At 37.2% G+C, this 144,179-nt stretch overlaps 7 protein-coding genes and 1 pseudogene across 12 annotated transcripts in view; 4 read left to right on the top strand and 4 right to left on the bottom strand.

Moving 5' to 3' along the window:
* The window catches only part of LOC129241411 (acyl-CoA Delta-9 desaturase-like), a 25,392-nt gene extending 11,537 nt beyond the window's left edge, over positions 1 to 13,855 (top strand). For both annotated transcript variants that reach the window (XM_054877709.1, XM_054877716.1), the window contains exons 2-5: positions 1,700 to 1,992; positions 9,242 to 9,578; positions 9,653 to 9,838; positions 13,154 to 13,855. In XM_054877709.1, coding sequence (XP_054733684.1) covers positions 1,707 to 1,992; positions 9,242 to 9,578; positions 9,653 to 9,838; positions 13,154 to 13,472 — 1,128 coding nt within the window. In that variant the 5' untranslated portion in view covers positions 1,700 to 1,706 and the 3' untranslated portion in view covers positions 13,473 to 13,855. The remainder of the gene's footprint in view (positions 1 to 1,699; positions 1,993 to 9,241; positions 9,579 to 9,652; positions 9,839 to 13,153) is intronic.
* A 9,892-nt stretch (positions 13,856 to 23,747) lies between these two features.
* Positions 23,748 to 27,388, bottom strand: LOC129241398 (uncharacterized protein C15orf61 homolog). 2 transcript variants are annotated; one of them, XM_054877698.1, is made up of 4 exons: positions 26,763 to 27,388; positions 26,521 to 26,707; positions 26,312 to 26,457; positions 23,748 to 23,973 (listed from the first exon to the last, which is right to left on the bottom strand). In XM_054877698.1, the coding sequence occupies exons 1-3, from the start codon at positions 26,862 to 26,864 to the stop codon at positions 26,327 to 26,329; spliced, it is 420 nt and encodes a 139-aa protein (XP_054733673.1). In that variant the 5' UTR covers positions 26,865 to 27,388; the 3' UTR covers positions 23,748 to 23,973; positions 26,312 to 26,326. The 2 variants fall into 2 exon arrangements, with proteins under 2 accessions (XP_054733673.1, XP_054733664.1); XM_054877689.1 differs by lacking the exon at positions 23,748 to 23,973 and having other exon boundaries at positions 25,970 to 26,457; positions 26,763 to 27,386.
* Positions 26,621 to 30,159, top strand: LOC129241377 (delta-1-pyrroline-5-carboxylate dehydrogenase, mitochondrial-like). 3 transcript variants are annotated; one of them, XM_054877669.1, is made up of 3 exons: positions 26,621 to 26,717; positions 27,661 to 28,554; positions 28,645 to 30,159. In XM_054877669.1, exons 2-3 carry the CDS (start codon positions 27,675 to 27,677, stop codon positions 29,550 to 29,552), a joined length of 1,788 nt encoding a protein of 595 aa, XP_054733644.1. In that variant the 5' UTR covers positions 26,621 to 26,717; positions 27,661 to 27,674; the 3' UTR covers positions 29,553 to 30,159. The 3 variants fall into 3 exon arrangements, with proteins under 3 accessions (XP_054733644.1, XP_054733651.1, XP_054733635.1); XM_054877676.1 differs by lacking the exon at positions 26,621 to 26,717 and adding an exon at positions 26,734 to 26,807; XM_054877660.1 differs by lacking the exon at positions 26,621 to 26,717 and adding an exon at positions 27,463 to 27,596.
* A 4,833-nt stretch (positions 30,160 to 34,992) lies between these two features.
* Positions 34,993 to 44,380, bottom strand: LOC129238662 (uncharacterized; annotated as a pseudogene).
* Positions 44,381 to 54,131: 9,751 nt separating this feature from the next.
* On the top strand, positions 54,132 to 60,613 carry LOC129241371 (juvenile hormone esterase). The gene is made up of 5 exons (XM_054877647.1): positions 54,132 to 54,994; positions 56,086 to 56,296; positions 56,378 to 56,692; positions 56,759 to 56,891; positions 60,417 to 60,613. The coding sequence occupies exons 1-5, from the start codon at positions 54,164 to 54,166 to the stop codon at positions 60,589 to 60,591; spliced, it is 1,665 nt and encodes a 554-aa protein (XP_054733622.1). The 5' UTR covers positions 54,132 to 54,163; the 3' UTR covers positions 60,592 to 60,613.
* A 191-nt stretch (positions 60,614 to 60,804) lies between these two features.
* On the top strand, positions 60,805 to 63,530 carry LOC129241358 (uncharacterized). Of its 2 annotated transcripts, none has more exons than XM_054877634.1 (4): positions 60,805 to 62,280; positions 62,357 to 62,791; positions 62,878 to 63,150; positions 63,215 to 63,530. In XM_054877634.1, exons 1-4 carry the CDS (start codon positions 60,810 to 60,812, stop codon positions 63,427 to 63,429), a joined length of 2,394 nt encoding a protein of 797 aa, XP_054733609.1. In that variant the 5' UTR covers positions 60,805 to 60,809; the 3' UTR covers positions 63,430 to 63,530. The 2 variants fall into 2 exon arrangements, with proteins under 2 accessions (XP_054733609.1, XP_054733601.1); XM_054877626.1 differs by having other exon boundaries at positions 62,878 to 63,162.
* An 11,141-nt stretch (positions 63,531 to 74,671) lies between these two features.
* Positions 74,672 to 128,822, bottom strand: LOC129238653 (AF4/FMR2 family member lilli). Its single transcript, XM_054873756.1, has 11 exons — positions 125,603 to 128,822; positions 124,161 to 125,488; positions 88,081 to 88,156; positions 87,209 to 87,275; positions 86,962 to 87,075; positions 86,650 to 86,740; positions 86,401 to 86,571; positions 82,503 to 82,672; positions 82,234 to 82,347; positions 81,954 to 82,162; positions 74,672 to 76,037 (listed from the first exon to the last, which is right to left on the bottom strand). The coding sequence occupies exons 1-11, from the start codon at positions 128,820 to 128,822 to the stop codon at positions 75,904 to 75,906; spliced, it is 5,694 nt and encodes a 1,897-aa protein (XP_054729731.1). The 3' UTR covers positions 74,672 to 75,903.
* Positions 128,823 to 129,202: 380 nt separating this feature from the next.
* Positions 129,203 to 131,125, bottom strand: LOC129238642 (uncharacterized). Its single transcript, XM_054873744.1, has one exon. The coding sequence runs from the start codon at positions 131,123 to 131,125 to the stop codon at positions 129,203 to 129,205; it is 1,923 nt and encodes a 640-aa protein (XP_054729719.1).
* Positions 131,126 to 144,179: the final 13,054 nt, after the last annotated feature.

Below are 144,179 nucleotides of genomic sequence, written 5' to 3'. Positions count from 1 at the left end.
AAGAAAAACATTTTTCTAATAGCGGTCGCCCCTCGGCAGGCAATGGCAAGCCTGCGAATGTATTTCTGTATTTTTCTAATAGCGGTCGGAGGAACATGGAGGTCGCTCAAATTAAGACCACGCATTTGCAAAATCGCAATACTTGTTTGAAATGTGGCAGCTACTTTGGACCAAAGCAACGCTTATCGGTGGTACAAAATGTTCTCAGAAGGCCGAGAACGACGAGATGTGAACGACGAAAAGCGTGCCGGACACCCGAGCACTTCAACAATGGACGAAAACATTGATGAAGTGAAAAAAACGGTATTGGCCAATCGTCGAATCACCGTTAGAGAAATTGCTGAGGACCTAGACATATCGATTGGCTCGCGTTATTCGATTTTTTTCAATGATTTGGGCATGAGACGGGTCGCCGCAAAATTCGTACCAAAACTGCTCAATTTCCCAATACCAAAAGCAGCATCACATGAACTTTGCTAATGAGATGTTGGACTCTGTCCGCGACGACCCAAATGCTCCAGAGGGTCTGCCATAACTGGTGACGAATCGTGGGTTTATGGTTATGACGTGAAAACCAAAGCTCAATTATCTCAATGGAAGCTGCCGCATGAACCAAAACCGAAAAAAGCGTGAAGTTCGGTCGAATGTAAAAGTTTTGCTTACCGTTTTCGTCGATTGCAGGGGCGTTGTGCATCATCAGTTCTTGTCACAGGGTTAAAGGGTCAATAAGGAATAGTACCTGCAAGTTATGCGCAATTTGCGCAAAGCAATCCGCCAGAAACGCCCGGATTTGTGGAAGAACAAAAATTGGCTCTTGCACGATAACGCCCCTGCTCTCACATCGTTGCTTGTGCGCGACTTTTGGCCAAAAACAACACACTAATGATGCCACAGCCACCGTATTCCCCAGATCTGGTCCGCTGTGACTTTTTCTCGTTCCCGAAACTGAAGAGGCCCATGAAAGGACGACGCTACGCTACGATTGACGAGATAATGTCGGCATCGAAGGAGGAGCTGAACAAAAAAAAAAAGAAATGATTTTTCGAAGTGCTTCGAAGATTGGAAAAAACGTTGTCACAAGTGCATAATATCTCATGGGGATTACTTTGAAGGGGACAAAATAGATATTAATGAATAAATAAATAATTTTTGAAAAAAACACAAAATTGACAATACTTTTTGAACACACCTCGTATATGGTATTATGCTATGTTATGTTATATTATATGATATTATGTTATGATATGTTATATTACGTTATGTTATGTTATGTTACGTTATGTTATGTTATGACAACCAATAGAAGTCAATAGAAAAAATTCTCTGATAAATGCTTCGAACCCATAAAAAAAATAATATACGCCATTTTCACTTTTAACCCGCCGTTGGGCACCCGGGTCTGGCCAGACTGACTTTTTCGACTTTGGACGTGATTTTAACAAATTTCTATTATAGCTACGACTTTAGCTTCCAGGTAGCTTCTTAAAATTCAATTATCTATCGATGGATATAACCTTTAACCTTTTCAAAAAGATCATCGAACAGAACGAAAAAAGGCCAGACTCGGCTGCCCAACGGAAGGTTTTAAAAAATGTGTCTAACGGAGGGTTAAATTACTTTTTTCATTTTTTTTTTCATTTTTCATATTTCCGCAATTATTTTTATTAATAAATCCTTTCTTTTTTGATTTTATTTTCAGTCACATCATGCCACCAAATGCTGCAGCAATCAATCACAATGCTCTGGATGCACTATCCGGACAAAATACAGATGGGATCAAGGGATCCAAGCAAACTGGTGTTCTGTTCGAAAGTGACGCCGATACCATTGATGGAGCGTTGGCCGTTGATGTGAATCAACTAAAACGCGCCGAAAAGCGCAGACTAAAATTAGTCTGGCGAAATATAATTCTTTTCGGATATTTGCATATTGCTGCGCTTTATGGAGCGTGGCTATTCTTCACCTCTGCAAAATGGCCAACGGTATTTTTCTGTAAGTATCAATTTGATTTGGAAACGATTTGGGTCGATGGCCGATGGTAAAGTTAATTATTTTATAAATCCATAGTTGTCAACTATTTTGATTCCCGATAGGCCCGAACAGGCGGCAGGTTCTGGCACTTTTATAAGGCAGCGCTATTATGGCTGCATGATTTCTGAGACATGCGGCCTTGGTCTACTCAGCAAGTTGCTTGTCCTCATTTGCACTAATTGAATCAATGTTCTTTGCCCTTTTGTCTTGGACAATTTCCTTTCGCATTCGCTTGCTTCTTCATTTCTCTGAACACCGAAGATTCAATAGATTTGCCTTGAATATTAGCATCAGTTTCATTCAGAACCTGCCTTAGCTGAATTCGCCTGTTTTGTAAGACTTTACTGGATAAATTTGTACTTGTAAGAACTTGATTTTTTTTTTTACTTGTGGCCCGTAATCAGGCCAACCAGCCTCCTACAGTCAGTTCCCTGTGATTAGTGACAGAAGGAACTGCGACAGTCGGTCGGACGTGACAGGTAACATCAGCTTTGTCTATCTGCAGCCTCTCTCAGCCTGCCAAGCTCGCTTGTGGGTTAGAGTAACCCGTTTGGTAACCGTGGCTTGATTGCTCAGAATGGAGTGGCAGAACGGGCTCCGAGACAAGGAAGTTGGCCTCTTATACTTTAAGAAAATGCAAAAAAACTAATCCAATTTTTTTTTAATTCTGACTACCTCTAACCCCTTAATCAGCTGCAAATTGTTACATATTTCGCATTCAAGCACTTTTTTTGATATTCTTCTATTTGAGAGCAAATTCTCGGAAATCAAGTTATTGGCAAGTTACTGGATAATTTTTAATTCCTATTTATCTATGGCAGAGAACCCAGATCGAAGATGCGATGGACTGCATTATATGGATACACATTTTATATCGAAAAGTTTAAATCGCATATGAGCTGTCAAAAAATGGTTACTTCTTCTTGTGAAAGACAGTTTTGGTAACTAATTTTCAACTTTTTGGCAATCAGTTTAGATTAGGTTAGGTTTCTGTGGCAGTCGGTTTAGAATAGTCAACTCACTTAGATGGTCTAAGTCTAGGTTGGTTGTCGTATCACTGTGTAACGCGGGATGCTCAGTATTTATTTATCACGGAATCACTTAGACGTTCTTATGAGGCGCAGGATAGGTTTTATCCCAAAACCCGATAATGTCAAAATGATATTTTCCTAACAACCTTTACGCTACGCCTAGCTGAGGCTGGACAATAACAGAGCAAGTGTTCTACTGTTTCTTCCTCTTCCTCGTCTCTACAACTTCTGCAGTATTCATGGGAAAATAGGCCTAGAGGAGTGCCTACCTAATCGCCAATGACCGGTGATACAAGCCACGACCTTTGAGACTCTTGAGACTGAATTAGCCTGGCGACCAAATTAACCTAGTTGTAACACAGGCATTTTCTTCTCTCCATGACCTATTGGCCTCCTGGAATATTATTTGTTATCCTTAATCTCCAAGTTGCGATAGGAATTCCAATATAGCCTCTGTTTTCAAGCAGAGGAAGATTAGTACCCTTGCTGGCGAGCTCATCGGTCTTGCAATTTCCTTTAAGACTTCTTCTTCTTAATTGGCACGATAACCGCTTACGCGTTTTTGGCCGAATTTAAAAAAGCGCGCCAGTCGTTGCTTTCTCGTGCTAACCGGCGCCAATTGGACACACCAAGTGAAACCAAGTCCTTCTCCACCTGATCTTTCCAACGCAGAGGAGGCCTTCCTCTTCTTCTGCTACCACCAGCTGGTACAGCATCGAATACTTTCAGAGCCGTAGCCGTTGTATTTATTCGGACGACATGAACCAGTCAACGTAGCCGCTGGATCTTTATTCGCTGCACTACGTCTATGTCGTCGTAAAGCTCATACAGCTCATCGTTCCATCGCCTACCATATTCGCCGTTGCCAACGTGCAAAAGTCCAAAAATCTTATGCAGAATCTTTCTCTCAAACACTCCAACCGTCGCTTCATCGGATGTTGTCATCGTCCAAGCTTCTGCGCCATACGTTAGGACGTTGTTCGTCGGACTTTACTACTCAACTGCATACTTAGTCCAAAGTAGCACTTGTTGGCAAAAGAGATTCTACGTTGGAATGATCTTGAAGACGGTGCTAATAATTTGTAACAAGTTATTAAACTCCAAAACATTCGTTTGGGGAAAATTAAATCCATTACTTTCTCGGTAGCCGGCTGTAGTGACGGATATCTCGTAAAGTATCGATCGAACAATTTAAAGTTTGTGCTCGTTGTCAAGGTGACATTTCACAGTAAAAAAGGGTTGCCGTTTTTTGATTGTTCCATTTGTTCCATTCAATTTTGAGTTACAGGGTGTTAACAATGGAGGTCAACAAAGAGAAATTTCGGCATATTATACAGTTTTCCTTTGATAAAGGTGAAAATGCAAGCCACTGAAATTGTGAATGGTTTTTATGGTGCCGATACTGGAATAGTTAATTACGTCCAATTTTGGGGTCGTCGATTCAGTTCACGCATTTTTGATGTTACAGAAAATGTCGGTAATGTCAATAAAATCGCAGAAATAATCGAAGTTGACCCGCTTATTAGTAGTCATAGCATCGCCCAGAAGCTGAAGATCGACCGTGAAATAATTTTAAACGATTTGCACAAAACTTTTACCCAAAAATAACGGATTTCTTTTTCCCCCAAAATTATATTAGGTTCTTGTTGTTGTTGTTGCCGGCCGCCATAGACGAATGAGTGGGTGCGCGGCTACCATTCTAGAGTGCGTAGATTCGAATCTCCGTGAAACGCCATAATGAAGAAAACGTTTTTTCTAATACCGGTCGCCCCTCGGCAGGCAATGGCAAACCTCTGAGTGTATTTCTGCCATGAAAAAGCTGTTCATAAAACATATCTGCCTTTCGGAGTCGGCTTAAAACTGTAGGTCTTTCCATTTATGAAACAACATCAAGACACACGCCACAAATATACGGGAGGATGAGCTCGGCCAAACACCTCACAGAAGTGTACGCGCCAATTATTTATTTATTATTTTTGTTGTTGTAACAGTTTGCTAGACGTTGACAATCGGTGACTACACCGCACTGGTAGGGCTTAATAAAATATTACAACAACAATCAAAACATTAGGTCTTGACAGCTGGAAAGCACTGAGTCGACTTGCGTTGTTTTCCCACAAATGTTCACAGCTAAGTGTGTGCGAGTGTATGTGCATATGTAATGAATTCCGATTAAAAGTCAGCACTAATTAGTCCAAGGTTTTAATTTCACTTTCCACTTGTCATGCATTTGTAGATTTTTCCCCCAACACCTGTTCGTTCATAAGCGCACGGCGATTCGCAGGCGCATTTTAATAGGCGGGCAATGAATTAATAGACGCCACACGACACGAATCCCTTTATAAAAAGTCGCTGATTATAGGAAATGTTGCGCATTGATAACTGCATATCTAAATGCTATAAAAACTTGTTTTTTATAACTCTTAGGAACAGTTATAAGAGTTGAACTTAATAATTGAACACAACAACTCGTTCCACATACAGTTGTGTTCAAAAATATAGTAGTGGAGTAGAGGCGCTGGCCTCACAACATTCATATTCATTTTTCGACATGTTAAACAGTGTTAAATGAATACATGTTCATTTGTGTTCTAAGAATAGGATGCAAAGAAGAGAATAGCTATTAGATCCCGTTACTTTTGAATTGGTTTGTGTAAGCTTTTGATTACTTTGGCGAAATGCAACGAAAAGTGGTTGTCCATAATTAGAATAGTGCCTCGTGTGAGTGGCAGTGATGGTAAATGTAGGGAAAATTCCCTACATGTTGGGATTTTTGTCGAAAAATGTGGGTGTGGGGAAAAGGACAGATTTATTTTAAATTCTGTAAATGTAGGGAATTTTCAAGAAGGACAGAAAAAATTTTAAAATAGCGGGGTAAAATTAAAAAAGTTTATGTAAAATAAAAATCCGCAGTAAGATTTCATGCCAGACTTCTTTTCCTTATGGCAGCACACTTTTAAAAGCGTTAATACGGCAGCATTGCCTTTTTTACGTCGTTAACGCTAGCACGATTTTTTCTTTGCGCGAAAATTGTTAGTTGTCCCACGTTTTCTGGTGCTTTTCACTTGAAGTAAGTTTGCAATTATTTAGTTTTAGCTTTTTTTATATTTAAAATGCATATATTTTACAGAAATGAGCTCTTCGACTGACTCTTCGGAGGTATACCAGGAAAAACAATGCAAGTATCGGAAACAAAAGTTCAATAATAAGTGGCTTGACGACGAAATTTTAGTGGCTAGTTTGAAGCTGTGGCTAACGATCCATTCAAATGCAAATGCACTGCGTGCGACAAAGCTTTGAGCTGTGGCAAGTCTGATTTACAGAAGCACGCCGAAACAAAAATGCACCAAAAAATATTAAGGCAATTAAAAAGACATCTAAAATAAACAGCTTTTTTTTAGAAAAACTAAATGGCTCCAGAAATTTCGAAATAAGACTTAGCATGTTCTACGCTGAGCATAATGTTGCGCTGCAAGTGGTGGACCATTTAATCCCACTCTTAAAAGAAATCGTGCCCGATTCTGAAATAATAAAAAAATCTGAGCTTGGAAGAAAGAAGTGCACCAGCATAATAAAAAATGAATTGGCAAAAGAAGAAAAAGACAATTTAGTTAAAAAATTAAAAGTAAACAAATTTTCCATAATGATCGAAGAGAGCACAGACATCGGACTCAATAAGCATATGTGTCTCATGGTGAGATTTTTCGACGAGGAAAGCGAGCGGCGTGTGGTTAAGCTGCTGGATCTAATTCCAATAAGAACTGATTGCACTGCAGAAGCTCTGTACGGAATTTTTAAAAAATCTTAAGCAAACAATTCAATTTTGACGTTACAATTGCCTCATTATAGTGTAAACACAGGAGAAAAAAATGTAGGGAATTTCGTAGGGAAAAGTAGGGAATTTTTTTGGGCTGTGTAGGGATTTTTCAAAAAACCATTTACCATCACTGGTGAGTGGTTGAAAACCAATTATAATAATTTATTAGTACAACAAAACACTTCAATAGCAAGTATAATGTAGTAATTAATGTTTTGGTGAATGAGTTTCATGGGGTTTGTAACATTTTTTTATTCTAGTGGGCAGGGGAAAGAATTGCACGGCTCAGGAAAGAGATGTTGATCGTTAACCCAAGAGCAAAAGGCAAAACGTACAAGGAAATTGAAAAAATATTGTTCGTTGGACACCTACAATGATATTTAATGCGATTCATTATTAAAAAAAAAACCAGAAAATCGGTAGAAAACGCCAGACAACCGCTGTCGAAGATAGACGCATTGTGCGCTTTAGCAAGACAAGAACGTGAGCATCATCTAAAGTTAGCAAAAATGAATTTAATCTCTCGATCAGTGACGTTACAGTCCGTCGTCGTCTAATTGAGCAAAATCTAAATGCCAGAAGTCCTAGAAAAGTATCTCTTTTGACTGGAAAGCATGTGGAAGGACGACTCAGATTTGCAAATGCTCATCTGGTCTGGCCCGCAGAAAAGTGGCGAAACATATTGTGGACAGACGAAAGTAAAATTGTTTTATTTGGTGGAACAAGCTCTAGGCAGTAGATATGCCGTCCACCAAACACCGAATATAATCCTAGGTACACAAAGAAGACAGTTAAGCATGGTGGTCTAAGTATAATGATATGGGCTTGCTTTTCTTGCAATGGCGTTGGCCCTATCCATATGATAACTGGCATTATGGATAGACATGTTTATGTAGATATACAGGGTTTGATTGAAAAGTAATGAGCCTTCCCGCGCGGAGCATCTGCCAAGCTATCAACCGAATCAGCTGGTGGCAGAAAATGATCGTTAGACCTTCCCCTTCCACTAGAAACCGGTCCCAGTTCGCTGGCAACAGCGGTGCAGTCAACATCGCTCCGAGCGTGAAAGTTGTTTTAAAAGTGTGTTAGGATTTTGCAGTGGCGAAAATGCAGCGATCGTTGGAGCAATGTTACTCAATCAAATTTTGCGGCATCGTCCACAAGAAGTTTGTACCTCCAGGAAGCACTGTAAACGCGGCATTTTACAAAGAAGTGCTCCTTCAGCTGAAAAACCGCGTCGCTCGGGTTCGGCCCGACCTCATCAACAATTGGACCCTTCATCACGACAATGCGCCGGCGCAAACCGCCTTCCTCTGCACCTCTGCATTGGCCAAGATGGGGGATCCGGGGCTTCCCCACCCTCCCTACAGCCCAGACCAGTCCCCTCCGGACTTCTTCTTGTTCCCGCGCCTGAAAAGAAAGCTGAAGGGGAGGCGTTTCGACTCCATCGAGGCGATCCAAAAAACTGTGACAGCCGAATTGAACGCGATTCCGGCGGATGAGTGTAAAAAATGTTTCCTGCAGTGGAAGAACCGCTACCATGGGGTGTACTGACGCTCAAGGGTCCTATTTTGAAGAATATTAGTTGTATAAGCCAAAAGGTTTAATAAAACTGCTTAAAAAAAATAAGACTCATTACTTTTCAATCAAACCCTGTATTACAAAATACAATGCTACCACATGCCAGTTGGGAAATGCCTATAAAATGGACATTTCAACAGGACAACGATCCGAAACATACGAGAAAGCTTGCGAAAGATTGGTTTGCATCCGAAAAGATCGATCTTATGCTATGACCAGCTCAGTCCCCAGATCTTAATCCGATCGAAAACTTATGGGGAGATGTTAAGCGGGTTGTGGCAATTGCAAATGCTTCAAACAAAGCTGAGCAAGTGGTTCAGGAAGCATGGTCTCAAATCCCCTTGAGGCGTCGTCAGGACCTTATCAATTATATACCTCGCCTATGCGAAACCGTTATTAAAAATAAAGCCACTTTTGGCGCACTTCGGAAAAGTCATCAAAAAATTACATAAACCAATGGAAAACTAACGGTATCTTTTCACCATTCTCTTCTTTGCATCCTATTCTGAGAAATATATGAAAACTAGTTTAATTTGCAATTTTTAACACATAGAAAAATGAATGTGAATGTTGTGAGATGCTGCGCTACTATATTTCTGTACACAGCATACATACAGCATACATAAGTGCATACGTACATATTTATATTTGTATGTATAATTTTTTTTTTTTTTCTATTTTATAGACCTGCTTTCGACCAATGCCATCAATGCCATATAAATTTGCACCTTATTTTCAACTTTGTATCTGATTTTTAATTTTATGTGTGTTTATGTTTCAGCGATCTTTCTGTATTCCATTGGTGTGTTGGGTATCACCGCTGGCGCACATCGTTTATGGGCTCATCGCTCGTACAAGGCTAAATGGCCACTGCGCCTTATTTTGATTGCCTTCAATACGTGCGCCTTCCAAGATGCCGCCTACCACTGGGCACGTGACCACCGCGTGCACCACAAATTCTCCGAAACAGATGCCGATCCACATAATGCTACGCGTGGCTTCTTCTTCTCGCATATCGGTTGGTTGCTGTGCAAGAAGCATCCCGACGTGATTGCCAAGGGGAAGAGCTTGGATTTGACCGATTTGCATGCTGATCGCATTTTGATGTGGCAATTGAAGTAAGTGTCACTAAAAGTTACGAATTTTTGTTGCTTTTTCGTGTTGTAAGTTTTTGTTTTTTCTCATTTCTTAGACACTACATGAAATTGATGCCCTTGGCCTGCTTCATTCTGCCCACCGTTATTCCCATGTACTTCTGGAATGAGACCTTCATCAACTCGTGGTTCGTGGCAACCATGTTCCGTTGGTGCTTCTTGTTGAACGTTACCTGGTGTGTCAATAGTGCTGCGCACAAATTTGGCGGTCGTCCCTATGACAAGTGAGTACAATAGGAATTCAATTATTATGTTGATCGTCGCTGCGTGAAAACAAAAAAAAAAAAAGAAATCAAGGGGGGAAAAGGAAAATCCATTATTTCCTCGGTAAACATTGGCCTCGTATTGCGCATTGGCTTTGCTCTTCGGTAGTACGGCCTATTTTGCTATATGGAATACTTGTGTACTGGCCATCAATGCAAAAAGCAAGTTGCATGAAACTGCTGAATAAAGTCCAAAAAACTGCGTTTCTATGCTCCACCGGCGCTCTAAAGACTACCCCAAATAAAATGCTCGAGGTGCCAGGCAACTTATTTGCTCTAAAGCGGGTAGGAAAACACGTGGCCGCCGTTTCAGCGCTTAGACTTCATAGTATGGCGCTTTGGAAGATCCGGCGGTTCGGCCACGGCTCTAAAGGGTTTTCCTAAAAGAGGTGTTATTTTGATAAAAGATCAATGGTTTCGTTGTTTGTGTGGCACGTAGCGCCGTCTTGTTGAAAATAAACGTTGCCCACATCAATACCATCCAATTCCGGCCATAAAAAATCGTTAATCAAGTCTCGATAGCGCAATCCATTCACCGTAACTGGTGCTCCAGCTTCATTTTCGAAAAGTAAGGTACAATAACTCCGCCGGACCATAAACCGCACCAAACAGTCACACGTTGAGGATAGAGAGGCTTTTCAACAATAACTCTTGGATTTTCTGAGACAATTTTCCTTGTTGACGAAGCCACCGAGGTTGAAATCATCACTCAAGATGATTTTTCAATGGAATTCCGGATCATTTTCATACATTTCAAGGATCCAATCGCCAAGACACGACGTTGTTGATGATCGGCCGACTTGAGTGCTTGTGTTAACTGGACTTTATGAGCCTTAAGACCCAAATCTTTATGCAAAATACGGTGTAATGACGTTTGGGGAATGCCTAATTCCAAAGAAAGGCGAAGAAGGGGCAAACCTAGTTTTCTTCAGCACGTTCGGCTACAACAGCAATATTTTCGGCTGTTCTTGAGCGACGTGCACGGGTTTTATTCTTCACATCACTAACTTGTCCCAACAGCTCGAATTTTTTCACCAATTTCTGTATTGCGGTCCGACAAGGTGCTTCACGATGACCCAAAAATGTTCAAATTTTATGAACCGTCTCTGCCAAATGTTCACCATTTTTATAGGGAATTTTAATAATTTCAGTGTGTTCACGCTTAAACGTGTATCGTTCCATTTTTGTTAATAGCGTAGTTTCTACTTGTCAAATATCAAAAAATGACAGCTTCAAAAGTGACATCTACCGAAATAGCGGGCTATTCAAAATAACACCTGTTATTGGAAAACCCTTTATATTACTATGAGTAGTTATAATCAAGAAATCGACTACGCTTTCCCTGAACCCACCTTCAACGAGCTCTTCAAAACTAACATCTCGTCAAGAAAAGAGTGGCAAACTCAAAGGCCGTGGAGAAGAGGGGAAATAAGTTTTTACACGGATGGATCAAGGCAGGAAAATAAAATAGACTAGGGAATTTTTTCTAATGAGTTAGGACTGGAATTATCTGGGCTTCCGGACTACTGTAGCGTATACCAGGCAGAAGTCTTAGCCATGAAGACGGTAACTGTGTACCTCAATACACACGCCGTAACAAAAACTACGAAAAATATCTTCTCAGTCTCCACCCTCCTCAACACATTAAAATCATCCAATGCTTCACACTATCATGCTTTAGCCGAAAGAAGATGGAAGCAACTAACTACATGTATTACAACAAAAAACACATGGTCGTCATACAAATTCCAAAGGACGAATGATCTGTTAGAATGCTCCCGGGCAAACATTTCACGCATCACTGCAACCTTACAGGCCATTGGAAAGTAGGGGATCATGCAGCTAGACTCAATTTACCCTTCAATACTATCTGCAGAAGCTGTCAAGCGGAAGGAGCGAAGGAAACTCTTTTCCACTACTTATGTGAATGTCCAGGACTAGCTAGGGCACGACTTTGCTCCTTTGGTAAGCCTTTCTTCCAGCAAATTAATGAGATCTCAGACATCGAGATAAAGATTTTGTTGCTATACTTGGACCTCACTAAATGGATTTGACTTAGAACAAAAAAAAACTAACAAACATCATTCTACGAGGACGGTGGTAGTAAAACGGTACTGGTCACTAATTAGGATTATTTCAGTGGAAATATTCAACCACTTCAACAACAACAACAACATCTTCTCGGACAGCGTGGCGGCCATCAAAGCAATGGAGACAGTTATATTAAGATCAAAGGTTGCTCAGGAATGCCTCGCAACTCTAGATGACATTAGCACCGTCTTCAAGATCAGCCTTATTAGAGTTCCGGGACGTAAGAGATATTGAAGGAAATTGCAAGGCCGATAAGCTCGCCAGAAAGGGTACTAATCTTCCACTGCTTGAAAACAAAGGCAATATTGGAATTCCAATGGCAACTTGCAAATTAAGGATACAAAATAATATTTTCCAGGAGGCCAATACGTCATGGAGAGAAGAAAATATTTGTGTTACAACCAGGTTAATTTGGCCGTAAAAAGATAAGAAAAGATCAGGAGAGTTGCTCAACTTCTCATCAAAGGTCGCGGCTTGTGTCACCGGTCATTGGCTGTTAGGTAGGCATTCTTCTAGGTGTATTTTCCCATGAACACTACAGAAGTTGTAGAGACGAGGAAGAGGAAGAAATAGTAGAACACTTGCTCTGTACTTGTCCAGTCTTAGCTGGGCGTAGTGCAAAGGTTGTTAGGAAAACACCATTTTGACTCTCTTACGGAACTATCTGGCGTTGGGATAAAACCTATCCTATGCTTCGTAAGAGTGTCTAAGTGGTTCCTATGATAAATAAACACTAAGGTTCCCGTGTTACACAGTGGTACGACAACCGACCTTGGCTACTCTGAACCGACAACCGTTCCCACAACAGTCGGTTCTACGTAACCGGAACGACTCAGATTTATATCCGACCAAGGACTGTCACTTCAGCAACATTTCCCAGCATATATGTATGGGTAATATTTATGCTGCTACAACAACAAAAACAACAACAACTCTGAACCGACTGCCACAGAAGCCTAACCTAACCTAGAACCAAAAAACAGCTGTTTTACTTTTAAACATTTTTTTATTTGTTTATTATATTTATTGCATTTCTGCATTTACCGTTTTTTTATGCCTGAAAGAAAAATCATTTAATCCTGAAGTTACGAAAAAACACATAACTTTTTTTGTAGCGCAGCAACGATCGATATATACATATATACTTTGGCAATTACTAATGCAGTATTTAATTCTAATTTCCAGGAGCATTAACCCCTCGCAATGCCCATCTGTTTCCGCATTTGCCTTCGGCGAGGGCTGGCACAACTATCATCACGTCTTCCCCTGGGACTATAAAACCGCTGAATGGGGCAACTACTCCATGAATTTAACCACCGCTTTCATTGATTTCTTCGCCAAGATCGGTTGGGCATACGACTTGAAATCTGTCTCTGCGGACATCGTCGAGAAGCGCGTCAGACGTACCGGCGACGGTTCGCACGAACTCTGGGGCTATGGTGACAAGGATATCACCAAAGAGGATGAACAAGGCATTATTACAATCAATAAGAAATCCGAATAATGCCGCAGTGAATCTAAGCAAATACATACATACGTTCATATGTATTCAACATAATTTGTGTGGATCTGAAAAAGTACATACATTTGTCCTACCTGAGCATAAAACGCATCCCTTCTTGAAGTCAGGAAAAAGCAAAATAGCAATCAAAATAAAAAGTGTGATTATGAAAAGTCTTGAACAACCTGAAGTTGCACGGGTTTTTACTGTTTAGTGCGAGGTTGTAAAATTTATGATTTATGCAAATTTGCTTTATAAATTTTGGAAATATTTAGCTACATTTCTAAAATATGTACATACATATAAGACCAGAGAGAAGTTAATTGGAAATCGTTCATTTACTCACCTGTCGCCAAGCGAAAACAAAAATATAAAAAAAAAAACAACATTTAGCTCCAAGAGATATTGTATTTATTAGTTTATAATCATATTGTACATACTTACATATAAACGCAACATACGCATACATTTTTAGTTATATAAACACATACCTACATGTAATCCTCTAAATAAAGTGTGCGCACATATGAATATATACAAGAAAGAAAAAAAAACATCGTGAACAAAACTCGTTTATTTGCTGAGAATTTTTTCCTTGTTAACTTCGCTCGGGAGCATAGGGCCTCGACAAGACATAGCCTTGCGTTGGTTTCGTTAATCTATTTTACTTTCTCGCAGGGTAGATGATTAGTCTGTTGCTACCAGTCCTAAGAGGTGGAAACGCCCACCTGTCGTTGCTTAGGAACAACGCTTTCTTACTGCTTGGAGCGCCATCTGTGTGTCAGATTTTTCTGCCAGAAGGATCGCACAGATGGTCGAGGACTTCGCTAAATTTCGTGTGTCTGCGCTATTACTTGCTGGCGCCACTGATGCAATGTGTAACTGTGTCGTTTTCTTTGTTTTTGCTTGTTTTAGCAGCCACAATGCAAGTAGTGCGCTGACTTTTGCGCGGTAGTAAGGATTGAAAGGATAAGATTTTTGGGGTTGGGGAATGATTTTTTTTTTGCTGAGAATTACAGTGTTATTATTATTGCTGCAACGGCATATATATCCCCCTATAAAGTTTGGGTGACAGGCCTTGGCCGCATATAAATCTGGGTGGTCTCGTTAAGGTGGAATCGATCGTCGTGGAAACGTTTAGAATTACAATAATTTTAGGTGTTTGGGGTTTGCTAATATAGAAAATTGTGTGAGAATGAAATACGCCTATTGCCAGCATTACCACCACTTTGTTATACTAGGTGAAGTCCAAAATAAACAAGACTGAGCTAAAATAGGAACAGGAACTTCGTTCGGATAACTTCGAGTGGATTTATTCAAAATAGTCACCTCTGGCCTCGATACACTGTTTTGCGCGTTCTAAAAGCTTTTCGAAGGAGTGTTTCAGGTCATTGGCCGGAATGCCCTTCAGGATGTCGGTACAAGCCTCTTAGATGGCCTCTAAGGGCGCGAAACCTTTTCCTTTTATGGCCAAATGTCATTTTCCGAGTAGGTAGAAGTCACAGGGAGCCATATCAGGCGAATACGACGGTGAGTGATTTATGGTTAAAATGCGATTTCTAGCCAACAAAACAGGCACAAGAGTGGATCCATGAGATAAGCGCCAGCTTCCTCCTTTGCGGTACTCAGGGCGAATTCGACGAATGCCATGCAACAAACGCTTCAAAACGCCAAGATAGAAAATTACATTGATGGTTTGGCCTATTGGCAAGAACTACTTGTGGACAATTCCCTTAAATCGTAAAAGCAAATGAGCATCGACTTGATTTTTGACTACTCCAAACGCGATTGCATGGTGACATGGGGCCTTCCGTTCGGCACTTTGACGCTTAGTTTCAGGTTCATGTTGGAAACACCAAGTTTCATCACCAGTTACAATGCTGTAAAGGAAGTTGTTGTCTTTTCTCACCTCTTTAATGAGGTCTTTCGAGTGTTGAATTCTGAGCAATTTTTGGTCCTCAATTAACTTGTGCGGAATGAGACGTGCGCATACCTCTCGTAAGCCCAAACGAGCAGTTAAAATGCGATAAATCGATGTTTTGGAGATATTCGACTCTGATTCCTTGAATTTCAATGATGATTTCGGTTCATTTTTGATAAATTTATGAACAATTTCGATGGAGTTTTCGGTGACTACTGATTTTGGGCGGCCCGCATGTCCATTTTCACTTATGTCCTCACAACCATCTCTGAAACATGAACTCTGGCACGAGATAGACAATCATCGCCATGAACTTTTTTCATAAATTTAAATGTTTCGGTAAACGTTTTACTGATTTGAAAACAAAATTTGATTTAGCTCTTTGTTCGAAACCCATTTTTGTACCGATGACACAATCATGCTGACACTTTAGACGCAATAACTTCGCTTCCACTTAACAGAATGTCACGAAACTTTCACTCGAAGTCAACGAGGGATGTGACTTCCAACGCTCTAACTCATTAAAATGGTGGCGCCATCAAACACATTTTTCTGACGCCAGTCTTGTTTATTCTGGGCTTCACCTTGTAGAGCTCTAAATAATCGAATATCGAGCAGTGCAAGTGGCTCTACTTAAAAACTCGTTCGAAGCTTGTTAAGAAGATGAAGAATGTGGTAAAAACTAAACCATTTTTGGTGAAAATTGAAGCAAAAAATTTTGATGATTACCGCAAAGGACTTCTGGAGAAACGGGCTCCACATTAACAGCGATAACTTTTATAATTTTTGACGTGATAACGTCTTTTAATTCGATTTAACAGGCTGCACGCACGAAAAAATGTGTCGTTACCTTGTTTATTGCCGTTACCTTGCTCATTGCATTGAATGAATTGCAAGCGAAAGCACGGACGACAAAGCAAACGAACGGCAACGTTCGACATCTTGCTCTCTCCTACTTAATATATGCGCATATGTACCAGAGAACTGCACCGGCTCAGTGTAAAACATTCATACGCTTCACTTGAACAAAAAAACAGGCCTTTGCGTTCAAACGATCGAACTTGCTCAAATAAGTTATTGTCATTGTTTATTTCAGCTCAATCAAATCATGTGCTGCGTTTTAGCTCTCCGATGTTATCACCAATCGTCTTCATAGCAGCCGTTTCGGGTATTTGCTCGTTCGGCTATACATTCGTTTTTTTGAGCAAGAATAAAAGGGCTATAGAGCCAAATGAGCCGGTTTGAACACGTACGATCCCGCATGAGTTTTTGCTTGTAACTAACGATAGCAAAGTAAAAGCAAAATTTTAAAGCAAAAACACTATATTTTCATATTTGTTTTTTTTTTTCTTAAAACTTATAATAAAACACGAAAGAAAATAATGTAAGGAAACATTGCTGAAACCAACTAATCCTTTCAAATACGAAACGCAATTTACAGCGTACATTGTACGCCAACGCTCGTTTGCTCGAACATGTGCTATTTACAATAATGACAATTACTTCTTTGAACAAGTTTGATCGTTTGAACGCAAAGGCCGATGCTAATTTCATTCAATGCTGCTTTTTGTTCAATGATTAGATTTGAGCCGAAGACATTAGATCATACGTGTTGACTGAGCTGAACTACGCGTTCGCCTGCATGAGCTGACTACACTTGACCAAATATTTTGGTTCAATTGACTGAATGTGAGCAAGAAATTTAGCGTATGAACAACTCAAGAAAACAGTGAGCCATGCAGGTCTCTGATATGTACATATATAAATTCACGTATTTGTATTTGCATATGCCTTCTTATTGATTATTATTAATTTGATTCACTTGAAGAATTTAAAATAAAACCAAGTTTGTTAATAATACCTGTTGTTTTAATGTTATTATTATTATTTTTTTTATTATATATGAAGGAAAAAATGTATGGTAATATTTACCATATACCTTATAAAATATGTTGTCTATACTAATATTATAAAGAGGAAAACTTTGTTTGTTTGTAATGAATAGGCTCAAAACTACTGGACCGATTTTAAAAATTCTTTCACCATTCGAAAGCTACATCATCCACGAGTAACATGGATTATATTTTATTTTGGAAATAGAGATATAGGTCAAAACGTGGACCCGGGTAACCTTCGGATGTGTATGTACAATATGGGTATCAAATGGAAGCTGTTGGTGAATGCTTTAGTCCAGAGTATTTTTCATGCCGCTCCGTGACTGGGGTCTCGAGATATAGGTCAAAACGTGGACCCGGGTAACCTTTGGTTGTGTATGTACAATATGGGTATCAAATGAAAGCGTTGATAAGTGCTTTAATACAGGGTAATTTGTTATGTTATGTTATGTAATGTAATGTTATGTTATGTTATGTTATGTTATGTTATGTTATGTTATGTTATGTTGTGTTATGTTATATTATGTTATGTTATGTTATGTTATGTTATGTTATGTTATGTTATGTTATGTTATGTTATGTTATGTTATGTTATGTTATGTTATGTTATGTTATGTTATGTTATGTTATGTTATGTTATGTTATGTTATGTTATGTTATGTTATGTTATGTTATGTTATGTTATGTTATGTTATGTTATGTTATGTTATGTTATGTTATGTTATGTTATGTTATGTTATGTTATGTTATGTTATGTTGTGTTATGTTATATTATGTTATGTTATGTTATGTTATGTTATGTTATGTTATGTTATGTTATGTTATGTTATGTTATGTTATGTTATGTTGTGTTATGTTATATTATGTTATGTTATGTTATGTTATGTTATGTTATGTTATGTTATGTTATGTTATGTTATGTTATGTTATGTTATGTTATGTTATGTTATGTTATGTTATGTTATGTTATGTTATGTTATGTTATGTTATGTTATGTTATGTTATGTTATGTTATGTTATGTTATGTTATGTTGTGTTATGTTATATTATGTTATGTTATGTTATGTTATGTTATGTTATGTTATGTTATGTTATGTTATGTTATGTTATGTTATGTTATGTTATGTTATGTTATGTTATGTTATGTTATGTTATGTTATGTTATGTTATGTTATGTTATGTTATGTTATGTTATGTTATGTTATGTTATGTTATGTTATGTTATGTTATGTTATGTTATGTTATGTTATGTTATGTTATGTTATGTTATGTTATGTTATGTTATGTTATGTTATGTTATGTTATGTTATGTTATGTTATGTTATGTTATGTTATGTTATATTATGTTATGTTATGTTATGTTATGTTATGTTATGTTATGTTATGTTATGTTATGTTATGTTAAAGTATAGTATGTTATGTTAATGTTAACTCATTCTCTATATCCATACAAAATATCTATCAAACAAATAAAATTAAAATTTTCTTTTGAAAAATGCAACCATTCAATCAGTATTTTCTTATGACGTTATCACGTTAAACTATCGTCAGTAAACCGACTTTACAGACAACCTCTTTTTTTTGAAATTTTGAAAAGTCGAAACATGATAAATTAATGCTATGGTTTTATTTTTGTAAAATAAAGCAATTGGCTACCAATATCATTTTTTCGGGCCTTTGACTACCCCTAAATCCTTAAATTTTTAACCGACCGCGAAGTTTCGCTAAATTACGCTATTATGTTCCTTAAGTATTATAAACCCAATGAAGTCTTTCATAGACGAAGCGGACTCATCATAAATTTAATTGACTAAAAACAAAGATACCTGTATTTACACCTTACCTTACTACGCCCTGCCCACGAAAGTTTGGAGTTTTGTCATCGATGTCTCGATTATTCTTACATTAAGCACTACATTTCAACATTTATGTTTTGAAAAAATCTTCTTGTCTTCGGTGCTGAATTTTAACATACTATAAGTGCCAAAGACCTCAAGCTTGATTCAAGCGAAGACCGGACAGACGTACAGAAAGTGGTCCACCGACTTATCCTCCTCACCACATGCTGGGCAGGGTGCACTGTCTGAGATGCGCACCTTTTCCATGTGCTTCGCCCGTCATCAGTCCAACAGCTGCCTACAGTCCTCTCTGTTTAAGGTCAGGAGGATTTGCGACAAGCGGTCGAACACGACAGGTAATATCAGGCTTGTCCATCTGCAGCCTACTAAGCTCGCTTGTGGGTTGAAGTAACCCGTTTGACCACCGTGGCTTTGATGGCTAAAGAATGATTGGCTCCGGGCCAAAGAAGTTGGCCTCAGAGGCACTCCAAATAAAGAGTCAGCAGTCTCGATACCCACGTGTATCAGGACTCATGTTAGCATATAGGCATAGTTCCTCCTGGATTTACACGACTCAGCTATCCTTGAAGTGGTTGAAGGACTGTCTAAGGCCATGAGCGCAGCTTTGCAGTCGCTGCAGACACATATTCACATACACATTTCTTGCGTATCTCCACTGTTTTAATCTTCAGATAATTCGACCTGCTCAGAGTGCCACAGCGAAGATAAGAGTGCAGAACATGTGACTTTTCACTGCGCTAGATTTTACGAAGAGCGCTTCGAGCTCGCAAAAGTCCTCGGCGTCGCCCCCACACCAGATAACCTTGTAACGCAAATGCTGAACTCGAAAGAGAAATGGGAAGCAGTAAAACAGTTTGCAGCAAGGATTTTAATAAAACTGCGAAACTTAGAGTGGAAGCGAACGACAAACACGAACGCCTGAGGTAAAGCCTCAAGACAAACCCAAACAGACGACAAGTCGATATCGAGTAACGATATTGCAATTTTCCGATGCCCCATTGGTGGCAAACTAATGGATGCTATCGATTGCGTATAACCCCAATATGTAATTAAGAGAGGATTCTGGACGTATGAGTAGGTACCTGGTGTGTCTAAAAGGTATAAACACGGCTCCACCTTAATGAAATTGCTTTTAGCAGTCCCAGGCTGAAATCAGCCGAGAGGGGAGGAACGTTATAGGGTTAGTGGGAGAATGCCCCACACCTTTGTTGATGTTTTCGACATTTTCGATTTTCACATCCTCTGCAAAAAAAAGACACACGGTAACTCTCCACCTATTTTCCACAACAAAGTTTATTACTTCTTGAACGGCATACACCTCCGCTTGAAACACAGATGCGTACATTCCAAGAGCAAAGTGTAGTTTTGCCCCACTGTATTCCACGTAGACACCAGAACCGGATTGGGTCCCCCAGACTCCCGCGAGAGAGTTTACTGAGGTACGGTACACTAGACAGGGCTAGTTTACTGGGGCGGCAACCTTTGGTCGGGAAATACCCGAGCCATTCCGGTAACGTAGAACCGGTTGCCATGGGAATGGTAGACCACTGACGCATAGGTGGTACTATGTTTTACCATAGTTATGTAGATCCAGGAGGAGTTTACTATCGATGACTACTCCAAGATATTTGATTTCTTTGGATATCTAGATTGTGACTCGTTTTAGCTTAGGCAGAACTAGTCCATCAAGCTTCACATGCACATGCTCTGGACACGCAATAAGCTTTTCCCAGTAGCTACCGCATACCGCATAGTTGTACCTTTAAAACTTTTGAACACCAACTCAAATTTTTTATCAATACTCAGAACGCTGGTTGTTGTTGTTGTAGCAGTAACTTTGCCCTGCCAGTGTAGTGTAGTCACGGGTCGTCTTCGTCTAGCTCATCTAACGGTAGGCCCAGGAAGCTTGCTATTTCTATTGGTTGAGTCCAGAGGGTGAGGGGTGTGGGTTCGATGGGCATGTAAAAAGGTGGCTAGTGTCAAGCGGCGTGCCTTCACATGCCGCACATATGTATGTTTGGTATATATAATTGTGCCAAGGTTACGCGGGACTCTCGGGGAAGTTGGAGCTCTTCGACTGCAATGGGTGGTAGTTGGACTCCGATTACGGCATTCGGGGGTCGGGAGCTTAAGATGGTGGCAAAAGTCTCCCGATGAATTTCGTTAATTGTCTTTCTGTACACTGTCGATCCAGTATTTGTCGTTTTTTTTTTTGTCTTGGATCTCATCCGCGTAGTTGAGGAGGTGCTTCTTGACATGCCTGAAAGGCGGTTCAGGCTCCAGCAGGTGTCTTCATGAGTAAGACCTGCGGTAACCCCCAAACGGGAACTGCTTGCTGAGCAGTTTATTATGCTCCTTGACAGGGAGCATATGGACCTCGTCGTGTAGATGTTGTAGTGGGGACAACCGAAGACTTCCTGTCGCAGTCCTAATGGCAGTGTTTTGACAAGTCTGTTTTTGTTGTTGTAGCAGCATAAACACTCTCCATACATATATGTATGGGGAATGCTGCTGAAGTGACAGGCCTTAACCGGATATAAAGCCAGGTCGCTGCGGTAACGTAGAACCGACTATCTTGGAACAAGTATGTAGTTTCGTCCACTGCAAATTGCTTGTTCGAGGTGACCAGGCAAGCGCAGCATAGTTTAAAGCTCATACTGATAAAAGCTGATACGGAAAGCTGGCACTGAGCTTTGCTAAGCCTCCTCTGGGCATTTCATTCACCCATGTGAAAGTAGGCTCATTGAAAACGAGCCTTATAATGAAGCCTGTAATGTTATATATCGCGCTGGGTCTATCTAAATATCCTCCCTGTTGTAACTCTTTGGGAATCATAAATTTCTTCAAAATCATCACGTCATAAGAAATAAATGCTTTTTAAATTCTCCGTTGATGTCAGTATGTATTCCACGTCATATTAGTCTCTTCCCTTCTTCCTCTTAGCTTCATCAACAATCCTCCTCCAATTCAGTCTCTCTCTTGCCTCATTTCTCCAATTACGAACGTTCATCGCTTTTAGGTCTACTTCGACGTCATCAAGCAACCTCTTTGTTGGTCCGCCTCTCTTTCTTCCTCCAATTGGACGCAAAGTAAAAATCCTGCTTTGGATTTATTCGTTGGGCATTCTTATGATGTGACCAATCCGTACAATCCATACCGATATAGAGTTTTCTATACTAATATTATAAAGAGGAAAACTTTGTTTGTTTGGTTGTAGTGAATAGGCTCAAAAACTACTGGACCGATTTTAAAAATTCTTTCACCATTCGAAAGCTACATCATCCACGAGTAACATGGATTATATTTTATTTTGGAAATAGGGCTCGAGATATAGGTCAAAACGTGAACCCGGGTAACCTTCGGATGTGTATGTACAATATGGGTATCAAATGGAAGCTGTTGGTGAATGCTTTAGTCTACAATATTTCTCATGCCGCTCCGTGACTAGGGTCTCGAGATAGAGACCAAAACGTTGACCCTAGAATGTGTTTGTACAATATGGATATCAAATTGAAACTGTTGGTGAATGCTTTAGTACAGAGTATTTTTCATGCCGCCCCATGACTGGGATCTCGAGATATAGGTCAAAACGTGGACCCGGGTAACCTTTGGATGTGTATGTACAATATGGGTATCAAATGAAAGCTGTTGATAAGTGCTTTAATACGGGGTAATTTTCATACCTATTGATGACTAGGGTCTCGAAATATATGCCAAAACGTGGACCCGCCGTGTCTTTGCACCGAATTAAACCAAACTTACGCACATTGTTAAGTACGTATTGAAAATGGGTTTCGTAAAGTTTGGTTGTAATTCGGAGCACTGGCAACGGGTACAGCGTTCTTTTGAACCAGCCATAATGTCGCTTACTTTTTTAACGCTTGAGGCGGAACGGAACTGTCAAATTGACAGTGTGAGTTACAATGTGTCAATATTTCTTTCTGATTTGGATGCCATAAGGAAAAAACGTAAGTGCAACATGTAAAAATTGTTTGTGAATTTTTTTGGAGTGGATTTTGGAACAGTGAATAATTTCTTACGAAATTTGAGAATTTAATGTGAAATCCGAATGAAATTGTGTTCGTGGAAAAAACAATTTTTTTCGTTTTTTTTTTTTTTTTTAAATATAAATGGATAATGGTTAAAAAAGCTCCAATGCTTAATAAAACATATAAATTGAAACGAAAAATTCATGGATGATCAGGAAAAGAGACGATTGTTTCTTAGTTATTCATTTGCGTTGATTTGAAATTTAAAAACAATCTTCTTTTTTCCTGATTTTCAATTTATATTTTATATTTACTCAAAAACAAATAGAAAAACAAAAAATATTGCTTATGCCAAAGCGCTTGAATAAAGAATAAAGAAATAAATAATATGAAAATCATATATTTTCTGTTCTAAACCATATCTATTCTATTTTAGTGTGCCCAGCGAAGGGGGCCGGGTTTGCTAGTATATAAATAAAAAGCCTCGTATTCGTGCTACTCTGTCCAAATAGCACGTTTTCTGAGCCTATCGGTAGATGTTAATACTTTCGACCTATTCGGGGTTTATTAAGGCTGATACAAACGAGATTTTTAGTGGCATTGTGGGGCGCTTTTGTATTATTGTCATGGATGGATATTAAAATACAATTTGCAATGCGGCAGAGATTTATTTTGATCTCTCCTTGATACAGCTATAATGTAAATCCAAAAGGGCACTTGATAGAAACGAATATACATACTTAGATGTGTGGCCCTCCAGTTTGTCAGAGTTAAATCTAGTTTCAAAATTCGCCAAAGCTAAACTTGCACTGAGAAAACAGTCACTAACAATTCGTCGACCTGAGTGGGATTTAGTACAATATATAAATTGGGAGTTTTTTGGTAGTGCATCATTGCACACTGGGCCAGAAGACCCGAGTGAGTGGCCAAAAATAAAAATTTTCGACTTAATTTAAACAGGAAATTTATAACATCATCTTATTTTGAGTAATTTTTTACACCAAATTATGAAGTTTCATTAGTTTTTATCAATTAGTTTTTTTTATGTAACAGTTCAAAGTCAAATTTTTAGTTCGATTTTTAACACTTTCAAACAATAAGTTGTTGTGAAAAATAATACTCAAGATGTTATTATCGTGCATAACTTTTCTTTATGGATATCAAAAAATAATTTATAATTGAAACCATGTGTATTTATGTTGAATAAGTTTTTTTTTTAACATTTAATCAACAAAATCTGTTTTTTATTCATACATGACTTACTTTGAAAACAAAGTTCCCCTATCAAATGAGTTAAATTTAATGTTTGAGCCAAAACTACCGAGGGAAAATCGAGTTTAATTCAGTGTTTGCATTTACAACTTCAGAGCAGCAGTAGTACCCCAAATAATGCTCTGCTCTAACTATGTAGTTAAACATTGTCAACTACAGAGTAGAGCAAGCCAAACTAGGACTCCAAACTATGACTCTAACTGCGCTACAGTCAGAGTCATAGTAGAAAAATAATTGCGTCGTAGTTTTACACAGGAGCTCATAGTCACTAAAATAAAATGCGCAGTAGACCAAAAACAGAGATTGAACTTTGTCCAGAAAGATACAGAACTGTCCAGTACCTCAGAGAGTGAGAGACTCCCAGCAGATCGTTCGGTCAATGTGCGCCCCCACCTCCGTTTTTATTTTGAGCGAGAGCGAACAAAGTTCAATGTTGTTTGCATATAGCTTACAGAATTAATATTAAGAAATGGAGGGTAAGTACGCCTCAGGATAAAAAACTTGTTGCAGATCGGAAAGCTGAAATTCAAAAAATTCTACGTGAAAAGTTGGGACTATTAGTTGATATACCAAAAGCAGGTGGTTCTGGTACAACTAACGACGGAAATTCCGCACGTAAGGCATTTCAAAATGCAGAGATTTTTGCTGAATGCTTAAAGATTGATTGCCAGTTCGTAAATAATTTGAAAATTATTTTAGTTTGCCTTTCTTGTCAGCTACCAATCAACACAGAAAAATTTGAAGAATTCTGCTTCCTTGGTATCTGTATCCTTGGTATCCAATGCCAGCAACTCTTCATAAAATCTTGATTCATGCTGGAGAAATAATAAGACATTGTACTTTACCAGTTGGGGTATATGGAGAAGAGGCATCTGAATCGAGAAATAAAGATTACAGAAACTTCAGACTCAGGCACAGTAGACAATGTGATAGGAAAACAAACTTAGAGGATCTCTTTAATCGATTACTAGATACTTCTGATCCATTACTGTCTAGTATGAACAGGTTGTCTAGAGCTAATAACAGAAGACGTTTACCACTTTCAGCAGAAGTTAAACAGTTACTTTTTTTAGATACTCAAAATATGGAAAATGATCATAGCAGTGCCAGTGCAAATGAAGACGAATATGAATCGGAAGATGAAACAGAGGCCGAACGCGATCATGAAATGATTGCGTCTAATGACGTTCACAAACTTCTAGATGAAGTTGAACTATCAGAAGAAGAAACTTCTGATTCTGAATAAATTGAGCTTAAATGCAGATTCAAAAATTAAGTCAAATTAAAAAAAATTAAAAATTACAAAAATTACAAAAAAAAATTATAAAAATTACAAAAAAAAAATAAAAAATTACAAAAAAAAAATTAAAAATTACAAAAATTACAAAAAAAAATTAAAAATTACAAAAATTACAAAAAAAAAAATTGGGATACTAAATCGTACTAGAATCCTCCTCGCGGTGTATCCTGGGTGTATGAGTACAGCTAATTCTAGACGTATATTCTTTATTCTAAACCCCTAGATTCTGAGTTTGAAGCAAAAATACGGATTTTTTAAAATTCATGTCCGCCATTTTGGATCCGCCATTTTGAATTTCTCAAAGTTGACATTATATTCGTAATGTGCATTGTTCTAAACCCCTAGATTCTGAGTTTGAAGCAAAAATACGGATTTTTTAAAATTCATGTCCGCCATTTTGGATCCGCCATTTTGAATTTTTTAATTTTGACTTCAGATTCGCATTCATAGAGTTAAAAAACTATAATAAACGTGGTTTTAATCGGTTTTATGGCCTTTTCCTAAGAAAAAAGAGTTTTGGCCATTCACTCGGGTCTGCTGGCCCAGTGTGCATTGCAAGTAAATCATCCATAGTTTAGTGGATTGGTAAATTTTTTTCTTGTTTACTTAAATCAAAACTAATCAGTGCATTGATCCTTTATCTTCCGCATAAAGAAAGTATATAGGAATCCGATCACCATTTGGTAAATGAACTAATTCCTCGTGAGTAATCAGATGAATCGCTGCAAGCCCATAAAACAACATTGGTAGCCCTGAAAAGTCACGCACTGAAAAATCATTTGAAAAATAACAAGACATTTAAAAATTTCATTTACCCAGATTTATAACTTTCAAAAATCGAAAGAACCTATCCTCCAACGAAAGATCTTGAATAGCCCGCTTACTGCAGTGGTACTTCATATACGGATAGCATCCTGTGCGGAGTATGTGATAATTCGCTCCAGAATCAAGCGTCCAATTGAAGTGCGACCAGCCACGCTGATCATTTTCAACATCTTTAAACTACAAAGAGGTGCGTCAATAACGAAAATATCATTCATCACAGTGCTGCAATTGCCTTCACAAAATACGACGTCCACGGTGGTTCGTTGCATTGCTTAAGGTACGCCGTTAACACTTCCGATGCTTTGGGCTTCAATAAAATAGCAGTAAATCGCATTTTGTGCGAACTAACTGGTTGCGTCACTTCTAAACATATTTACTCAAACTTTTGTTTTGCTTTGTTGCTAAAGACCGGTTGCGAATGTCACGTGATCGCACAGAAACTGAATCAATAGCCAACCGCAGGACGAATTTTCAATTAAACGAGTGCAACCTTCGTATTTGCCGTTTTCACAAACAAACAAAATGGAAAGTGCATTGATTTTACACATCCATAAATTGGTTTCTTTTGTTTTGCCAAAAATACATAATTCAAGAAACTCCCTTAACTGAAAGCAGTCGACCTTGTCACAGCTGACGACAGTGTCGGGCAGCGCACTAGTTTCTGCAACAAAAAAAAACACCGCAACGATTTACAGGTATTTCTATATGAAATGTTAACAAAACTCGATGGAAATTCTATCTATAACACAATTTGACTTTGATTTCGCAATTTCGTGCAAAAAGCGCTGAAAAGTGAGCAAGCGAATGCTAATAAAAAGCAAAATGTAGATATTAAAATATGAGGCAATTTGTGTGCGCGCTTACACATCACTGAGTGCCAGCACAGCTGTTGAACTTTAGTGTTGCCAATGCCAAGTGTGCACTTTTTGTTAGTGTTTTCCATGTTAGGAATTTTCTGGGGATGGTTGTGTGAATAGTAAGAATAGTAGATACATATCGTTCCTAATTGGCTAGTCATATTTATTGTTGTGTAGTGTTTGCCCACAGATTACGTGATAATATCCAAGTTCGTTTTTCTTTGTAAAATTTAGCAAATCAATTTACTCATTTTGCAAATTTTCTTGTTTTAGCATACTTCGTCAATATGTGGCCCCGATTGTGGTTTTATGCTCGACACTCTGCTGTTAAAATAAATATTGAAAAGGCAGTAAAAATCTCAACCCGTGCCCTCTCCAGCCAGGCAAAGCAAGCGGAAATTTCCGATGCTAAATTAACAAATTCAGTATTACCGAGAGAAAAAATTGCTGATATTCGCATATATAATGAACCGATTCCGCAATATCTACCTGGTTCCGAAGAGATGAAAACACTGGAGAAAGCTCTGCAACGTTACGAAAGTAACTGTGAAGATATTCCGATTGTTATAAATGGCAAAGAAATAAGGAAGGGCAAGGAGGCATATCAAGTTATGCCCCATAGGAAAAATCACAAACTTGCCAAGTATTATTATGCAGATAGTGCCACCATAGAAGAAGCAATTCGTGCTTCGGTTAAGAAGCAAAAGGAATGGGATAAGACTCCGCTCAGCAAGCGTATCGAAATTTGGGAGCGTGCAGCTGATCTAATGTCCAAAAAATACCGTGCAGATCTGTTAGCCACTACGATGTTGGGTCAGTCGAAAACTGTTATACAGGCAGAAATCGACTCTGGCGTTGAGATAATCGATTTTACGCGTATGAATGCTGGTTACTTGAAGGAATTAATCGTGAATCAACCACTCAGCCCACAACCGGATGTAACCAAAAACCATTTACGTTTCCGTGGCTTGGAGGGTTTTGTAGCAGCAATTACGCCTTTCAATTTCACTGCAATCGGCGGTAATTTGGCTTACACACCGGCATTGATGGGCTGCAGCGTATTGTGGAAGCCATCGGACACTGCGATGCTCTCCAGTTGGACAGTATTCAAAATAATGCGCGAAGCGGGTGTACCTGATGGTGTAGTGAACTTTGTGCCGGCCATTGGTAATTTGCATAAAAAAACTGTACTAAAATACGTCAATAATTTATTGTTTTCCTCATTACACACTTAAACTCGTCTATTCCATTTGGTAGGCAAGAATTTTGGTGACGCAATTACGAGCTCTCCAGATTTGGCTGCTATCAACTTTACCGGGTCGACGGCGACTTTCAAAACCCTATGGAAGCTGGTGGGCAACAAAATAGATGAATATAAAAACTATCCACGCTTGGTGGGTGAGTGCGGTGGCAAGAATTTCCACTTTATCCATCCGTCAGCGCATGTGCAAACAGCCGTTGCACAAACCGTACGATCGGCTTTCGAATATGGTGGACAGAAGTGTTCGGCTTGCTCGCGCCTCTATGTACCCGAGTCACTGTGGGAATCACAGTTCAAAGGACCGCTAATTGAAAAGGTTAAGGCGTTGAAAGTGGGCGACGTGCGCGAAGTTGATACCTTTTTGTCGGCGGTCATTGACGAAAACTCGTTTCAACGTATTTCCGGATTCATTAACGAGGCTAAAGAGGACCCCGAATGCACTATATTGGCCGGTGGTAACTTTTCGAATGCAAAAGGTTTCTTTGTCGAACCAACCATTGTACAAGTTAAAGATCCGCACAAGCGTGTAATACGCGATGAGATATTTGGCCCAGTATTGTCGGTGTATGTCTATAAGGACAGCGACTTGAATAAGGCTATAGATTTGGTTAGGAACACTACAAAGTATGCATTGACTGGTAGCGTTTTTGCTACAGATGAAGCATTTTTGAAACAGTCATTAGATGAGTTTAAAGATGCCGCTGGCAATTTCTATATTAATGATAAATCGACTGGTGCTGTTGTGGGTCAACAGCCCTTCGGTGGCGCGCGCCAATCAGGCACAAACGATAAAGCGGGTTGCCCATTTTATCTGATGCGTTTTGCTTCGTTACAGGCAGTCAAAGAGACATTTGTGCCTCTGCCCGAAGTATATTACCCCTATATGAACAAAACGAACAAATAAATTTATGATATTATATTCCTCAATAATTGAAACTAAACGAATCTCGAATGGCAGTTAAAAACTAGCTTTTAATATTATGTGACTATTTTCCCGAATACAAAATTGCAAATCTAATGAATTAATTATGCAATTCAAAATCTCAATTTGCACAGTGTATTGTGTTTGTGTGTTATTGGAATCTCCCAAATGAATAATTAAATGAATACTAACATAATATGATAATAATCTATATGTATGCAATGTTACAACATACCCACGTACATTTGTGCATTAGATGCCAAGCCCATCATTTGTTATCAGCAGTTCTTACGCACTGATTCGTTGGTGGCACCCGTTTACATATACCTATACATACATGTACATATATATGAAGTGAACACAGACCTGCGATAAGCGCTTGTTTTTTGTTTTAATTTATATTAATTAATGATTGTTTAGAGGTCAAGCCTAGTCATAAGCGTGTCTAAAAATGGAGCCACAGAACACATACTGGTAATATATACTATAATTTGAATTATTTCTGTGTCTTAGCGAACTACATAATTGGACAATATTCAAATCTTTCAAATAAAAACAAAATATATATATATACATATATATAAAATGGTGAATGTGTTTTCTTAGCGAGCGAATACTATTTATTTGCGCCATGCAAGCCAATATGACCGATACTGTTTACGAATGTGGCACCCGCACGAAGCACATAAACAGGTAAGTTTCTATTGATGATCATTAATAGTGTTCGTAACATATTTGTATGCTGTTCATTATTTGTTGCATGTGTTTTTCTACGATTTTTAGTGCAACGTACCTTAACTGGCTCAATGTTGGATGTCGCGAAGTTGCATATAAATTCTATTATAATTCTTGCCATAAGGGGGGTAAGGGATAAACGCTAAAAAAAACACTTTTTTCATGAATTTATTGTAGCGAAACGGTTCAAGTCAGTTTATTAAAAGTTGTTGCATATTATGAAGTAAAATTTCAAGAATATTTGATAAAATTTTCATGTAAAAATATTGCAAAATGAGCGAATGAGAGCACATTTACGTAGACGTCTTTTCAAAAAAACATTTTGCAGTAGTCAGCATATCTCAGCGTAGAATCATCTGAAATCAAAAAAATCGAATAATTTAGTTAAAGTATGAGTTCGAGAAAACCGCGTTTAAAGTTTGTAACGGACTACGCGCGCAACTGCTGCGTCTCGGCAGATGTTTGAGGCGGCTCGGCTTTATGCTCTATAACTTAAAAAGTTTTGCTCGGATTGACTTAAAATTTTAGCACGGTTGTTTTACTACAATAACATGCAAAAAAAAAATCGATTTTTATCCCTTATGTAAATTCGCAGAAAAAAGTATCGTTATTTTTGCTTTGTTCGAATGCTTTGTCTACTCATAAATTATACTCAGTTTCGTGGCAAATTTCGCTTGTTAGCAATGGAGTGGGGAGCTAGGGAAAATCGCATTGCAGTGATTGCATTGCGGGGTTATATACAGTTAGAATTTTCAAAAAAAAGTTTTTTTTTTATTTTATTTTTTTTCTTAATGTACAAATATTTACGAATACACGCAAAAAAAAATGTATCCTATGTAAGGTGCTTTTCAAACTTTAAACGCGTTTTTCTCAAAATGGTGTTTTCAAAGTCGGTGACCAACATTACTCGAAAACGGTTAAACCGATTATATACATATATATCTATATAATTGGCGCGTACACCTTTTTTTGCTGGCATTGTTATCAGTGATAATGCTGGTTCCTAAATAAACGAAGTCTTTTACCACCTCGAAATTATAACTGTCAACAGTGACGTGGCTGCCGATACGCGAGTGCGCCGACTGTTTGTTTGAAGACAGGAGGTACTTCGTTTTGTCCTCGTTCACCACCAGACACATTCGCTTTGCCTCCTTATCCAGTTTGGAGAAGGCAGAACTAACAGCGCGGTTGTTAAGGCCAATGATATCGATTTCATTGGCATACGCCAACAATTGTACGCTCTTATAAAATATTGTGCCTGAGCCATTGAGTTCTGCGGCTCGTACGATGCTCAGGTTAAAGAAACCACACGACAGCGAGTCCCTCTGTCTAAAACCTCGTTTAGTATCAAACGGCTCGGAGAGGTCCTTCCCAATTCTGATGGCGCTGGTGGTGTTGAGCAATGTCATCTTGCATAGCCGTATTAGTTTTGTGGGGATACCAAATTTAGACATCGTACTGCCGAATGCAGCTTTGAAATCGACGAAAAGATAGTATGTGTCGATTCTCCTTTCGTGGGTCTTTTCAAAGATTTGGCGTATTGTAAATATTCGGTCGATGGTAGACTTTCCAGGTCTAAAGCCACACTGATAAGGTCCAATCAGTTGGTTGACGGTGGGCTACAGCCTTTCACACAATAGGCTCGCTAGAACCTTTTAGGCGATATTTAGAAGACTAATCCCGCGGTAAATGGCACAGATTGCAGGATCGCCATTCTTATGGATTGGGTAGAGCACACTTAAATTCCAATCGGCAGGCATGCTTTCATCCGATCATACTTTGCATAGGGGCAGATGCATACACCTTACCTGCTCCTCGCCGCCATGTTTGAATAGCTCAGCCGGCAGTCCGTCGGCGCCCGCGGCTTTGTTGTTCTTTAGCCACGATATTGCTATTCTTACCTCATTATGGTCGGGTAGCGGAACGTCAATTTCGGAAAACGCCCCGGTCTTAAAACCTTCTGTAAGCCGCCGAACTTTCTGGTAGAATTTTCGGGCGTTGTTCCTGTTGGCCAGCATCTCAAGCTCTTCGCTCTCACGTATTTCGGCCTCTCGTTTCTTCTTTCGGATAATACGTCTCTTCCTTTTTTAGCTCTCTGTAGCGATCCCAAATGGCTCGCGTTGCGCCCGATCGCAGCGTGGCTCTATAGGCGGCATCTTTTCTTTCGGCGGCAGCATGACATTCCTCGTCGTACCAATTGTTTTTTCGGGCTCGCCGGAATCCGATTTCTTCTTCGGCGGCGGTACGTAGGGAACGAGAAATGTTGCTCCATTGCTCGCGCATGCCGGTGTGTTGGGCAGTGCTCTCCGAGAGCAGGAGTGAGAGTCGAGTGGCGAATCTTCTGGCTGTCTGTTGTGATTGCAGCTTTTCGATGTCGAACATTCTTTGCGTAGGTAGATGTACGTTTTTTGCTGCACAGCGGCGTGTGCGCAGTTTGGCTGCAACAAGGTAATGATCCGAGTCGATGTTGGGTCCTGGGATCGTACGTACATCGAATACACTAGAAGCGTGTCTTCCATCTATCACAACATGATCGATCTGGGTTCGCGTTTTTCGATAAGGGACAGCCAGGTAGCTTGGTGGATCTTTTTATGCTGGAATCTGGTGCTGCAGACTACCATGTTTCGGGCCCCGGCGAAGTCGATCAGCCTCTGTCCGTTACCGAATGTTTCGTTGTGCAGGCTTAATTTTCCGACTGTGGGATCAATAATTCCCTCCTTGCCCACCCTGGCGTTGAAGTCGCCAAGCACGATTTTTATGTCGTGGCGGGGGCAGCGCTCATAGAAACGTTCCAAGCGGTCCTAGAAGGAATCTTTGATCGCATCGTCCTTCTCTTCCGTCGGGGCGTGGGCGCAAATTAGCGAGATGCTAAAAAATCGTGCTTTGATGCGGATTATTGCGATACGCTCGACCACCGGAGTGAACGACAGTACTTGGCGACGAAGTTTCTCTTCCACAACAAATCCGACACCGAATTTGCACTCCTTTACCTGGCAGCTGTAGTAGACGTCTGTTACTGTTACTGTTGAAGAAGTTTTTAGTAAGCAAAAAGACAAAATCTATGCTAAAATTTTTAAAGACGCGAAAAATGTTGTTCCAAATGTTCATAGTAGCCAACATCCAACCTCCATAATGGTTTGGTGGGGAGTCTCTTGTAAAGGCGTTACAAGTATTCATTTCTGGGAAAAAGGGGTTAAGACCGGGGCAAAAGTGTACCAAGAGGATATCTTAAAAGGCATGGTGAAGCAATCTTCCAGCAAGATTCCGCTCCAGCTCATAAGGCAAAAACCATCTAGCAGTGGCTAAAAAACAATATTCCTGGCTTCATAGCCGGAGAAGATGGGCCGTCCGGAAGTCCAAATCTGAATCCATTGGACTACAGCTTGTGGTTTGACTATCGAATTGGAGAATATGGCCTGTTAAAGACCTCACAGAAATTTGTAGAGTCTCAAACAATCTTTGGTTCGTGTAGCGACGTCAATATCCATGGAAACTGTGCGAGTTGCAATAGCTGAATGGCCTAATCGTTTGAAGACTTGTGGAAAGCAAATTGTAACCATTTCGAAATAATATGAAATATGAAAATAATATTTGCATGATTAAATAAAATTAACTTCATTAAAAAAAGTATTATAATTTCATATCTAAAGCGGACTTAATTTGTAACAGAACTTATGACAGGACTAAGTAGTTTAGTGCAGCTCCTTTTTCTACCTCATTGACATTTAAATTATAAAAACTTGTCAGCTGTGACTGAAACTATCCTTTATGATATACACATACATACATATGGCTATTAAAATAGGTACGCTGCCTTTATTTACCGATTTTCTTGTGCCACTCGGAAAAATTTTAAGCTATTATTGAATTGACGGGAAGCGCATCTTTTCAGTAGCAGACAAGAAGTTCTCAAGGGAACCCAAATACTCTCATTTTGCGATGAAATCGTCTTCAGGGACCTCTGTCTAGCCAGTTTATCAGCTCAACAGTTTCCCTCTATGCCGCTGTGACTGGGAACCCAAATGAGCCTGATATCGGAGTATTCGGATGCAATCGAGAGAGAAGTCAGGTATTCCCCGACTAATTTCAAACGCACAAACAACGAGTCCAAGGCCCTAATTACCGCGTGGCTGTCGGAGTAGATATTTATATCTTTGACGGTAATTACCGAAGTGAGCAACCAGTCCACTGCTTCGGCTACCTCCGCATGGAAAACACCACAATGGTCTACAAACCTGAATTTGAGCTTGATGGGGAGCTCCTCGAAGAATACTCCCTCACCAACTTTTCCATCCTACTTCGAGCCATCCGTGAACAAGTTTGCCATGCCTTGAGAGCCTGTTGATAACTATAAAAAATATGTTGAAGCAAAGCACCACCACACGTCCTGCGTCAGAATCATGATTTTCCCGCAGTCATATAATTGCAGTATTATCAACTTTCATCATCTAGAAACTTGCACCAGTCATTTTGACTGGTATAAGTGTCAATAGCACAAAATATATTTGTTACAAATATATTCGTATATAAAATAATAAAAAATTCATAAAACTGATTATTTAATTATAGATGCAAAAGTCATGGCATCATTACGGAAAGAAAATGGTACATGCAACAAGAATTTTGAATTTAAATTGCAAGTCCAGTCAAAATGACTGGTAAGTTAAGAGTTAAATGGCGTCGCCAACTAATTCTAAAGAAGAATTTCAATTAATAATGTAATAATGTAATTTAATTAGAGGTTAGGATTCAAGCGCTCGATTTTGTTCACAAATTTCCGGACAGCCTAGGCGTATGAGCAACGAATACCCGCACACCTTTATGATGCTCATTACTCCGCAAAGTTTTCAAGCGTAAGCTCAAGCAAACCACGCTCAACACGCCTGCTCTTTTGAGCTGTGACTAAAATGTCAAAACTTAACCCTTTACAATTTGTAACTCCAGTTTTTTCTCCATTTCAATTTCAAATTGTGAGCTGCATTTTGATTTGAAGTAACGAATTTAAAAGGAATTGCGAACGCTGCGCTGTGTGTTGCCTTCAATACATGGCTGGGTTAGTATACGAAAATTATTCATTACCAAATACGACGGTTCTAAAATGGATTGTGGTGATGGAGCTGGTATATCGTCCCCTTAGTATTAAAATAGCCTACAAATTTTTTGATGGTTTGAGAAAATGAATTTCAAACTTTTTGTCGAAAGTAGCTCTCACTCAAATCTCGTTATGTCTGTAAATATTTATTATTTTCCACATTTTTTTAAGACTGTATAAAAATGAGTCTATTTTGTTTAATGACCAATTTTTATTACTATAATCATCCTTTTAGTGAACAAAAAAGAGGTGTAAACTACAAATATATCAGATAGGCTATTTTATTTTTTCATGTTTTCTATTAAGTTTCTGATACGTTATTTTATTTTGTATGGTATACACTATTTTATTCAAGAAATACGCCAGAATAATAAGTAAGTTTAATATGAATTTTTATTACTATAAAATTATGTTTTAATTACAGTAAGATCGTAAATTATTATCATGGTCTTTATTTATTGTCGTCTTCATCCTCTTCTTCGAATCTGTCTGGTTCATCTAAACAATCGCGATTATTCCCTCCTTGTAAATTCAAAAAAAATGTCTGTGAGGCGGGAGGAATTACAGTTTTTTTGCATAAATCTTTGAGATCCTTCAATTTTGTGTCAGAAATTGGGTAGTTCTTTTTATATTTGTGAGTTAATGTAAAATTTGTGACTCCTTTCTTTTTCATTCTCGAGCCATCTATATCAATCACTTTGAAGTCTTCGTTCCATTGTTCCTTGTATAACAACTGTCTCTTTTCACTTTTTATTACTTGGATAACCTTAAGGGGTAACACCACTGTAGAAATTTCAAAAAATTGATTTTTTTTTATAAGCTTAAAAAATTCTTTGAACCTTTTAAAATACGGGACAAAAAGTTTTATACGTTACCGAAGTTTATTTCATAAATATTTTAAGCTTTTAACCAAGCGTTAGTGACTGCTACCTAACGATTTTTCCAAATTTCCAAACTTTAAACGCGTTTTTCTCAAAACACGTTTTCTGAAATTGGCACGCAGCATAACTCAAACAATTTTAAATATTTTTAATCAGGTTTTTCACTACGTCTGTATAATAACCTTCTTAAGAGAAGAGCGTAGGGGATTTTCGATAGATTAATTTAAACGATTGTTATAATTATTTAAGTGCCGTTTTTTTAGTCCAAAATAGAGTTTTTTTCTTCAAATGCTTGCTAATTCCACAAAAATAAATATTTTTTAAATCCCCTACGTGTTTCTCTAGCTATTCTTATCTAGATTAAGAAAAAACAAATTTCCTTGTTCCAGATTAAAATTTGCACCCTCTGTGCTGCGTGCCGCGGAGCTCCTTCAAGAGAAACCACATTACAAAAATGTCTCCAATACCGCCATTTTGTAAAATTTTTCGATCAAACTTTGTAGTTTTGTATTTTAGTATATAAGTAATAACTTCCCAAATCAGAGTGATTGTTTTCCCTTTCTTTCTATATAAAAAAATTCTTTAAAAATCGTGTTTATTTTACGCGTGTAGAGTGGTGTTACCCCTTAATTTTAAGCCAATTTACCGATTCATTGTTGACATTTTTCTTCAAGTTATGGTTCAATTTTGAGAACGCCGTTTTGAGATCAAAAATATCACTGTAGTTAAGCCTTTCTACAGCGTACGGATTTTTTCGTCTTGCCAATCTAAGTATAGTTGGCCATTCTTCTGGTGAATATACACAAATATTTCTCTTAGCTCGTTCTGTAGCCGAATGCATGGAATCTGCTTCCATTTGTGTGTGTCCACTTTGAAGATATTTAATCGTTATTGAATTAAAATGCAATGAATGATTAATATGAAGCAATAATGTGGCAATTAATCTGTTTCTATTCTGTCCTCCACAGCAGTCTGAATACAGAATAACATCCGTTACTGATTCGGGTAAATTGTTCAGCATTTTTAATAAAGTGGTTCCAATTTCCTCTGACCCACGGTGACCATGGATTTCATCCCACAGGAAACAATATCCAGCTCCACTAGCTAAATCGTAAAATGTGTTGTTGTATGTGGCGAACTTTCGGCTGTAATACAAAGTGCTTACATTGCTACATGGTGTCAATAGCACTAATTGTAAGTCAAAAGTAAATACTTTTATATTGCTGTTATTTTTATATAACTCCTTGTCAGCATCTTTGTGGAGTCTTGCCTGGGCTTTATTTGCTAAGTGTTCATCATATGATTTCTGTATTGAAGCCTTGTCCTCTGTATTTTTGAACATTTCGCATGTTGAGCATGTGTCCTTTTTTGGATGATGGAATGAATAATTGTAATTATTACAAAATATGTGGCGATACATATGTTCTTTAACTGAGAGGTCTGGGTGGCGTTCTTTAAATAAGTTATACATTTTTGTAATTGTTAGGTCTGAGCTCAGATAAAGGCGTTGGGAGGTTGCCAGAGTATAGTGGCTTTCTACTGCTGGAAATGACTCTATGTGCTCTTTAATAAGAGTTGCTATCTCCGCGTCTACTTTTCTTTGCATTCCGTGTTTACCCCTCATGTCAACAAATTCTCTTTGATTCTTTTTTTTTTTGCCTAATACAGATATCGCGCAGTCTGACACGTGTAAAGTATTTAAAGACCAGTATTTACAGACCTGTTTATCATTTAGAAAGTAATATATTTTAGAGTGTTCGACCGCCGTGATTCTCTCGTTAATGTCCTCTTGCACTTTTACACTTTCATGTTATTACCAAGGAATAGACGTTGCTTGCAGTAATCGCCCAAACTCCAATAGTCTGCATTGATTTTCTTACGATCTTCCTTAGAGAAGTGTTCTGGGCATTTGTGACGACAGCTGCAATCAGCGGGCTTCGGTAAACGTTCCTTAATTACTTTACCACTCTTTGTAACATAAGCCTTTCCTTGACTCCTGTCACTCTTTCTTTTGTTCTGCATCCAAAGCTGGCTCTTACGCTATTGAATACAACAAATCCATAATTGTAGGAGACATCTTCTTAAATTACCTTTTAATTAACTCACCTTTCTTATTCGTGGTACTGTCAATTCTACATTTTCATCATTGCTTTCTTCCGCGATTTCGCAGAGCACTTCATGTTGCTTTACCGCAGAATTTTTAATTTTCGCCTCGAGATTATCCTCCTCTTCATCCGTTTCTGGAATATAATAATCTGACGATTCTGCTGAAAACTCTTCTCCATCCTCTTCGTCATTTTCCGATATATTTGAATCCACTGGTACCACAGATTTCGTTGCAAATTCCGTTGACAATTAATATACCTAAATATTCTTTCCTGCAATTTAAGATAGCAGATACTCACCAGAGCTTGACAAATCCTGATTAAATGAATGATTGGGAACGAATGAACGACTAAATGATTATGAACGAGCGAATTTCAACAACGAACTGAAATCCTAAATTGCACAAATTATTTCTATTGCATTTACATACATGATAAAACAACGTAAGCATTGCATAGCACTTTTGTTTTTTGTAATTTTAAAACACATGTTAATTGTTCTGAGAATATAACGGCCTATAAGATTCATACAAATGAACAAATTGAAAATATTTGTTGAACAACAACGTATATCATTATACGTCATTTTAGGTGTTTGTGTCATGACAAAATTGATTTTTTTCCTAAAAGTTAAAATAGAGTATGTGAGTGTACATTACTATTCTATTGAATAAACAGAAAATTTAGTTTATGTAAAAATAGCGTTTATGCGTTTACATTATTTTTGAGGAAAATAATTTCATACATATTTATACCATATTTTTTTGACTGACGTTTTGACCCACTTTGTGGAACTAGAATTTGACAAAATTTTGACCACATATAAAATCGACGATGGAGAATCCAAAAATTCAATAAAAAAATAATAGCCTATGAGCACATAGGCTATTGTTATACTAAGGGGACGATATACATATTCTCATAGACTTAAAATTGAAAAATCTATGCGTCACCCTAATGCCTGCAGTGTCTTCCAGGCGGAAGTACTGGCACTTGGGGAAGCCTGTAGGCTACTAATCGCAGATTTCTCTTTTAAGGGCAGCATCGCTATTCTTTCGGATAGCCATACTGCAATACATGCACTGGATTCAGCTACAGCAACGTATATGGTGGTGGAACAAAGTAGGAATAGCCTTTCCACCTTGAATGAGAACCACAATGTTACCTTAATCTGGGTCCCAGGATATCGGAATATTGAAGGTAACGAAAAAGCAGACGAACTGGCAAGAGACGGATCTGCCATGAAAAACGCTCTTCCAGAATCGGTATGCACACCATTAGGTGTGCAGTCAAGAGTACAATCGGGGCGCTCGAAAGAACTTCTAAGGCTAACAAAGCCGCAGCTCTCGAATTTGGTGGGTTTCCTTACCGAACATTGTATATTGTCTGAAGTCCGTTCTGCAGAGTCTGTCTGGAGGAAGAGGTGGAATTACCTCAGCACCTTCTTCTCAGCTGCCATGCTCTGGTCGGGCAATGATTCAGACATCTGGGCTCTCACTTTTTCGCTACACCGCAGTAAAGTTCATCAATGCCTTGAAGCGGCTAACTACGAGCATAAATTAACCACCGTCCGCGACGTCGTAAGTGCATGGTCATCATCCCCTAATCCCAGGGCGCCTTCTTTACTCCCTTCTCCTTTTCCCTGCATGGTATCACAACTGACGAATTTTGAATATTTGTCCAAGTGGGCCGCTCGCAAGGGCAGCCATTTAACCTAACCACTACTTCTTCAGTGGCAGTTAAAACAGGAATTCCCTTATCGCTGAATATTTAGTGACAGTGAAAATCTTTAGTGATAATAAACATTTTTCAGTAGCACAGTTTCTTGAAGAATAAAAGTAAGCCTAATGAGCTGAAGCAGTATAAGGAAATGTTTTCAAAATAAACAATAATTTTGAGTAGAAGCTTCTGATTACCTAGACACCACCAAAAATACCTCACCAAAAATAGGAAAATATAATTAATTTTTATTTGCTCTTTTCTAAAACCAATTTATCAAAATTACCTGCAGTGAGATTTTGCTTTGTCGATCGATTGACGGTTCCGGCAAAGAAAACAGATATTTCCACTGGCGCAGAGGTGAGCTATATTTTAAAAACATTTTGTGTGTTATAATAGGAAAGCAAACCATCAATGCTCCATCATCGTTACGAGTATTTGCTTACAAAATTTTCGCAGATGAGGTTCACTTTAATCGAATACCTGTGGACTCCTCATCGAATCCGAGAAGTGTTGTACTAGGTACACAATTTTATGGTTTGAAATACACTTTCGTATTCAGTATAGTCTCCCTGAACATCAATACACTTGTTCCAACAAGATTGCAATTTATGAACTCCAACCCTAAAGCGAGAATTCGCAAGGGCTGCAAAATACGCTCCCACAGGTGTTATGACTTCATCATTTGAAGAATACCGCTTTCCACGCATGCAATTTTGTAGGTTTGGAAACAGTTGGAAGTCACTAGGGGCCTAATCTGGTAAATACGGTGGATGCTCCAAGAATTCGGACTTTATTTGATGGATTTTAGCCATTGACAAAATGCTCTTGTGCCTCGATGCAATGTCCTTATGAAGAAGAAATGTTTTCTTTTGCAAACAAGGTCTTTTTTATAAATTTTTCCCTTCAGCTAGTCTAAAAGGTTTCAATAATATTCAGAATTTATTGTTGAACCAGATTGCAAGTTCCTAGCGCATCCCAAAAACCTGATGCCAACACCTTCTTGCCCGACTCTTGGAAAAGAACTCGTTTCGGAACCGAAGAACTAGGTTCACACCACTCTTTAGCCTCTCGTTTTGATTTAGGATCATGGCGATAGATCCAAGTCTCATCCATAGTGATGAATCGATGCACAAAATCCACTTTATTCTTTCGAAAACTCTCTAAATGTTGCTGAAAAAGTCGCATTCAAATGTGTTTTTGTTCCATTGTTAGCGAAAGGTGCAGCCATTGTGCACACAGCTTTCTGAAACCCCATATTTCAGTCAAAATATTGCTTACACTACGTAATGAGGTGCCTAGAGTTTTTATTAAATCTCTTTCAGTCACTCGACGATTTTCCAATACGATTTCCTCTATTTTTTCTACGACTTCTGGTGTTGTTGCTGTTTTTTGATGTCTTTGACGGGGATCGTCTTCAAGACTTGTACCACCACGCAATCGATCTTTCTACTGTTCTAATTGATAGCGAAATGTCCTTATACACTTTCAATATGCGTTCATAAATTTCGTTTACTGTTAAACCTTTCAAAAATAAAAACTCAATCAATCACTGCGCGATACTTGATTTTTCAAATTGTAATATAGAAAATACTGTGACACGTTGACGCTAAATGGCTTGTAAACAAAGAATGAACGGACAGATTGAAATTAAGCTTTACATTTTTCCATTTAAAGAGTGTACCAACATTACAAAAAAACCTTAGGCTAGTAGCAACGCCCTCTCTTATCGAACCGCAAAACTTACTGAACAACCTAATATTTGCACTTATGGAATTCTGCAATTACTTTATTTTCCTACTGGCTGCCTTTTAAACTCGAGCGCATATTGACGAACTTCATCTCGGACATCATCCAGAGTCTATGACTCAACACTTTCCAGCAAGACTTTGCAAAATTTTGATTTGATATCAGGAATGACGATTGCTGGAATAACTGCATAGCAGGAATCAGAGTGCAAACGAAAATATTTTTCAAACTTTTGCCGTAACTGTGATTGCATTTGAATATTAATTTTCGTTAGAAATTTTAAGTTTTCGGAAGCTAAACGCCGCAATATTTATTGAGAATCGGACTTAACAACTTTTCCTCATAAGCCAGTGATACTGGAAATATGTATGTATGCATGTGTGTCCCTAGGGTAAGAGCTCATTAGAATTTTGCTCCTTTGTTTTATAACCCTTTCGCATGAATGCGCTTACATATAAACATTCATGTAAATATATGTGAGTAATAACTAACTCGTATTACTATTGGGCAGCATTGCGATTTCGAGTGTGCCAAATAAATGAGTCTGCTGTTGATACCAAGAAGTCGTGATTTATTTCGCTAGATTGGCTTAATGACGTCATTTAATCACACCGCCTATACCAGTGGGCTCAATAAGTACCAGTGTTAGAAATGAAGACACCATTTTTTTTTATTTTTTTTTCAACTTAGTCCCCTTTTAGAAAGATACATTTCTCCCAACGATACGATCATTTTTTTAACCCCCCCAAAAAACAGTAGGCTCGGTCGCCGCAGCCGAATGGATTGGTGCGTGGCTACCGTTCGGAATTCAGAGAGCACGTAGGTTCGAATCTCGGTAAAAGATCAAAATCAAGAAAAGGCTTTTTTTTAATAGCTGTTGCCCTCGGCAGGCAATGGCAAACCTCCGAGTGTATTTCTGCCGCTCGGAGTCGGCTTGAAGAACATCAAGACGCACTCCACAAATAGGAGAATAGGAGGAGGAGCTCGGCCAAACACGTGTTTATATACAATATATATATACAGGGCCGTCGAGGTAACTCCGGAAAACATTTCGAAAGCTCTGGAGCAGTAGCGTTAAGTCGAAAATCGCTGATAAAGGGACATATTTTTCGTGTATTGTTTCCTGATTGATATTGGAGTGCCGGAGTAAGTGCTAGTGAAACGATGAGTCGAGAGCAGGACAGAAAAGCTGCGATACTAGAGTCACTTCGCGCTGGAAAAAGCCCTAAAGAGATAATTCAGTGATTTGGCTACAAAAAACGCAAGTTTACGAAATTGCAAAAGTTTTTCGTGAAACCGACTGCAAGGATGATGTCTTTACTGATCGAGCAAGTCATACAAAGACTCAGGCTTGGCTCCAGAATAACCTACCCTACCACTGGTCACCAGATTTTTGGCCACCTTCAAGCCCAGACTGCAATCCTCTTGATTATTACGTGTGGGGTACAGTTGAAGCAAAAGTTAACGCGAAGCCTCATAATACTAAGGACGCTCTGAAGACAACCATCGAGGAAGTGATGACCAAAATGGACAAAGAGGAGGTAGCTCGCGCATATGGGCGCTTCAGGTCCCGGCTGGACCAGGTAATTGCACGAGATGGAGGTTACATTGAATAATTTTCAACTATGATATGTGTACTCACATTATGCAAAGTTAAGTGCAAATAAAATTATTTTTGAGTAAATATCCAATAGTTTTGTTTTAAAGTTCAACATTCCGGATATACCTCGACGGCCCTGTATATAATTGGCGCGCAACTAAGTGCTAAGTCAATAGATGCCGCCAACAGTGTGTGCTAGTCGATTCTAACATAACCTCAAAGGAATAATCGACATTTGTGGGAAGTGTTGATTTCCCTCTTTCATTCAGAAAAAAACAGCGGCTGAAGCGCATTGAGAGCTACAAAAAGTTTATGGAGTTGCTGCTTTAAGTGAAATAACGTTCCGAGATTGGTTCCGTCGTTTCAAAGACGTTGATTTTAATGTTGACGACCGTCCGCGTGAAGGAAGGCCAAAAACCTTCTAAGACGCTGAATTGGAGGCATTGTTCAATGAGCCTCCGTGTCAAACGCAAGAAGAACTTGCTTCAGTATTAGGAGTTAGCCGCCAATCCATTTTCAAGCGATTGCTTGCTTTGGGAATGATTCAGAAACAGGGGACTTGGGTTCCTAATGAGTTAAAACCAAGGGATGTTGAACGACGTTTTTTCGCCTGTGAACAACTGAAGGGTGAAAGGTTTTCTTCTTCGCATCGTGACGGGTGACGAAAAATGGAAAAATGGTATGTATTTGGTGGGAAAAAGTTGGTGTTATTTATTATGAACTGTTAAAACCACGCGAAACCATCACTGGGAATCGATATCGACTTCAATTGATGCGATTGAGCTGAGCACTGCGCGAAAAGCGGCCGCAATATGCGAAGAGGCATGAAAAAGTGATTCTACAGAATGACAACGCTCGGCCTCACGTTTCCAAACCCGTTGAAACCTACCTGGAAACACTGAAATGGGAAATCCTACCACACCCTCCATATTCTCCAGATATTACGCCGTCCGATTATCACCTGTTACGATCGATGGCACATGGTCTAGCTGGCCAGCAGTTCCATTCATATGAAGGCATCAAAAAATGGGTTGATTCGTGGATAGCCTCAAAAGATGAAAATTTTTTCCGCGACGGTATACGAGATCTGCCAGAGAGATGGGAAAAAGTAGTAGCCAGCGATGGCTATCTCGGCGATGAGTTCCTCGTTTGAACTAAATTTTTTTTCCCGAGACATTTCTTCATGTCAGGCAACAAGAAAAAGCCGCAGGGAGCCAGTTTGGGGGACATCTACTGGTCGCTCCTCAACAAAAACGGATATTTGCCCACTTTTAAATTCTTTGAACCAATATTTAACTGTGGTCATAGATCGCGGAGCGTCCCCATAGACGGCATCCATCTTTGCTTTATCTCCTCTCATTTTTTCCCATCGAAAAACATAGGGCGATTAACCGAACTGTACTCCTCTTTTTCCATCTTAGCGAAATTCACAAAAAACGGCTTACTCCAATAGCTGATAAATGTGAACTAACCTATCAATCAGTCTGAAATTTGTTTTGTCGTCGTTTGAAAGATGGCAGCACGCGATGCAAACACCAACTTCCCTCTGTTATCAAGCACGGGTACTTATTGGACCGCCCTCGTAAGTTACAGCACCAGCTAAAAATATTTCTTCTATTTGTTTGAAATCCTTTCGTTTGAAAATTACACCTAAATAGTCAACTTAAATATTATTTTGGGGGAAAAGAAGTCCATTATTTTCTCGGTAGATGGCTGTAGTGATCGATATCTCGTAAAGAATCGATCACACGATTAAAGTTTATGCTTGTTATCAAGGTAACAGTTCACATCCATATTCACCTGATTTGGCTCCCTGAGACTTCTACCTATTCGAAAAATTCCATTTGGCCATGAAAGGAAAACGTTTTGCGTCTGTAGAGACCATCCAAAAGGATGTACCGACATCCTGAAGAACATTCCAGCAATGACCTGAAACATTCTTTCGAAAAGCTTTTAGATCGCGGACCAGAGGGGACTATTTTGAATAAATAAACTCGAAGTTATCAGAACAAAGCTCCTGTCTTATTCTAGCTCATCTTGTTTATTTTGGACTTCACCTTGCAGCCCTGTAGCCTACTCAAACAGTCTTAGGCTAATAATAAATCCTAAAACTGCTGTAGGCTTAATTCTTACGAGGAGGTTTGGATCTATAACCCCGCTTCCCAGGTCTGCGTCGTGCCACTGCTGGACATATTGTAGAAGATGTTCTGTTGTTGATTGGACCTCTTTACAGAGCCTACAAGAATCATTTTCTGACAAACAATTTTTTTTTTTAATTTTGTAATTGAGTTTACAATGTCCTGTTAGTAGTTCAGTTTAGAATTTTATATATTTTCTGTTGAAGTTAAGTATTGCCTCTACGTTTCTACGTACTGGATCAATGAGTCTTTTTGATTTCCGCATGCCCGTTTGGGCTTTCCAGTACTCGATTGAATTAAGCCTCGTTTGTCCCGAGGCTTTTAAAGCTGTTGTTTACCCCGCAGAAAAGTTCAGGACCAATGAAAGGAGTGTTTGCACCCTTTTTCGCTAAAGAGTCCTCTATTTCATTCCCTTCGTACCTCCCATATCTCGGTACCCACATCAGAGTGACACATTTTCTTGAGGCTAGAGTTCGAGAATTTTAAAACATTCCCAGACCAACCTTTTTGAAATGTGAAGCGATCTAGCGATTTAGAGCTGCTTGACTTCGCACATATTGATAAGGCATGGACTTCCACCTGAAAAATAGAAGTCGTTTTCCCCATTGTAACTGCCTTCTTGGAGTGTAGTCCGACAACTCCAGCTTCGGAGCTGCCGTCTTCCATTTTATACCCATCAGTAAACCACACCTGTGCGCCCTGTTTTAAAGATATTTCATCGTTTCTCCACGCTGAGCGATCACTGATGACCACCTTGAAATTCTTGGAGAATTCTAATTCCCTTTCGATCTTGTCACAGATCGTCAGGCACTGAGAGCTCAGCATTGAACCCAGAATTCTTACATGCCCTGTAAGGTTGCCTTCTTTAAGATCATTAGCAGTCCTCATGTTTGAAGGGCTCAAGTCTATGGCGATTTATGTGACCTTGAAATTAGGGAGGTAGTCAATAGCTTGCCAGTTGTCAGTTTCCAGCTTCCGAAAGCTGTTATTTTCGCAAGTTTATTGCCTTTGCGCGCAAAAAAAAAAAATTTGAATAGCAACGCTTTTTCCATTTTTATTAGAAACACGTCAAACTTCGAATGCCAAAAGCGATTTCTAGCTATTCAACGACAAAAAATGTGAACGACAGCAAAGCACGCCGGCTCTAGCCTTAGTAATCGGTCCCATTCTTACTGTTGCTGTAAGGCGCCGAAGTGAGTAATGCGTTTTGTTTTGATTTTGCTTTTATTTTTGTTTTTTCTGAGAATATTTCTCTTATTCTCGAAATCTTTTTTTATTTGAAACCTTTTTTATTGAGAAATAAATAGGGAATTAAGGGTAATGCCAATTTGCGGTTTGTTTTGATTTTGCTATTCTTATGAACCTTAGGCGCTATCAGCTCTGCTTCTAAGTATGAGCTCGTTCAGCGAACGCCCCACATTCTCTGGTATGTCCACTCATAGACGAGTACATCTGCGAATGCTACATATATAAAGGGTGATCAATTTAGAGGTTTCGGATTTTAAATTGAAATAAACCAGCGAAAATGAAAATTGATTGGGTAATCTTTATTATTTTTGTGTGGAACCACTCGTGACATTTATTTTTTGAAAATAATCTCTTTCAAATCTTGGCCGCAACTGCGAAGTATTATAAACACCAATTTTGAATGACTCGCTGAAGGACTTCGGACGGTATCTCGGAAATAACTTGAAAAATGTTGGCTTCCTATGTCTCAATCGAAGCATTTAGACTTTGCATACTCCCACAAATAGAAGTGCAAAGCTGTTATATCATACGATCTTGGTGGCCAATTCCCTGGTCCGAGACGAGAGATAAATTGCTCACCGAAACGACGACGCAGTATAAGCATTGTTTCACGGGCTGTATGGCAAGTAGCTTCGTCTTGTTGGAACCAAATGTTGTGGAGATCACGGGCTTCAATTTCCGACATGAAAAAGTCGTTGACCATCGCGCCATAACGCTAGCCATTCACTGTTCCATTGCCGCCAGCCTCGTCTTTGAAGCAATACGGGCCAATGATTCCTCCAGCCCCCAGGTCGCACCAAACGGTCGATTTCAATGGCCTTTCTTGTATGATTTCGGGTTGGTCTTCAGCCCAAATATGGCAATTTTGCTTATTGACGTAGCCATTAAGCCAAAAATGGGCCTCATCGCTGAACACTTTTCACAGAGCGTCGTTTTACATAAAGCAATTCTACGATTTATAAATGTTGTTGGGGCTTAAGTCTTTCCATAATGAAATGTCAATGAGTACTGAAAAAAATTATGTATGCAGTTTGACAGTAGTCAAGAAACCCTATTAGAAAAAGTACCTCCAAACTGATCACCCTTTACTATATATATGTACATGGGTGTGTAAAAACTTTTAAGCATTTTTCTAGCGAATTGAGTGTTATTGTTTTGAACGCAGCTATTCTTGGAGAGTGAAATGCATTTTTGTGTTTCAGGTATGTATGTGCATATACATTTATACCCTCTACACCGGAGTCATATAAGAAAATAGATGCAATAATTGTCTCAAAAAATACACATGATACATATTTCCTTTGCACTTTTGAGGGCATTAATGATTGTAAATAAGACTGCAAAAGCATTTACTTTGCATGGAAGAAAAGGCCTGACACCTGAGGAGAAATTTAAAAATAACAACGGTATTTCGTGGTACACTTGAAACCTGCACTTTTAATAAAAAAAAATCAATGGACTGCGTTCAAAAATTCAAAGCGCATACCCAGAAAAATTCTAAAAATCTGGTTAAAAGTTGAAGTCTGGTTAAGAAATTTAAAATTTCCGAATGAAATTTTGAAAAATTTTGCACAAAGCTTGAAACCTTGCATTACATGGTTCTTGTTGTGGTAGTCGGTGAGCCAGGGGTCGATTTTTTTATTCTACTAAATGTCAACAATACACAAAAAAAATTTCAGGCGGTATTAAATGAGTTGTTAAAACTTTTTTTTCGACTCGTTTCGCAGCACGCAGCACGTACCCACCGCTACTGGACCGGCTGACGGTTGGTTTCGTCATCCATTGGATGACGTGTGCCTTCAGTATTAAAATCAGTCGGCATGAAATGAAGCGGTCAAAATGACCCCTGGCTCCCGTTCTATATAGTTTTATAAAAAAATAGTGGTTCATTTATAATTTTATGTGGGCGAAAATCGTAGTATGTATATACGAATTTTCGTTAGCCTCCTTTGTTAAATCTACTCGTATATACAGAAGGTCTCGTACAAGCACAAGTTGCTCATTTTTTACAGATATTTTTAGGATTTTTTTTTAAGAAAATAAAATGCGATCGTTTTGATTTTATAGTATGTTATTATTGACATCAAATAGTATACAAAAACATTTTTTTTTATATATTTTTTTGTAGTAGTGTGGCACCAAAGTAAACGCCTTAAGAAAAATATATGTAGGTGGCTTGTCAACAGGGTTTTGACTCTCCAGAACATCTGAAACGAAAAAGTTAAACTGATTATTATTCTGTAGCCTTTTCATTCTGGCAGGTGCTACAATGGGAAAGTTTTTTTTTTAAATAACAAAGTGGCAGACTTTTAAAAAAAAGGTATATTTTTCGAGTGGAAATCAGACTGTAATATGGAAAGTTAGTCGTTGGAAAGGGCTGAAAAGAAACGAAAGTACTTACAAGAAATTCATTAACGTTTTATTGCCATACAAATACGTAGTTGAGAGGCTCTCAAATTCCTGAATCACATTTTCCAACGACATTTTCCAAATGTCACTCACTTCCAAGTCTTCAGTTGCCCGTTCTTTTTGTCGCATTTTCAACGACATTTAGACTTAAGCGCCGCGGTAACTCGGCATTTTCGCAACTTCACGCTGAATGTCAAGGCTTTCAAGGCTTCACTAGTCTCTGGTTTGTCCACTTAAACTCTGTCTGCCAGATGGTCCAAAAAAAAATTTAGTTCAAAGAAGTTTAACGGGGCAATTGTGGCAGACAAATTACTGCCGAATTTCGTGAAGTTATTTTTGCCGGAAATTTCATTTGAAATAACTAAATTAAAATTTTTTTTTGGCGGTGTGGCTTTGCGTAGCGTCTTTTTGAAATCATGTCATCGTCAATAACACCAATGTCAGCAATAGGCTAAAAAATATTTAGGGAATGTAGGCCCAGTTGCTGTGAGCGCCATTCAAACTGCTCATTTTGAACTGCTTTAAAGCTTCCCCAACGGCAGCGATATTTGCTTTTTACTAAGGGTGTAAGACGGTTTTAGGCAGTTAAATCTGGAGAAGCAACTATCAGCGTTCTATTGCCTCAATTCCTACTCTCACCTCCACGTAGTACACCCTGGTAATATGAGCAACCATGTGGCTGAAGACGAGATATACAATGTAGGGTACACTAGACAGGGCTAGTTTACAGGGCCGGCAGCCCTTGGTCGGGGAAAAACTCGAATCACTCCGAACCGTCTGCCATGGGAATGCTGCTACAACAACAACAATGAGGTATCCAATCTGCGTGGGAGAGCCATGGTCAGGGATAAGGCGACGGGAAGCTTCGAGGTGGCTACCTTAGTATATAAAATTTAAAAACCTTTCGATGCTTTGTAGCAACTGTCTTGGAGCGAGCGGCTGCAAAAGACGTCTGTTGTGCAGGTTAGAAGCGGTCTCACGCTATTGAGTAACTGGTCATCTTACCCATAGAGCTCACCAGAGGTACCTTAGGCTTGCAACTAATGGATGTGCGCCACGTTTTTCGTGATACAGTCTCCAAGTGGTACCCATAGAAATGTGGAAAATCCACTTGCTACGGCAGCCCGTTAGACTTGGAGATGCGCTAATGTGTGTTTATATGGAAATCATAGTTGAAACTTGAGGCCCTATATTCTATTCGCGACAAGAGGAGTGGATGATGGATTGACTTCAAATAAATTTTCTAATTTTCTATTGTACATCTGTCTACACACTTTTTTATTCGCCTAGAGCTCGTCTGCAATTCTCTGCACACAGAGCTTACTCACTCGAAGGACGCCTCTGGTGTGATGGGTCCAAAACATTAATTTTTTTGTTTTTGATAAACTGCCTCTAAACATATCCACAAGGATTTTTTCACAAAAAATTTTTTTTTTTCGCGATAAAGTATTTAAAACGTAAAAGTTCAGGAATATGAAACGGATGACTAGCAACAAATAATGAAAGCATACAAATGACATTACACACGATTTCACTTCGCGTAATTTGAGAGTAATTTTACTGTGACGTAATTATAGAGGAAGCGAAGTCATGAGAGAGAAACATGGATAAATACCAAAAGGTTACTTATTTCGTAAACAACTTAACCTAAGTTAAGTTCGGTAGAGGTTAGCATGGCAATTAATTGCAAAGAGAATAGTGAATAGAAAAATTTTAGTTCAACAACTGATTCTGTCGAGTTTAATGTAAATCGAGTAGCCGCGCTGGGTATTCGCAATTTTCTGTCATCTTTTGGCAATCACACAATTTTACCCAAACCCGAGGAGTCAGCAGAAGTTCGTGACCACAACCGAAGTGACAACTTATTCTAGTAACTTTTTAGGTAATCGCGTAAAATCTGCCGCCCTGGGTAAGAGCCAACTAACTTTTCAGTCCACGTTTTCTTTGTAGAAGCCGTAGGTTCTTATTTTATTTTTTTGTTGATTGAATGTTGCCGATTAACTGGACTGTCAAAAAAAAAAAAATGTGCCCTCTATAAGTTCCTACCTCAGTGTCCGTACCTCATGCGCCAGACTTCATAAAATAATAATTTTTGTATTCCTTTGCCTATTCTTGTGCCGTTTTTCCATACCTGATAGGGGTATATGAAAATCTCGCTTCGGGCGCATGTTTCTTCATGTAGAGGGTCTTTCAAGTTCGAGTTTCGTGTTTTAGCAGTGCTTTTTTTTATTTTTTGACAACAGATTAAGATGTGAACTGCAGGCTAAACAAAGCACGGGCGACGTTCGGGCGCATGCATACAGCATGGGCGACCTCGCAATAATCTCCAGGCGCTTTAAACTGCGAATATATAGGTCCTCTGTGAGGTCAGTATTGTTGTGTGGAAGTTGAAGACAGCTGGTCTCCAACAGCATCACACAGAGGCTACAATCGTTCGCCCACAATTGCCGAGACATCATCAATCATCATTATAGGATGGGTCACACGTTTAGAAAACCACCAGATAGCATCGCGAGAATGGTACTGGACTGGAACCCGTAAGGGAGCAGAGGTCGCGGTCGGCCAAAGATCACTTGGCGAAGGTCGATGCTGCGCGAACTAGCAGATGCCGACCTCACATGGGACGGCGCAAAACCAACAGCCCAGAATCGTTGCTCCCGAGCGGAGTGAACAAGTATATAAAAAAAATAAAAGAAGTAGAAAGTTCACAATTTATTAGATTGACTTCGATTTCGCAAGAGAACTCTTTGAAAATATTTAAAATCCACCACAAGAACGCTGAATCTGTGAAAACTGCATTTAGCAAAATTTTGGATTTTTGCTTTCGATATAATCGACCAACAGCGCGCGGAATCAATCGAAGAATTTGAATCGACTGTGTCGGCACAAGACATGAAAACAGCATCGGATGTCCGTTCCGACCGCTCAATTGAAAATACCGTTGCCGTAAGGGAAAATATGACGGAAGATGAAAATTTTTCAAATGAACAGTGGTGCTCCAAGGACACTATTTTTCCGCCACATACATATTTGCATTTACATTTATGATCGTCAATTAAAAATGGTTTGGAAAAGGCCGAAACTGTAACTTATTAATTAATTAAAAAAATCCATAAAGTATAATTTTGGTGTGAAAAAAGCGGATGAATAAAATATGACCCACGTGTGAGTGCTTAGGTTCGAATCTCAGGGCATGAATCAGCAAAATGATACAAAACATTTTTCTAATAGCGGTCGCCCTTCGGCAGGCAATGACAAACCTCCGAGTGTATTTCTGCCATGAAAAAGCTCCTTATAAAAAGCATTTGCCATACGGAGTCGGTTGAAAAGTGTAGGTCCCTCCATTTGTGAAACAACATCAAGACATACATACGTCACAAATAGACGATGTTCCTCGTGCTCGGCCAAGCACCGAACAAAAGTGCACGCGCCAATTATTTATTTATTTAAAAAAACATCCCATTGGAGGGCATACTTTTGTAGGTCCATCTCAAATTATCGCAATGTTTTTAGGATTCTCACACATCAATGACTTTATATTGATCCTAAATACTCAAAAATTATGTTTGTTGTTAAAGACGTACATTTTTTTTTTTTTGTTGCTGACATGGTATTAACGATATGTGGCTTCTGCTTGACGGGGCGACGCACACTGGGGATTCTGCGGAAAAAAGTCAAATTTGCAACATACCACCTACGCAATGTTTAATGGTATTTCTAAATTCCAGAATAGAACCAACAATAAAATCAAAAAGAATTACTAAACTCCAACTTACAGTTTTTTTTTTATAGATATGTCAAAAGTATAATTTTTTTATAGTATTGAACTGACTAAGAAAAAACTTCAAAGCCCAAGGTGGTTTTTTTTCCTTTTGCTTGAGCCGACTTCCAATTTTTTATTTTTCATTTAGGGTACGATATTTTTATATATTTCAGCCGGAAGAACAAAGGCTGTAAAGCATTTGATTATCTATTTATAATTCATTTTACGAAAAAAAAAATCATATTCCTTCATATTCTTAAATGTGAAAGTTGAGCTACATTTACCTACGGTCAGAAACTAGTATCAACGTGTTGCTTAATAACGTCTCTTTCAGTTTTAATCAATTGCAGGTGCCACCAGGCGCCACTGATTATTTTTTGGCAACACTTTTAATTTTGTTTTGACATTTTGAGGGTAATTCAGAATTATGAACTTACATGTATCCTGTGCGTAAATATTTGCTGGCTCATATTAATAAAAAAAAAAAAATTAAAATTTATGATTTAAAAAAAAAAATTTTTTTTTACATTTTTTTAAAAAATAGTTTTTAGACATATTCTTTTCATACACAAATATATACAACTTCGTTAGTAGTAAAAATGTAAATATTTTTTTGGATGTATACTTTTTTCCGCATCTCTGTACAAAAATCCCCAGTGTGCGACGTGCCACACAGTTAAGAAACAAAATTTCCAAGAATAATTCCACGATTCAGGATCCCCCGATATAAAGGCCTTGGAGTATTTGCTTTTGCGCAGAATCGTAGGCAGCGTGCAAATGGACAAACCGCAGACAACTGAAGTTTTGAAAGATAATATGACGACGAGAAATTGCGGAGATACCACGCCGTTAAGCCTAAATCACACCGAAAATGCCATTAAAAGAATCAACACATCTTTAGACCCTCTAATAAATTCATTTAAAATAAAAACTCAAGTTTGGAATACCCGTTTTTTGCGTCATATAATTGGCTAGCAAGCGTGATTTTTTCTCAAATCATCACCCATATGTACACACATACATACATACATATTATACGTATGCAGCCAGTTTAGGCATAATCGCCAATACTCGCACAAAAACATTGACATTCAATCGCCTTAAATAGTGCATGCGGCGCTCTATTCTAATCAGTTGAAACTTGTAAACGGTCTATGAACGGTCACGAACTGAAAATGCAGCTACTCCATACAATTTGCATCGCTGCTTTCGCTCTGGTTGCGTTAGGGCGCGCAGATGGAATTGAAATAAGCACAAGATTGGGCGATGTACTGGGCACAACATTGCAAACCCGTTTGGGCGAGGACTTCTATGCATTCCGTGGCATCCGTTATGCACTGCCGCCATTTAGAAATTTACGTTTTCAAAATCCTAAACCATATCCAGCATGGAAACCAAACACTTACGATGCCACCCAGGATGGTCCAATGTGTCCGCAAGTGACTGAAAATGTCACCGATCTATCGGAGGATTGTTTGCGTTTGAATGTTTATACGAAGGATACAAAAAAGAGGAAGCCGGTTGTGGTGTATATACATCCGGGTGGTTTTTACGGCGTTTCGGGTCAAAGCAAAAACTTCGCTGGTCCCGAACATTTGATGGATCGCGACATTGTATTGGTGACGATAAACTATCGCTTAGGCACATTGGGTTTCTTGGCAACGGGTAGTGCTGAAGCGCCCGGCAATGCTGGCTTAAAGGATCAGGTGGAGGCATTGCGTTGGGTACGCAACAATATTAGGTGCTTCGGTGGTAATCCGCGTGCGGTGACATTGTTGGGCTATAGTGCGGGCAGCTTTAGTATTGGATTGCATATGTTGTCGCCCATGTCAAGGGGTCTATTTCATCGCGCCATTATGATGAGTGCTTCGCCATTGGGACAATTCGATTACGAGCATCAGCAAAAACGATTGAGCGATAGGCAAGCAGATTTATTAGACTGCCCCAGGAAGCCGGCGGATCAGTTGGTGAATTGTTTGAAGCAGGTATGTATGGCTTATTGTTGTACGAGGAGGGTTCAATAAGTACCGGTGTTAGAAATGAAGGCACCATATTTATAATTTTTTTTTTTCAACATAGTCCCTTTGTAGAAAGATACACTTCTTCCAAAGCTCCAGCCATTTTTTTAACTCCTCCGAAATATAGCATTTCTCGAACTCTCGAAAATACGCCTCTGTCTCGGCGATAATTTCTTCGTTTGAACTAAATTTTACGCGAGCCATTTCTTCATGTTAGGGAACAAGAAAAAGTCACAGGGAGCCAGCTCGGGGGAAGAGGCGGCGTGCGGCATCTATTTATAACGCAAATCGTGCAGTTTAGTGGCGACAACTCCGGATGAATGTGCTGGTGCGTTGTCGTGGTGAAATAGCACCTTCTCTTTCGCCAACTGCGGCCGTGTCTCCATAAATTTTTTGTGAAAGCGGTCCAATAACTCACTGTAATAGTGTCCAGTTATCGTTCTACCTTTTTCTAAAAAATCTAAAAGGATGACGCCGTTCGCATCCCAAAAAATCGTCCCCATAGACGGCATCCAACTTTGCTTTTATCTCCTCGCATTTTTTCCCATTCAAAAACAAAAAGCGAATTTCCGAACGATTATCCTCATTTTCCATCTTAGCGAAAATCACGAAACACGTCTTTTTTTGTCGGGACGGACTAGCAAGTACAGCACTCAGACACAATTAAGTCGATTGTACTGCACTCGGATTCCCTTTTTAATTTTCTTTAAATCTACTCGACCTCCGAAGAAATCTGAGTAGGTCTTGTGGTGCCAAGGAGCCAAGGTGGTCGCTTCTTAACACATCAGTGCCAAAGACCTCAAGCCCGATTCGAGCGAATGCTGGGCAGACGCACAGAAAGTGGTCCGCACGTCTTACTCGAATAGCTGCCAAATCCAAACTAACCCATCAATCAGTCTGAAATTTGTTTTGCCGTCGCTTGAGCTCTCTGAGCTTCCCTCAGGAATGCCCTCTACCATCAAACACGGGTACTTATTGAAACGCTCACGCAATGATTTTGCAATAATTTTACAATTATTTTAACGCATTTACTTTTGTCTGTGTGTGTGTTTGTGTAGAAACCAATGATGGACTTCGTGAATACAACCGCTGAAATGTTTGATTTCAATTGGAATCCGGTTTTGAATTGGATGCCCGTGATCGAGGATGATTTTGGCCAAGAACGTTTCTTGGTGGAGGACCCTTACGAAACCATACAAACTGGCACATTCCACAAAGTACCGCTTATAATCGGTATAACGGAGCATGAGTTTGTCGGCGGAGCCTACAGTGAGTCGATTTATGCAATCTTACAAAGAAAAAATGTAATACAGTTATAATTTTTATTACTTTGCTTGCGGCTCGTTTCAGATCTCTTAAAGAATGAGACCACCAGAACGTGGTTAAATGAAAATTTCGAAAAATATGCGCCAATTGCATTAATGTATGAACGTGATACGCCGCGTTCTGTGGAAATAAGCAAAACATTGCGCAGATATCTGCCAAACGGGCCCTTGGCGCTTCCCCATAGTTTGCAAACATTCGGCAAACTATACTCTGACGCCATTATCGGTTTCGAATACCACCGGTTCTTGGATTTGATTTCGCGCTTTACTTCCGTCTATACGTATCTCTTCACGTACAAGGGTCGTTACAGTCATTTCGACATTGACGGTGAGGTTTACGGTAAGCTTGTTGATACTTGATAAATTTTGACAGAAAAAAAAAATTAATTCTAAATTTGTATCTCAGGTGCTGTACATCATGATGAATTACTCTATCTGTTCCATGTACCTGTTATGACACCGCTTTTCAGTGCAACAGATCCGGAAGATGAGGTCATTGAAAACTTAACTCGCATGTGGACGGAATTCGCCAGAAAAGGGTAAAATACTTTGCAAGTTTCAAGCTAAAATTATGAGCGCTAATTTCACTAAGTAGTAGCATGGGGACAAGGAGTTAGAGTTACTGTAAAGTCAGCTAGAGCCAGAGTTATCTCGGTGTTCTTCCTTCTTTCCACCTCATTCTCCATATATCTTAGAAGTGAAGAAACAATACTCTACTGAGGCAACATAAAAGTGATAGGCCAGCGAACTACTGATTTGCATTGAAGTAAATTTTACGCTCTTAGGAAATCGAGGAAGGTGTCCTAAGTACTCATGGAAAAAACAACTACTGTAGCGCAAGACAGGCTCACCCCTCTAGAGAATAATAACCAGAGCGCGATCGAAAGACACTACGCTTCTAACCATGTCTATGCCATAGTCTACGGATCAAAGCAGTTGAGCGTGGCACAAGTAGTGCATAGGGGAAATAGTTGAACTGCCAGTCTGGCACTCCTCAAGTAGCACTGAAGCGACAGTTCCCAGTCTCCGATTTTTCGTAGCCGGGAGCCGGCAAGGCCTAGTTTCCAGTCTCCCTGAAAGCTTCCTTTCTCCCTCGCGACGATTGAATGTGATGGAATTGGATGGACGAAGTCCGAAGGACCTAGTTTCCAGTTTCCTTTGAAACTTCCTTTATCGCTCATGACGATGAAGCCGTACTGAGAGCCGGAATGGCCGAGATTCTATTGCCTTCGTGGACGAACTTACGTGCGAGATGAGTTAATTAGGATAGTGCAGACTTGAAGATGTCTTTTGTTAGGATAGTCTTCCAGCTTTTGTAGGTATTTTTGCTCAACCGTTCAACCATTCATCAGTAACACAAGGTGTGCAAATGTCTGGAGCTCTCTTTAATGAGATCGTCCTATCGTGTCCAATCCGCTTTGCAAGGATTGCAGCCTGCTACCGTCGAGGTTGTCTAGGCTCCAAGCCTAAACTCCATATAACGATGGTGCAACAAGGAATCTTTATCGAGTACTTTCCATCTGATATTTTGTAGTTAGATAATGTCTTATACCCATCACTTCCTGTCTTCTGCTGGTTACGAAAGTCGAAAGCGGGTGCCAGCGTTCTGTTCTAATTAAGCGAGATGACCTAGAACGTGTTCTGTGAATTTGCGTCACATCCCACAATAAGACCTAATCCCATAGATTCAGCGTATCTTACGACGTCCATAAACTTCCTCGTAGAGGGAGGGATAATAGAGTCGCTGGAAACATAGGTCGAGACAATGATTGCCGCTACCTCTTTACACTCTAATCGATTTTTTATCTTGGCTGCAACTAAATCTTGACAACAATATTGTCTCAACAAAATGCAATCGACCGCTTTTGGCATAATAATACACGAACGCGGACGAACCTCGCACTCTTTATATAGGATAGACTTCCACTTTGTAACTCCCAAGAAGTGTATTTGTGAATATTAAGATTCATCAATGAATCCAAAAGATTCGCGGAAGAATGACCTGAAAACTCATTGCTCCGTCTTACCATCCATATTGTAACTATCCTGTCCCTCTATTCCTTCTTATGTAATCTATCTGGGTGTAGTACAATGGTCTTCCTGACTGAGTGCTTGGACTTGTGCAGTCGCCCACAAATCGAATCTAAATGTAAGATTGATCTTCAAGCAGGCAGGACTTTAACAATATGTTTGTGCACTCATATACTTATATAGAGGACCTCCATCAGTAAACTGCGGCTTTGCCGTCCGAGTAATACTACTAAAGCTCCAAAAAAGTCATAGAGCAACAGTGTTTTTTATCCGAATATCTATTATTTAAAGTCCTCGCATAATAATTTTCCATTGTACCCAGTCCTACAAATGAAATAAAATGCATACCCATACCGCCTCCAACCAGATGTTGCTTCCTATTGGAAGCAATCATTTTCCTCAACCTCTTGATAGTTCATTGCGGTGATGCTAGGTTAGGTTAGGTATATCTCGCTGATCTGAATAGATCTCATATAAACCACAAGGGTCGGTAGTGTTACCGGTGTTGTTGGAGTCGTGTTAAACTTAGTTCGTGGCACATTTCTTGCCGAGTTTTAATAAACAATTCAAACTTTTGTCAGCCATATGCTTCAGAGATGAAAAGTATACCGATCCCGGGCAGTTGTAACGAGTGCTATGCTTAGAGCAGGGCAGTGGCAAAGCAAGTATTCTAACGTAACCCCTTTCTTCTTCGCCTAAGTTACCCATGCCTATAGCCACTTGTAAATTACTTATAAATAGAGAAACCATCAATAAGGTTGGCAAAATCTCTCAACATGCGAACTAAGCAGACAGACATAGCCGAAATGGAACAGCGGTCGATCAAAAGGCTTGTTAAGATTTAACAGAGAAACTATAAGAAATATGATTATATTAACTGGTCACTGTCTGATAGGCAGCCACGCTAGAAGACTAGGACTCCCGTACTTCGATTTCTGTAGAAGCTGTCTAAACACAGAAGAAGCGGAAACAGTCAGACACCTTTTATGTGAGAGGGAAAGATTAGTGACAAGGAGGCTCCGCACTCTTGACATGGCGTTTTTAACTGATGTAGCGGACATAGCGCAAAGCTTCGTTATGCTCGTTTATTAAAGCTACCGGATGGTTTGAAAAGGAGCCCAAACCCACGACCGACGGTTCTACGTAACCGGAACGACCCGGATTTATACCCGGCCAAGGACTGTCACTTCAGCAGCATTCCTCGTATATGCACGGGGAATGTTTATGCTGCTACAACAACAACAAAAGGAACCTCGAGGGTAAGGATAAGTTCCAGTGGTATCACAATGAACCTATGAAAGGTCTAAGTGTGTCATTGCGATAGCCACCCCACCTACCTACATACGTCGTGAGACAATGTCCGGTCAATATTTTACATTCCTTCCTTGGGAGTGCTAAAATGAAGTTGGTTGATTTCGTGCTACAAGTTTGCCGCGATCTTTTGGCAATCCTGTGGGAGGTCGAGGCTTCCCATATAGACTGTGCTGCCACAATTTAAATCGAAATTTGAATAAGTCGAGCCAAGAAGCACCAAGAGATTTGGTGGCTCCTAAAACAATCAGGCTAAAAAGCCCATTGTATTGAGAGCTCTGGAAAGAGGGTAGATAGTCGAGGAGGAAAGGAGAAAAGTATGAGAGAAAGAGATAGGAAAGAATAGAGACAGAGATAGAGATAGTTGGTCCTGTGACAATTTTCCAGATTCTTTGGCAAATTTGTAAATATCCTCCAGTTTTAGAGAACGAATATTACTCATCCTCATATTACACATTCTCTCTTCCATAGTTAGTTCCTCATCTAATTCCGTCTTCAAAACTGAGAGTGAGGAATATCTATATTCGACTTACTCGTTCTAGTCAAGCGGGTGTCTGTCTTAGCAAGCTCGTCAACTCTTGCATGTGCTTAATTTTCGAAAGTTTTATTGAAAGTTCCAAAAATGCGCGATTACAGCATCGTCACTAATTTTTATTAGCTCTCCTAATGAGATTTCTTAGAAAAGCAATAATGTGTGTTTTTTTGTTTTTGTTTATTTACAGCGATCCAAATAATGATGCTGATGCGTATTTGAAAGATTTACATTGGCCGCCTTATAACGGGAATACGAAGCCATATTTGAACATAGGCGCGAAATTGGCCGTTTCAAGTGGTGGCATTTTCCCTGAAAGATTCCAAAATTGGGACAAACTATTCCCAGTGCCGCAGTTCACTTGAAGCGGTTTTCAAATTATTGTACCTAAGTACCTGTAATCATTTGAATCGAAACTTAAGAAACAGCCTCCACTGTGTGGAAATCAGTTTTTTAGTTTTTCAGCTTTTCTTATTTTATCCTATCCTTCATTCTATACTTTTGTAATATATTTCTTATTGATATTGAATTGTTAAATATGCAGAAACAAGCAAAGATTTGAGTTGGAATAAATGCTGCTGCAATGAACTTTTTTACTGTCTTTTGCTTACTTATCGCGTCAGTGCCTATCAACATTTTGGTAAATGCTAAGTGTAGACCCAAAGCGCCAGTGGACAAAGTTGTTGTGGACAAGCCAAAACAAACGCAGGAAAATAATCCGAGTGATGAAATAAGTCCGGTGCCTCAACACAAACCAAAGTGCAAGACTTCAAAAACTAATGAAACTAGCGCGCAGGAGGCACAAGTTCTAGTAAGTAAATCACATCAGACCGATGAAATAGAAGAGGATGAGCAGACGAAGCAAGCAAATGATACAAAACCGAGCGCCCTTAGCTTGGCAATTGAATTTAGTTATCCCAAGGGGAAGGGGTTTTCGCCCGATTCTAACTCACCCGGCCAGCCGGATCTGTCGCGGCAAGAGACGGAGTTGGGTTACAACGGTTATTTATACGATGTTTTTAAGAAACGTTTAAACCAAGTATTTCGTGAGCTTTACAACAACGTCAACACGCCACCCGTTACAGCAGCACCACCACAAACCGAATATGAAAACGACAAGTCTCAGAAGCGTTCAGCCGTTAGCAATTGCCTCTATGAGGAGTTCAAGCGTCGTTTGGATAAATTTAACAACGAGTTTATGGAGCCTGCGAAAGCCATTAAACGCACGAGCGGCAAGTTTGGCGGGGGCAACCGCTTGGTTGGCGGCAAGCGATCCACCGTGCAAGAGAGTTTGTACGAGGAGTATAAGAGACGGCTCGATAAGCTCGGCAATGAGCTTTGGCTGGACGGCGAGAAGGTATTCGACCGCAGTGGGCGTGGCGCAGCGCCCGGCATGTTGCCATTCACGCCCGCAAAGCAGCAATTGAAACCAAAACGTAGTGCAACCGACACGGCAGCTGAGCAAGATTTCTATGGGGAATATAAGAAAAAGTTAGACCAATTGACACGCGAGCTATACCAGCAGAGCAATGAACGCCTCTCACGCACCTATGATCACCTCACCGAGCACGGTCTTAGCGCGCCCACATTGCAGAGATTAGTCGCAGCTGTGCAATTGGATGATGCCAAAAGCGTGAAGGGCGAGTCGCGTGATAGATCTGGCACTTTCGAAGGTTCAACTATTCTGCTGAAAATCGACAAGTCTATTGACAATTTCGATAAGCTGCAAGACAAACGCAGCTTGGATGCCACTGACGTAGATGCGCGCATTTTCGGCGCTGATTCGTTAGATTTTATGACGGGCGTAGCAAGTGGAGTCGACGCGACAGCTGCTGCTTCTTATCCGGCAGTGCTCACCAGATCGCTTGATGCGAATTTGGGACTGCTTGGTAATACCGGGTCGAAGAATATGCTTGCAATGGTCGCCTCGAAAATGAATATGAGCACACTGGATTTGGCCAAAAAGTTGGCGTCTTTGTCTAATCCACTCGAGTATGTGGCCAAAAAGGATCCTCAACTGGGTGCAGAAATGCAGAAATTAATCGATATTAGCGGTAAGCTCTGTGCTGGCATATGCAAAGAGATATTCATGTGAAACAATTCTTGAGTAAAAATAGTTTCTGATTTTAGTAAGCAAATTGAGCCAAAGTCCATCGGGTAAAAAATTACCAAGAAATGAAGCATCATTAGTACCGGGCTTACCATTAGTGGCGCCAGCTGCTACAGCAGTGCCGGCATCGCTAATGCCACAGGATGCCTTGTACGGTGCCATTTCAGCACTTGCAGGGCGTCACACATCCGTTACAGCAAAAGCTGTAACTGCAACTCCAACGAGCGCTGCACCAACTACCGCGACACCAACGACTTTACACACACCAACTGAAGAACCAACTCGGAACAAGGCAGCCCCCAATTCGCAATTACCTGCCAGCTGCACCGCGCAGTCGAACGATGCCGAGGCGAAGCGTATTGCCGGCGTTTTGGATAAAGTGCTGAGCAAGCTGGAGCTCATACAGGAATGTAAAGCAAATGCAGAGCCGGCAGAGCTCAACTGTGCACCAGATGGTAACAAAATGAACAGAATCATTTCCATGATTCTAAATAATTTGTAATTAAAATATTCTGTTGTTTGTTTTTTTTTACTCTTCCAGGCATACCTTGTGATGTTGTTGGCTCCTGGAATTCGTACGCGATGGGTTTGCGCTTCGACATTGCGCTCAACAAGGCAGCAGACCGTCGTCTGGGCATGGCTGAGAAGAACAACAAACTGCTGACAATTGAAGTGAGCGAACGTGAACCGCCACATGCGCATCATATCATCGATACCGGCTGGAAGTTTATGGGCAGTACTCTCAACCAACAAGGCGGCCCATTCTATATTTACTCGCAAAATCGCGAACTCAGTATTGTGTCTACTTTTATTGGTATGCTTGCTTGTGAGTTGTCGAAAGGTTTCTGACTTACGTGCTTTATGTCTGTGACTCCCAGGTTATTGTCGCATCTGTGGCGGTATCGACACAATTTTCGGCTCATGGACGATTATGGGCCCCTCAAGGGATTGCCAAGACGTGACAACAGCGCTTGAGAATAGGCGTGACATTTTCCGACGCTACAACATGGAAAACAAACGGAATAGACATTTCAAGGATATTCTATTTGAGAAAAGCAAATATTCCAAATCGCAGTGCAACAAAAATGGTTGAATTTCGTACTTATTTGAACTGCCATGTATGTGAGCATGGATGTGTGTGCATAGATTACATAATTTCTAGTATTGTAATTTATTTATTTTCTGCTATTATTGCCTTATGAGTGTTTTTACAGATAAGCGAATTATATTTTGAAAGAATTCCTAGCTTGTCTAACATTTCTTTTAACTGCATTTCGTTGTGAAGTACGAGGGCCAAGCAAAAGTTAATGATAATACTGCTTTAGAGCACAAAATGCAAACCGAATGTCATATCCAAATTCTACAGAGTCCGGCACTCGAAGTCTAACCAATTAAAGCGGGCATAAATTTAGTTTGGAAAATTACTTTTATTCAATTCAAAGTAAAAAATGTGTGAAAATAATACAAAATTAAGAAACAATTTACTCTTGCGCGATATGACTACCTATTGCGTTATGGCGGTCCTTGAGACGATCCAGAAACGAATCGCAAGCTGCCCGAATGTGACTTGCAGGTATTTTGGCCCACTCGCGGGCAATGTCTCTTTTCAGCGCCTCGAGACTGGTGAATTTTTTAGTTCGGACTTTGCTCTGCCAATTGACCCAAAGAGAATAATCCATCGGATTCGCATCTGGTGAATTTGAGAGCCATTGTGTGGACGGTATGAAGTTCGGAACGTTGTTTTTTAGCCATTCTTGGTTCACTCGAGCTTTGTGAGATGGTGCCGAGTCCTGTTGAATCGTCCATTGGTTTGCTACCGAAATGTTTGTCTGCCCACGACTTCAAAGCAACCTCCAGAATACTTTCCCGATAATATTTCGCATTTACGTTGACGCCGGGCTCGATGAAAACGATTGGAGAGCGCCCATCTGCGGTTACAGCGTACCAAACAATTACCTGTGACGGGTGCTGCTTCCTGCTGGCCAATCGATGACTAAAATTCTCGTCGGTTAAATAAACCCTATCGTTTTGGGAGTTTACGAATTGCTCAATTTGAAAATTTTCTCGTCAGAAAATCCAATGTACGGAAATTAATCGCTTTCGGGTAAGCGAAACAACTCCTTCGCTCTCTCAAGTCTGACTTGTTGCTGCTTTGGTGTTAGATAATGCGCCTTTTGGATCTTGTAAGGCTTGACTTTGAGATCATTTTTCAGTATGCGGCGGATGCTATGGTCAGATATTTTCAGTTCTTTCGCCATTTGATTTGCACTTCGTCGGGGATTTCGTTCAAGTCGCTTCTATTCTTGAACCATTTCACGTGACGTTGCAGTCTTTTGATGACCAGATCCATGATGTTTCGCGATGCTACCAGTATCATTGTAAATGGTGCAATAAATAAAAACTTTATTTATTTTAAGGTGCTCGAGGTCCTGCACAATCGCTGGTTGTTATTTTCCAGCCAAATACAGTAGGTTCTGTTTTTATGCGGTAGATACGTTCCGCAAGAAACAGCATAAAAAAGCTACTAGTTCTATAGTAAAACTATAGTAAAACTATAGATACGTTTCAAATGCTAAAACCGCATAAATCTGAAATAATGTAATAAAATCGCATAAAAAAGGGCACTAGTCCCATATTATAACTATAGATACGTTCCACAGACAGCATGAATCTGTGATGAGTTTTTGCTTAACTGGTTTAGAATCATGTTTATATGTACAATTCCCGATAGGTCGACATGCATTTTGTATATTAATTTAAAAAAAAACCCCACTATTTCAAAACCGCATAAAAAAAAGCCGCATAAAAACAGAACCTACTGTATAAAGCAATTCCACTATTACATTTGAAATCCATTACCGATTTTCTTTTCTCGCGTTTACTCTCGGCAAAATGCTTCCGCGCTTGTAAACAATACTCTGGACTGTCATTCAGCCAACTAACAGACAGCTGATGCCCGTGCTGCCTTCGCCGAAGCAGCCCGGGACATTTGCGACGTACTCGTATATGGAGAAGGTGGCATAGGCGAACAGTACGAAAATGGTTTACAAAGTTGAAAAATGGCAAATTGGACCTCGATGACACGCCCCGCAGCGGAAGGACTTCTGAATTCGATGAAGAACACCTCAAATCACTTTTGAAGGAGAACCAAACGGTCGCCAAACCAGTCGTTAATTGTGGGAAAAATGAACTGCGATCATAAAACGTTTCTCAATCACCGTCACTCAATGTGATTCACCGAGAAATTGAGAGCGTGGGTACCATACTCATCGAAAAACACAAAGAAAGACGCCTTCAAATTGATTCTCAGCATCTCGCCCGCCATCGAGCAATAGGCGGTCATAAACAGCGCCTTTTGTACCAAATCGTCACGGGAGATGAGAAAAGGACAGGAGTGGGTGGCTCCAGGAGATACGCCAAAGCCGAGAGGGAAGCCGGATCTTCGTCCAAAAAAGATCAGATATGGTGCACTGGGAAATGCACGAAAAGAATACCACGATCAACAAGGAGCTCTACATTGCCCAGCGACACCGCGTGAATGAGGCTATTCGACCGAAAAGGCCTGATCCACATGATCAAACCATACTCCTTCACGACAACGCCAGACCCCATGTTGCACAAATCGTCAAAGCCGCACTCTAAGAGCTCGAATGGGAGGTCCTTCAGCCTCCGCCATATTCCCCGGAGCTTGCACCGATCGATTAACATCGGGTGCTACCTTCGATAACAAAGAGGTCTTTAAAAACTGGCTTAACAACTTCTTCGACACCAGACCAGGCGATCTTCGGCGACCTTCGTTTTGAATGATCGAAAAGTGAAGTTGTGAGAGTTAGCTGACATCGCAAAGACATCAAAGGAACGAGTGGGCTTCATATTGCATGAGCATTTGTCTATGAGAAAGCTCTGTTCGAAGTGGGTGGCACGTTTGCTCACTGTTGACCAGAATCGAGATGATGGCAAAACTATTTGAATTGAACCTCCACCGTATTTACCAGACTTGGCTCCCAGCGACTACTGGCTGTTCGCAGACCTAAAAAAATGCTCGCCGGTAAGAAATTTCGCTCGAATAAAGAGGTTATCGCTGAAACTGAGGCCTTAACTGCTTTTGAGGCAAAAGATAAATCGTTCTAAAAAAGTGGTATTGAAATGTTAGAGCGTCGCTGGAATAATTCCGTTGTTCTTAATGGAAATTACGTTGATGAATAAAGCTAATTTTGAACAAAAATATGTCGTGTTTTTTGTCAGACCCGGGACTTTTCAGCCCATGTGTTATTATATCCTCAAATAGTTCACATTCTTTTTTCACCCCCCCTGCATAATTGCCCCAAAAATATACAGTTTTACACCGCTTTCGAAAGGCAAACCTACTCACTTTCTTTTTCTTTTCTTTACGATTTGGAATTGAAATTGAAATTTGAATAGGTCGACCTAAGAAGCACCAAGAGATTTGGTCGCTCCTAAAACACTCAGGCTAAAAAGCCCATTGTATTTAGATCTCTAGAAAGAGAGTAGATAATCAAGGAGGAAAGGAAAAAAGTATCAGAGAAAGAGATAGGCAGGAATAGAGACAGAGACATAGGTAGTTAGTTAGGTGTTTGAGAATTTTTCAGATTCTTTGGCATATCTGTAAATATCCTCCAGTTTTAGAGAACGAATATTACTCATTCTCACGACAACGGAACCCAAAATTCGTAGTCCTTCCCTAGCAAAGGCAGGACACTTACTGCGAAGTTGCTCCTCCAAGCAAGACAGGCACATCGGGTCCGCAATGATTCCAATGGTGGTCCAATGCTGACCCCATGGGTTGTGTCCGGTAATAATACCGACTATCAACCGAACTTCTTTCCTTCCAAGTCTTAGAAGAAAGTTTGACAGTTTTCTGTTCGTACTTGTCACAAAACATTTTGAAGTTCTGCAGCGTTCTAGATTTTTATGTAGATTGCCTATATGATCGCTGATCCAATTCATGATACCTGCGGAACTGATTGCGATTATTGGATTTGGCCCTTGTGGGGAACCAATGATCCACGGTTGGCCAATTTATCGGCAATTTCGTTTCCTTGAACACCGGAGTGCCCTGGAACCCATATAAGTAAAAGCTAATTTCGTCTTGCGACAGAATTTAGCTTCGTCTTACATTCTTGAACAATCTTCGAGGTTTGCTTCGCATTCTCCAGGTTCTTCAGTGCAGCCTGACTTTCATTGAAAACTTCAATCTGTTTCCCGCTCCATCTCCTCTCGATTATCCATTCGGCTACTTTCTGGATGGTAAAAACTTCTGTTTGGAAAACAATTGCCATTTCCCCCATAGCATAGCGATACTTATTACTATCGTTTAAGTACCGTCCGGCTCCAGACCCTCTTCCATTCTTGGACCCATCGATAAAGAAACTATCAGTCAAACCTCTCTGAATGCATTCTGGATTGCTGACATCAAATTTCCTTCCAAAAGAAGCTATGAGCATCAGGTCGTCCTTAAGTGCCAAAAACAGCAATAGCAACTTAAAGATTTCTCTGTGTTCCGAAGTTCCGTCTTCGTTCCAGAAACCATATTTATGGAGTCTACACATTGCTTTTATTGCTTCCTTTTGTATCTTAAGATCCAAGGCAAGCAAATCAAGCATAGCATTTAGGGCATCACCAGAGGTTGTACTCATGGCACCCGTGATGCATAAACATACACTTCTTTGCAGCCTGTATAGTTCCCGGATTGTGAACTTATCCATGCTCTGTCGCCACCAGACCACAGAGGCGTAAGTGATGACTGGTCTGATAAGTGCTGTGTATATCCATAGGACCACAGCAGGTTTCAGACTCCAGGTTTTACCAAAGGCTAAAAAAAAAAATCCTTAATGCGCGATTCAGCTTCAGTATAACGTGTGTCTCCCAAGTCAGCTTCTTATCCAAGATTATTCCTTGATATTTAACTTTAATCGGAAAGAGCAAGTGTCCCTCCTTTTAGTCCAACCAATTTCCGTTTTCTCGTAAACATCTAACTATGGTGGTTTTGTTCAGATTGACGGAAAGACCTTGTGTCATGCACCAGTCATCAAATCCACTGCACTTTCGTGCAAATGTTGTATCCGATGTTAGCGCACAGACATCGTCCGCATATGCTTATGCTTGGACATGAAAACTGAGTTCCTGCATTTCCGCTAGTAGAGAGCCTACGACCAAGCGCCACAGCAGCGGAGAAAGAACACCCTCTTGGCGACATCTTTGCTTGGCCCTGACGGTGATTAGTTCGTCACTATTTACCATTAATAAAGGGGTTTTACAGTAAGAGATGTTATTTTGAATAGTCCGCTAATTCGGTAGATGCCACTTTTGAAGCTGTCACTTTTTGATATTTGACAAGTAGAAACTACGCCATGAATAAAAATGGAACGATTCACGCTTAAACAACGCACGGAAATTATTAAAATTCACTATAAAAATGGTGAAAATTTGGCAGAGACGGTTGGTAAAACTGGAACATTTTTCGTCGTGAACATCGTGAAGCACCTTGTCGGACCGCAATACAAAAATTGGTGGAAAAATTCGAGCTCTTGGGACAAGTTAGTGATATGAAGAATAAAACCCGTGCACGTCACTCAAGCACAGTCGAAAATATTGGCTTTGGCCAAGTGTTGAAAGTGTTGAAGAAAATCCAGGTTTGTCCATTCCTCATCGTTCTTTGGAATTAGACATTCCACAAACGACACTACGCCGTATTTTGCATAAAGACTTGGGTCTTAAGGCTCATAAAGTCCAGTTAACACAAGAACTCAAATCGGCCGATCATCAACAACGCCGCACGTCGTGTCTTTGCTGATTGGGTCGTTGAAATGCATGAAAATTATCCGGAATTCCATCGAAAAGTAATCTTGAGTGATGAGACCCATTTCCACCTCGGTGGCTTCGTCAACAAGTAAAATTGTCGGATCTGGAGCTTAGAAAATCCAAGAGTTATTGTTGAAAAGCCTCTCTATTCTCAACATGTGACTGTTTGGTGCGGTTTGTGGTCCGGCGGAGTCATCGGTCCTTACTTTTTTGAAAATGACACTGGATCAACAGTTACGGTGAATGGATTGCGCTATCAGGAGATGATTTGCGATTTTTTATGGCCGGAATTGGATGGTATTGATCAAGACAACGTTTATTTTCAACAAGACGGCGCTACGTGCCACACAAGCAACGAAACTATTGATCTTTTATGGGGATAACACCCTTTATATTGGAAAAAAATGTATATCACTGAACACGGACGCGCAAAATCGCTCTTCACTCTGGCGCTCGCTAATTAGCCAAAAAATATAATTAACAAGAAAGTTGTGCAAAATAAATAAGCCAATTTACAATTTTCCATTGTCAATTATTTATTTTTAATAATTTTTCATTTTATAATCATATATTGTAATAATAATAAGAGTTTCCGTATTATTAAATATAGATATAGTGTATGTATATTTAACTGTGTGTGTGTGTGTGTGGGTGCGGGTGTGTGTTTTGTTGATAATGTTTTATGTTTATATATGAAATTAGAACATAGCTAAAAACTAAAAGCTAAGTCAAATTTGAATTGAGAATCAAAATGTCAATATTTATGTATGTTTGTAATTATTAGTAAAACTTAACTGAATTCCATATGAAATTGGCAAATTCAATTTCTTGTACACAAAGCAGTTATTGTGTTGCCTGCCTTCCATTAGCACATTTAATAAAATATTTAAATATTTTTACATTTTGGACTTTTTAATGGTTGCCTGTTGGTTACTTTTCAATTCAATTTGTTAATTTTTTTTTGTTTAATTTTTCTTTCATTTTTCATTTATCATTCAATTATTTATGACTTAATGACATAGTAAATAATAAGAATTAAAAAACGAACTAAACTAGCAACGACTACGTAGGTAAATTGTTTGTTTGTGTATATTAAATGTAGTATGCGTGTGTACGAACGGTATTACATACAATATTTTGCGCTTCGTTCTCATCGATGAACGATTTTTTAACGATGACTTTACTCTCTCTCTCTCGATTTTCGTTACACAAACACAAACACTTGCATAAAAATTAGGCAAATTGGTGTTTTTGCTTTTTTTTTTAGTTTGTGTGTTTTGTTTGTTTTTTGAGTTTCACAACTTATGGGTGGTTGTTTGTGTATGTATACATTTATATACATAGGGGGCATACTACGCGAGCACAAACTGAGTGTTAGGAGGGGAAATTTAAATAAATGAATTTTTACAAGCCATTTATCACACAAAAAAGCGAAAATAAAACGCATCACGCAGTGGATTTTTTTTTGTTTTCGATACCAAATTTGTTTTTCATGATTTGAGTTAAAATTTACTTTTCAAAAAAATATAAAAATAAAAATAAAAACACAAAAAAAAATTAAAAAAAAAAATTTAACCAAAAAAAAAATTAAAAAATAAAATAAAAAATAAAAAAATATATAAAAAAATAAAAAATTTTATTAATTGAAAAAAAAAGACCAAACATTTTATTAATTGCAAAAACAAAAGTTTGTTGATGAGTTAAGTAAAAATTTACTTTCAAAAAAATTAAAAAAAAAAAAACAAAAAAAGGAAAAAATTTTATTAATTGCAAAAAAAAAGTTTGTTGATGATTTGAGTTCAAATTTTATTAATTGCAAAAAAAAAAGTTTTTTGATGATTTGAGTTAAAATTTACTTTTCAAAACAATTCAAAAAAAAAAAAACAAAAAAAGCAAATATTTCATTAATTGCAAAAAAAAAAATTAAAATTAAAAAAAAATCAAGTAAGTATTTTTGTTTGTGTAATTTTAACGCTCTAATTAGTATTTATATACATATAAATATATCTACATATATATTTTTGTTGTATTTGTATTTTTTGTTTGACATTTTATTCATACCACTGCACCCCACTGTGAAATATTCACTTGCTTTTTTACTTATCTAAAATATGAGCAAGCGCAAAGCGCATTACCTTTGATGTTTTTATGTATATATTTCCTTTTTTTCTTCTTTAATTGCAATGAATGCCATTCGTCATTAATCATTTATTAACTATTCATTGTAATTAGTTTTTCTCATTAAATCCTTTTAAATTTCTCGTTAACATTTTTCACATTACTTTAATTCACTTTTCTGCTTTGTATTAGATTTCACTAGTTTACTTAAAAATTTACAGTACGTTCAGTTCAGTTCTGGCAATTTGTTTTTCATAATTCATATATAGTAAATCCATTATTGAACACACGCTCTGCTTTAGACTTACGTAAGTATAATTTTAGTTTTAAACTTAAGTATAATTTTTTTAGTTTTTCTTTATTTTTTGTTTTTGTTCTGTCTAAAATCAATAATGCGCAAATTTAGACGAACGAAACGCAAATTTTCGGCGCGTGCAACTGTAAATAACAATTCTGCTAATTTTCAATGCAATTAGAGTATAGAGAAAATTTTAAAAGGCGTCTTAAAGCCTAAGAACTAAAACCCATTAAAAATCAATCAAATAACATACACACATACATACAGCGGTATGTAGTGCATATTGTATGTATGTGTGCATATGTATATATATAAAACACACGCTACATGGGTGTATGTGTGCGCGTGTGTGTGTGGTTGTGTACATTTATTTGCATGTACGCTTGCAGGTGTTCCTGTGTGCGTGTCCTGTCCTGGCTAATATTTGTCTTCTCTATTGCTTAAATATACAAATACGACTTACATACATGCATACATACATACGCAAATGCACAAGTGCCCACCCACAAATTAAATTTTGCAGAGAAAATCTAGTTTTAAATCTTTTCTTGTTTGAAATGTTATTTGGGGGAAAGCAAATTCATTATTTCTGTGTAAAATTTTTGCGCAAATGGCTTAAAACTGTTTTATGCGCGCGATGCTACGACTACCCAAAGCTTGTGTATGTATGTATGTATGTATGTATGTTTGTTTACTACACTTTGCATCCCTACGCGCACAACTTGACAATTTAAATTCCCCTTTTCTTTTTGCTTGCAATTTCCACTTCGGGCTGGATACGGCATTGCATACGTTTTTGTATGTATGTATGTATGTATGTATGTACGTATGTAGTAAATTTAATTTGGCGCTTTATCGTGTATATATGCATATGTACATTTACATTCCTAATACATACATATGTAGAGAGTAACGTACAAATTAAGTGGGGGTATACGAGGGGGTATGTTCGAGGTCGCATGACGAACGCCTCAGGATTTGGTTATTCTTAATTATAATTACAACATAGAACCATTCAAATGGTGGCATGTGACACTATGACGACAAATGTAAATGTTTATGCGTGTGTATGTATGTACGTATGTATGTGTGTATGAGTGTAGGGATGTAGGCATGCATTGATTGAGCGAAGTATTGCAAATATGCAGCGATTATTTTTTTAGTAACGGCGCTCATCCTTTCATTAAGTGACTAATACAAACATAGATATACATACATAGATATACAACAACACGAAAATGCCACACAAACAACGAAAATTAAATTATACGCTATGTACATACGTATGTATGTGTGTATGTACTCTATGCGCTCTTGTATACATGAAGGCAAGTTTCGTTTTTGCTTACAATTAACAATTCTGTGCTAACAACAATAATTTATCAAAAAAACAAAATACAAAAAACACAACACAAATTTTTCAGTTATTTCGAGTAATAGCCCTGAACAAATACATATACATATGCAAGTAGATCGGAGTTGTTACAAAGTCTTATATCAAACTGTGCACACAGAAAATGTATGCTGCTAACAGGTTTTGTTACCGATTGTACAAAAAAAGGATTGCTATGTTGTTGTTGTAACAGCATAAAACATTTCGCAAAATGCTGCTGCAGTGGCTGTTCTTGCTCGGTTATCAATCAGAGTCGCCATAGAATAGAATCGACTGTCGTAGTATGCCGCGAGCCAAGGCGAATCTATTAAAGTTGGTTTCGGTAAATTAAGTGATTTGTTTTTTTTTTTTCTTTCGCCATATCCATTTAGCTATTAGCCCAGAATGAAACAAAGCGAATTCATTCCTTCTTTTCTAGCATTTGTTTTTGGTCTAGTGCCACCCACCTTTATTGAATGCGGCTTGTCATGAGCTAAGCTCAAGAATGATAGAGTGAGAGATTGTGCCTGCCGAATTCGCTGTATCGTAAGAGTCCAAGAATAAACAAACAAAAGAAAGACGAATAACTTGTGTGTGTGTGAAAGAAGAAGTGTAGGCGAAAGCAGTGGAGACAACCAAAGACAAGAAATTATACGCACACACACATACTTTCTTGCCGTGGCGTCAACAGCATAAGAATGCAAAAAACTGCATTTGGAGGCTTTCTATTAATTTGTGCTTTCATAATTTAATACACGGCACTTCGTTTTCTTTAGTTTGTTTAGTTTAAGTCTCACAACTCACAATATTACGAAGCTATTAACGGAATTTTTACAAGCTTTTAATTTTTTCTCCTTTTGTTTGTTTTGTATTGGGAAGAGAGCTGACGTCGGAATCGTGAAAATAGTGAAAAATGAAGTAACTGTTTTGTTAAAACGCCATCTACTAGGGGTACTCAATTTGCTTTGGGTGGCATCGATAAATCAACTGATTTATTTTATTTTTCTTTTCTTTCGCCATATCCATGTAGCTGTCAGCCTAGAATGAAACAAGGCGAATTAATTATTTGTTTTCTACTTTGCCAACACTTTGCTTTGGCAATAAAACGTAAGAAACATTTTTGTTTTGGGCAAGTGCCACCATCTTTAATAAATGCGGCTTGCGATGAGCTCAGCAGATTTGGGTGGGAAGAACAATAATAAAAAGAATTAAAAAACTACAAATATTCAAAATTAGTTGATTTGAGTGGCAACAAGAATACAAAAAAAGAGAAACATTAAAAAAAAATTAAAAAAAAAATCAAAAAAATCAAAAAAAAAAAAAAAAAATACAAAAAAAGAATATAAAAAAAATTTTTTAAAAAAGAATAAAAACAAATCAAAAACCTACAAATATTCGAAATTAGTTGATTTGATTGGCAACAAGAATAAAAAAAAAAACAGAAAAATTAAAAAAAAAAAAAACAAAAAAAGAAAAAACAATTAAAAAACAAATCCAAAAAAAAAAAAAATTCAAAAAAAACAAAAAAAAAAATTCAAAAAAACAAAAATTAAATTCAAAACACAAAATAAAAACTCAAAATAAAAAATCATAAAAAAAAATCAAAAACTACAAATATTCAAAATGACTTTGACGTACATAAAACACAAATAGTTGAGCGCCAATATTTTGTTAAATAAAGACCAAACAATATAAAAACATGAAACATGAAAAGTTTGCGGTGTTTGCAATTATTTGCGCAAAATAATCTTTTATTAATGTTCCGGCTTCAAAGTGAGGTTTTGCGTCAGATGTAACAAATCAAGGAAACTTCGTTATTTTTTTCTCTCTATTTTCTTTTTTCTTTTGTATTAAATATTACAAATATTAATGGTAAAAATAATTGCCTTGCAATGCCAGCGCTTATTGCTTGATTGCCTGCTGATTTTTGCACACACACACAAACTGGCGCACAGCAATGGCAAAATGGCAGAAAATTTCATTGAAATTCGCACATGATTACAAATGAGCAAAATACAAAATATATATGTAAGAGTGTAATAGAGTGTAGATATGTGCGCGGCGCATGTATGTGGGTACATGCGTGGGTGCCGCTTGAAAGCAAAGCACATAATTTTTATGTAACTTTGTAACTTGAAAAGTTTTAAGAAAATATTCTCACAAAAGCGAACAAAGCAAACAAACATGGATGCGTTGCCGTTTCTGTGTGTGTGTGTGGATGTGCGCGAAAAATGTTTTCCTTCTATTGTTGCTCAATTTTCTTGTGTTTGTGTACCGCGCCTCCAAATAGTTCGAGTCGAGTCTTCCTTTTCTTATGCTTCTTTATCATAGAAAAGGTATTGTTTTTGTTGTGCAAACAAAACGAATTTTTTATAAAAAGTAGCTGGACTATTACTTGGATTTGTATTATTGTTGCTTAAATCTTAACTGAGTATGCCTTTCTTCATCTTCTTCTTCTTCTTCTAAGTGTTGCTGTTTTGTGTATCTTTGTTGTTTGTTGTTTGTGTTTCATACTATTGTTATTGTTGTTGTTGTATGTTGTATGCTTGCAGGTATGTATTTCTATATAGTTTATCAAATTATGTTGTTCCTATTTTACGCTGCTATCTAATTGTTGTTGTTGTTGTTGTTGACGACGATGCTGCTGCTTTAGGTTGATGCGTTGTTTGCCTTTTTTCTCGTGGCTTTCGTGGTTTCACATGGTTTGTGGTGTTGTTGTTGTTGTTGCGCTTCACCTGTTGTTGTGTATGCTGCTTGCGTTGCGCCTAGGAATTGCCTTTCATACTGCTTTCATAGTTGCATCATATTTTCCGTTTGTTTATTGATGGTTTTGTTGTTGTTTATTGTTTCTTCATCATCATCTACTGCTTCTTCGTCTCCTTATTCATCTTCTGCTGCTGTGCCGTTCACTGTTGATGTTCTAATTTTAATTAACAATAACCAAATCGCGCTAAATCTCATCTTGACAAGCTGTGCGAACGTTCGCGACTGCTGCTGCTACCCGAAGAAATGGCCTGCTTGTTGTTGCCAACTTCACCAACACGTTGGTGCGGTGGGAGCTTGTCGAAGAATGGGTGGCGTAGCGCATCACCTAAATAAGTGAAGGTATCAAGTAAAAGAAAAAAAATATGAATTAATGGAGGTATTTTATACATTTTATAGATAAATAAAAAACAAAAATTAAAAAAAGATTTAAAAAAATAATAATAAGAATTAAAAAAAAAATATATACAGTGCACTCGCGATAACTCGAACTAATTAAAACAGGCGCTGTTCGATTTATCGAATTTGTTCGACTTATCAATTGAGTGTGCTATGTTAAAAAAACAGTCATCGATATCGATTTTTTTCAATTAAATTTATTTATTTATTTACATATGGCTATGAACATGAATATGTTTAAAATAATTAATTCGTTTCAATATTTTTCATCAAATATTAGGCAGTCTTTGTGTCAGTTACACAAAAAAAGTCAGCTTTAACAGAAAAGTTAGGCCGAAAAGAAAGTTGTAATGTGTGTTTGTCTTTTCTTGCCTGCAGCAATGTTGAAGAGTGTTAACCTTTGCGGGGCTTACTTGTTCAGTTGTGGCCCACTGAATTACCTTATTGATAGAGCTAACTGCCCCCTCAGATGATATCCGCTCACATGTCTCAGTTGTGTTGTTAAACTCAGACTCAGAATCACTAGTTTCAATTATTACTTCTGTGTCGGTAAATTCGGCACCATCATTCCATTTGTTAACATCATAAAGCGTAAATTCGACCTGTAAATTATGTTTTTCATGTTATGTTCTTTCAAGATGAGTCCACTTATTGGGTAATTCTTTTTTCTTTGGGACAGAAACCATTTGTATAAAGCGGCTTTCATTTTAGGAAACTCAGAAGCTTTTAAAGTTCTCCTCTTCCCAGGACCCAAAAACGTGTTGTTTACTGCTTTTAAAATTGCCTTGTCTTTCTTTTTTATAAGACGTATGGTGGACTTGGCTACCCCATATTCCTTCGCTAGAGAAGTAACACTACATCCACGTTTAATTTTGTTAAGGACTTCAGCCCTCTCTTTTAATGTTAAACACTTCAACCTTTTACGATCCATTACTCACATGCACTGATACACTACAAATGACAAATTTAAAGCAATTTGGTCAATGCAAGATGTTGTTCCCAGAAAACTAACGGGATATTAACGTCGAAATATTCATATGGACAATACACTAGTATACATATAATTTATATACATATACTATTACATATGTATGTATGTACAAAATGTACATGTTTGAAAAGAATGTGTGTACAAATAAATTAGTTTTTTTGTTCGAGTTATAGCGCTTTAATATTGTTCGAGTTACAAACTAGTCAATAGGGAAAAAAATGTGTTCGAGTTAGCACGTCGTTCGACTTAGCGGCTATTCGAGTTACCGCGAGTGCACTGTATATAAAAAAAATTATTAAAACTGAAATTCGACAAACGGTATTAGCTGCGCTTTTTTATTCTAATGGATTTATCATGGGCTAAAGTAGGCAATTCACTGATTGATTTCCGCGCCGATCCCGACTGTTTCGGCGCTCGTCCGAGGATTTTGCATTTATAGGAAACTGTTTTACACACTGGTGGATGGTTGGTCCCGCCCAGTGAAGAGACTAGTGGTTGTCAGACCCGTATCCTCATAGGATATGTTGTTGTTGTTGTTGTTGTAGCAGCATAAACATTCCCAATACATATACGGGGAATGTTGCTGAAGTGACAGTCCTTGGCCGTATATAAATCCGGTTCGTTCCGGTTATGCAGAACCGATTATCGTGGGAACGTCCTCATAGGATATCCTTGTGGCTGGTTGGCAGTTTTCCTTTTGGGTTCAAAGATTTCCCTCAAACACACAGTTTACTAGCCAGCATGTGAGTCATTTGGCGGTATTTTCGTGTCTTCGCCTGTAACTAGGGTCACGCAGAGTTGTTAAACTCGTCATGCCCCTCACTCGACGAACAAAACTAACACTCTACCAGGCTCTCATCATAGCCGTCCTGACGTATGGCGCAGAAGCGTGGGCGATGACAATATCCGATTAGGCGGATACGAATGCTCCGGCTTTGAAAGTATTCGATGCGGTACCAGCTGGTGGTAGCAGAGGAAAAGGAAGACCTCCTTTGCGTTGGAAAGATCAGGTGGATCACACTCATCAAAGTAAACGTACGCCCGTACGTCCGCATCAGCTGACACGATGAAGTAACGATCTACGGCACTACAGAACGGAACGGTGGTGAGAATTCATTTACATGGGGCTTCCATTAGTTTCACCCTGTCAGCTGATATTGGCGTACGTTTACGTTAGAGTGTGAGCACCATGAGTTCGGACAATAGATCGTGGATAAGTTTGAAAGTCTCGAGTCTGCTAAATAACGAGCTCTACCACAAACTTGTATAGGAGTAGGGGGAAGTAATTATTATCGTCTACGATTTCATTTTGAATCCTAAAAGTAATTAATAATCACAGCTAGCGCTGTAACCTAACTATTAAATTTTATAATTTATTATAAATTTTATAAATTTACTTCAATAAATAAATAAATCAATTAATAATTGTTATAAACATTTTCTTTGATATTGCGAACTAAGCAGCTACGGCATAAATGGCACCGTTTGTCGAATTTCAATTTTTTCGTAGCTAAAACATTTAAGCCAGTAGTGTCGTTGTTACTGCGTGCTGTTGCGTGGCTCAAAGTATTTGCATATAATTTTTAACTGCTTTGGATATTTCTGAAAGCTAGGCTCCACTATAGCTGATACTGAAGCATATACATTTTAGAAAAGTCCGTCGTGCAATTGCATTTCATTCTTCGTGACACTGAACATTTAATTTGTATGTACTTACATAACCTAAGTTTTGTATGTATGTATTGCATGCTCCAGATTAACCTACCTTGAAGTTTACTCGATGAAATGCAATTGCTGATAATTCTAAGCCAACATATAAAACTTTATTTTGTTAGAAAATCGTTAATACAAAAGTTGTGCAGCAAACCAAAAACAGAACTGATTTGAGTTTGACAAGAGAATTACTCTGCAACGTTTGATTTTCGATAGATAGGCGCATAATCATAGTCCCAAGCTTAGTTAAATTAAAACTAAATATTTTAACCTGAGTTTAGACAGCTGCGGGATACAAGCAGACAAGCAATGGAGCGCGTTAAGGTCAAAACAAAGATTTACATCAATAAAAATCATTTTTCTTTATTTACTGGAAAGTTATTCAAAAACAATGAGATGATTAATTTTGCCCCACCCTTATATTTTATAAATAAGCATCGAAATCGTGTACAAAATTGGAGTGTACGCGAAAACGACTGTCTTGCGAGAGCTAATCAAGTGGCGTTTGAAGATAATTGAAAAAAAAAAAAATAAATAAATAAATTTAAAGGTAATTAAAAATACATAAAATGATCTGAGAATGATTAGTAAAAAATAATACTTGTAATGCAGTTCATAGACAAATGTAGGTGTCTGGATTCTATCGAGTGTAGCAAAAATTGAAGCAGCAATGGAAAGGCATGAAAAAAGGCGCAAAAAAGGCAATTTCCTTGCTAAAAGGCGCCTTTGGCAGCAGAAAATGTTGATAAGATTTCTATTCCAGATAAAATCAACTCTCAAGTGTATGCTTAGCAGGACAGGAAGGCCTTTATTATTTTGCGGCATTTCAATGTTTGATGTTTATATTAAAAAAAAAAATATCAAAAAAAAAAATTCAAAAATATCAAAAAAATAAAAAAAAATTAAAGATATAAAAAAGAACAAAAAATCAAACAAAGAAAAATTTAAAAAAAAGTATTTAAAAAATTATTTAAAAAAAAATGAAAAACAAAAAACAAAAAAAAAGAAACAAATTAAAAAATATTAAAAATATATAAAAAAAAATTACAAGATATGAAAAAAATTAAATACATAAAACAAATAAAAAAAAAATTTTTTTTAAATATTAAAAAAATAATTTAAAAAAATTAAAAAAAAAAAACAAAAAAAAAAAACAAATTAAAAAATGTACCGCGAATAAAAATCATCTTCATTTAACTCTAACTAATTCAAATGGTTTAAATCTCTCTTAATACGATTTCGCTTCTTACTTTGTTTATTATATTGAAATATCTTTCAACAGCTTGAAAATGAAACGTTTTTGTTCATTTTAAATATTTGACCACTACTCCAACGGCAGCACATTGCAGCGGAGTGTCTAGCAGCTAAATCTGCCGGAAGACTCAGCGCAACCGGTGAATTTATCCGTAAGACATTCCAACATAGCTCAATAGACATGAGTTACAGGGTCAAGCTCCCCAGTATCTTGAAGTATCTTTCAAGCAGAAGTCTTTGCTTTAGGTAAGGCTGCGGAAATAGCATTTGCAAAGACATCAAGCAACTTTAAAATTAATATATACGTTGGCAGTCAAGCAGCGATAAAAACGATAAACTCGAATGAAATTTCTAATCTAAAAATATTCTAAAAAGCAGGGAAGCCATAGAGAGACTCGCCGCTGACAGACGGCTGTACATGTATTGGGTAACCGGATATAAGGCCATTGTAGGAAACGATATTGTACATGAGATTGCCAAAAGCGCAGTTTACATGCCATTTGAACAAGGAAATGACACATTAAAGCCCTTAAAGACGATCTACAATTTCATCGTTGCGGACATGAAAGGTCGAATAGACAGGAGGTGGAACAATGTAGCCATTTACTAGTGTCGCGACAATCATGTGCACACAGAATGCAGATAAATAGGCCAGATTCGTACTAGCTCTATCTATAGAAAAGAGCAGAACTATCGTAGGTATACTAACAGGACACAATTTGCTAGAGGCACCCGCATACAAGATAGGCATTCCAACAACGAAACTGCAGTTTTTGCAATGAACTAGAAGAGAGGGAAACTCTTGAACACCTTCTATATTCTTGCCCTGCGTTAGTTAGAACCAGATTGAAATGCTAAGGAGCTCTAGAATATGAGAGGTTAGAATGGCTCTCGGATTCAGAGCTTCAGAGTTTATTTAGATTAGCAAAATACGCAGACTTATTACAAGATGACGCAAAGGTCCAAAGAAACGTAAAGGTAACACTGCGGATCAATAGGTCGTTGTTGTTGTAGCAACATAAACATTCCCCATATATATACGAGGATTGCTGCTGAAGTGACAGTCCTTGGCCGGATATAAATAATTTTATTTACTTTTTAATTTAATTTGCTTTTTAATTTAATTCTCCTTTTAATTTATTTTTTAATTTAATTTACTTACTTTAATTTGATTTACGTTTTAATATTATTTACTTTTTAATTTTTATTTACTTTCTAATTTTATTTACTTTTAGTTTTCTTTACTTTAGTACCAGCTGCGCTCGGTTTTGAATTTAAACTCAGCTTATTTTAAACTAATTCGACTATGTTTAAAATAAGCTAAGTACAGTTTTTCTTAAACTTGAGTTGAACGAAATTTTAACTCTCGCTTCATTTTGATTCTGATTATGCCCCACATTCTTCAAAATTCACAAAAATACTTTTAAAGTATGTTTACAAAGCTATTTTTTCTAGCCGAAGGCCTTCGCTGCCACTGTTGTCAGTTCAAATTTAAATTTTCTATTTATTAACTTTTTTAAATAAATAATAATAATAATACTTTCAAAGTATATTTTGTAGCCCAAAAAACAGCTCTTAATATCAAATTTAATTCGCAACTCGAAATTTATGACAAACAGCCGCCGCGAATATGGAAACTCTCTTGTAACTCATCAGCAGTATTTGAAGGAATTGCACATATTTTAAATTCAATAACATTTAGATTAGTAAGTTGACATTAATTGCAAATTTTAAATGCGTTTTGCCATTTACTTTTCACTACACACTAAAAGTTTTCAATACACGCACAGTAACAACAACACTCTCAAGCTACTTATACACATATGAATATTTATTATTTTTTTTGACAGCTCACTTTTCACACTTCACCTCATGCCATTTACTTACCTAACGTCACCCGTTGTGATGGTTCATATTCCAACATTTTCTTAATCAGATCAAAGAGTTCGCAATGATCTTCGGTATCACTCATTTGATATCTAAACAATGGCTTACAATGATCGCGTACATAGCGTCCAGCCGATGACTTCTCATCCCAGTCCAACTTACCGTGATAGAAGTATTTTGTTTTTGTTTTACTGTAATGACAATGATTGCTATACATTAATCGAATTTTATGAAGTAAACTGCGCATGTAAATATAAAAGCATGTTTAGCTTTGCATTACCGTGCCATGCGATATGGTATTTGACCCAAAATACGCTCCATCATTGCGAGGTGCTCGCGATTGTCATGCGTTTGGAAAAGTGTTATGCCCAGATACAATTCGAAGAGTATGCAGCTATATGAGAAGTAGAGAAATTTTATTATTGCTTTTTAGTAATGTTTAAATTTTTGATAATGGCAGATTTTGTGGAAAAATTATAATTTTTGTTTTCTGCGTTCAAATAATGTTTTGCTTATGTCTTTGTCGCTCTTTGTGAATTTGTCACTTACCCAATTGACCAGACGTCACAAGGCTGCGACCAACCCAATTCAAGAATAACCTCCGGTGCACGGTAGTGACGTGTCGATACAATTGTGCTATGATGCTCGTGATCGAATGTAGCCGAACCGAAGTCGATGAGACGAACATCGGTGTTTTTGACGCGACGCACTTCGCGATTCTAAAAATACAAATGAAAGAAAAATCATGCAAATATTCGTAAATAACATAAAGTAAAATTCTATCGAGGGTAATTTTAGTGGCAAATGATAAAACAAGAGAATTTTTTATGCAGAGCATCTTGGCACGTTTTTCAATCATTGCAAAATTATTACTTTTTATTTGCGTATCGAAATTAGAATATTGTATTAAAAAAAACTACAAAAACAAAGCAATACAAAAACAAAAAAAAACAAAAAAAGACAAAAAAAAAACAAAAAAAAAATAAAAAAAATAAAAAAAAAAATAAAAAAAAAAACAAAAAATAAAAAAAAAATAAAAATTCAAAAATACAAAAATAAAAGTAAAAGTAAAAAACATAAAAAAATAATAAAAATTAAAAATAAATATAAATATAAAAAAATGCGAAATACAAAAAGAAAAATAATAAAAAATAAAACAAACAAAAAAGAAAACAGAAAAAAAATTCAAAGCAAAAAACATTACAACAAAAGTATGTCAGTGAATTTTTACACTTTTTTCAATATATAGAGATCGATGCGCATTACGAATGTTGTATTTAAAAAGAAGTACAATAACGAAAACAATACAAAAAAATATGCAAATAAAAAAATGCAAGAAAAGGAAGCTGTTGACGCTATACTTCCATATAAAAAATGTCGAGCAGAAAGAAAAAAAAAAACAAAAAAAAAATAAATAAATAAAACAAAAAAAAAAAAAAAATAAAACAAAAAAAAAAAAAATAAAACAAAAAAAAAAAATAAACAAAACAAAAAAAAAACAATAAATAAATAAAAATAAATAAAAATAAAAAATGTTCAGCAATTTAAAAGTTGCACTTTAACTTTATGTAGCACAAGGTGGCGCAAAATTAATCATCAATTTTGATTTTGAACAATTTTTTTCAATAAACAGGAGTGAGGGAAATCTTTATTTTGACCTTTACGCGCTCCATTGCTTGTTTGTTTTTTGTTTGCTGCAGCTGTCTAGTTCACTAGTGACAAATAAGACTGACGTACGACGTCTTTTGCAAAAATTATAAATCTTCCGATTTTGTGCCACCGCGTATAAGTCGTAGTTATTGTATTATTGTTTAGTTGCTTGACGCTGTCTATTTTAACAAATTCATTCAACATTAGACATACGTATTTACTTTTAGAGAACTTATTTTCAGATTATTTAGTTTATTTATTTTTTTTACTTGTTTTATTTGATTAATTTTTTAAATTTTCCATTTGGTAATTTTTTATTTGCTTATTTATTTTTTTTTTTTTAATTTTTCTATTTGGTTATTTTTATTTTTCTATTTGTTTATTTAAATTTTTTTTATTTTTCTATTTGTTTATTTTTTTTTTTTAATTTTTCTATTGGGTTGGCAACTAAATAATTGCGGATTTTTTTTTAGAAAATCAAAGTCAATTCTTTCATGGAACTGAACAACTTTATTCTGTAATGTATTGCCCATTTTGATCAATGAGCATTTGCCATCTGTCAGGCAGCATCATAATCCCACGTTCAAAACACATCTGGTTTTTATTAGAAAAAAACTGATTCAGGTGCGATTTGACATCATCATCATTACTCAAACTTTTACCATTCAAGGAGTTTTGTAAAGACCGAAACAAAAAGTAATCAGATGGTGCAAGGTCGGGACTATACTTTTCTTCAACTGCATTGTTCAATTTCGTTAGTTGTTCAATGACGACATCAAAGTTGATCGTTCGGTTGGGAGGTAAGAGTTCAAAGTAGACAGAGTAGATTCCTTTGTAATCCCACCAAACTGATAACAAAACATTCTTTTGATGACTATCAATTTTTGATGTTGTTTAAGTTGGTTCACCTGGCCTGCTCTACGATCTTTTTCGCTTAAAACAAAACATTTTTCATAGCCAATTATCAGCTGTTAATTCGTTGCATGAAATGCGTTTCTTTCAGTTCGTGAGACACCCATGTATCGAGTTTTTGAACATAGCCAAGTTGTTTTGACTTCAGCTGGACGAGCAGAGCGTTTTTCATCTTCGAGTGAAAAATCACCAGAGCGAAATTTGGCACACCAATTTTATCACTGCCGTTCTTTTAAGTCTTCGCCACCATAAACAGCACATCACTTTTTATGAGCTTGCGATGCAGTTTTCCCTTTGCGGAAATAAAAAAGCAAAATATGACACAAATGTTCCTTTTGATTTTCGATTTTTCAACGAACGCCAAATGAAAACTACGCAACAGATCAAAGAATTTTTTTAACGATTCGACAGCTGAGTTTCCAACAATCAAAAAACAAAATGTGTTTTACATTTGTACTACGTCTATATATACATATATGTATATATAATTGGCACGTTTTGGGTGTTTGGCCGAGCTCCTTCTCCTTTTTGTGGCGTGCGTCTTGATGTTGTTCCACAAATGGAAACACCTACAGTTTTAAGCCGACTCCGAACGGCAGATATTTTTATGAGGAGCTTTTTCAAGGCAGAAGTACTACGTCTGCAAACCTAAAAATTCAACTGCAGCCATCTATGAGTGAAATCCGAAATTACTTAGTTGCCAGGACAATATTTGGTTATTTTTTTCTAATTTTTTTATTTGTTTATTTATATTTGTTTTATTTTTCCATTTCGTTATTATTTACTTATTAAGCTTTATGTTTTTCTTTTGCTATTTGTTTATTTTTTCTATTATATTAGCTAATTTTTTTGAATTTTCCTATTTGTATATTTATATTTGTTTTATTTTTGAATTTCGTTATTATTTATTTATTAAGTTTTATTGTTTTTTTATTTTATTTGTTTTTCTTTTTCTATTTGTTTATTTTCATTTTTTAATTTTTCTATTTGTTTATTTTTATTTTTTAAATTTTTCCATTTCTTTTATATTTCTATTTGCTTATTTTTTATTTAATTTTTTTATTTGTTTATTTTTATTTTTAACTTTTCTATTTGTTTATTTTTTTATTTTTCTATTTGGTTACTTTTTTTTAATTTTCCTGTTTGTTAATTTTTTTCTATTTGGTTATTTCTATTTTTTCTATTTTTTCAATTTTTCCATTTTTTTATATTTCTATTTGCTTATTTTTTATTTAATTTTTTTATTTGTTTATTTTTATTTTTAACTTTTCTATTTGTTTATTTTTCATTTTTCTATTTGGTTATTTTTTTTTTTAATGTTTCTATTTGTTTAATTATATTTGTTTTATTTTTCCATTTGTTTATTATTTATTTATTTAGTTTTATTGCTTTTACTCTTTCTTTATTTGTTTATTTTTGTTAACTTTTCTACTTGTTAGTTTTTAATATATTTTTAATTTTTCTATTTGTTTATTTTTCTCTTTGTTTTTTTTTTATTTCTTTGCTGTTTTTGTAATTTATCTATTTGATTATTTTTTTTTTTATTTTTCTATTTGTTATTTATATTTGTTTTATTTTTCCATTGGTTTATTATTTAATTATTTAGATCTATTTAAGAAAACATTTTTTTTCAATTTTTTCTATTTTGCTTATTTTTCTATTAATTTACTATTTTTTTTTGTTTTTAATTTTTTTTTTTTTTATTTATCCATTTATTTATTTTTTATTTTTTTTTTTCTATTTGTTTATTATTTATTTATTTATTTACTTTAATTTTGTTTTAATTTTTATTTTCTTTCTATTTGTTTATTGAAATTTTTATTTTTTTTCCATTTGCATATTTTTGTTTTTTTAATTTTACCAGCTTTGAAAAATTTCCACTTACAATTTTGTGATTATAATGCGTTGTATACTCCGAATCGACAAAGAGTATATTTTCAGGCTTGAGGTCGGTGTGCGTTAAGCGATTTTCATGTAAAAATTTCACTGAGTAACATAATTGATAGGCCATGTGTCGTACTTGTTCCAATGGATATGGTTCATAGTTGTTCTCGCGCTGCAAAAACAATCAAACAAAAAGTTGTTTAAAAAAATATTTTAAAAAGGAAACTAACAATAAACTGTAAGTACTCACCAAGAAATCGAACACACTTAAGCCTAACATCTCGAAAACGATGCACATGTGACCATGGTAGTCGAACCAATCAATCATTTTTACACACAAACTGTAATGAAATGAAAAAATGTGCGTAAGTACTTGTTCATACGGGTAAATAGCTAGGCATGTATTTATAAGGTGGCGCAAAATTAATCACTCTATCAGAAGATGTATCATTTTTGCAAATTGCGTCGTATGCCAATCAGTTGTCGAAGGTGAAAAAATTATTAAAAAAAAAAAAATAGGATGATTAATTTTAGCTTGCTAAAACCATAAAGCCATACTTACTGTTCACAATGTGGATCTTTTTGGGCGATCTTTTCCAAAGCGTTAATTTCTAGCTTGGCAGCTTCACGATATTTCTCCACATTTTTTATAATCTTCAAGGCCATGCAGAAGTCCCTGTTTAAGATTTGCAAAGGGAGTCAAATAAATAATTAGTTCAAAGGCATAATTATAAAAAAAATGCAAAAGGATGCCACAATGCTTAAGAAATGTATAGAATGAGCCTCTTTGCTTTGGCTGCGCCACATACCTCTCCATGTCCTTGACCTTGACAACGCGTCCAAACGTACCCTCGCCCAGAGTTGCCATGATTTTATCTGAAATTTCGCAAAAAAGGACAACATTGTAATTCAACATGGAACTTCGAGTGCCCTTAATGCGTTGTAGAAATTATTCGAGTTGGTTCTTTATTTGTTTCGTTTTTTTTCTTTTTTTGCTCATTGCCTACTCTGCTCTCAACTAAGTGATAACTGATAACTGGCTGACTCTGCTGACTATGTTGTGAAATACATTTTAATTGTTTTTAGCTTCATTAAAATTATTGTTAAAAATTTAATTTGCATATTCGGAACGCGTTAAGAAATTTAAAGTTTTTTAAATAAATTGACTTGAGATTTAATTTGAGCATAATTTGAAAGAGATTAACGAAAATGAGAGAAAAAAATTATTTATGATCGATTCAAATTATAAAAAAATAATATAAGGAAAACGTGTGCTACGGTATGCTTTTTTTAATAAAAAATTTTTCAAATTAAGGCTGGGAAATACGAAAAGCGCGTTTCATGAACTTGAGAATTTTTGAAAATTATTTGAATTTTGAAAAATTATATATTTGTATGTACAAAAATTGTAAAACATCATTTTAAAATATGCATATCTGCGCACAGGAGTGCGTAAATTTTTGCATTTTTTTTTTAAATTTGTTAAAATGATATTCCAATTTTTGTGGATCCTAACTCGCAGCAACAAGCAATTTCTTGCCTTGCCTTTGCTTTCTGTTTTTTTAAGCTAATTCTATTTTGACTATATTTTTTTTCTTTTACTTTTAAATTATGTATGTTTATGTATTAGATAAAAAAGGAAATAGTAAAAAGGAAAGAAAAACAAAAAGTTGTCACGAACATCTGTGATGAAGTATATCGCCGTTGTGATATATCAAGTGGCCATCAGCATCATCTTGTATGACGGGCTTTGCTGTCTGTGATAGTGTTAAGCAAATGTATCGCATCATCGCAAGTTCGATATACGGGTAGGTAGGTAGGTGTGAGAGAGCACATCAGTCATTGATAACATCAGCGCGAACAATTGGGCAGTGGCATTGTTGGTGGTGGCGATGGCGATGGTGTTGGTGGTGGTGCAGGTGTTGGCGTCGACGATCGGCGATCGGCGAATGGCGGTTGGCAGTCGTAGCATGCAGGTTGACAACGTTGCCAGAGCGGTGTGTTGTTGATAGAAGTTGTTATCACACGTTGGTGGTGTTCGAGAGAGTGTGTGTGTGTATGTGCATATGTACGAGCGAAGTTAGCAGCAGGTAGAGCAGAGGAAGCAACGTTGCGCAGATTCAGCGGATAGGTGGTGGTGGTGGTAGTTGATCGATCGTTGGGTCGGTCGGTGAATTGGTTGGTCGGTTGATTGGTTGGTTGGTTGATTTTAGCCGATTTGCAAAAACGACACAGGGTTCAGTCATGGATAAACATACATGTGAGAAAGAGAGAAAAAGAAAAAAGAAACAGAGAAAAAAAGAAAAAATCCATCGTCCCACAGGCATACAGGACATACATATGTATACATATGTCATCATCAGTGTTGTCAGCAATGGAAGAGATTCGCCAGGCCAGCATGTCGCCACATAGCAATGGTTGATTCAATTTGATTTCGCAAAACAATGCAGTAGACATACAATTCCACAGCACCAAGCGTTGTGTAGCACACATTTTCGATCAAAGTACGTATCCCACGTTGACACCACATTAACAAAAACGGCCGTTATAATCGTGAGTTCAACATCATTAATGCCAACGCCATTGTTGAGTGCAGGGATTCACAGTTGAGTTGCCATTCAAAATACGCGCACACAGCAAAGCCATTTATGAAAATCGTGTCATGTCAACACCACCAAAATTGTTCATCAAATTCCGTTTTCCAAATTCCAAATTCATCATCATCATCATTATGAACATCATCATCATCAACATCACGTCGTTCATCATACCCAACATCAAGTGATTATCATCATCATCATCATCATCATCATAATCAGAAAAAAACACGAGAAAAATACGTATCGTTTTTTCGGTAAGAAAATAGTTCGGACAAATTTTTGGTTTGGTTTTTGAATGTTTTTTTTTTTTTAATTTTTTTTTAATTTCACAAAAAACATATTTTTGTTTAATAAATGTACTTAGTAAAAAGATATATACATAGTAGTATATTACAACGTTTCAAGAAACGTACAAAATTAGTTTGAATGTAAAAAACAACAATAAAAGGAAGAAGTGAACTCAAACTAAACACAAAAAAATCTTGTTTCAGTTGGCACACAAAAAAAGGCACAAAGAAATAGTTAAAGAGTATTTTTAAAAAGTAGTAAAAATGTCATACAGTAGTTAGTCTTACATAAAACAAGGTGAAAATAGTAAAATAAGGTGTAACGAAATTATTCTAAATTCTTTAATTAGCCGCTATATGAGAAAGGAAGTTTTTTGGTATTTTTAAATGCATTAAAAAAATTGTATATGAAAATGCGAGGCTTTTGCAATAACTTTCTATGGATAGACTTATAAGAGGCCTTAGATAATTTAATTAACATATATTTGTATATAAAATATAATTTATTTTTATTTTTTATTACTAAAGTATTTCAACAAAATCGTATTATTAATTGTCTCAGCGTAGCTAGAAAGATACGACTACTATACTTATGTATGTATGTAGATATGTACATGTAAGTCAATAATTTTTATAGTTGAAGCCTACTATACTATATTTCCTACCTTAAAAACAACTCACAGCTTGTGTATGTTTCGTTAAATTTTTTCTTTATTTATTTCTTTATTTATTATCCTACGCTCCTTAACGCACAATCGTCTCCCCTTCCACTCTTCAGTCACTGCTACTGATTCATCTCGCTTGAACACCTACATACAAACATATATCTCATAATTATATGATACTCAAACTCCTCAAATTCAAAAATGGACACTAGACACTCTAAGGCTCAGTTTTCAGTGTAACTTCAACTTTGCTTTCCCATCAAACTAAGTTTAAACGCTAAAATTTGTTTGGTTAGGTTCATTTTAAAATTCACTACATTTAAGCTACCAAAAAGTGGCCCTAACAGGTGTATTCTCTGCACTTTATCGGATAATTTGTCTACCAACACATTTTTTTGCCAAATATTGCAACTGATATTCAGGCACACTGGCAACTGGGTAAAAAAGAAATTACAGCGTGCGGTGAAAATGTTTCCCCATGCATCCTTAGGTGGTTTGAGCTAAAATGTTGCATATCTTCGGGAGCACTAATTTCTAGTTTGACAATGTTTGGAGGAGTGCAATTTATGCAAAACGAGATATGAGTATTTAATATTTAAAGTTATTAGTAACTTCTTCATTATGTATGTGCACTTTTTTCCTTTAAAAGCCTTGTTGGATGTGAGACGAATATATGTAAGTTTGTTGACAAATGATTAAGAATTTAATTTTAAGTACTGCGGTTAGGTAAACTCTTGCAGGTATTGCTTAAACTACCATACAACTATGCGATTAAAGTTTTCAAATAATAGGTCTGAGGAGGAGTTATAGGACATCTGCTCGGTACCCTTTATATAATTTAAAAAAAAAAAAAAAAAAAAATTTAACACAAAATTAGATAAAAAAATAAATAATAAAAAAAATAAAAATGAAAACACTAAAAAAAAAATTTACAAAAATAAATAAATAAATATTTTTTTAATTATAAAAAAATAAGTATGTAAATAAATTAATAAATAAAACAAAAACAAAAAAATTAAATAATAATAAAAAATAGAACGAAAAAACTTAAAAAATTAACTAAAAAACAAAAACAAAAATGTATTAAAAAATAATAATAATAATAAAAGAAACGACGGCTGATCGAAGCTACAGTAGACATATTTAATTATTAATTTAATAACCAAACGATTATAATACATTTTTCTTCTATCCAAGGTGGGTAGAACGCAAAATCTCGAATATGTGAAGAATGAATTTCTTTTGTTTTTTTAACGAACACGAAGGTACGTTTCATTCGCAGAATCCGTCTTTAAACAAGGATTCAAAGTATAGGCAAAAAATATGAAAAGATATTCGTACCCGCACGGAAAGGTGTCATAAAACTCACCAGCGGATTGCTATTTTTAAGCAATACTTTTACTTCCATATTTATTTCATTGGTATTTGATGGAATTCACAAACAACACAAGAATAACTTTTATTCTCAGATCGCACCAAATCTAGCTAAATTTTCTAGGCAGCAATTAGCTTATTATATTCAATATAAAATATTCATAAGGAGCGAACTAAACAAATGTTAGCTAATCAGGATTCTTCTAAAGCGAAAATGCGCCTCAATCTATGGCCAGTTAAAAAAAAAACAATTGAGAGCTTTTGATACAGAGCGCCTAATGAATTTAGAAAAGTCTCTTTTTTCAGAAAAACAACCCTGTTTACGTCTGCCATAAGACAAGTGATGAATTTGTGCGGCTGCTCTGCATGTACTTTGTTGCCGTAAAGAAGTGTGTGTTTGCAAGTTACTGCTGTAGGTATCAAACAGACAGAAAACGGCCAAAAGTATGCAACTAAATAAAAGTATGTATGCAATCTAGCAACAATAAAGCGTAGAAGGGGAAATGTAGAAATACAGGTACATACAACTTCTGCCCCAACAAAATATACGATACTCAAATAGCAATCTTGAGCGATTAAAGATGAAGGGATTTTTGGCTGCAACTCGACGAAGCGAGCCTAAACTGAAATTAATAAATGCCGCTTGGAAGTAGATGAAGGTTTATTCAACTTTAAGTCAACTTTATCGATATTTGGCTTGCACGGATAAGCAAATAAAACTATGAACTATTAAAAGTTTGGCTTTTCTGACTTTAGCTGCTGTTAGTAATAAATTCCCTTTTGAATAGACATGCACTTCTGTGTGCCTATTTACCCTGCGCCGCATTCTGATTTGCTTTGAAAATCAAAATCACTTCCTTTTTGTCGGTTTTCCCCCTGTTTTGATTGCTAATAATATTTAATAGATTTTTTCCTTCTTACTGATAAGTAATAATAAGTTTATTCTAATTAATGTACTCTATAATCGAAAAACGGCGCAAAAGAGCCTTTGTGTATCACTTAAAATTTAATAAAATAAATGTAATAAATACCTAAGGATTGCATAGATTTCAATTTTTTATTCATTTAAAGAGATGTACCACAATTTTGCAGTATTATTAAAAATTATGTTCAATTGCTCAACCTAACCAAAATTTCTAAACATTTAAATGCACGTTTGAAATTTTCTCGTACGTTATTATCACAAGCAGTAAAATATTCAACATTTGTTTTTTTTTTGTTAATTCATTATTTTTGTTTTAATTCACAGTAAAATATTTAAATTTTGTTAGTTTTGTTTTAACTCAAGCAAATATAGCGAAGGGGCAATAGCTGCAGGCAGGAAGGTGTGCATGTACACCTGTGCGCACAAAAATGGCAGCGCGACATAGGTATTGCAATATTTTGATTACTTATTTTTTGTTTTCGTTTTTTTTTTTTCTTGAAAAATATAGTTAATACCACAACAAGAGCCACATTACTCAAAGTTTTGGACTTTGTACAGAATTTTAAGAAATTCAGGAAATTTTCATCAAAATTTCAAACCTTAAGTCATAATTTGTAGAAAATTTTTGGGTATGCAGTTTTGTAGCTCATTTAATTTTGGTTTAATATTGTGCTAGTACAGTTGGGGCTTCATAAAAAGGAGCAAGTTTGAAGTGGCTGGAAATGTACTTTGATTTTTTATTTTTTTTTTTACTTTTGTGACGGAGTTATGCAAAATACCGCTAGCAAAACAAATTCCGAAAAATTAACGCGATGTTAGCCACTTTAAACTTCAACTTTATGGCACCAAAACTTAATAGGGTTGTACAAGGTGGCGCAAAATTAATCATCTACCTTTTTTTAAATAAAAAATTAATCGTATATTTTTTTTAAATAAAAAATTAACCCTTAAAATTTTGTTTTAAATAAAAAATTATATAATTTTTTTTATAATTTTTTCTTTTAATTTAAACAAATATTAAAAGAAAAAAATTAGATGTTTAAATTTGCGCCACCTTGTATAACGCATTTTGATTTGGTGTAATAATTTTTTATTTAAAAAAACTAAAAACAAGTAGATGATTAATTTTGCGCCACCTTAAATAAAAAATTATAAAAAAATAAATGAATAGTTTTGCGCCACCTTGTATAACTCATTTTATTTTGATGTAATAATCTTTTATTAAAAATATTTAAAATTAGATGACTAATTTTGTGCCACCTTGTATAGCCCATTTTTTTGGTGTAAAAATCTTTTATTAAAAAAAGAAAGATGATTTATTTTGCACCACCTTGTACATCCCATTGAGTTTTGTAATAAAGTGCAATTTTAATTAGAAACTATTAGAAAAAAATTATGTTGCGTGACAGAAATCTTTATTCTGACCCGATAAAATGATTAATTTTGTGCCACCTTGCAAAACTGCATGCTCGAATTTTTGCTAAAAACTACAATTTAACTAATTGAAAATTTGCTGCTATTTTTTTAACTTTTGTACAAAGTTTGAAACTCTAATTTATATGGTCTTTGTTGAAGTATAAAATATATTTTCATAAAAAAAAATTAATTAAAAAACACTGTTAAAAACAAATTATTTTAAAGAAAAATTAATTAAAAAAAATTAAATAATAGTCGAAACTTTGTAGCATAAAATATATTTTTATAAAAAAAAATTAATTTAAAAAAATTAAATTAAATTTTGTACAAAGTTTCAAACTCTAATTTATATGGTCTTTGTTGTAGTATAAAATATATTTTCATAAAAAAAATTAATTAAAAAAAAATTAATAAAAAAAAATAGTCGAAACCTTGCAATATATAGCGCTTCTATTATTCTGAGCACAAGTGGATGTATGTACTTAAAATGTATGTAGAGTAACATTGTTTTTTTATTTTTATTCCATCTCTGAAAAGTCGGGATGACTTATGAATGAAATATATTTCTATATATTTTAATATTTGATTTCATCAATCAGACACAGAGCATCGATATTAACATTATTTCTTTCCATACGAATGTTACTAAAGAGATATTACAATTTTGCAAATTCACTCACAAAACTCGCTTGGACCCGTGTGTGAATTAGACTATTTTAAAATTTTTTTTATTTTGCATATTTTTTTTATCTTTGGTTTTGCTTTCTAACTTTTCGATTTTTATTACTTAAATTAGAATTTTTTAGTGTTGAGTCAAATTGACATTTTTTGCTACGGACGGATGTGTATGCATCCTTATTTTTGAAAGAAAAAAATAGTCTGAAAAAATTATTTCCCCCAATAGCACTTAAAAAAATATTATTCATTGAAAATTACGAAATTTTACGATGTAGAACTCACTGTCAACCTGAGTTTTTAAACCCAAATACGAAATTGAAATATGAAAATTCCTTCAACCACACAGCGCCTACTGTTGAAGATGATAATGAGATGAACTCAGCTGATTTGATTGCTGTTGCCCTCAAACCCCAATCACAACCATTAAATGCCCCCTCTAAGCATTCCTAAAAGGCGCACTTGATTATTACTATTATTAATTTTTTTTCTTTTTCAGTCACAAATTCACGCTCATTTAATAAGCTCAAGCTTTTGGATGTCGCTATGTAGTTGGCAGGACCAAGCAAATACACTCATACACGGCAGCTATACTGGTGCGTACACATACAATCACAGCTCTAGGTATGCAGCAGCCAAGCAACAAGCAACTGTGAACGCCATAGCAGAATAACAAAGAAGAAAAACCGAATTACAAACAATAAATGCAAATATAAATATTGAATTCACACAAATTACAAATCGATTAGCTTACAAAAGCTGAGAGGGTTTTTGGAATGCGCGATCTCTGAAAGAGTGCCGCACTAGTGGCACTCTTCGACAACATATGCTGCTGATACTGATGCTGTTGCTGCTGATGCTGTTGGTACGCAAGCATTTGCTGGCGTTGATAAGCCGAGCCGGACGATGAGAGCGCAGCAGCAGCTCCACTACGACGACTACTGGCAGCACTGGATCCACCACCGCTGCCATACATATAATATGGATCGAATAGGTATGATGACTTGTACGAATCACTTAAAATGTTCTTGTGTTGCTGATAACGATTGCTGCTGCTGCTGCCGCTGTCAGCTGTCGAACTCACATTGTCCAGTTCAGCCAATAGCGCTGCAGTGCGCGAAGATGCAGCGGGCTGGTAACGTTGTGTGCGCCCAGCAGCGAGCCGTTCACTTATGCCACCGAAGGCCAAAGCACCAGAGCTGGACGAATGCATTAGACCGTTCGATTTGAAGCTGGGGCCAGCGGTTGGCCTGTACTTGGAGAGGTCATTATTATTGGGATCGGCAGCAGAAGTAGAGTTTGCCGCACTGGTATAGGCTGTGGGTTTAGACGTTGTCGTTGTTGTTGCTGTTGGTCTGTAGGTGCTAAGATTGGTGGATGTAGTGGTGTCTTGTGTGTCTTTGGTGGTAGTTGTTGTAGTAGGAGTAGTAGTAGTAGTAGTAATAGTAGTAGTAGAAGTGGGTTTGGTTGAACCTTTAGCTTTTTGACTATTGCTATCGGACTCCTCAGAGCTACTCTCCGAAGAGCTATCACTATCGGAAATGGGACTAGCTACTTTTTTCTGGTTGCTTGTTGCCTTCTGCGCAGCTGACACCGCATTCGTGCTGTTTTCAACATTTTTGCAATTGGCCTGCAACTTCTCACTCGTTCCTTGTGCGGCGGTGTCAACGCCTTCGGCATTCTGCTCCTTATTCTGTTCCGCTTTAGCTTTCTCAGCTGCAGCTGCGGCGGCGTCCTCTTGCGCATAGCGCAAAGCTCGCTCCTTAAGCTCCTTGCGTCGGCGCATGCGTTCCTCAAATTTACGCGCCTCCAAAAACTGATTATCCTCTTTGAGCAGCAGCAGAATCGCCGCATTATCAGCCGATGAGCGTTCATCATTTAGTATTTCACGATCTTCATCGGTGAGTTCTTCTCTGCGTGGCGGCGCACGCTGAGGCAGGTTATCGCGGCGACGATGTGCAAAACGATTGCGTGAATTGGGCACACCGTAGTCTTCGTAGTCTGGATGGGCGGTTGGAAGCATGCCACCGGGCCTCGTGTCCATGGCGGATGTTAAATTTTCAGAAGTTTTATTGCGACCATACCCGCGCTGCCTCCGTGAACCAGCACCACCACCGCCGCCGCCGCCAATGTCATAATCATCATGCACATCACGGCTTCTATAGCTGCGCGCATTGTACCCAGCGGTGTATTCGGCGCCACGTCCATACCGACTGCTGCCCGGTGTATAGCCCATTGCACCGCCGGCCTGTAAGGCTTTGTAGTCTTCCAAGTGATGGCGTGGCGCATCGTAGTGTCTGCGATATCTGCTGCCACTATAATCCAGCGGGTAGTTGTCGTCGAGCAGTGTGTGATCGGCACGACTGCCATTGGTGCTGGTCAAGTAGCCGCTATCATTTGAATCGCCCAAATAACGACTCGTTTTATTCCGGCCGAGTCGGTAGGGCGTGCGTTCTTTGCGATCGGCGGCATTAAAGGAACTCGAGGATAATTTGGGGCGTCCAACGCCCAACAGTTGATGTGAAGTGGCTGATTTGGCAAGCGGATTGCGATTTTCGTCGGGTTCGAGCGTCTTATCACGATCATCATCGTGATGTCGCTGTCGATCCAAGATATCTGAATATTTATTTTCCAGACGCGAGATGGCCGAAACTTTACCAGAACCGGATGCAGTGGGTGTTTTGTCTTTATCATTGTCTTTTCGCTGCATCGGCGTACATGGGTGGGGGGCAAAGCAAAAAGTTATTGAAAAAAGGGCGAGTAATGTTTGCACTCATTACTGTATTTTGAAAATAGCAAAGTGATATTAAAAAAACGTCGCGATAAATGGGAAAGTCGTAATAGCTAATCGTGAATGAAAATCTTACTAATTCCATTAATCCATTTAAGCCCACTCGATTCGTCGTGAATGGCTAGATTAGCTGGCGCGTTGGTCAAATCTTTACACATTGCCAAATTTCTAATTAACTCATAAACTTGACAATTCAAGTATTCAATAATATAAATAACACAATTTCTCAACGCAGGTACCTACTCAACTCACACATACATACGTACATGTATGTGTGTGTTTCGTATGCCTTGTATTCTAAACTTAAGAAATACCGCGGCGGCCAATATAATGTTCCCGAATCGACCTTCAAATCAGACATATGTACATATATATATGGATACGCATACATACATACATGCATATGTGTGTGTGTGTAATACCAACACACCTACGAAATGTATGCGAAGCATTGAACGCCGCGGTATAACCGAAATAAAATTGTGTATATACACAAATACGTAAATATAGACAAGAAGACAGGGAAATTGCGGCCATAACGTTTAGAATGTGTGGACAAAGAAGCTACAGGGTCTTTCAATTACCTATTTTTTAATTAAAATTGAACACGTATTTTGTAGGGAAATTAATTAGTTCTTCAGTGACATGCAAAGTAGAATAGAGGATCTAAAATTTATAGATGATAAATAATAATATTTTTTATATTAGTTGGCGTAGTCGAATGATTTCTGCGTGACTAACACTTGGTAGTGCGCGGGTTCGTGAATCTGGATCTGAATCTGAAATCTCGGCAAGGAAAAGTTTCTCATAAGAAATCATTTGCCATTTGGAGGCGGCATAAAACTGGAGGTTAGGGGTAGTCAGAATTCAAAAAAAAAATTGGATTTTTTTTTTGCATTATCTGAAAGATACTGAAGGGTTTTCCAATAACCTGTGTTACAGGTGAATGGATTGCGCTATCGAGAGATGATTAACGATTTTTTATGGTCGGAATTATAATAGATGGTATTCATCTGGACAACGTTTATTTCCAACAAGACGGCTCTATGTGCCACACAAGCTACGAAACCATTGATCTTTTACGGGAAAAGTTTCCGGACCGTGTTATCTCTCGAAGAGGTGATCACAATTGGCCACCGAGATCTTGTGATTTAACACCTTGTGACTTTTTTCTTTGGGGCCACGTGAAAGAGAAGGTCTACGCCAATAGCCCAAGGTCGATTCAAGACCTCAAAGATGCAATTCGTGAGGCTATCGAGGACATTGGGCAGCCACTTTGCAATTCCGTTATTGAAAATTTCATGAAGAGGATATTGGCCTGGAAGCGTGGTCGTGGTGGTCTTTTGCCTGATGTTATTTTCCACTATTAACGGCATACTTTCCTCTTAATAATGAGATACAATTTTATATATATATTTAGGCTTCTGATTACCTCTAACCTCTTAAGAAAAACACATCGCAAAATTCGTGATTTTTTTGTTGTAAATAATTATGCGAATGCGTCGAGAATTCAAAAGTTGGTGAAAAAATGTGAAAAAACTTGAGCTGTCAAGTATAGAAAAAGGACTGGCAGACCAAAGACGGGACGTGCTGCTGAGAAAAGTGCTGCTGTAGCGCGAAGTGTGGCTGAACAGCCTTCAACGTCAATATCTGGTTCGCGACGTTCTCAACATTTAGGTTTGATTCCTGAGGATTCCTGAATAATCGACTGTTTGGCGGTTTTTACTCGTAGACGTAGATATTTAAATGATGCCATTTTTCCTCATTTTTCTTTCTTTTGAAAGACTCTTCATATAAAAGTTATATAACATTTTTCAAAAATCACCTACGTCCGCGCTTTTTAATCACTTTGGGGGTGCCGAATCTGTAAGAACGCCGAATGACCGCAAATATCTACGATTTTCCGAAACTGCAATTTTCACAGACCAACCGTTTTCGTAGTGGATTTTATTTATTTTTATAACTTCTCGCACGAAATTGCTCTCATCTTCGGAAATTTTAGATTTTCTAACAATAACAACTCTTTAAAAAAGGCTCTATCGCAGTAAAACAGTTGTCACAAAAAAAAAAGAAGAAAAAAAACACTTTTAACAAAAATACTCCAACTTGAAAGCCCCTGTACAAGCACACCCACACACACTTGCACAGTCATGTGCAAGTATGCACCTCGGTAGATTTATGTGATTACCCGAAAAAATTTCGCTCTGAGGGGGAGGCAAGTGTTAACGTGTGCTAAAAACTAAACATAAATGTGCGGCCAAATTCATGCATACACACACACGCGCGTTCGTGTGTATATGCAAAGAACGAAAAGAAGAAATTTCGAAAATTTCAAAAAAAAAACCTAATTATTTGAATGCAATGAAATAATTTTGCTGTTTGATCAGAGTAAAAATAAATTGAAAGTAAAAGAAAAGATGAAAATTCGAAAAACATTCATATCGATTCAATTGAAATTTGTTGCACTTTGAGCGTACAACAGCAGCAGCAGAGCCTGCGCGCGCACCGGCAAAGTGCGCATACCGCAAATTTACCGTTTTTGAATGTCAAAATTGCTTGGATTTTTGTATTTTTTGTTTTTGTATTTTTTGTTCCTTTTGTTTTTGTTTTCTCAAAAGTATATATACATACTTGGGTACATTCAAAATAAACTCTTCACATTTTGGAAAATAAACAAATGATTCACTTGGATTAAATTTAAAAGCTGATGAAGAGGAGTGCGCGTCGCAAAAACAAGAAAAATGAAGAAAAAAACGCAAAAAAAAATTATGCGCTCTTTCACCTATTTTTAGCACAAATTCAGCGACGTTTTTCTAATATCACTTTCGAAAAATTTGCTATTTTCAAAATACATGTAGTTGTTGTTGTTGTACGATTATATACGTAGATACTAACATTATCATCACTACGCTTGCCAAAGCTGCGCATTAGCGGCTTATAATAAGAAGTAACTGGGCTCAAATTCGAGCGCAATCGATCGAGCGCCGACACGGCTGTCGAGCTCTTCTGATAGCGGCCCGTACTGGTGCCGGCAGCACCGCCATAGTAGCCTCCGCCGCCGCCGCCAGCATAATAACGTCTATGTCGGTCACTCATCGAGTTGCTGTTGTTGGTCTGTGTTGTTTCACTCTTATCCTTGTTGTGCTTTTCTCGATCCTTTACCAACTTTGAATTGTTATTATCAGCGTTTGTGGACGTTCGACTGCAATCAAGTTCATTCACGTCGCTCAAGGGACTTTTAATATCACTGTGGATAGTAGGTTAGAGGGTTTGTTATAAGCTTTGTTTTTTTTTCAATTTTTTTTCTTTGAATATGTCGCACAGTCTTTCATTCAATCAACATCACAAAAAACGACATCGCCGCCGCCGTAGCTATTCGAGCACACTCGCACGCGGCGCGGCACATAAACACGATCACCACTTCGCTATATTTGAATGTATGAATTCGCCTACTGAACGCGTCGTCGCGTTGTTGGTACGTACGTACGTATGTATATATGGTATTTGCTGCTAATATTATAGTGCACAGATTTAGGTGAAGGTAATAAGGTACCTTAAAATGTATGCATATTTTTTTTTAATTTTTTGGTACTTCTTCAACTTTATTAGATTTTAGTTAAACTTTGTGTAGTATAAAAAAAAAAAAACAAAATTGCATTAAAAATGTTTTATATAATACGTAGGTATTATTGTATGAATTTTAGTAAATTTTTAAAAATACACTCGTTTCAGAACTTTTTCTATCGATTTCGAACGTCACACGATCATCAACAACGACGTCGTAGTATGTGGCCAGACGACGGATACGTCGCGCCATAAGCGCAAATATTAACTGAACCAAAAGGCACAGAAAGAAAATTTTCAAGCACATTTTTCTCGATCCACATACTATCTATATAATATTGCCGTTGTATGAGTGTATGTGAATATAAAGAAAATAATAAAAATATTGTGTGAAAATGTGCGCATCGTGTGTGCTAGCAGTCAGCATCAGTGCAGCTGTTTTGAGATATACAAACGTATAAAAAAAAAATGTAAAAAAAAATAAAAATAAAAAAAATGTAAAAAAAAAATAAAAATAAAAAAAATATGTAAAAAAAAATTTTTATTTTTTTTTTTAATTCAATAAAATGAAAAACCATCAACACACGTAAAGTGGGGGCGTTTAGAGCTTTTCCAAGCATTTTCCAAGCGTTTTTCACATTTTCAATTATTCTTCTCCGGCTCACCAGTGCGCCTATTTTTGCAATATTTAGTATATTTTCTGCTTAAAGGATTTTTTTTTTTTTGTTATTTCCATCCATCGAAAGGTGAAAATTCTTCAAGCATCTTACAAGAGTATGCACGATCAATCGCACATACATATGTTTAGTAAGCAACACAGATTCTCAATTTGATAGTTGATTTGAAAAATATTCACAAGTTTCGTATTGCACACCTGGTGACGTGAGAAATTATTTTTGAAATTGGAAAATTTTCAGCGACAAGCGCCAATTGGAGCACGAAAAGTAATTGGCAATTTTACTTTATAGGCAAATATATGGTATGGCATACATACATACGTACGTACACACGCGTAGGTCAACCAAGTTTAACACATCAGAGCTATATTTATTTCTTCATTCAGTTGTTATAAATTTGGTGAAATTTTGCGATATGTAAAAAAAGTCAAGACTCGTTTTTGACTATATGACTACACTATCCTATTGCATGACGGGGTAAAAGTAAAAACATATTTTCATATAATCAGCTACTATTTGATATCGCTATGAATTTTTTAATAGCATAAAAGAAGTGGCTAGCTTATTGCATTCGCCTTTTTTCAGTTAGTACTAAGCTTAAAAGGATATTCTATTTATTACTTCGCGAGTTATTGCGCTAAGACTGACGCTCCTTTTGTTGTTTTTAAAAAATTTCGTGTTAATTTTTCATGGCTTTTTGATGCGGAAAATACCGCTCAAACGAAGCAATGGCTTGCAAAGTGTTATGGGGACTCCGCTCCATTAGAAACAACAATAAAACGATGGTTTGCTGACTTCAAACGTGGTCGTAGAGACACCGATGACGCACAACGCAGTGGGCGTCCAAATGAGGCGGTAACACCAGGAAACATCAAAAAAATCCACAAAATCGTTTTGAATGATCGAAAAGTGAAGTTGTGTGAGTTAGTTGACATCGTAACGATACAAAAAAAAGGGGCTGGCTTTATATTGCATGAGCATTTGACTATGAGAAAGCTCTGTTCACAGTGGGTGCCGCGTTTACCACTCTTGACCAAAAACAAGACAACGCAACGTGTTAACAACAAGTCAATCAAAATAAAAACTACATAAATTGAACTTCGACAGATTTGGCCTCCAGCGATTACTGGCTATTCGTAGACCTAAAAAAAATGCTCGCCGGTAAACGTGAAAACGTGTTTTCTTTGTTAGGCCCGGTATTTTCAGATGATGTGTTACGTATGTAATAAGATTGGAGGTACTTTTTCCAATCGGGTTTTTCTGATAGATGATGAGTGATTACCGTCAAACTAAATACATTATTTTTTTTGAGGAAAGACCTACGCCTCAACAACGTTTACAAATCGCGCAATTATAAAGGATGGTTAAATTTCAAGGGCCAATGTTGAATGTGAACCAACCACACCTAAACGTCAAATTTTTTTCTGCATTTCATTAGACATTTTTCAATCTCAGACCAATTCAATTTGAACCATGGAAAGATACACAATCGAGGAACGCGTTAAAGTTATTCAGGCTTATTATGAAAACGGGCGTTCAAATCAAAATGCATATCGCGCACTTCGTGATTTTTTCGATCAATTTAATTGTCCAATTGTGCGTACAATCGGAAAAATTCTGCAAAAGTTTGAGCAAACCGGGTCTGTAGGAGATGTGAAAACACCAGTGCGTGCTCGTACTGCAGAAAATATTGCTGCTGTTCGCGATAGTGTGGTTGAAGAGCCGTCCATCTCAACTCGTCATCGTGCCCAACAATTGCACCTCTCACGCTCGTCGTTGATGAACATTATGCATAAAGACTTGCATTTACACGCTTACAAGGTGCAACTGACTCAAGAACTAAAGCCTCTTGAGCATTTCAAGCGTCGTCAGAATGGTGGCAGGAAATGGCAACAGTGAAGAAAGAAAATCATCTTCAGTGATGAGGCACATTTTCACCTTAATGGATTCGTCAATAAGCAGAATTGCCGCATTTGGGCGAATGATAATCCACGAGTGATTGCCGAAAAACCAATGCACCCACAAAGAGTGACTGTTTGGTGCGGTTTATGGGCCGGCGGTATCATTGGGCCGTATTTTTTTCCAAAATAAGGCCGGTCAGGCAGTTACTGTGAATAGTGTTCGCTATCGTGTGGGTGCGGACGATATGTGGTTTCAACAGGACGGCGCCACTTGTCACACAGCTAAGGAAACAAGGGCTCTTTTGCGCGAAAAATTTGATGGCCGAATAATCTCAGGTCGCGGCGATGTCAATTGGCCGCCAAGATCAAGTGATTTGACACCGTTGGACTTCTTTTTTTGGGGTTATTTGAAAGAAAAGGTGTACGTCGATAAGCCAGCAACAATTCAAGAACTAAAAGATGAGATAATTCGACACATTAACGGCATAGAACCTCAATTATGCCTCAGCGTCATCGAAAATTTGGACCATCGGATGGAGGTGTTTCCTAATTTCCTAAAAAAATTGTATTTGATTCAAAATCAACACCGGCCCTTGAAACTTAACCACCCTTTATTACGAAAATCGACGCTCTGTGAAAAGTGTTCATTGCGCGCTCAGGTCAACTTATGATGTTCAGCGATGAGCGATGATACCCATTTTTAGCTTAATAGCTACGTCAATTGCCAATTAATCAAAATTGCCGTATTTGGGCCGAAGAGCACTTCGAAGGTGTGGGCCCTATTGCAAATGCCGAATAGTCTACTGACTTCTAGCAACTTTTTTAGGATGACCGGTACCCGCTTGAAAATTTTTTACTAATGTCTAAACTACAATTATATAAATTCCTTTTTATTTTGCCGATTATTTTCATCTCAGCTTAAACTGCGACATGAAAACGGAGCGAGAAGTGATGATTGAAGGCATCAAATTTACATCTCATCCACTAAATAGGGCAGTGTAACTTAGAATTATATATCTAACGATAGAAAGCGCGCCGTATTGAAGATGTCGAATAGTCTACTGACTTTTAATGGAATTTTTAGAAAATTAGAAATTAGAAAATTTAAATTTTTCGAGAATTACTGGAACGCTTTAAGAAAAAAATTTTAGATCAAATTTTAAATAACATTTTAAGTAAAATTTTTAAATAAATATTTTGTTTTAATTTTTCTGAATTACAATATGATTTACGCGTTTGCATTCAGATGGTCTAGCATTATTATTATTTATTTTTTTTTAAGAAATATTCCTATTAAAATGACAAACAAAGAATAATTTTCTTTAAGGTGCCATATGCAAATATACACGTACCCAGGTAAGTAGATTTGTATTTAATAAATACAAAGAGCCATTATATACAGGAAAAGTATAAAACGCAGCAAAGAATTAATTAATTCCGCATGCGTCAGTGCTGAGTGTCATTGCAAGCACAAAAGACTAAAGTAAGGACGCAAAAGTGCTACACGCGCACATTTACTTATTCGCGCATGTATGCATGTATGTATGTATGTATGTATGTGTGTATGCATGTGTGTATGCATGTGTCTAAAAGTGCATAAGGAAAGCTTTACGAGTGCTTCCTATTATCTACCATAAATTTGTGCATTTATTAAACTGATTTTCTCGCATTTCACACTTTTCTCATATTGTTCAAACAAACTTAGTTGGTATACGGCGAGGAAACAAGTCATCAAGAGCAACTCGGTGTTCAGATAGACGAATTTTACACAGCTTTTTGTGCAAAACGCAATACAGACGGGGAAGTGATCTGAAAGCTGAAATGTAAACAGGAATTATGAAGCACATGCGCCACTCATGGAAACTGTATGGAAAGGCTCCACCAGCCTTTCTGAATGTGGTTAAGAGTGGACAATACAACAATAAAAGTTTATACTAAGTATTTGTGTTGCTTGCTTGAGTGTGGTGACTTGCGCTGCGCGCTGGCATACGCGCGCATACAAGAAAATGCGCACAAGGTGAATTTTTAGTGGGCGTTTGGGGGTTTCGGAAAGCTTTCACAGAATTGTTAACACCGACAATTGACAACATTTCTTATTTCATTTTACATATGTAGATATGTATTTCTCTGCTACAGGCAGCGTAAGCAAGAAGGAAAGAGAGTGATAGAAAGAGAGAAAGAGTGATAGAGCGATAAAGCGGCAGAGAGTGAGGGAGAATTTCTATTTTTAAAAGCAACACTAAAACGTGCACGTCTTTTTGTGCAAAGTTACAAGTCTCGACATTTTAATGACGCAATAAATTCGCGCACAAATATTTAATGAGCAACCAAGGGTTTATAATTTTTATTTGTAATTATAAATTCCACAGAGATGGGCACTCAACAGTGATCGCATATGGCGCGCATACAGCACAAATCATAAACACACAATAATTGGCTTTGCTTTTCGGTATGTCACACAAAAAAAAAAACAGAACAAAAAATAGAAAGCAAAAATAAAAAAATATAAAAAAAAGTACCAAAAAAAAAAAATTACAACCAGCAAATGCAAACTAAATCAAACTATTTTTAGGGTTGTCGCAAATGCCGCAACAAACTTGGCGTGCCTAAAATCCACTTTTAGGTCCACAACTATGCGTATTATGCACACTTGTTGTTGTCAATAATTTTTCTTTATCTCGCGCTTCGCGTACGAAAACCACGCTTCAACTTTAAGTCCTTCTTTTTCTTCCGGCTTTACATAACGCATTTTTTCCGCATCGATTTACTTTATGAAAAAAAAAACAAAGCTAAACAAACAAAGCAAAAACAAAATACATTCGATTCGCACAGCGGCGGCTCGCGGTTTCACTCCTGCACTGCGTTTACGCAGTTCGCACGCGTCGAACACACTTGCATGCGTGTTGCACGCACGCTCGCTCCCCGTCGATTACGACTAGAACGCTTTGTTGGCGTTCGTCGCTGGTGATGACCACCCGCCGCACGAACGCGCTCGCGCTCGCTTTCGCTCGCTGGCGATGTCGTTTTTTGCCTTGATTTTGATGCGTTTTTCGTGCAGAAATGCATTCATCCTCTTAGCCGATTTACCGATTTTTCTTTTGTTGTTGTTGTTGATTTTGACTTTTATCGGGTCGTTCGCTCGGATGCCGCCGAAATCTTTGCAACAGACTGTTGCAGCTCTCCGAAAGTAGTTGCGTTACACTCGCTGCTGTTGCGCTGCGTATGTAGCGGCGCTGTTGACGCGGCTGCTGCTGCTGTTGCTGTGTTTGTTGATTTGTCGCACCCGCTGCTGTCGTATTTGTGGTGTTCGTGTTGGTGTTGGCGGTTGTCGAAGGTGATAATGATGTTGTTGACGCAGTCATTGAATTGATCGTGTCTCTGGATGCGGCTATAGCAGCAGCTGATTGTGCGATTGATGGCGCTGAAGACGACGACGACTTTGTCTCTTTATAATTTGTGGGGTCTGTAGCTTTTCCGCCGCCACTGCCCGCATTCTCTTTGTCTTTTTTCTTTATTTTGTTGCTATTATTGTTTTCGGCCGCCACCAACACTTGCCGTTCACTCTTTTCGCGATGAAAACGATTCAAGAATGTTGTGGCCATCGCTTATTTGCTTCCTTTATTTTATTGTTATTGCTGTTATTTCACTAAGGAATGGTGGTATTTCGAGACTAAGCGCTTCAAATTGGCAATGTTTGAATTATTTATTTTTTTTTTTTTTAATTTTTCGTTTGTTTTGTTTTGCCGCTTTCTTATGTACCAAAGATGTATGTTTTCTTTATTTTCGAAGACTGATTTGTTGATTTAATTTCCTTTTCGAACTTTTAGTGAAGAAATATTTTGCAATCATTAAGATTTCACACATTTTTCTGTAGCCATGTTGATTTACGAAATTCTCTTTAATTATTTATTTAGTTATTTAGCCATAATAAGCAATTTGTAAATACATATATCAGAGGCGTGACGTTATGCGCACAGTATCAACAGAAAGAATAACAAACATAAATAAATAAAAAAATTATCCAAACATACAAGGTGGCGCAAAATTGATCACCTTATTGCAAGATTTATAATTTTTGTGAATGGCGTCGTAAGCCAATCATATTTGGCACTAATGAGCCAGATAGCTGCAGTATACAAACAGACAAGGAATGGAGCGCGTAAAGGTCAAAATAAAGACTTTTTTTAATAAAAAAGTAAATAAAAAAAAATTGATCGTATATTTTCGGTTTTTTATAATTTCTATATTTTTTTTTTTTCATTTTTCGTTTATTTTTTTATTATATTTTTTTTATTAATTAAAAAATTTTTTTATTAATCTTTAAATTTTTTTTTTTATTGAAGAATTTGTTTTTTGTTAAATTTTTTTGTAATTTTCGAGAAGCACTCTGCTGCATCCTCTTGTCAAAAGTAAATTTATTTAGTAAGAAAATTATTTTAAAATTAATTTTGCGCCACGTTGTGCTTTAAAAAATTCCGAAAATATTTGGATCACTTTTTATATACATATACATAATATATATGTATGTGATTTCATTTGAGTGATTGTCAGGTATTATTTTGAGTGACTAGTTGAGTACTAAACCTACTGATGTACCCACAGTTTTTTGTTTATTTTTATATATATATATATTTTGTTTTTTATTTAAAAATTGTTTTTTCGTTTATTTTTTTGTTTTAAATATTGTTTTTTATTTATTAAATTTTGTTTTTTTTAATCTTAAAAAAAATTTAATTTTTTGATTTAAAAAAATTTTTATTTGGTATATTTTTTTTTTTTAATTTTCGGGAATCACTCTGTTGCATCCTCTTGTCAAAAGTAGATTTATTTAGTTAGAAAATTATTTAAAAACAAATAATTAAATAAAAATTTTAATTCATTTTGCGGCACCTTGTGCTTTAAAAAATTCCGAGAATATTTGGATCACCCTTTCATTTGAGTAATTGCCAGGTACTAAACATACTGATGTAACCAAACATTTTTCGTTTATTTTTTTAATATATTGTTTTTAATCTTTCAATTTTTTATTAATCTCTTAAAGTTTTTTTTTCGTTTAAGTTTTTTTTTTTTAATTTAAAATATTTTTTGTTGTTTTTTTTAATTTTCGGGAAGTACTGTTCTGCATCCTCTTGCCAAAATTAAATTTATTTAGTAAGAAAGTTATTAAAAAAAATTTATTAAAAAAATTAATTAATTTTGCGCCACCTTGTGCTTTAAAAAATTCCGAAAATATTTGGATCACCCTTTATATATACATAATAATATATGTGACTTCATTTGAGTGACTAATTGAGTACTAAACATACTAATGAACCAAATATTTGCGGTCAGCTTAAGTTTATCGCGCTTTGAAAAACATTTATTATTAATAAAGGGAAGTTACAAAAATCACGCTCAGATACATCAAACGAATTTTCGGATCCACTAGCAGTATCGCCAATCGACCATGAATTCAAAAGGCGGTGCTGGAAATCAACCCAGAATCACTTAACCCATTCCACTTCAATGCTACCTAAGATAAATTGCGCACAATTTAAGATTTTTCACCAGCTTTGTTTTTCTTTTTGTTTGATGCACCAAAATTATAACGGTATTTGCACGAAGCGTGAGCAAAGAGTAACTTTTTGATCGAACTTTTCGTCACTGTAAGGTTTGAAATATTTAAATATTTGTAAGAGAAAGTTTCTTAGATATATAACTAATAAATCGGGGTTAGGTTGGATCAATATCAATAGGAATCACTGTTAAAGGACACTTAAAACACACTTATGCTTCTTTGATGGCGATGCGCAATTTTATGTGAAGAAAATAGGCAAAGAAAAATATGAAATGCACGACGACATTGATTTTATTTATATGGAGAAAATGCGCACCACCGTCAGGGGGAAAAATATAAAAAATCAGCAGAAATTTCTAGCAACTTCAAACTTACACTTTATTATCCTAAAATTGAATAAGCTTTAAGACTGCAAACCCGAAATTTGTCCACAAATTCTAATTAAAATCTTGGAATTGTAATGAAAAGTTTGCGGGATTTTTCAAATTTTTATGGAATTTTTCTAATTTGTGAATAAGGTTTGAAGCTTGAATTTATATGGCGTTTGTTAAACAATGAGCTATACTACTAAAAAAAAAATCAGGCAAAAAAAGAAAAATAGTCAACACTTGCAAAAATGTTGATTTGCTATAATTTTTCCTTATGCTGTGGGCTGTATATCGCTTAAAGCGCAAACCTCTACCGGTAACTTATATGTCTGGCGATCTTTGAAGTGTTCCATAGAAAAGTAAGTAAGTTCCATACGACTGAGTGCGAGATGGAACTTTGAGCTGTGTGAACACTACGAAAATATCAATAAAGTCTGCCGATTTAAGAAATTCAGGAGCTTCACTGGCTTCACTGCTGGCAATTGCAGCAGTTACCTCTGGTGGTAGCAGGCGAAAGCTGGGCCCTTATTTTGTATTAAAAAGGCCAAGTAGCGGAAGGCATGACCACACATGGTTTTTCCAATTGGCGGCGTGTCAGATTGCACATAACTTTTGACCATCCACGTTTTTCGGATAAACACTAATAGCGAGGTAAACCCACACCGGAGAAATACAATTTTAGAGCTAAATATAAAATCATGAAGACAAAGCCAGTGCAAATTTTTAAAGATAAAATGGCTACTGTTTGCAAAAATCTACACGCAATTCTGGTGCAATATATTAGAAGTAAAATATGAGAAAAATGTAGTAAAAATGTGATAGAAATATTTTAAATATTTTGATTGAAATAAGAGCGGCTAAAAATATTCTTATAATTGCAATAGCGTTCAGAGTTATTTGCTTTCTTTTTGCCTACAAATTTTTAGCTTATATTTAATTGTTCAATTTTTAGCTTATACAAAAAGTATGCACTCCACACGCGTGTTTCTTGCCTCGGCACAACTTTGTTTATATTTTCAGTTCACATTTGTTTATCGCTTTTTCATTGCGCGGCGCTTCCTTCCATTAGTGTATCGAAACACGATTTGACCTTAAGTGTGAAACGAAGGAATTTTAGAGTTGATGGAAAATAGAAACAGCAACCGGAAAAACGGACAGTGATATTTGATATTAAAAAAAAGTTTTAGTTTGCGAAGTGTATAGTAAACAGCTCAATATAAAAAAACAAACAAAAATGAAAAGAAATAAATAAAACATATTTGCTCAGAGAATCTTTCGAATGTTTGATTAGGGTATCATTTTCTTAACAAAATACCAAACAAAAAAAAATACAAAACCAACAAAAAAAAACAAAAAAAGAAAAAAAATATTTTCTCAGAAAACCTATGCAACTACTTAAAGAAAAAAGGAGAACCATAAATATTTCAAGAACGCTTAAAATGTGTTGAACCTTACTACCAGAACCTTGCAATATTTGTTGAATATTTCATTTTTTAACAAAAAAAAAAAAAAAAAAAAAAAAATATTTCCACCTAGCAACTTTGCAGTTTTTATTCAATAGTTAAAAAAAAACCCTATTTCAAGAAAACCAAAATGAATTGCAAAGCATCTACGTATGAGGATCTGCTTTGCGCAAAAACTTATGAAATGCATCAAATTTGTCATCTAACGGAAGCAAGTTTTCGTGCTTGCCACAACAATAAATTTATTTTTAAGCAAAAAATCACACACTCCGGGGGGCAACAATCGCTCGACGCCAGTCACAAACAGAATATGCAACTGTATTTTACATAAGCTCATACAGAAGTACCATCCGGAAGGGGGGGATTATGCGATAGAGGGGCTCGTTTGCGATTCCCTTATATTCACTGGCCGCCGATCGACTAAACAAATAATAATAAATCATTAATGATTATTTTTTTTTGTTTTTTGGTCTGAACAAAATTTATTTAGCTTTGACAAAAATAGCTGCATGTCTAAGAATATTTGCTACTGCCAGCGTTCGCTTGGGCGTTTGGCCACTTCTTGGCTTTTGCTGCTGGCAAAAATTGTTCTGTGTTGTGTGTATTGCGACGCCGATACTTCTTCGTATTGCTCGACATTTTTTTTTCTTTTTTTTTGTATTATTATTTTTCGTTTGGATGACTCTTGTTTTATTTAGCTGCTGTGGCTATTCTAGAAGTTGGTTGGTTCCGTTTTTGCGGGGTTTTTACGTCAATACTGCGCGCAATGGATTTATTATTATTGTTTGTTTGTATGTATGTGTTTCATTTTAAAATATTTTTAATCCTTAATTTTGATTCAAATTATATTATTTCATATGGCTTTTATTCGAATTAGTTGATTATCATTTATTTTTAAATGTGCGTCTATAAATCAACAAGCGAATGTGAAAATATTTAAAATAAATGTAGCGGTAATTACTGCTTTCACCCGTACATTTCAAACACTATCGAATATTATCGCATTAGCGTTTGCAGGCTGCACTGTTTTTTGCACATTTTCCATTATTTTATTTTTATGTAAACTTAAATTTTTCTTAGCAATAATTTTTTTTTCTAAACAAATCTCAAAACTACACAATTTCCGTGTATTTCCACAACGTAAACGCGAAGTTACTGCAATCGCTTGTGGCAAGAATTCTAAACATTCTTGCAAGTTTTTCGTAAATTGTAATTTTTTTTCTTTTTTAGTTTTAGGTTTTTCTGTTTCAAATCGATTACAATCCAATTGACGCCACGCTAATAATGAATGCACGCCCGCCACAACCGCCTTTCGCTTACCACTAACAATAAAAATTTTCAAAATACAACTCTTCGAAAATGACCACGAACAAATTTTTCGGCAGCTAGCCGCGCGTCGTAGCTCGTGTACATCTTTCTAATATGCGCTGTGAAGCAGAGCGGCATGGCATTGTTGCTATGCTTTAACGTCTGCAATACTTATGGCAACGCCATTGGCGTTGGCGCTGACGTAGGCAAAAACAACATCGTTGGTGTACCGTTTATTGAAATGTTTTCGAAATTTTCAAAATGCCTTACTTATAAATAGTGTTACTATGGCGACGTACATGCATGCCACCACCCCACATCATAGTTTTTCATAAGAGAACTTCGTTGAGTGGGCGCTCCCTATAAGCTCTTAGTTTTCACTTGCAGTTCTCAAATCCGCTATGTAAAGTTGTTCTAAAACTCTGAGATTATGTAAAGTACTTGCATTTGCTAGTGGCAATTTCGAACGCAGCAGCGTAAGAGATTTCATTTTAACTACATACGCACGTACTTATACATAAGGGAGATGATCAAGTGAGGTGAGAGTGCAAAGAGAGATGCAACAACTCATTCGAACATATCAGTTGAGTGAGACTCATAGTGAGCGCAGCGGTACTACTTATGCTTGGGTGAGTACTCTCAATAGCAGCGGAGCACTCGATATTTAATTAATGCTTAATTCAATATTTTATTTATTTATTTCAATACCTTAGATGTGGATTATTTTCTTTTGAATTTTATAAGATAATTTAGTTTAAAACACAAACTTTCAAGTTTTATGAACTCAAGCACAACAAGTGAAAGATGTAAACAAGAAAGAAAAGGTGGACAAGGATTAATTTTTTTCCTAAAGGCTTTGAAGGAAACTCAAATTTTTTCTCATGCTTGCAATTAATTCTGATTAATGCCTACTACTAATACTGTTTTGTTTTTTTTGTGTTTTTTTGTTTAAGCCTGCTGCAACTTCAACTTCTTTAATATTAAATATAACTGCTAGGAGTTTAAATATGTAAGATTTAATTAATTATGCTGGCAAATGGGAAAGGATAGCTCGAAAGCGGAAGGTCAATCCCCTACCCATCTTAAAACCTCTTGGATTAAGGAAACCAAAGTATAGGTCCTATGTTCAACCTAGGGACGACGGGAAAATATATAAATATTTATATTATATAATTATGTAAGCCATTATTAAGGTCCATCATTGTAAAAATAACCTATGTTGGAGTAAAAAAAAAAATAGAAATAAATTTAAAAATAGATCAAAAACATCATATACAAAAATGTATTTCAATACGCTACGATTTCTGAAGGAGTTCTGTTACATTGCTACGGCTATTAAAATAATAAATTTAAAAATTAATAAAAAGTAAATTTACAAAAAAACAAAAAAAAAACCAATTTACAAAAAAAAAATTTTTAATTTTTTTATAATTATGTGATTGTGAGTTTTGTCACATCGTAGCCATGCTATTAAGGCTATTAAAAAAAATAAAAAAAATTTTAACAATATTAAAAAAAATTAAAAATCAAAATTTATTTTAAAAAATACTAAAAAATTAAAAGAAAAAAAAAAAAAACAAATGAAAAAAAAAAATAAAAACAAAATTAAAAAATACATTAATCCGATTTCGGAAGGAGTCTTGCCACATGGCTACGGCTATTATGCTATTATCAAACGGTTCCTAAGATCCCTAAGGCTAATCAAACGCGATATCCCAAAGAATCGCCTCACATCGCCTCTTGTTATCACCAGGCACACAGGCGGCTTTCTGTGATTCAACCTAAAAGTCAGCAACGTTAAATTTCATCCAAATCGTACCAATATTGCCAAATGGCGCTCTAACTCTGAGGCTCTGCTCCTATTCCCTTTTCTTGTGGTGCTGTAAAGCTGGAGTATTCAAATTTTTATCTATCCCTTCTATCACCATTTACTATAGATTACGATGTGCATACCCTATGATGTGCATTACCCCTATGTGGGGTAACCACAGTTGACCAATTCATCGGCAATTTCATTCCCTTGAACACTGCAGTGTCCATATAAGTAAAAGCTAATTTCCTCTTGTGACAGAATTAATCTTTTCTTTGAAGTTTGCTTTGCGTTCTCCAAGGCTTGACTGCCAAGACTCCAATAGAGAGTTTAGTGAGCTACGAAGAGATGCCAAAAAAACGGGCACGAAAAATGTGTGCTCTCACCAAGGACACCAGTAACTTATAGGTGACCTGTTCTATTCAAGCCAGATAGAACGTCAATTGAAAGCGATCAGTGCTCACGCCGCCGAATTGAGACTTGAGTGGTCAAAATTCTCAATCAGTTTTAGGTGAATAAAATTCTTGCGACTTCTTGCTTTTATTTTGTATAAAATTGTCTACTTCGTATAATAAAAGCATAATAGTTGGAGTTCATGGCCGAGCTCGTGATTACTACAACTTGTCTGACCCAATTAATATGACTGCTGGAGTAAATCAGGGATGCAGATTATCTATTGTTGTTGTTGTAGCAGCATAATATTATTTATTTATATACATGCACGGGAAATGCTGCTGGAGTGACAGTCCTGGACCGGATATAAATCCGCTTCGCTTTGGTAAAGTAGAATTGACTGTTGTGGTAGTTCGGTTGTTGTTGTAGTAGTTGGCTAGGTCCTGCCTGCACACCAGGTCGATGAACGGTAAACCAAAGAAACGTCTGTTTCGACAGGTTGGGTCTAGAGGGAGAGGGGTGTTAGGTGAATGTGTAAACGAGTTCTGTGTGCGCTGAACTTCACACCAGTTAATAAGGTTCAGTAAAAAAAAAGAATTATGAGTTTTTAGGCTCTCAGTTGAGAAAACTCGTAAAATTGTTATTATGCCCCTTTTTTTAATTTTTATTATTACTTTTTCTATATACTAATAATTTGAATTTTAATATAATTATCATTAGACTTGGGTATTATTATGGACAGCCTCACGATGCTCCCACATTTTGCTTTATTATATTTTATTTTTTCTCTCCTTGTTTTATTTAAAAAAAATTTTGTTTGTTTGTGGTTTTCTCCGAAAAGCACATGATTACTTTATTTTCATTTCACAGCCATTGACGTCTTCAATTTGCCATTTAGTCAGACATTGTGTCGCAAGTGGACGCACCTCAACACAGTCAGTGAGTAGATATTCATGGTGATGTGTTGACAATTGAAAATGGATTTCATATTTTTTTTTAAACTTGCACACGTATCGTTCAAGGAAAAACGCGATCACATTTTCAGAATTAAAGGGACATTGAACCTTAAAAAGCCTTGCAAATACGATTTTCATACAAAAATGGAGGAAAATAAAATCGAAAACGAAAATCCAAATTAGAGAGACAAAAATGTATGTAAACAATTTGGGAGGTCGTACAGCCAGCTGCTTTCGGCTTTAAGTGTACTTTTTTTTGCATTGAAAATAATGGAAAAAGGTGGCATGTTAATGGCAGAAGTACCAAACAATGTTTTTCAAATAAGATATTTAACTCTTGCCCTATTCCACAAAATTGTCAAAATTCATCAGCTCCAGCAAAAGCTCGTTCAAAACAAGCAAAATGAGCTCGTTACTACATATACGTACATATGCATGTATGCACGTGTATGCGTTCCCATTCGATCAATTTCAACGTATGATAATTGTGTATTTTTCCGAAAAAAATGTAGTCATCCCAACGGCCGTTTACAGTAAAAATAAAATAAAATCGCAATTAGCTGTATTAAAAATGCCAATAAAGCAGTGTCGTAAACTGCTTCGGCAGGTAGTATAAACATAGGTCGCATCATAGTGTTGTTGTTTTTTTCTTGTATTTTTTTATTTCATATTTGCACGCAAATTCTTTGACGTATGCCACGCAAAAAAAAATTTAAATAATCTACTTCATACAAAAACACAGGGCGTATGAGTTATTTACTGTAGCACCTAAATGTATGCAATGCCAGGTGAGCAAAATCGCATTTGATTTACAAAAAAATATGTGAAACAGTAAAAAGTAAAGAAGCGAGCGAATGGGAGAAAATGGCAAAAACGCACACACACATCCCACATAACTTGCCACTTCGTGCCTGAAACAGCTGGCTGGCTAAGGATGTGTGTGTGTGTGTGTGTGTGTGCTTTAAAGGTTTTGACCAAATCGCCAAAAACCATTCACACAGGCATGCGCTGTACAAAAAGCAAACACACACACACACATTGCTTGGCACACACATTCAATAGCGCATGCATGTAAATATGTATGCGGGTAGTTTGTTTCGCGAGAGCAAAGCTCTATTTTGCACTATGTCTGCAGTGCAAAATTATTTGCCCTAAAAAAGTCAACAGAAGCGCGAACTGGAGCATCTAACCTAAAATGCATTTCAATAATTTGTTGATGTGGAATATTCAATTCAACACTTTCTATATACTATATATACATATGTATATGTATAAGTGTGTCTGCGGCGTCCGCGAACTCTCAATTCATAGACACTGTGTACTAGCATACATGCATACATACCTATGTGTGTATGTATAAACATGTACTTATGCATGTCCATATATATTTTCGTACTTCATGGCGAAATGCCGAGCGAAAATTGACATTGAAAATCTCGCACTTTTTGTTTACTTTTATAGCGCATAGCCGTTTAGTAATATTTAGTAATTGGTGCCAGGCCAAACCAACGCCATTGACTGCTGATCACAGTGAAACCGCTCCGCTGCTTCGTCTTCACTAAATACTAACACAAAATGCACTTCTGTTGCTGTATAAAAGTGTGGAACATCTACAATTGGCTGAAGGCGAGGAAGCTGGATTGTGCCGCATTTAGCTATGAGTGAACTATAATTGTATGTATTTATAATAATTCACACACACATAATATATACATACATACATACATTTATAGATACATATTTACACACATACATACATATATTGTTCATATTTTGCAGCAAATTAAGCAGAGCACATGGCGCTCATTTTACATATGTCCGTGTTGTTGTGCGAAACATATGTTTGGTTAATATAAACATTTGTAAATTCGGTTATGCTTAAGTATGTGTGTATGTGTATGCGGCAACATCGGAGTTGGAAATAGTGTGCTCATGTAGAAATATAGACCTTTTCTTTGTTGTATTATAATTTTTCCCCATTCTATTTTCCGATATTGCTAGCTGCCGCAAGCGTACAAGGCGATGAGTAATCTCACTATTTCAGTTTACATTAAAAATACTTAGTTTACGTATACAAAAATAATATAGCACGCAAGCAAGCAAGGTACGCAAGTACAAATGCACAAATTGTATGTTCGAAATGTAGATTTGTGATTGTCTGGGAGTTTTGCAGTGAGGTTTTGGAGTGTTTAAAATGAGCTTTCTAAGCTTTTCAAGAGAGGCATATATGTTTCAAATAGTTTTAAAATTAGTTGCAAAGAGTTTCGGACAAAAATAAATTTAAATTATTTTTATTTATCGAGCCTTAAATTAATTGTATTTCACGCATGTGCGGGCATGAATCATTTGATCAGGTCTAGATGAAACAGAATAAAAAAATATAAATTATAATTGCGTATATAGTAAGTCATGTATTCGATAAGATGCCGAGAGGACATTGTGAAAATAAAAAATACAGTTGCGTATACAACACGTATTCCATGAGATGCCGTGCAGACATTGTGAAACAAAAACCACAGTTGCGTATACGACAGGTATTCCATGAGATGCCGTGCAGACATTGTGAAACAAAAACCACAGTTGCGTATACGACAGGTATTCCACGGATACCGTGAAGACATTGTAAAACAAAAACCACAGTTGCGTATACGACAGGTATTCCATAAAAACCATGAGGAAACTGTGGAATTAAAAAAGCAGTTGCGTATACGCTATACATTCCATAAGAACCGTGAGGAACTGTGGAAGTAAAAATGACCGTTGCGTATACGCCATGTATTCCATAAGAACAGTGAGGACATTGTGATACTAAAAAGCAGTTGCGTATACGCCATGCCTTTCATAAGAACTGTGAGGACATTGCGGATCTAAACCCAAGTTGCAAATACGACAAGATGACGTGAGAAAAATGTTTTTCTTTGCCCTAGGCAATCGGTTCTACGTTACCGGAACGACCCGAATTTGTACCCGGCCAATGACTATCACTCCAGCAGGATTCCACATAATTCCATGGGGAATGTTTACGTTCCTTTGATCCCTGCTTAGATCTCATTTAATATGCACTTTTCACCAACTGTAAAGCCTGTTAAGAAGGCGGTCAAGTGACTACTAATTGAGGAGCACCATTTTGTAGTTACCCTTGATGCACAACAAACAACACTATCTATTTATTCAACATCCTTTGCTCAGAGTTTTAGCAAAATACTTCTCGAATTTATGGTGGCGGCCTTGATGCTCTGCAAATAAAAGCACCGACAACAAGTGACGTCGCCTTCGAACTGCAAATGCACACTCTGAAACAATATTTCATGTCCAAAATAGGCTTTGAAAATAAATATTCTATGGAAGTCAAGAAGTTAACAGACGCTTTAACCCCAATTTATACATTTTTAGGCTATTGTTAAACAACAGGTGCTAAAAAGTGCTAAAGTCAAACAAAGTTCAGAAATTTGCGGAAAGAAAACGAAAAAATAGCAGCGAGCCGAACGACTTTACCTTGACTTCTTTAAAAAATTAGATTACAGATTACATTATAAACGACGAGACCTACAACTTTTCAGACTTTGTAGGTGACAACTTTTATGTTACGAATCGTAGAAGAAATGTCCATGAAGAATTTAAAGCCTAAAAAAGACAAAGTGTCCTAAGAAATTATTGGTATAATAAAATATGAAAAATATATATGCACTTCGATATTAAAGCCTTCAACGAGGAACGTTTGAAAATACCCTGCAAAGTCAGAGAGATGACAGTACTGGCGCTTATCGAGGGGACGTTTAGTTAGTAGCATCTCTTGGAAGAACACACACCAAGTTTCAGCCAGATCAGTATATTTCTTTGTGTTTGGCATTCGTTTGAATCGAGGAAGTCAAGTAATTTTTCAGCTCATGCCTCAGCAATTGTGGTTGCAAAAATAATAGAAATAGGGTTTCACAACTCGTTTCACATCCGCCCTATTCTCCAGACTTGGCTCCCTTCGACTACTATTTGTTACCCAATTTGAAGTAATGACTGTCGGGGAAAATTTTTTTCTCAAACAAGAAGGTGATTGCAGAAACGAATGTCTATTTCCCAGGCTTGGACAAAATCTATTATTCGGAAGGAATCAACAAACTAGCATAGTGTTGGACGAAGTGCATAAACCTAAAAGGAGAGTATGTTACAAAATAAAGAAAAGGTTTACCCCATACAATTAATTTGTATTTATTTTTGCACGGACTTTTCAAACGATCCTCGTAAAATGCCAAAATCGGTATAACAGGCAATCTGCACCTGTGATAGAAGTTTTATTCGGTTTTAGAAAAAGATAAATTAATGCTTCCAAAAGCCACTTTTACTATTTATAAGACAGCATGAGGTATCCATTTTTTGGCTTGATCGGGCCCTAAGCCAATACAGCATTACAACAGATTTGCGTTTAAATGATTTGAAATTGAGTAAAATCTTTTTTTCTATCAAATGCAGGTGCGAAGTAGAATTTTGTTAACGAAAAGTTGTTTGCTGCTCAATGTAGCAACTATTTCAAAGGTTATTAGAGTCTATGCGCTCATTAATTTCAACTGGTGCAAACTTCAATTTAAACGCCTGTTCGTACCAAAAATCAACAATTTTCCATGCCATATTTTATAAGAACACAAAGAGCAAATTATATAGGAGTTAAAGCTGCTTTTGATAGGTGATTCGGTTGTCGCAGGGCTACCCATATTTCCACCGATCATTGATAGTTATTTTAGTTTTTGTAGCTGCTTGAAATAATTTCTTACAAGTCCCTATGAACTAATGCAGAAGTGCAAAATCCGTCGTCGTTTATAAATTCGAATAGATCGGCTGTAATGCGAATACTAGCCTGCCAATCATTTTCACTCAAATTCACACTATTTTTTTTTTTTATTTCCACATTCCAAGTCTCAAGAATTCATGACCACACTTGAGTCTGTGACTGCATAACAAAGCCGCTAAGGCGAACAATTAAACAAATTTAATTGGTTTTCAAAATCAATTCCATCCATGTACACGAGCGAAATTTCTCGAGTTCAATGTCAGCACAAAAATGTTGTGTGCAAATATGTATGCACGTATAACCTCTTTCTCCTCCTCCCGTCTAGCCAAATGTTTTGTACTAAAATATATACAATACAAAACATGAATCATGCGTAATAAATAATCACCATTGCATACGTTTAGTACTGTAAATGGCGTATTTAAGTGATGTATTATCTCAGCTACCTTTTCATATTCATACATCGCCTTACCGGGCGTATACGTGATCTTTATTCGTATGTAAACAATTGCGAGTTATTATAATTCCAGTAACGGTTTCAATCGCAAAACGCAACGTATCGAGTATTGACTTCAATGTGCAGCCTTGAATTATAAAAGCTAGGTGACGAGATACAACGTTTCTCGCTTTCATCCTCACCGACAGCGTAGTAAGCATTCTTCTCCTAACCCCTCTTCCTTTAGCCTGTTGCGAGACGTGTCAAGAAACTTCATAAAACATGTAAAGAAATCATTTTCATGCATTATTGGCGTGTCTGTCGCTTTAGACCGACAAATAGCAAAAACGAGCAAATATTTTAAATAATACATTCCCGTTGTTTGATTGGGTTGATGACCAAATGTGACAGTGATGACATTGATTGAGACAAAAGAAGATTTACATTGGATAGATTTTTTAAATAAAAATATTTCGCACGGATTTTCCTTTCTTTAACGAACTTTTTTAGCGAACACTTATATATTTGGCAAATCAAGAAACAAAAACAAAAACAAAAAAACCTTTTTCATAATTCTGTATTTATTTCAATGTAATATAATATTGAAGAAACGTCCAAATTATGCTTACAATTTTCCCAGCTATGGTGGCTTATACGATTAAAGATCACCAAAAAAAAAAACCTTCAATTTATGAAAAATCAGCCATGGTGAAAAATATTCAGAAGCTTTGACCAATATCAGCCGAATAGCTCAGAATAAACGGCTCTCTCTCTCGCGCTTTTGAAAGAATCAGCTGAATGGCTAATGTAACCGGCGTCATGATAGTGGTTTGTTTACGAAAAACCTCAAATTGTGTTGGTGACATACGAAAAACATCAACACAGTGTTTGCTCAAGTATTCCTATTCATTGGATTTTCTCGAAGCCTGACGTCACAGCAAATTCGGAAGGCGCAACCTATTATTCTATCATTCTTGGTATTCGGTCAAGTTACTTCGCTGCCGTTTGAACAACGACTCGTAGGAGGAATGTGTGAATACGTGCAAAATAAGCTAGCAGAATTCTGCTGCCGAATAACCAGTGACGTGACAGCCGGAGTTACTAGTGTAATATCGTTTTTCACCACAGCTGAAGGCGAAACCTGGCAATCTATCATCCTTGGCAATAAGCAGCAGTTTTTGTGTACGATGCTAAAGAACCATCTACAGTCAAGAAACGCATGTCGGAAACTATTTTGCCATTAATAAATGAAATAGAAAATTTCGTTGATAAAAATATTATATAAAAATGATGAATTAAAGGATATCTACATGAAACTTGTAATTTTGTTCTACTTTCTTTATAGCAAAATACAAGGCAAAGACGAAAAACATTATAGAGAAAACTTCGGATTGCAAAGTTCTCTATTCAAAAAATATTTCGCTCATCCCAAAGCGCTTCCTTTTAAAAATTTTGAATTGTACATACTCCCATACAATTAACCCTTTGGGAACGAGTGTCGGCATATAGCCGTCTAAGCCGTTTTACCGTTCCGTACGTGTGTCGGCATATAGCCGGCCAAATTAGTTCGTAGCTGCAAGGCTCGCATAAGTATAGTACAAGAGTCCCTCACGTTTTCATTCGAAGACACTAGGGACCATTAACGATGAAGTCTGATCTTCCTTATAATCTAAACTTACGATGTGAGACGACGGTAGAGTAGGAACGAATTTTAGTGCTTCGATTCAGTATCTCCGTGTCACTGCTAGAGGAACCAGCAGGTTTTTTATATATTTCATCTTACGCACGATGGCTAAGCGATCTAGAGATGGTGCATTAAATAGTGACAGCTCTGATGAATATTACTCTGAATATGATAAGACGGAAGATGACGGCATTACTTGTTAAGTGGAAGTGAAATCCGTGCAATAAGAAATCCACTCAGGCATTTCAATATTAGCAGTTTGTTTATAACTATTTTTTGATTGTATGGGAAATTTTTCTTGCGTTAAATAAAACCTTAGTTTTTATAACGTTAAACTTATTTATTTTCCTTACTGCGCACTGCAATACCTCTCGTCCTCAGTGACGCACGCCCGTCGAGCGGTTCCGTCTCCAAAGGGTTAAGTAATAGATTTATTTATACTAGGGTTCATCCAGTGGTTAAAATCCCAACGTCTCTGTGCCTTCCTCAATTTCTATATTGTTTTTTATCTTTAGCCTTTCTACTTATTTTTATTTTAATCCTCACATTAGGAAGAAGGCGATAATCTTTGTTTTTATTTATTTTTTTATCATCATTATTTTCCTCTATTATTAAGCTTTTTTTGTTTGATTTACCTTTCTATTCTCACATCTCTCCCTATCTTTATCTTAATTATTTTCCTTATCCATATAATTTTTGTTTCTGTAATTTCTCTTCATTTTAATTTTTGATTTTATCCTCACATCTCCCCCTAGCTATATTATTTTTCTTATCCATATATTATATTTATTTATTTTTCTATCTTCATATTTGCCTTCATTTTTAAGTATCTTTATTTTTATTTTTATCTTTACCCTTATTTCTTCCTTGCATTAATCTCAATCGAATTGGTTTCTTAAGGGGGTATTCTGGTCTAGAGCCCTACTTTTTGGGTATTTTTCAAACTAGGATAAAAGAAAAATTAAAAACATTTTTACTATCCATTTTTTTATATAATATTTATTGATGTTTAAGGTATATAAAAAAAATTAAAAAAAAAAAAAGTCAAAAATTCATCCAGTGACAGGTCGGTGAAGTAGGGGTTGCTAGTCAAACAGTGCTCCCTGGTTGACATGATTCCAACCCTTGTAGTGATCTAAATCGAACAAACAAAGAAAATTCTTAATTTGTAAAGATGTCGCTACATCTTGAGCCTCGGCCGAAAAAAAAAAATAAAAATTCACAAAATGGCGCCTACTTGAAAAAAAAAATTTTTTTTTACCCCTGTTTTTTGACCTTTACGAATTTTTTAAAAATACTTCAAATTAAAATTTTTCAAAATCCAATGCTCCAGTGATAAAGAGATGTATGAAAAAGATTCTCACCAAATTTCAAAGGGATCGGTCAGATAGAACTTCAGATATCGTGTCAACCACCTCAGCAAAAGGAGTTTTGAGAAAAACGCGTTTGAATTTCGCCGTCCGCTCAAACCAGTCTAGCTGTCGCGTCACTAAAATAGTTGTAATTTCGAAAATAATTCGAATTTTGCAAAATCCTTTTAGGGAGATATTTTTGAATACCTAGACTATCGAATTTTGAAAAAAAAAAAAATTTTCGATTTTTTCAAATTTCTAGACTAGAATACCCCCTTAAGCCGCTGCTTAGTTCAGCGCTGCATTCTGCGTGCAGCCGCTGCTTCTTTAGTTCAATGTCAATACCAAAGCATACATTTAGGAGGCATACGCACATATTCAAATGTGTCTTTACTTTTGCTAAGGGGTTATTAGTACATTGTAAACTTTGCTGTTTTTTTTTCTTGAATTTTCGATAATTGAGTTATGATTTCCCAGTTTATGAGTTATGAGATTCCAAACAAACGAGCAAACATACCTTCGTAGAATGGGAAAAGCAATAGAATGCACCACCGTTACATTCAAATTTTAGAGGCGACAAAATATAACAAAAATATTTATTTGAATGTTTGCGCTTAGCCATTAGTGGCACATGCAGAGCAAGGGAATTAGAAAGCAGCAAACGCGCAACGGCTTATTTGAAGCACGCATGGCAGGCAAACTGTCACAGTACAAAATCAACACAAATCAAAAACGAAACAAAAACAAGCACAGATAAATGAAAAATTTATAGAATCTACCTCGATATAGTGTAGTGCTAGTGCGGATTTGGACATTTGATTTTGTGATTGATTTAAAATAACTGAATTACTTTGTTGCTGTTGCATTAGCACTTGTTGCTGATGGCCAGCAACGGCAACTTGGTTCGGCGCCAACGGTCGGTACGCATCGTAGCACATGGCCGAAGTGGAGGCTGATTGTGTGAGTGGAAATGGCGCGGCATGGTATGAAGCGCTGCCGCCTGCCTGTTGTTGTTGTGCTTGTGTGTTGTGCTGCGACAAAACAACACCACCACCGCCATTATGTTGCTGCTGTTGCTGCTGATATAGTTTCTGTTGCATGCTGCCGAGGCTGTAGTTGCTCTGCTTCGGGTACAGATATGGCTCAAAGGTTTGCAATACTTTACGCTCGGATTGCAATGGTTGCGGCTGTGGTTGTTGTTGTTGTTGTTGCTGTTGCTGCTGCTGTTGCACTGTTGGCACATTGAAGTACTGCCCAGGCAACAACTGCGGCCTGCTACCCATTAATTGGAAGCCATTGGGCCTTTGCGCCGTGCTAAAGGATGCAGAATGCGCCAAGGCATTGCCACCAAGCCGCGTGGTTGGCTGCTGCTGCTGCTGCTGTTGAGCGTACAAGAAATTGTATTTGGCCTGTTGCTGCTGCTGCTGATGGTGTTGCTGTTGTTGTTGCTGCTGCTTTTGAGCTGGCAAAAAGCCTGGCAAATACTGTGTTTGTTGTTGTTGTTGCAGCGGACTCATATATTTATTCTCCTTATTGGTGTTGTTCTTTTGCAAGAAAGCTGCTAGGCCAGTGGCGATTTTCGGCTGCTGCAGTTGCTGTTGTTGCTGCTGCTGCTGCTGCTGATGATGAACTTGTGCGGATGGCTGTTGCATAAGCTTTTTGCCAACGCTTGTCGCAGAAGCGGCGTGCTGCAAATTATGCGCCGTCTGCTGGTGTTGCATGAACGGATCAGTGGCGCCACTCATAGCTGAGCAGGCAAATGAATTCCAATTCAGGAAGGGTCGCTTCTGTTGCGGATAGGCGTGTTGTTGTGATGGTGCCACCATTTGTTGTTGTTGTTGCAACGCTTGCGGCTTCTTTTGGCGCAGCAAGTCCTGCTGGTGTAATTGTTGCTGTTGCTGTTGATGCTGCTGCAGCGGTTGCAATTGTGGCTGCAACACTTGGCGCTGGTAACCAAATGGAATCTGCGAGGTGGAATTCGACTTGCCTATGGGGTAACTTTTCTTAGACAATGGCAACGGCTGTTGCTGCTGCTGTTGTTGTTGCTGATACAATGCTTTCGTGTTGACATGACCTTCAGTCACTTTACTATTTGGGCTGCCCACTGCTGCAGGCGGGTTGATTTCATTGGTTGACGCCATTTTCGCTTCCGTCAGTTTGACTGGTGGCACGACGCGCGCTATTGCCGCTGTCACTTGCTCTGCTTTCAAAGGTGCCACACTGTTACTTGTTGCAGTGGCGCTAGTGCTACTGTCGCTGTTGTTGTTGCTGCTGCCGATTTTCATCATTTCATTCAAACATTTCTCGATCTTATTATCCGCATCCTTTTGACGCTTCGTCAATTCCAAATTGGCACTACTTTGTGTTTTGTTGACTTTGTAGCCCGTCTCCCCGCTACTATGTACAACTGCAGTGCCGCTCATTGCGCTGCCACCACTGCTAGCGGTTTGCTTTGCATGTGGCTGCTGTTGGCCTGTCTTGGCATCGGCCGACGGTATGTGAAATGATGATGTGAATTTCGACAACTGCGGCAAATGTGTGGCGCAACAATTCGTTGTTGTAACACTACTCGTGCTGATCGTGCTGTTGCTCTTTTCCGATTTGCGATCAGACGATGACGGTGTAGTGGTGACGACGGCGGCCGCTCCAACATCAGCTGCACTCGCGGCAACTGTCACAGCAGTTCCAGACTCTTTACTCAACGCAGCGCACGCCACTTTGATGTTGGCGTTGTTGCTTGACACATTTTGCTTTTGTGGCCGCGTTTGCAACTGTTTGCCGTCTTGCTGCTGCGTCTGCGTCTGTTGTTGTTTACTTTCCGGCTGCGGTTTTTCTGTTTTCTTGTGTTGTTGCTGGTGCACTTGTGCCAGCGCTTGTGACTGCTTCTGCCGTATCATCAACTCATCACTCAGCGCCGATTTCGGTTTCTCACTTGGAGCCACCAAAGAAGTTGTCATTGCAGGCGCAAGTGGAGTGGTGGCTGAAGTTTTGGCCGGTGTCAGTGTGGCCGCAGCGGCTGCTAGCATAGTTTGGGATGATGACTCACCGCCAATGGGCCGCTGTTGTTGTTGATGTTGCTGCTGCATATAGAACGGACTATATTTAGCTGCCGCTCCAACGCCAAAAACACTTGAACTCGAAGAGCTCTTAAGTAAACCACGGGGTGGATTCGTTCCTCCTATCGGCGTGACCAACGTTGTTGCCGAACTGGTCATTAGCGCTTTGGGCTGACTAATCTGCTTCGCAGCGGTTGCTGCTGCTTGGGGCGCGGGTAGCAGAATGGCCGTGTTTGATGTGCTCCGACTCAAAGCAGGCAAATGTTTCATGTAGCAGGGTATGTGTGTGCGACTCGATGAACGCGTCAGATTATTCGTTGTCGGTGCAGGGAATTGTGCCTGTGTTTGCGTTTTCCCAGAGTTCGCGTGTGTGGAGATCAGCCCAGAGGGCACATGTGAGAGTGAAACGCTTTTGTTCAATGGCGCCAATTGAGTTAGTTGTTGTGGCGGCGGCTGCACCTGTGGTGTTGACTGTTGTGTATTTATCTTCACGGGCACTTTACTCACGAAGCTTGTGGGCGCCGTGGGATTGGTGGGTGAATTTTCATTGCATATTAGCTTGTAAAGATCCTCTTTGGTAACGGCCTGCCGCACCTTCATATCCAAATGCGAGAGTGATGCGTTCTTTTGCAGTTTATTTGGCTTTTGGAGTTCTTTTTGTGCTGCTTCTGCAACAGTTGGATCGAATATGGCGAGCTTTTTCGCTGTTTGTGCATCCACTTTTAATGGCGCACCCGCGGCTCCTACTGTATTAACCGTAGGCGCACAGATCTTTTCATAGTTCCATATAGAACGCTTTGGAGTTTGATGCTTCTGTGAAGAGGCGAGATTCTCCGTCCAGAAATCATTCATAAGCTGTTTGTTAATTGAAAGGTTTGAGCCGTTGGTGGCCGAGTCCTTCTGCTGTGCCGACAGTTGGCTCGATTGTGGCAAGCCACCAGATGCCATAAATCCTTGGATGCCAGCATATTGTGGCTGATTTGAGTACGGCATGCTATTACTTGAGGTGCTGCGTTGTAGTTTAGGCATTTGTTGCTGGCCGAGTGAGGCAAAAATCGACGGGTATGCCAGCCGTGAGCGGTTGGCGGCTGTAGTTGATTGTGCACTTTGCAACGAGGGAAGAGGATTACCGAAATTTATAGATGATGACTTAGTTAAATTGTTGACCGGTTCGAAGTAATTGCTTGGCGATTGTTGGCCACTTTGCGCGGGTATTATGACGCTTTGGCGGGAGTTTGACTTAGAAACGGGTGCCTGCCGACGTTTTAAGCGATCGTATAAGTCTTCGCACTCCTGAAATTCCTTATGCAATTTCTTATCGAGCTCAGTGTAATCGGGTAGACTTTTGAGATATTTATTCATCATTTCAATCTCTGCATCGTAAATGTTTGCATCCATTTTTACAGCCGCTGTCTGCTTCTCCAGCTCTTTCTGTTGTGCCACCAATTTGTCCAAGTCGAACTCAGGCAAAGGTTTAGACGAGCTCGCAGTGGCTTCTGGTGGTAATCGTACGCCTATGCCGCTGCCCGTTCGATTATTCGGTGAGCCCACGACTGGCTTGGCGCCATGCACACAGTTGAAACCTTTCAAAGGCGTCGCCGCACCATCCTTCGGGCTCGCATTTAGCAATCGGTGCACGTTCCCACTAGAACTGTATTTGGGCGCACGCATTGGCACGGGTGGCGGAGGCGAGGACGAAGGTGACGAGGTCGACGAGGATAGCGACAGAGACGAACCTGGGCTAGACGTCATGGCGGCCATCATGTGTGGCGGTACCGCCGGTATTGAAATCGGCGATGTTATTGTACCAGTAGCGGTATTGTAGGAGAGATGATAGTTCTTGCGTGCGACCGGTGGAGTGGACTTGGGACTCGCCGGCAAGAGTGGCCGATTTTTGCGCCCGCCTAGAGGTGAAGAAACCGGCGAGCATAGACTGGTCTTGGATTCCGTCATCCTGGAAGGTAACACCGTGGGTAGTTGTGTGGCTGCAACGTGATATGCTGGCTGTGATACCGATTGTGTGCCGGCAATGGGTGGGGATTTGCCAAACGCGGCCACGGGTACTGGCACCATTGGCGGTGAATTGTCCAGCGCAATGGTTGCATTAGCACCGACTAAGGGTGCAGCAACAGCCATAATTTGCGACTTTTTGGTTTCTTTGCTGCTGGTGCTGCTTGTTTTGGTAGTTCGCGCGTTGTCTTTGGACGTGGGCGTGGGTGTTGGCGTAGAAATCATAAATTTGGCAGCTGCAGACGCTTTTGTGGAAGCGGATATGGGCGGCGGTGGTGGCTCATTGCTGGTGTTTGGCAGTGCTGCTCCTTTGTTTATTGTTATTGTTGTTTTAGCACTGGTTTGAGCGGAGGATCGCTGGACATTTTCACTCATTTGTTTCGGGGGAACGGATTTTCAATGTTTCAGGTGTAGTAATATTTTATTTTATGTAATTTTAAGCGAGATTTCGAACGCGATTTGCTCTCTCAGAAAGGCTGACTGATATAATTAACGAATATTAAAATATTTACGGGTACACAATCACATATTTAAAGTTTTGATGGGAGTCGCTTCTGATGCGTTTAAATTACTTGTATATGCAAGCAATAATTCCTACCCGGCCGCTTGCCCTCAACTCAGATACAATCATTTATCACTAGATTTTTTAAATCGAGGTTCATTCTATTCTTCTCACAACATTTAACACCGTGACACCACAGAAACACAGCTCAACACTGACCTTGAAACGTTCACATACGTGTACAAACACTGCATTAACGACACAACTCAAAATGCCAACACATAAACCAAAACCAACACACGAACGACCAACCAACCTTCAGATACTGCTCCGGTATTTTACCATTCTTTGGAATAACAAACTTCTTAATGATAATGATTTTATCGCCTTCGATCTTTTGTATGGTAATCGGCACGCCAAGTTGTGGACGTTGATTTGGCGGTGGTCGCTGCACCACCGGATGTGCGGTACGCACAGCCCCACCTTGTGGTCCTGTAAGTATGCCGCCCGGATTTGGCTTTGGCGGCACCGCAGCTGTGGTTGCTGATTTCTGTAGTCCAATTGTAGGCTTCGGCTTGGGTTTAGGCGCAGCCGCGGCCGGTTTCTGTTCCTTTTTCTCGCTGCGCACAATCGAAAAGTGGTAGAGCGGCTTATCGTCATCGAGTATACTCTTCTGTGGCACGACCTTCTTTTCGACGCGACGCAGCACCACCCCTAACATTGGCGCTTCATTCTTCTTGATGCCAATCAGTGACTTCGGTGGCGACACCTTTTTGAGATTTACACCCAATTTGACACCGACTGGCGGTGGTGTCTTGGTGCGATGCACCATCTTGCCACTGGGTATTTCACGTCTCACGTCATCATCAACTATTTTGTCTACATCAGCAGCCGTGAGTTCATCCTCTTCAGCCCCCTTCGGCGGAATGGGATTAGTGTGCAATACGGGCTCAGGTGCCACTAGAGGCGAGGGTCCTGGGAAAAGCGCCGACAAACTACTTCTACGTCGCTCCATATTCGGCGTTGAAGTCGTTTTCGCAAGTGGAAAGAACGGTGCTGAGGGTAGCGATGCTACAACAGTTGTTGACATCTCCTCAGTTGTGCTAGCGGCGCTGCCACGTCTACTGGGATTTTTACTGGCATTCATCGAAACCGAAACGCTGGCAGAAGCCGAAAGCGCTGAACCAATGCTACTCAAACTCGAACTGTGCAGACGGTCTGGTGCCGCACTGCGTTCACGGTGTAAGCGGGACAACTCGTTTGACAACATAGCTGGTGCGCCAGGCGAGACGGGCGACAGCGAACGCTCTGGTTCTGTTTCGCGTGCAACATCCAAATCACGCTGACGTCGGTGCATACGCAGTAATTCGATCGAATCTGCAATCTTATGATGATTTTGTTGGGTTTCATATTCTTCAGTGGACGATTTAGAAGTAGAACGTTTGCGCGACTCTTCTTCGTCACTGACCGCACCGCGACCTTTCGACAGATTATCAACTGAATGAAGCTCCAATTGCGGTTTTGGTGAATTCGTTTTGGTTGTCGAGCGGCGTACATTACCGACGACATTCGCCCCACTGCTATCGCTACCAAGTGACAATAATTGCTCTTCCATGCCGTCATCGAGCACATTCGGCAGCGACGCGACACGTTCGCGTGGTGGGGGCGAGTGCGGCAAGAGGCGCACATCTCTCGGCGGTGACATATTGCTCTCGTAGGCGCGCGGAGATTGCGAGTGTGGCATGCCAGGTGACGATGGTGTTAGGGGCACATCACTTGGTGGCGAGCGCGAATTGGAGATGACACGTAGCTTAGGCATAGATTGCTTCGTATCCACCACGGCGGCGGCGGTGTTGCGAGGTGTTGTGTTATCAATTAAGCTGCTGCTGCTACCAGTGTTGAGCGACATTAAGCCTGATGGCATGGCAACTGCTGGTGTTGCGGGTGCCGATACCGATGAGGTAGCCACAGCGGAGGCGAGCACAGTTTTGATTTCAGCTGCGGCTGCAGCGCGTATAGCGGCCAGCTCAGTGGCCGTCATCTGTTTCACGCTCAGGCGACGTTGCACATCGACAACATGAATTTGGCCACCACCGGTCCCAGCATTACCGTTGGCGTTATTCGAGTGTAGGTCGGGGCAGCTGAGGGCGATCAATTCGCTAAATTCGTTGGACATTGCCGCGCGCGTCGTTACTTGTTACTTTGTTGTTGTACGTGCTGTGCTGCCTGCTACAATTTGTTGGTAGATTTGTTGGCTTAAATTGTTGTTGTTGTTATTGTTGGCTAAAAATTTGTTGCGATTAGGGTCGTGCAGTGTGGTTTTCACGTATGTTCAAGGTTAGCCTCTTTGTGGTTAATAAATTCGAAAAATCACTTTAGCTTAATTTTCTTTTTTAGAGAACACAAATTCAAGGCACAACAAAATTCAAATTTCAATTGCAAATTCAAACTCATAAATGAATAAAATAAAATTTACTTCAATTTGCTGCAGCTGCTTGCAAATTCGTTGCTACTGTCTGATTACTCAACACAAAATGGCGAATATTTTATGCGCCTTCACACGATTTTTCTGACATTATTCGTACCTATCGACGGCGGCTATCACACAAACGGTCTGTCCGCTAAAAGAGCTTGTTAATTATTGAGATATGCGTTTCAAGTGCAAAAGCGAAAATGGCCAAATCGATCGAAACGATACAGAAAAGACAAATGGATCGCTTCGACTATTTCATTTTACCCCCATTTCATTGCATTTCTATTTTCACTTTGGATTGATGATTGGCTGCTGGTGTTGAGGGGGTGGTTGGTTGGGGGGGAGGGTTATACACTGGTGGTACGCACCTTCAAAAGTGATTCGAGGCAAATGCAATAATGTAATGCATTTTTGGCAGAAACTAAATCGACGATATATAGAGCAGATCTACAACTACAGCGACCGACCACACAAATCGACAAATTGGGTCGAATCGAAATTGTACACATCTTTTCGTTTGTTGGCGCCTTTTCGCTTAACCTCTCTTGGGGTGAAAACAAATTGGCTTTTAGTTGAAATTTGCCCGCCTCTTCTTGCCAATTCGTTGTCATCAATCAGCGAATTTATGTAGAAAAACAATGACGTCTTTGGGGAAAGTCTTTACAGAAACACATACAAAAAACACAAAAAAAAAAAACAAAATAAAAAAATGAATACCGAAATTTGCTTGCGCATTCAATGAAATTTGACTTGGTGTCGCTTTGATTTCGGTAAGTAAATAACTAAGCAGTGCTTTGAGAGTTTGTTTGGTGCAACCTTGATCTTGAGACCATGGCAATACACATTTATCTTGGGACGAACGCAGAATAACAATAGAAAAGTGATTGTATACATAAAAATAAAATAAAAATGTGTAAGGTCTCTTTAGTTAATTGAATGCGAAGTAAAAAAACAGAAACAATCACATCAAGACATATGGCATTCCATTCCGGTGCAGATGAAGCAAAAGTAAATTTCTTTAAGAATTTTGAACTACTTTTCCTAACAAATCTGGCCGTATGGCGTGAATGGTGGCTTAAATATGGGCTTCCAATGCTTCAAGATTTGCTGGCATAAACCAATAAGCGCATAATATAGCCGCGTGAAAAGCAACTAAGAGGCGTTAAATCGCACGAATGAGGGGCCAGTGAACAGAACCACTTCTGTAAAGAAATTATCGATGCTTAAACGCGGTGCATGGCAAGTTGCGCCCGTCTTGTTGGAACCAAATGTTGTCGATTTTTAGCTGATTAATTTTTGGATATAAAAATTCAATCAGCATGGCTCTATAGCGCTCGCCATTCACCGTAACAGCAGCTCCTTCCTCATTTCGAAGGAAATAAGGACCGACGTTGCCGCCAATGATCTATGAACTTTGCGAACAGATTTTGTTTTTTTTTTCACAGTAAATTTCCAGAATTTTGAAGCGTTGTTTTGGCGTTAAACGTCTGATGATGACTTACCAAACCTTATTTTGTCATTCTCAGATATTAAACTAAAGTTTTCGAAACAAAAGTTATAATTCTTATGCAGCTAAAAAAACACCCGATATATTTTATGTAGCCACCAAAGGCAGTTAGAGAGACCTACAGTTTCATGTAGACTCTAAAGAGCAAATTTCTTTTTTATGGGATGTTTTTTACTAACAGAAATACACTCGGAGATTTGCCTTCCGGAGGGTGACCGGTATTAGAACAATTTTTTTCTTTAATGTTTCATATCTACACACTGAGAAGATAAAAAGATGTAGCTCAGGACAAACAACGATTTTTTTTTTTAATTTGCACAATAAAAACAAATAAATAAATAAATAAAACAAAAACAAAAACATAAATAAATAAATAAAAACCAAAAATAAACAATTATAAAAAATAAATAAAATAACTAAATTAAAAAATTAAAAAAAAACTAAATTAAATTAAAAAAGAAAAACAAAATGGAATTAAATAAAAAAATTTAAATAAAATAAAATAAAATATAATAAAAAAATATATTAATATAAAAATAAATAAATACAAAACAAAAATAAAATAAAAATAAATAAATAAATAAAAAAAAAAATTAAAAACCAAAAAAGAACAAAAACAAGGTAAAAAAACTAAATAGAATAAAATAAAAAAAAATTTAAATACAAAATATAATAAAAATAAAAAAATATAATAAAATAAAATTGAATAGAATAAAATAAAAACAAATTAGATAACATAAAATATGATAAAAATAAAAATATAAATAAAAAAATATAATAAAATAAAACTAAATATATGCAAAAAAATTAAAAACCAAAAATTAACAAAAAAAAAGAGGTGACAAAAACAACGATAACAAAAAAAATATATATGACAAAGCAGACTTTTAAGTAGAGATCAGCCCTATGAACTCGCACTCAGTACTAATAAACGACTACAGTTTCCTTCACCATCGTCATCGAATTTTAGAATTTCGAAGATCCAGTTATTTCTTCGTGCTGAACGATAAACACATACACTGTGATGATGAACATTTTACCTGCCTAGGGAATTGCATCCCAAGTCCATACATACTCGTAGATTGGTAAGGGGAAAAAAGACACAGGAAGAGAACCAAACAGTCATTGGTCAAGAGGACTAAAAAGTCAATGTTAAGAGGTCACAGCGCACTCATACTATGGCCCAATAATAAGTAAGTAAGTAAGTCAGCACTTTTTCAACGCATTTCTCAATAATTTGAAATTGTATTTCAATCACTAAAAACTCAGTAAATTCGCGAACTGATTTCGTTTTTCGATTCAATTTCATTTGAAAAATTGATTGAACTTCAAATTTCTGCCAGAAGGTTGTTGTGAGAAGAATAACAACAAGGGGGCGCAAAATTATCAACTCTATAGAAAGATTTATAATTTGTGCAAATGACGTCCTACGGCATTCATAGTTGACGCTGGTGAATTAGACAACTGCAGTATGCAAAGAGACAAGCAATGCAGCGCGCGTAAAGATCAAAATAAAAGTCGCCAACTCTCAACATAAAGAGTTCTCCCATTTTGCATTTTTGTTTTGTTCTTTATTTACTGAGTTATTAAAAAAAAAAATAATAATAATAATAAAAAAAAAATTGATGATTAATTTTGCGCCACCTTGCATATGTACGAGTACAAATTTTCTTCTACGCAGCAAATCGTAGGCGCACTAATCGCTAAGCTTAATTTGCGTCGAATGCTACTTTATTACAAAAAAAAAAAAAAAACAAAAATACGGAAATGCATTTCCACCTAACATCTGTCCTGGTTCATTTCACTTATTTTCGCCTCGCTTTTGCTTCTTAAGTGCAACAATTTCGTGTTTATTTCGATTTCTATGAGACTGCACACTTGTGTATGATTTTCGTTTCTGTTTTTACAGCTTTTTGTGTTAGTTTGTTGTGGTTTTCACAGCACTGCCAGCAAACGAACAAATTCGGGACGTTTCGGAACTGTTCTGGTTTATTTAACTTATGGGCAAAAGTCGAAAAGTAGATCACACAAACGATCGATGGCGATTTTTGTTTTTTGCAATTTCAATAGTTTTAAAAATCCACAAGGTTTTTTTTTAATTTTGTTTTAAAATATTTTTTCTTTGTTTTTGTTTTTATTAATTTTTTTTTCTTTGTGTTTTTGTTTTTATTAATTTTTGTGTTTCTTTTTGTATTAGTTCAATTTTTTAACGCAGCAAATGTTGTGATATTTTCTGCATGGGACGCTGCTTCCTGTTCTCATCACTAACTCACCTCACCCAACGAAACGAGGAGCAAAACTCAGAAGGAAAGGAAAAGATTTATAGAGGCGCATGTATTTCAATTGGGAAAAGCGTTTGCGTCTTTACTTTTTCCACTTTTTTTTGTCAGCGCATTTACTTAAAATAGATAAAGTCTAAAAATAATTCAAACAACAACAATAAACATATGTAAGCAATGGCAAACAAGGCAATAAGCACTCAATTGAGTTGTGGTCGTGCGGCCGATGCCGATGCTGACTCTGTAGTTGCTGTCTGACGTTCGCAATGGTGGTGTTGCCACATCGTTGATCAGCAACGCTTGTGCTGATCTATGCACACAACAGCTCTTCAGCTCTTCTTCATACAACAATAACAACAACTTTAGCACACGTGTCTAAAAAGCGGGTGCAGTGCGTGCGTGAAGGCGCACGGGGTGGGGTGGTGTAAGTGGTAGGTTACAACTCACGCACAGCCATCAATACATACATATGCCTATATGCCTATATGTATGTATGTATGTATGCATAAAAACGTGTGGTCTTATGTGTTGAGAAGCGAACAAAGTACAAGCGCGACGATCTTGAGAAATGTAGCGGTGTTGGTGGCATAGGCGACCGCGACGCGGCTGTTGTGTTGTTGTTTATACGCCAAAGTGCGAAAAAATCGGAAATACAAAATTATTTGCAGCAGTGTGCACAAGTAAATAAAAATGGGTTTTACGTATGTACATACAAACGAAACGAAGAGCCAGCACGAAACGTGCCAGCAGCAATGCTTTGACGATGCGCACGAGGGGTGGATGTGTAGGAGGAGTGGCAGTTAGTTAGATATGCCGCATATGTCTTGCAGTTAAGTAAACTCTCAATTTGTTCTTGTTAAGAAAAGCGCTCGTTAAATAGAGGAAGAGGAAAAGAAAGGAGGTATATAACAAAAAAATCACCAAAAACAAATCACCAAAAAAAAATCACTAAAATAAAATCAAAAAAAAAAACAAAAAAATCACAAAACAAAAAAATGTTCACAAAAGCAAGACATTTAACGCTCACTCGATCGCTTTTGGGACACTGCAAAATTAACTTTGAAATGAGCACAAAATTCAACGCATTTGTCGAAATTTATTTTAGAAAGCATTTGATTGAATTTCGTTTTATTTGACAAAAATATGTATAGCTATTCTTTTTTGCCTCTTTCCTGGGCTCTGCTCCTTCGTTCCGCGTTAAAGAAAGAAAATACCGAACTGTCTGTCTGCCTTTCAACCTTTTGCTTGTTTTATTTTTTATGGCTCGCCTCGATTTTTTGTTTTTTCTTTTGTTTTTAATAAAAAAATTTTAATTCACTTTTCCTAGAATGTGTTTTTGTTGCTTGCTTTCTTTTTTCTTTTTGCTACCAACTTTATTGTGTTTTTTTATTGACGACAAAGTTATGTCACCACTTTTGGGATAAACACTGCAAATATACGTACATAGGCACATATATCTATGTATGTATGTATGTATGTATGTATGTATGTGAATATACACATCTCGTTTATTTTGAATTTTGGAAGAGTTTCATTGGCGAATTTTTGTGCTTGGCAGGTGGAAATTTTCCATGTTAGACAAGAGAAAAATTTTCTTAACAAAAATATATGTTTTTTTTTATTAGAAATTTATTCACTGTTTTTCCAGAAGCAGTTCGAAAAATACTGAGCATGGAAAAAAACTAAATTACACCGGTGTTTGCTTATATTTTTTTAATTATTGCTATGTGTATACGCACTCGCTACCGTCGCCGTACCGTCGGCACTGTTTAAAACACTGCCGTAATATGCAACAACAAAAAAGTACTAAAATAAGAAATTCAGATTTGAAAAAATGTTACTTCGCGTAGCGCGCACACAACCGTCTAATGAAGATTTTGATCTTCTTCTGATTTAAATTTTCGAACTTGAAATGAGCACAAGCACCAGCCAGTAGACGACCAACAAACAACATCTGCCTGGCTTTCAGCAATTTTCAAAAACAAGCATGAAAAGTGGCAAAAGAAAAATCACATACACATACATAGGTACATATACACGTATGTATACATGCTATAGGCTCACGGGAATGCTCACTTATACACTCTTCCATACATTTGTATGTGGATGTGTGCAGGAGAAGAGGAAAAATCGCAATAACAACCCAACTAAAAAATATAAAAAAACAAAGAGAAAACAAAAAACTAAAAAAAACATAAACAGAAAAAGAAAAAACTAAACAAAAAATTAAAAAAATAAAAAAAGCACCAAAATCCAAAAAAAAAAAATTACAAAAAAGTCGTTTTCGAAAAAGGCCTCATGTAATTGTTGTATTAGTGTTGTAGAAAAGTTGCGCGCGCAAGGTTTTGAAAACAACCAAACTCAAACGAAATAAGTGTAAACAAATACAAAAAAAAACATGCAAGTTTTCACTATGCCGTCAGTTCGATTTGACTTTGAGGAACTAAGAACGAAGACAATGAGAGAGAAAGAGCGAGAAAGAGAAGCAGAGCCAATACTCCTTCACCTCTAATTTAGGAGATGAAAATACACTCTTACGGTTTATTAGTTTTACAAAACCAAAAATAAAAACAGAAGAAAAAAAAAAACAGTACAAAAAAAACAAAACAGATTTTATAACACACACAGTAAGGCTAAAGACATTTAAAAAAAATTACACAAGACACTCCGCTGAATCGATGTGATTAAAACTTAACAGTAATTAAATTAACTGTAAATTTAAGAGTAAACTAAGTTCTCTTACTGTACGTAAAAGAGCAACCAGCGAGCGCACAATGGGCTTTTATTTTAAGGGCCCAATTGTGTCGTTTTTCTTAGCAGCAATCACTACAGCTTAGCATAAGGTAAAAAAATTGAAGTAGTAGTTGATTTTAATATACAAACCCCAAATTTGACTGTTTTCCTTTTCTTAATTTTCATTTTTCGCCAATAATGAGGTAATTATTAATAATGTTTTAGGGTTTTCAACTGGATAATGAAATTTACTCTATTAAAAACTTTTATTTACCAGCCACATCTAACTAGGAATGAGAATGTTTTTTTCTATATAGATCACTAACAGACAACATCACTGTTATTAGAAGAGTTAGAATCCTGAACAGCCTATACTTGCCCTAGCCGCTTTTAATTCGTATTTCTACGATTTCTTCCTATACGCAAAATTCTGAACGCATCACTTTTTTTTTAAATATATAGCTCAAAAAAAATTCTAAAGTAAAAATATTTTAAAAAAATAAAAAAAAAAAAAATTAAAAAAAAAATTTAAAAAAAACACAATTAAAAAAACCAAAAATTAAAAAAAAAATCGAAGTAAAGACAAATTATAATTAAAAAAAAACTTCGAAATAAAGAAAAATTAAAATTAAAAAAAAAAACTTAAATAAAAAAAAATTTTATTAAAAAAAATTTAAATAAAGAAAAATTAAAACAAAACAACTCGAAATATGGAAAACTTAAAATAAAAAAAAAATCGAAATAAAGAAAAATTAAAACTAAAAAAAATCTAAATTAAAAAACTTAGATAAGCAACCCTTTGCGGTCGCCTCCTATTTGAAAATGAGTGTCGTACTGGTCGGAATTAATTTCCGTAGAAAGGACAGTGATTCATAACTTAATAATAAATGAAGCATAAACCAGATTAATTAATTCTATAAATAAATAGAGAGTAGACATACGACCGGATGGTAAAAAAGATTTAGGGGCCGAGAGTAGACATACGCAAAGTATTGAAACCAAAAAAAAAAATAAGTGAAAAAAACATTTTTTTTTAGAAAATTAAAAACAAAAAGATTTTTTAAGAAAATTAAAATTAAAAAAATATCAGAAAATTAAAAAAAACAAAAAAATTTTAATACAAAAACAAGAAAAAAAAATTTTTTTAATTAAAATAAATTGATAAATTTAAAAAACAAAATTTCAATTTTACAAAATTAAAAACAAAATTTAAATTTGATAAAATTATAAAAAAAAATTAAAATAGACAAAATTTTTATTTGACAAAATTAAAAAAAATTTAATCGAAATAAACAAAAAATGTATATGTAAAAATATGTAAAAAAAACCGAAGATAAAAAAAAAATTGACAAATTTAAAAAAAAAAAGTATGTAAATAAGACAACATTTAAAAAAAAATTTAGTTTGACAAAATTAAAAAAAAATTTAGATGTCATCAAAAAAACCGAAGATAGAAAAAAAATTTAAATGTAATTAAAAAGAAACCGAAGATAAAAAAAATTGACAAATTTAAAAAAAATTTCAATTTGACAAAATTAAAAAAAAAATTTTACGAAATAAAAAAAAATGTACATAAATGTAATTAAAAACAACCGAAGATAAAAAAATGTTTATGTAATTAACCGAAGATATAAGAAATGTGACAAATTTAAAAAAAAAATTCAATTTGACAAAATTAAAAAAAAAATTTTACGAAATAAAAAAAAAGTAAACGAAATAAAAAAAAAATTTTAATGTAATTAAAAAAAACCGAAGATAAAAAAAAACGTAAATGTAATTAAAAAAGCCGAAGATAAAAAAATGTGACTAATTTAAAAAAAAAAATTCAATTTGACAAAATAAAAAAACAAATTTCAATTTGACAAGATTAAAAAAAAATAAATTTGATAAAATTAAAAAAAAAATTTTAATTAGGCAAAATTAAAAAAAATTTTATTTCACAAAATTAAAAAAAAAACAAAATTTAAACAAAATAAAAAAATTTTAAATGATCCGGAATAAATTATTTTGTTGTTAAAGGTTGAGAAAAATAAATAGTTTTGGTAATCCTGTAACATTCTTTTTCCGTAGAACAAACAGTTAAATCTTGCCGACGCAAGGCATTTCGAGGAGTGATGCAAAAAGAAATTTTTTTTTTAATTTCCACAATTTCGAAGCGTTGTTCTGGCGTTACCATTTGACACCATTTGCCATTCTCAGTTATCAAACCATCGATATCGATAGTTCTCATGCAGCTAAAAAAAACACGCGATAAAAAAAATAAATAATTGGCGCGTACACTTCTGTTAGGTGTTTGGCCGAGCTCCTCCTCCTATTTGTGGTGTGCGTCTTGATGTTGTTCCACAAAATGGAGGGACCTACAGTTTCAAGCCGACTCCGAACGGCAGATATTTTTATGAGGAGCTTTTTCATGGCAGAAATACACTCGGAGGTTTGCCATTGCCTGCCGAGGGGCGACCGCTATTAGAAAAACACGCGATGCATACCAAAATTTTCAACATTGAATGAATCTCAAAATGATTTTTTTTTTTTAATTACCTTCTTATTATACTTATAAATACTACTACAAATAAAGCACCTTTCACCAAAATTTATGAAAATGTAAAAAATACTTGACTCATCTGAGATAGAATCGCTCGTTGTATGTGTGCGTGTGCTAGGTTTCAAAAATGTATGCGTTATTCTTTTTTTCTTAATATTTGTGAGTTGCACACATACAAACATATTTAATTTCAGCCATGCAATGCATTAGCATTAATATTTATTAGCAATGAACATTTTTATTGATGCAAATTAGTACTACTTTTATATGCATCGTCTTTGTTTCGAATTCATCTTTACAACTTACAAGGTATTCACTGTCATGATCAAGAAAATACTCATCCGTAATCCAATCGCCCAAAAACTTATCAAACAAAAAGTCACACTCGATAACCAAATCGAAATTATTGCGGTAACGTTTGATCACTTTGCGTGACGAGCACGTGCCGTTGCTGGTGACTTCTTCCGCTGACGATGACGACAACGGCGGCGATGACGGCTTGAAAACATACCGCCGTTGTACAACTACACTTTTTTCTAAGCGCCGAAAAAAATCAATTTTGCAAAGCCTATGAAAATGGGTTTGTAACGGAAATAAAAATGACAGTGGCGACGAGCCATCAACGACGTCAGCAATGCGACTAGATTTCGAATTGAAAAGTGTAGGGAATTGAATGTAAATGAAATGGCAAATGTTGCCGAAATAACAAATTCGAGCATAAGAACAAAAGCATAAAAGCCAAAAAAACACCCCAAAAAAAAAAAAAAGGCGAGCAGCAGCTCTGATTTCAATGAAAAAAGTGCAATAGAATAAAGTAAAAGCTAAATAAGATGAAATTAAATGAATGATAGAATTAAATAAAAAGCATAAGCATACATACGCACATATACGCGTATGTGAGATACATAGAAGTATAAGCAATACCCATGCAAGCAGTTGATGAATAATAAATTATTGTGCAATAAAGTAATCAAGCAGATAAATTAACATTTTTTCGAAATTGTTTAACTGCAAAGATGATCAATTGACTCTAATACATACAACGATCAACGATCTGTAGATAAAACAAATTCAGCGACACGGCTATTCATGACAACGCCACGAACCGCCACGCGATATACATACACGAGCTTTTCACAACAAATGATTCAGGTGCATGCCGCTTCGGTTAAGTTGCAACTTTGTATTTTTTTGCGATTTTGTATTATCGACTATACACACACAAGCTTACAAGGTAATCACTTTCGTGATCCGTGAAATACTCATCCAGTATCCAATCGCAGGTGTACACAGCGAAAGGCATTGCACAGTGCGCCACCAGATCGTGCACGCGTTCAAGCTTCCTGGGTGCTGGCAACTCACGCATTTTCACATAACAGGGCACGCTATTGTTGGCCTCGATGAAATTTTGCGCAACCAATTGCGATTTCTCCAGATAGCGCTTGAAGAATAACAAACTCATTTTGTGGCAAATATCGCAGCAAGTGGAGTTGTTGTTATTTTCTTATTACACACCAAGGAGAAAGCAGAACGAATCATCGAACGCGTATCAATGGTTTAAATGCAAAATCTATACTGGCGAGCAGGCACAAATATGCAGTAAACAAGAGCTAACAGGATGTGGAAGAATGAAGATGGCAACGCGTCGAGTGGCCAAGTGCGAGATGTTCAAAATCATATGTCGTGCATAAGAGTATGTAAGTATGTATGTATGTATGTACATATGCGCGCGTAGTCAATCAGTCACATTGTAGTAATTAATTTGGCAAGTAATTTGTATTTATTTATATGTTTTTGCTTGTTGTTGCTGCTGCTGCTGTTATTTAAATCAATTACTAATTTGCTTCCGTATGCTATGAGCAATCGCCCATCACAGGTGTGAGACAATCCGTCTTGAAGGTGCACGAAGAAGAAGAAGCACATGACGTGAGAACACTAGTGCTAAGGCAATGAATGGGTGGGTACGAGTATAGTAGAGTACAAGAGGGCAGCCGAAAATGGTAGAATACCAGATTGCGCCCAGCAGAGGTGTGACGCCACACTGGTGCGGTTACGTGAGTTACGCTTACTGAGAGAGAAATGTAGAGATGCGGGGCAGAATGCAAGAAGAAAAGATATTACACAAATAAAAACAACAAATCAATTACACAAATGTGGTGTCACACACTTACCCGATGCCGAAGAGCAACGACGCCTGGAACGACGCACCGCATGTGGCTTTCCCACGACAGTCGGTTCCGGAGCGACCCGAATTTATAGCCGGCCAAGGAGTGTCACTGTAGCAGCATTCCTTGTATATGGATGGAGAATGTTGATGCTGCTACCATAACAACAACAACAACATACATCATCTGGCTGCTGAAATAATTCAGTACAGCGAGCAGGCAAGGTGAAGATGCGCACGCCAACAGAGCGGCACGTAAGCCATGAAACACGAAACTGCAGACAAAGTGACGATACCAGACATAGGAGCACTCCTTTCTATCGCATAGACACGGACATGGTGATTGGAGGAGTACTGATATGACAGGAGTGGCTCTCTGATCAAATGATTTGAACAATGGGTGGTAACAAGCAGATGCTACTTTCGACGTATTGCGTCAGTAACGGACGTTGAGTCCAGTGCTAAAGCTCCCTCCCGATAAAATACTTACGGTAGCGCACCTGGGAGAACGGTACATTGACGGTAGAAGTGAGAAGGTAGTTCGGGTGAAAATCCCACACTGACGGGGTTAGGCTTTCGAGGCTTTCTCTTCGTAAAAAAACACAATAACACATACTCGATTCTGTAAAATGGCACTAAGAATTCGATGAAAGATGCGGTATCACCTGTGACACTGTAATCTTTTTTTGTTTTTAACTTATCTCCGACATGAGAGAAGCATTAACTATATTGTGATTGCCCAATGACCGCAATTGAAGTCATCCGATAATTTTCGTAGAGAAATTTAAGAGTGGCATGAAGCGTACTCGGATTTCAGAGTCACTGAAATATCATTGCTCAGTTGGTCATCGCAGTCAAGTGTATTTGTGGCAGGTCCTCATGTGAATAATCCATTTTCTTCGCTGCTGTTGACAATGGAAGCCACCGAGGGCATTCCTACCACTACAGCTTCACATAAAAACATCTGCCGTTTAGTGATGGCACAAAATTACAGGGACCTCGACTAGTAGAAAAAAGCATTAAGGTACGCACCGCAAGTTAAAGCAAAGACTGTACAATCTGTGAAGGAAATAAACACAACATAATTTTTTTGCAACTTCAATATCAGCTATGCAAATATAAGTACAGACAATTCTATTACGGAATTAAACACAACATAATTTTTTTGCAACTTCAATATCAGTTATGCAGATATAAGTACAGACAATTCTATTATGGAGTTTAAAAGTAATAAATTGTATAAGAGGCAGTACACGTGTAACGCAAGAGCTATATGAGATCATTGTTGAAGCACCAAAACTCCTTAATCTGAATAAATATTTCTTGGCACTAAGCCATGGGGAAAAGAATTGATAAGGTGTTCTTCTTAATATACCCTTATTTGTCTCTAAACGAATTGACAGAATCAGCTGACGAGCTGACGTCACTTGGGATGTGTTTACAAAACAAAAATTGAGATTGTGATGATGATATACGGAAAAAAAAATCAATCACTGACACTTCGTTGTCGTCTGAACAACAACTGATTGGAC

The sequence above is a fragment of the Anastrepha obliqua genome, chromosome 1, assembly GCF_027943255.1.
Source record: "Anastrepha obliqua isolate idAnaObli1 chromosome 1, idAnaObli1_1.0, whole genome shotgun sequence".
Taxonomy (NCBI): domain Eukaryota; kingdom Metazoa; phylum Arthropoda; class Insecta; order Diptera; family Tephritidae; genus Anastrepha; species Anastrepha obliqua.
The sequence above is the reverse complement of the archived record's forward strand: the minus strand, read 5'-3'. Positions and strand labels throughout refer to the sequence as shown.

Bases quoted from the DNA above. Each gene is read 5' to 3' on its own strand.
- LOC129241398 (XM_054877698.1), bottom strand. From the start codon at position 26,864: ATGCGATTTACTGCTATTTTATTGAAGCCCAAAGCATCGGAAGTGTTA. The intron at 26,708-26,762 runs GCAATTGCAGCA...ACCTCTTTGTAG, and splicing joins GGACGTCGTATTTTGTGAAG to TTTAAAGATGTTGAAAATGA. The intron at 26,458-26,520 runs GTAAATGAAATT...GTGACTTTTCAG, and splicing joins TTTGAAAGTTATAAATCTGG to GGCTACCAATGTTGTTTTAT.
- LOC129241377 (XM_054877669.1), top strand. From the start codon at position 27,675: ATGTGGCCCCGATTGTGGTTTTATGCTCGACACTCTGCTGTTAAAATA. The intron at 28,555-28,644 runs GTAATTTGCATA...TCCATTTGGTAG, and splicing joins GAACTTTGTGCCGGCCATTG to GCAAGAATTTTGGTGACGCA.
- LOC129241371 (XM_054877647.1), top strand. From the start codon at position 54,164: ATGAACGGTCACGAACTGAAAATGCAGCTACTCCATACAATTTGCATC. The intron at 56,297-56,377 runs GTGAGTCGATTT...GGCTCGTTTCAG, and splicing joins GTTTGTCGGCGGAGCCTACA to ATCTCTTAAAGAATGAGACC. The intron at 56,693-56,758 runs GTAAGCTTGTTG...TTTGTATCTCAG, and splicing joins CATTGACGGTGAGGTTTACG to GTGCTGTACATCATGATGAA.
- LOC129241358 (XM_054877626.1), top strand. From the start codon at position 60,810: ATGAACTTTTTTACTGTCTTTTGCTTACTTATCGCGTCAGTGCCTATC. The intron at 62,792-62,877 runs GTAACAAAATGA...TTACTCTTCCAG, and splicing joins GCTCAACTGTGCACCAGATG to GCATACCTTGTGATGTTGTT. The intron at 63,163-63,214 runs GTGAGTTGTCGA...TGTGACTCCCAG, and splicing joins TTTTATTGGTATGCTTGCTT to GTTATTGTCGCATCTGTGGC.
- LOC129238653 (XM_054873756.1), bottom strand. From the start codon at position 128,822: ATGAGTGAAAATGTCCAGCGATCCTCCGCTCAAACCAGTGCTAAAACA. The intron at 87,076-87,208 runs GTATGTGGCGCA...AATCTTAAACAG, and splicing joins AAGGTCAAGGACATGGAGAG to GGACTTCTGCATGGCCTTGA. The intron at 82,673-86,400 runs GTAAGTGGAAAT...TTGTATTTTTAG, and splicing joins CGCATTATAATCACAAAATT to AATCGCGAAGTGCGTCGCGT.
- LOC129238642 (XM_054873744.1), bottom strand. From the start codon at position 131,125: ATGTCCAACGAATTTAGCGAATTGATCGCCCTCAGCTGCCCCGACCTA.